Raw genomic sequence first — 144,179 nt, 5'->3', positions numbered from 1 at the left:
TATCCAAATATTTAATGTAAAAGGTTAAATGTAAGAAATGATTAAATATTAGCTAATTGATTTTCTATGGAGTCTCCTCCATAAGTATTTTTACAAAGCATACTCTATAAATTAAATCTGAAAATACTTATATATTGTAACAGCAATTAAAAAAATAATTAATTGGAGTATAGTTGACTTGCAAGGTTGTGTTAGTTTCAGGTGTACAGAAAAGTGAATCAGTTATACATATATGTCTAAAATAGCAATTTTATTTTATTTTTTTTGAAATAGCAATTTTATATCAATGCTTCATCAATAAAGGTTTTTGTTTGTTTTTTTGTTTTTTTGCCATTTATTGGGCCGCTCTCGCGGCATATGGAGGTTCCCAGGCTAGGGGTCTAATCGGAGCTGTAGCCACCAGCCTACGCCAGAGCCACAGCAACACGGGTTCTGAGCTGCATCTGCAACCTACACCACAGCTCACGGCAACGCCGTATCTTTAACCCACTGAGCAAGGCCAGGGACCTAACCCTCAACCTCACGGTTCCTAGGATTCGTTAACCACTGTGCCACGATGGGAACTCCCATCAATAAAGTTTTCAAGAAAAAAATTTAGGGCGTTCCCATTGTGGCACAGCTGAAACGAATCTGACTAGTACCCATGAGGATGCGGGATCTATCCCTGGCTTCATTCAGTAGTTTAAGGATCCAGCGTTGCTTTGAGCAGTGGTGTGGGTCGCAGATGTGGCTTGGGTCCCACGTTGCTGTGGCTGGGGTGTAGTCCAGCGGCTGTAGTGCCAGTTCAATCCCTGGCCTGGGAACTTCCATATGCTGCAGGTTCGCCCCCCCCCCCCTCCAAATAGATTAAAATGCTCTATATCATTCTGTTAAGTGAAAGATAACATGATATATCTGCATTATAACATTTCTAAATGAATCTAACATAGTTAATTTTATTGATCTGCTTTTAGGTCTTAGAATTAAACTGGGGAATATAAAATATCACCTTTATTTTCTTTAAGTTGTAAAAATTACAGTGTTTCTAATGCACACTGGCTATGTGGTAAATCCCTTTCTCTTCTATTAAAAAATCTGTTTTGTAGCACCAGGGAGCCTACTTTCATTTACATGTTAATTGAAAATAGTGGGAAAATGTTAGCAAGATGATAAAAAGAAGCCTATTTATCCCACCCAAACTTAGGTGTCACTTGCTCATTCCAGTTAGATAGAAAAATAACAAGACTATCCAATTAATTACTCACATAGATTGCAATTTTGCAGCTATCTCCTGGCAAAAATGAAAAATCTATTAATCAATGAAAATAGAATGAATCATAAGCTCCCCTGTCCCTTACACACAACTTTAATTTTTGTCTGATATGGGCTAGAATTTTTGTATAGATTTGCAGATGAATAAGCTCATTTATTTAGACAGATTTCATTCATCAAATTGTTCCATTCGTCTCTGCCATTATGAAATCAAACTATTCTATAGAAAATCTAGTTTAGTTTTCAAGATGACAGGTTTGCTATTCCCAAAGAATGTCTAGAATGCTGTGATATGTTTATAACTCCCTTGTTTTTAATGTAATTGAGAAAATACTATTTAGAAAGCTGAGGGAGTCATATTACTTTACATATTTAATCATATTGAAAAATATCTGGTGAAAATTAGAGTAATATTTCCTAGTCAATAAACTTTGGGTGAGAGAGTAGAATAGCTGTTTAGCTAAAAAAAAAAACCCTATGTATTAGTTTTATTTTTGTGGGAAAATATAATATTTGTAAGAACATACTTATTTTAGGTTGATTGTCTTTTAGACTCCTGCATATTTTTTTCTTGAGTTTTGGGATTATCTGATCAAATGTCTCTTATTCAAATATGTAGAGGATACTATGCCTGATTGAAATTATCATTTTAATATTCTATAAAAATAATTAAACTACATATTTATGATTCATTTTAAGTGTATTACAAAAATCACTGGATTGAGAAAGGGGACAAACAAGAAAATACCAAATTTTTCCACTGCATTAAAAGTAATATTATTAACTTAAGCAAACTGTATCAAAAATCAAGTTGAGAGGATAATGGATAAATATTAGTTGTCATGAAATAAAATTTGAATAGTAGTATTAAATTGCTATCTTTATAATTTCATAAAAACATATTAACCCTATATCTAAAAATAGATTTTTGAGGTTTACATTAAACCCATTATGAACATTTCCACAAACCAGACATCTGAACTCTGAAGGAGTTTTGAAATTTAACAGCAATAAGGAGGAAAACAATTGCAAAATCATTCCCCAGTCATTTCATCCTATATCATGGAAAATTTTATTAAGCCAAAACTGGATGAAATGTATCCAGCTCTAGTTAATACTAATAATAACACCTGAAGAGGTTTTCTGAGAAATCCATTGCCTCGTGCCTAACTCCTTCATCTCCACCATCAATCCAAAAAGATCTCAGTGGGATTCCCTTTATTGTACCCCCTTCTGCCTACTTCAACTCTCTTTGTTATTTCTATGCTACCTTTAAGCTTAAAACAATTCTTCTAGCTGAGGATTGGTAAGCCTGTGAGGCTAAGATCTGTCTTCATAAATGCATAATCAGCCAACTTTTATCTGAAATCTCACTTTATCCTCAGAGCTTTCATTCCTGTAATTGGAATAATATCCTCTGTTTCAAATTTCACAAGAGCTTCTACAAGTTTTACTTACTCCTTGATGTTTGGTCTGTGGTGTAGTATAAAGGTTTCTAACTCTGATACTACAATATAACTCTCATCTGTCCATTCATCCATCTATCTATCTATTATTTTAACATTTTTATTGAACATCTACTGAGTGTTAAGTAGTGTCCCTGGTACAGGGAATGCATCATTAAACAAAACAGATAAAGCCAGAGCCACCACCGATCTCCCATTCCCGGGAGTTAAGAAATAAATAAATCAAGTGTATTGTGTAGTCATATGATGCCTGGTAACAGGGACGGGGAATCTTGGGTAAGTCTGACTATTTAACAGAGAGTAACCAGGAAAAGTCTCTATGGAAAATTCACTAGAGCAGATAATGGAGAGGAGTGTGGGGGTGGACATCTCCCACATGGTTTCAGGAAGAGGAAAGATCAAGTACAGAGGACATGATATCGGAATTTGCTTGGCGTGTTCAATGCCCATAAGGGAAGTCAATCTTACTGGAAGAGAATTAATCACAGAGGGAGAGGTTGAAAATGAACTCAGAAAACCATATTTGTGGATGGGGGAGATCACCTGTAGCTTTGCACACACTGTAAAGACTTTGACTTGTACTCTGAATAAGATAGGAAGACATCACAATGCTTCAGAAAGACTGTTGATAGGATTTCATCACATTCCTTTGTGGAGACTTTATGCTGGAATCAGGGAGAAAAGGTAAGAGAATATTGAAATAATCCAGGTGACATGTTATTTTTAGATTTACCAGAGTAGTGGGCATGATTTGATTGTGTGTGTGTTGTAAATTTTAAAGGAAAATTTTACTAGATATTAACATGGAGGGAAATATATGGATACAGAGTGAATGAAAAAGAAGTCAGAGATAGATGCAATTTGTTTGTGTTTGTAACATGTGCCACAGAAACTAGTTAATGCAGTTTTTATCAACTGAAGTGGTAAGAGAATAGTTTAATAGAAAAATGTATCTTTTGTTTTGGACTTATTAACTCTGAGATAAGTTCTAAATGGAAATATTATATTTGCAGTTTGACATAGAAGGCCGGGTTTAAAGGGAAAGTCTAGGTTAAAGATACAAGTTTGAAATACTCATCATGTTCATGGTATTTAAAACCATGAGCATAAAACTTTTTGTGTCGAGTGTAAATAATGCTAACCTTTCCACAGAAAAAGAAACTCACGGACTTGGAGAACAGACTTGTGGTTGCCAAGGGGAGGAGGAGGGGGATGGAGTTGGATGGATAGGGAATCTGGGGTTAATAGATACAAACTATTGCCTTTGGAATGGATAAGCAATGAGATCCTGCTGTATAGCACTGCGAACTATATCTAGTCACTTAGGATAGAGCATGATAATGTGAGAAAAAAGAATATATACATGTATGTGAGACTGGGTCACTTTGCTGTACAGTAGAAAATTAACAGAACACTGTATACCAGCTATAGCGGAAAAAAATAAAAATCATTACAAAATAAAATAAGTAAAATAAGAGAAGCACCTCTTTCCTAGCCTTAGACATCACTAATATTTAGAAGCCTGAATCCTCAAAGTTGGAAAATGATGCCAACTAAAGAATGCCACTCGTCATGTGTTTCTGCAATAATTCAATCTTTAGCTACCACAGTCACTGCTTTTAATACACCCTGAAAAATATTTAGGGTAGGGACCAGGAATGCGGCCCTTAGTGCTCTGGGGAAACTGACAGACCAAGCCTTCAGATAGGTAGATATTTTTAGGAGAAATTTTTTATGAACATGAATTCTTGCATTTCCTATATTTCAAAAGCACCAAAACCATTAACTAAGATGTCTTTTCTTTGTGACTACTGGCAGCTTCCTACCAAGATGTGTCCTTGGTTTCACACACCTTCTTCATCAAAATCACACAAATACTAACCTCTCCACCTATCTCTTCAGAGTTTCTCAGTGCTATCTGATAGACAGCCTACCAGGCTATGGTCCTCAGTATGACACTGAATAAACTCAATTCACTGCTTCCATGTTGTGCTTTTTTTTTTTTTCAGTCAACACTGAGTAGAAGTTACTCATGAGACAGAAAGAGAACCAAAAGAGACTAGTATTCCAGAAATCACATGAAAAAAAAATCAAGAAGGAGGGAGTGATGAACTCCATCAAATGCTTCTTATAGTTTAAGTGAGACGAACACTAAAAGTTTTGCATCAGACTTGGCAATATAGAAGCCACTTGTGATCGTGACAGAAGCTTTCTTTGAACTTGTAACATGAAAGTCTGATGAGTGAATTCAGGAAATAATTGTAGTTGAAGAAATGGAGTCAGTGAGTGTGACAGTGTTTATCTAGGAATTTTAGTTTCAAAGGAGAAGGAAAAATGAGATAGTTACTAAAGGGGAATATGAGATCAAGAAGTTATTTTTTGGTAAATAAAAATGTTATAGTATCTTTTGCTGTTATGTCTATAGTATTAGTTTGTTCTACCAGAATGATACACTAGAGAAACAAAATGGTGGATGAGAAAGGCTATCCTACCTGGAGAAATGTCTTTGCTATGCAAGAAGATTCAGATCTGGTTTACAAAGGAGGTTGGCCTTGTAAAGGACTATAGGAGTTTACTCATCTAACAGAACAGCAGTTAAAGCACTTTACCTGGAAGCAAATGTTTTTACCTATGAGTAGAAGAAATATATTTCTTTTGATTGCTTCTGTTTTCACTGAGAAATGGGAGCATTTTCATCTATTGATAACTTGGAGTTGGAAGGAGAACTTCAAGAGTCTTGAATAGATGAAGAAAGTGGAAAAAGGCATCTAGGAAAGTGGAGTAAGAAAATGTAGCTGCCGAGTTGGAAAACACTTAGAACTTAATAGACATCAGTGGTCCTGAATTTAAAGTGAGTACAATAATTAAGCTTTATGAGTTTTTAAAACATATACACCTAAAATTCTGATTACTAACTACCATGTCTGGAGGGGTTTTCCCCCACACTGCCAAGAAATTCACCCATACCACCTGGTGTCCTACAATTTAACTCAATTTTGACACTATCTATCCAGAGATACCCTGAGATTCTACAGGGTGAGGACTTAGTCCTACAACACTGTCCCCCAACACTCACACTTCAGAAGCTGGTCACAAGTCCAGGGTATCACCTGGATTTCTGGACTACCTGCTATAGATAGGGGATTCCAACAGTCATCCTTGGGTTCAATTAATTAGCTGGGGAAGATCACAGAACCCAGAGAAACATCTTACTTACTAGATCATTGGTTTACTATAAAAGGATACAATTCAAGAACGGTCAGATGGAAAAGATGCGTAAGGCAAGGCATGGGGAAATGGTGTGGAGTTTTCGTGTCCTCTCTGAAAGCATCATTCTCCCTAAATCTCCATATTTTCACCAAACCCAGTCTTTCTGGGTTCTTATAGGGCTTCACTACACAGGCAAGTTTTACCAAATGACTGGTCATTGACAAGGGGTTTGACTTCCAACCTGTCTTCCCTTCCAGGGGAACTTCCTCGGGGGAGGGGGTGAGATTGACGTTCTCTAATCATATGATTGGTTCTTTTGGTGTTTTCCAAAAGTTACCTCATTAACATAAACCAAGTATGGTGGAAAGGAGGTTATTATGAATAAGATGCCCATTTCAACTTACTGATTTTTTCTGAAGATAGAATTTCTGTTTCCCTAAATTTGGGTTATCTTAAGGTCGATTGAAGCAAATAATAATTTCCCTCAGCAGACTTTGCATGTAGGGATAGAATATCTGCCTATATGAAATGATTAATTTTATGTGTCAACTTGGCCATGATGGACAGATATTTGGTCAAATACTATTCTAGATTTTTCTGTAAAGGTATTTTGTAAAATATAAGATTAACATTTAAACCAGTAAATTTTGAGTAGAGAAGACTACACTTCATTTGTGATTAGGTCTTGTGAAACAAAGAATGTTCCCTGCAGTGAAGTCATTAGCCATTACAATCACTGACCTATAGGAATTCAGAATGAAGCATTCTGTGCTTTGGATATATGAGTCTCTAGATAATTAAGATGCACATCCAAGGAAGAATTTCAATAACCCCGGGTTCTTGTGTCTGCATGTACATAAAAAGCACTAAAATGATTAACCTGAGATATCTGTTTTCTGACTAGAAGTAATTATTTTTATGCCTGACACATGTATGTTTATATCAAAATATCAAAATCTGCTTGGTCTTTTTTCCTTTTTTTTTTTGTCTTTTATCTATTTAGGGCTGCACTCACAGTATATGGAGGTTCCCAGGCTAGGGGTCCAATCTGAGCTGTATCTGCCAGCCTACGCCACAGCCATAGCAATGCCAGATCCGAGCCGAGTCTGCGAGCTATACCACAGATCCTTAATGCCAGATCCTTAACCCACTGAGAGAGGCCAGAGATTGAACCCGCAACCTCATGGTTCCTAGTTGGATTTGTTTCCACTGCGCCTTGATGGGAGTCCTGCTTGGTCTTTCATAAAGCCCCTTGTCTAAACTTGACATGACAGAGAAAATAATTATCTCCCTTTATCTATTGTGAGACAAGAGAGTATATCATACAGTTGTAATATTTACCAAAAAAATTCTAAAATTCCAAATTCTTGAGACTTAAATTTAAATAATTTTATATCCATAATCTGAATGAGCCATTAGGGCTATGAAATATAATTATTTAAACTAAGTGAAACTAAATGTTTTCTTTTGATATTTTCTGTTTTCCTCTGCATATCTCTGTTATAAATTCTAATTCTAATGATATAATACATAATTCTAAACATAAATATTTATATAATATTTTCTATTCCAAATAAGAATACTAATTATAAAGTATTGCTGTTGAGATTTTTTTGGTGCAGATTTCCTTTTTCTTTTTTTGCTTTATAGGGCTGCACCTGTGGCATATGGAGTTCCCACACTTCAGGTTGAATCAGAGCCATAGCTGTGGGCCTACACCATAGCCACAGCAATGCAGGATCCAAGCCAAGTCTGTGACCTACCCCATAGCTCACAGCAATGTAGGATCCTCAGTCTACTGAGTAAGGCCAAGGATTGAACCTGCATCCTTATGGATACTAGTTGGGTTTGTTTCTGCTGCACCACAATGGGAACTCTTGATTTCCCACTTTAGTTTTGCTCATTTTGGGTATAGAATTAATCTCCTTTATTCCTTTATGATTTAATTATGCAACTCCATCAAGCAGTTGAAAGAAAAGTACATAAATACATAATGAATTAACTTACATAGTTTAACAATTGTGTAAGGATCCTAATGGTTTATGCTGATGAACTGAAATTTGGATGAACCCAAATGAGTGACTTCCTGGCCCCTCAAATAAGATAATAAATGTGAAGAAGTTTACATGAACAAAGATTTGTATTCATTAACTAAGAAATTCAGAATGAATCTTTGTTGGATTCTAAAATGAACATTTCTTTTTTGAGTGTTAAGAATATGTTTTTTTTTTTTCAGAAATTTTCATACAAATTTTTGAAAGGATTTTTTAACCAGGGACTTTTGGTGCCTACATTCCCTGAAACTTATTTTCTTATTTCTTTGCCGATATTTTAATGGAAAAAAATTCTCAGTTGAAGAAAATCACTAATAAAATGTATTATGAACATGATCTCTTAAAACAAAATGTAGTTTCTTGCCCTCATAGCCTGTATTTTTATGAGAAAGTATCCAGATGACTTATGGTGTGAATTTCCTGGCAAGACAGCCTGTTTGTTGACCACATTGCTATGTTAGTATCAACTCCTACTTTCCCGGTATTTCCAGTTTTGACAGTAATATTAGTATTTAATTTTTTTTCTTTTCTTTTTAACAAGAAAAAAAAAAATCAAATTGTCCAACCCCACAGTCATATGCCATCTCATTGGCTGCAATCTTCTCTCTGTCTCACATTTTCTTTCTCAAAAGTAACCACATTTTATTTTTTACTTTTATTTGTTGCTTTTTAGGGCTGTACCTGTGCATATGGAAGTTCCCAGGCTAGGGGTTGAATTAGAGCTGTAGCTGTCAGCCCACACCCACAGTAACGTGGAATCCAAGCTGCATCTGTGACCTACACCACAGCTTTCACCACAAGGCCAGATTGTTAACCCACTGAGTGAAGCCAGGGATCAAACCCGCATCCTTATAGAAACTAGTCAGATTTGTTTCTGCTGCACTACAAAGGGGACTCTAAAAGTAACCAAATTTTCATTTTGTCTTATGATTGATCATTTAGTGAGGATCTTAGTCTTTGTTCCATGTGGCTTAACAGAAGTATTTCTTCACAGTACATGCAATGCTTTCATCAAGAAGAATTCTAATAATAAAAATATCCTTGCCACACTAAAGTACCAAACAACTACAGTATGCAAGAATCATTTTCAGTCTAGCGGGGTGCTGTGGTCAGTACCAGTCAGGGTTCTTGCTTACAAGTCACAGAATTTAACTCAGGCTGAAGTAAGAAAAAAAGTGGAAAAATATTGTGTCCAATCAAAATTAAATAAATTTTACTATATGCCAAAACAAATGGAATGATAAGGTTTGACCACATGATATCTAATAATTGGTGACCATTTTCTTCTATTGGAATATACTTTCACTGCATGCATGAATATATCAAAATCTCAGAAAAAGAATGGGAGAAAATGCAAATCACAGAAGAATGAGCACTGCTTAAATAAATATCAAAAAATGTCTCTCCAAACCCCACACAATACTGCATTGTTTAGGAATTAATAATCCAAAACTATGGGAAATGGTTAACTGAAGGAGGAAGTAAGATGCTTTTATGGAAGGGCACAAAGAGTACTTTAAATATTATTTTTAATGCTATGTCAGATACTTGAGTTTTGTTTTATTAGTGGACTTTAAACATTAAAGATATGTTATATGGATCATTTTGTATTCATAGTACATTTTAAAAATAAAATGATAAAAGCACAATATACAATCATGTTTAAGTATGTATATTTCTTTTTATATAGACGCAGTAGCCACCATATAAATATGCACAAACACAAAGTTTGAAGCCTGTTAGGATTAAATCTCTAATATACCTCTCCTGTTATACAACAAAATCTCTATACTGCTTGCGAAAATTTCCACTTCTCTTATTGTTTTCTATGAATAAAATTGTAGGTTGAAATGCTTTCTATCAAAGAGTGATTACATTTACTTCAGAAGGCTTGGGATCAAGGCCGGTTGTGCCCTCTTTATAACTTTTTCAAATTGTTTAACCATCCTATCCAGTTCTGTTTAATGAAGATTAAAACCTATCATACCTGATTGTTTTGAGGAGTAACTAAGGTTATTGGAAAGTGTATGAAATGCATTAGAAAAAAATGTGCTGGAGTTCCTGCAGTGGCATAGCAGAAATGAGTCCGACTGCATGAGGATGAGTGTTAGATCCCTGGCCTAGGGGGTCAGTGGGTCTGTGATCTGATGGTGCTGTGAGCTGTGATGTAGATCGCAGATGCAGTTCCAATCCCATGTTGCTGTTGCCTGGGACCTCTAGCCTGGGAATTTCCATATGCTGCTGGTGTGGCCCTAAAAAAGCCAAAAAAAAAAAAAAAAAGAGTTCCTGTCATGTTTCAGTGGTGAATGAACCCAACTACACGACTAGCATCCATGAGGATGCGGGTTCGATCCCTGGCCTTGCTCATTGGCTTAAGGATCCCACATTGCTGTGAGCTGTGGTGTAAGTAGCAGATGTGGCTTGGATCACACTTTGCTGTGGCTGTGGTGTAGGCCAGTGGCTATAGCTCCGATTAGACCCCCAGCCTGGGAACCTCCATATGCTGTGAGTGCAGCTCTAAAGAGTGACAAAAGCCGAAAAAATTTAAAAAATTTTAAAATGTGCTACTTTATTTGCTGTTTGTTTTCCAAAATAACACCCAGCAATATGACTTATATGCTTTTCTGAAGTAAATCTTGAAATTTTATTAATGTAATTTGAAGCAAGAACGTGGTTATTCTCTGTCCCTCTATAATAAAAACAAGCATTATCTCATAGCATATGACTTAGTCATTTGCTAAACTAATGATGACACAGTCAAAATAACACAATGTGCTAGGAGCTTTTCCACATAATGTAGCTCTCCTATCCAACATGACCTGCCACAGACAATTTAAGATTATGATTAATGACAGTGCCAGAGAATATACTAGAAATATCAAATTAAGTGTTTCATGCCATCATTGGATCTTTAATTAAAATATGTAATTACTAAATAGAAAATGAATCAAAATTATATTTGTTTTCAAAAATATATATTCGATGAAGTAAATATACAACCAAGTATGATGATTACACAATATTTTAAAATGAGCTTAGTTATTTCTTAGTCAAATTCAAACCAGGAGAGCAAGATCCTATGACTCTGAAATGTCTTCCTGATATCTCTTCATATACAGAATTGATTAATTTATAAAATACAGTATAAATTGATATCAACTGATCCAGTAATCTAAAAAGCATATCTTAAAAATTAGCCAGGCTCTCCAAAGTTGACATGAAAAGTAGTATAGAATAAATACATGAGTCTGGGCAGCATGAATGTACAATGAATATGTTATTTTACTGATGTAAAACTTTAACACTTTATGTCACGTAATGCCAAGAGAGACCAAAAACGCTTCTAGGCTGAGCACATAACGGAAGCGCATTTTAAGATAAAACACCAAATTTCAGTTTACTAAAGCAGCATCAGTATACTAGTTTTTATGCTAAAAATATATTGTCACTTTGCAAAAGGTAAAGAGTCTCTCTTTATAGTGCTTAGAAAAAGTTTTATTCCCCCATGTGTTCCTTATTATGTCAGGTAGTACATTTATTTTCCATTCTATATTGATTATAAATATTCATGTCAATATTCTATTCAATACTACTCTTTATCAGAGTAACTGGATTGATAGATCATTGAGTTTTGCAAATCCAGAAAGCATCAATGTGGAGAATATGAAATCCTGAAGAATGGCATAGGTTGATTTTTATGATAAAGATGAGTATTTATAAATTTGACAGAAGTACTATTATATGGTTATGACATGATTAGGGGAAAATGAGAGCCTGTGAGACTGTGCATTAAACAAAATATGCATAATTTAGTTGAAAGAACAGTCTCCTGATTACTAAAAAAACTTTTTTCAAGAATTGTGACATATATAACATACTCATTTTTATTATTTGAACTGTTGCTGAATGCATTAGCTAGTCAGTGTTTGTTCTCAAGACTGGGATCGTCTGCATGTATGCTTTTTCCCACTTACTTTTTTTTGGAAAATTCAAGATAACTATTTAGATTGACAACCAAGAAATATTAGTTATTCTATATCATCCTCTTGCATAATATATCCAACCTGCAGAAAAAAACAAAAAAAAATATCCTAGAAATGTTAAAGAAGAGCTTCTGGTCTAAAAGTTTTTCCTAATGTAGAGGTAAATATATGTATGTTTACATATGCATATATCATTGTGCCTCATGTCCACTTTGATATTGATAGCTAGCTACAAAACAAATACATTTTTTTTTTTTTGTCATTTGTCTATTTAGGGCCACACCTACCGGATATGGAGGTTCCCAGGCTAGGGGTCCAAACAGAGCTGTAGCCACGAGCCTACACCACAGCCACAGCAACACGGGATCCGAGCCACATCTGTGACCTACACTACAACTCACAGCAACACCAGATCCTTAACTCACTGAGAGAGGCCAGGGATCGAACACGCAACCTCATGGTTCCTAGTCGGATTTGGCTCCTCTGTGCCACGACGGGGACTCCTCTTTTTTTAATTAGAGTTGATTTAAAATATTGTACCAATTTCCACTGTACAGCAAAGTACTCCGCCATATATATATATGACTCTATATATATATAGAGTCATATATATATATAAACTTTGAGGTCCTAGTGGGCAGGTAAGGAAATACACTTATCTGTGTGTCCACCAAAAAAATGCATCATAAGTAAATTCCCTTACTTTTTAAAAGTGCCACCTACCAATCTGGAGTGGCCTACCTTTTTCTTAGGTTTTTTTCTATTCTCTGTGTAGTGGAGCTGGTTTCAGGTAATATCCAGAAAGATCCCAGAAGTTTTTGAGGCAACGCTCAGCATAGTGCCTGGCAAAGAGCAGGTGCTAAATAAATATTTGTTGCATAAAGGAAAAGCCGTAAAACAGAATAATGTTATTTAGAAAGTGTGCTTGGAGAAAACGAGAGTTTTTGGACTAACACAAGGGAAGAGTAGCGGCATTTAGGGGTTCAGGAAGAATTCTAGAAAGAAATCCTTGGGACACCATGCAAGTGATAAAAGAACAAAGGGAGACAGAGTATCAGAGGCCAAATTTTGAAAATGCTTTAGAGATTATGACTTAGTCTCTTAAACACTGCAGACTTGTTTGAAAACCAAAGACTGAGAATTGAAAATTTCATTTATAAGAAGCAGGGAGTGGGATAAGGATTTCAGACAAAATTTGTAAGAGTTTCTATACAGAGAGGAACATAGAAATAAGGGGTAGTTAGAAGACGATAAGGGGTAAAAAGATGTTGCTTATTTTTTAATATAAGGGGTATTATGACATTTATAGACTGATATTAAGCATATTACAAAAATATTAAAATGATACAGAAAACAAAGGAGTAATTGCTGGAACAATGTTCTTCATTAGCAAAAGGAAATGGGAGTTCAAGAACAATTGGAGCCTCTGACCTTAGGCGCAAGTTCAGTTTTGCAATATGAGTGCAAGGCAGTAGGAATCAATGGTACAAAGGCAGGTTTATTGGCAGATGTGAAACTTCTTTTACCACTACTTATATTTCTTATTGATATGTGAAGAAAATTCAACAGCTGAGAGAGAGAGGAGTGAGGTAAAAGTGTTAGAAGAATTAAAAAGAGGAAGTTTCAGACACTCAGACATGTCAGGTAAATACAGATGTGTAGGCAGTAGTTGGCGTGTCGATTAGCCCTTTCCAGTCTTTCATTCAGTTAAGGAGAAAATAGGTGGTTTTATAACATAATAATTTTTGTTAACTTTTATTATTAAGAAAACTTTTTTTCTTTTTACTTTTTTTTTTTGGCCGCAGTGTGCAGCAGCTTGACTTGATGTGGATCTCAATTCCCAGACCAGATATTAAACCCAGGCTGCAGCAGAGAAAACACCAAATTTTAATCACTAGGCCACCAGGGAACTCCCTATTTGCTTTTTAGGGCCATACTTTCAGTATATGGAAATTCCCAGGCTAGGGGCTGAATCAGAGCCACAGATGCTGACCTACACCACAGCCACAGTAGCACTAGATCTGAGCTGCGTCTGCAAACTACAGCACAGCTCACGGCAATGCCAGACCCCTGACCCACTGAATGAGGTCAAGGATCGAACCCGCATCCTCATAGATACTAGTCAGATTTGTTTCCGCTGTGCCACACAACAGGAATTTCCCCTAAGAAATGATTTTTATCTATAGTTCAATATATATGAATATTTTCACATTTGCATATATACATATGTGCAGTTTTTCATTAGCATTTAACTTTCAAAAATTTTGGCTTACTTTTCAGTGACTTTTCATTTTAACTGCTTTTAAGGTCAATGGGCGTAAAAGTAAGATTTGTTAACAAGTTAATAAATATGAGAGTCTCTAGTTCCATCCATGTTGCTGTAAATGGCATTATTTTGTTCTTTTTATGGATGAGTAGCATTACATTGTGTATATATATCACATCTTCTTAATCCATTCATCTGTTGATGGACTTTGAGGTTGTTTCCATGTCTTGCTCTTGTGAATAGTGCTACAATGAACATACGGGTACATGTATCTTTTTCAAGGAAAGTTTTGTCTGGATGTATGCCCAAAAGTGGGATTTCTGAGTCAACATGGATGGAACTAGAGACTCTCATACTAAGTAAAATAATTCAGAAACAGAAAGACAAATACCATATGATTTTCACTTATATCTGGACTCTAATATATGACACATGTAAACCTTTTCATAGAAAAGAAACTCATGGACTTATAGAACAGACTTGTGGTTGCCAAGGGGGAGGGGAGAGAGTGGGGTGGACTGGGAATCTGGGGTTAATAGATGCAAACTATTGCCTTTGGAATGGAAAAGCAATGAGATCCTGCTGTATAGCACTGGGTACTATATCTAGTCACTTGTGATGGAGCATGATGCAGGATAATGTGAGAAAAAAAATGTATAGATGTATGTATGACTGGATCACTTTACTGTACAGTAGAATATTGACAGTACACTGTAAAACAACTATAATGGAAAAATAAATATCATTTAAAAATAATAAATATAATACCTGTTTGATATATAAACTTGAATAATTTAAAATAATGTTAACAGAAACATATTTGTTTATAGAAAGATTTTAAATTATGTTATATCAATCCAGAATTAAATAATAAGCACATTAATATTCATCATTTAGCAGATAATCTATGTGATATTTAGAACCAAATCTTAGGGTCTTTATAAAATCATCCTACAGATTTACTAAAATTTATAAACAAAAGAAGAGAATCAAGAGAAATAATTCTAAAATTAAGAGGAAAACAGTGATTATTTTTACAGTATCTTTTTCATAGTTCCTGGTATAAGGTACTGGTGCAACACAAAATTTATAGTACTTTCATATAATTATTTATTTCTAAAACTTATTCAGTGTCCTCTATGTGTAGACTGCACTAAAATATAAATGATGTAATGTCAGAACAGTGAAACTCATTTCTCTGAAGATGAGCCAGGAAACAAAGCTACTAATACATGTATCAGGAGGTTAAGAGTTGCAGGATGCCATAGGGCCCTGGAGGAAATCTCTTTATTTTGTTCATTTAATATCATTGCAAATAAGAAATATACTTTAAATTAAAAGCTTGTCTCCTTATATATTTTCCTTCATTTCTTTTGAGTCATATATTTTGAGATTTTTCATTTATAACAAAAATATTTATTATTTATGTACTTACAAGGTTGAAGATTAATAATAATAACATAATGAACATCCTTCACCCAGATTTACCATTTTTTTAAATTGTATGAATATATCATATTTTTTGATATATCATATCATATGAATATATCATATCATATCACAATCACACTAGGTATTGTGCTGTATTCTTTCAAAACTATCATAAAGTTAGTTCCAGACATGAAGGCTCTTTCTTCCTAAATAATTCAGCACTTATTTCCCAAGTACAGTTTCTTACATAACTACACTAAAAATTATCCAAGTTGGCACTTTAAATATTTATACAAAGATATTATGTAATACACAGTTCAATGTGTCTTAAATTATCTCAAATTCATCCTTTATAGCATTACACAAATTTCTACCTGACCTTGCATTCAATTGGGAAGTAAATATAAATTCTTATTAATATTTCTTTAGTCTTTCTTCATCTGGAACAGTTATTTAGTAATTCAGTTATTTAGAATTTTGCGGAACTTAGTTCAGTTTTTTTGCTTATTTTTATATTTTCTTATGATTAAAGTAAACAATTAGTTTTAGAAGGAATACTACAGAATATATCATTCTCATTATATGATATCAAGAGCTACAAGATATTAATTTATCATATTTTGTTGATGTTGATGTAGCTCACTCATGGTGTTCTTTCCAGAAAAAAAAATTAACATGATGTTAGCAAAATGGTATTTTTTGATTCTGTTATTCCTTATTAGTTCATGCTCTACTGTAAAGAATTGACCACTCTTTGCTATTTATGTGATTGCATAGACCAATAACAGAGGAAATACAAAAGTTCCTGAATTTCATATCTTTCCAATATATTTTTTAATTCATCTATTGCCAGTATCTTCTATCAAGAGACAGATATGGCAGAGTTTCGGTATGACTATTCCTGACTGAATCTTTCTTTGCTAATGTAATCAAAGGAATATTCTGGTTCCACCTACATTCTTACTCAATGCTGATATTCACTGTATTTAGTAACATAAAACTATATTTTCCCATTGTTTTTATACTGTCTTAAACGTAATTTTTGTATTGCCATATTTTTGTTCATTCATTAAATTGCATTGAGCACCTACACACTACACACTAGGTATTGTGCTGTATTCTTTCAAAAACAGATTAAGATAAATCCTAAGGTTTGAATAAAATATAATTCCTTTATAAAAACTGTGTCACATATCAAATCAGAAGAAAAAATCATATGACTTTCAGTATGTGCAGTTTCATTTCCCTATATGGTCAACAAACTGATCTTGTGGTGACCTATTTCAGTCCTTAAGGACATTATGTAATTCTAGGTATCACGATGGCCCAAGTAAATTCCAGAATGGCTAGGATGTAGGAATGTCAAAAAAATTGACTAAGGGTGCAAATTTAGAGTGAATGAAAGTCAGAGAAGCATAGCCTATGTATCTGCTAAGGTACTAAGACATCTCACAGACACACACACACACACACACATATTTGTAAGCATATATATACGAGCACCTACATGATATTGTGTTTGCCATTGAAAAATGTGTGTCTATCATTTTTCAGTCACAATTATGTGTGATTGTATATGTGTGTATGTGTGTGTGTTGAATGATTTTAACTATGTAATGATAAATAACAGACCCCTACATATACACTTAGCTCAGTATGTGCATCCTGAAAAGTGATGCTGGACAGTGATTGAGACCTGAGACTGTTGGTGACTAGTTATGTCACTGTTTGACTATATCACTTTGGTCAAGTTACTTAAACTTTTTGTACCTCAGTTTCTACATCTATAATAAAAACCATCTTAAATAGCTGCTACATGGATATGCACTGAGCACATTGTCTGAACCACAATAAGCTTCACATGGTCATTTTCTGCTATTCTATGAATGCCAAATACTTCACTATGGGCATCATTTTATTGTTTTCCAAGTAGATTAAACTTCAAATCTCTTGTGGCATAAAGCATATAAAAATGAAATTATCACAACATTGCAAATGAACTATACTTCAGTAAAACTATAAAAAAATGAAAATAGGTATGAAAATGAAAGTGACATGACAATCCCAGAAAATCATAAGACTAAATAAAGTTTCAAATACTGATGGTTGATTTCTCTGCTTCCAGGTGAAAATATTTCAAACAAATTATTTGAAATGTGCATTAAAAACCTAAATAAACATAACATTACTAAACTTTAAATTATGCGGGTAAAGAGTTACAACTCTTATTCTGTTTTTACTTTCTCTTTGTTTTCTCTCTGATGTTTTTAAGTTTTCTTGAAAATCTATGAAGCCAAAGAAATGTACTGACCTCAAATCCCAACTCCAATGTAAAAAGAATCTGTATATAATAAAAAATTAATACACTGAGGCTTTTTTTTTTTCCAAACAGAACCTTAACTTTTTGTTTGACCACGATTTCTTCACACCTTAGCAAAGGAGAGCTAATACTGCATAGGAAGTGTGTGCACTTGTTTCTAAATATATAGATCCCGAGTATTGGGATTTTATTCTTTCAACATTGAGAAAGAAACTCTGTGGTCCACAGCATTCATGGAGATAAAATGCTGAAAGGAGGAGGAGAAACAGGCATGGCCTAGGCTCCCAAAATAAAGGGCAGCATTTGCCAGCACACATCAGAGAACAACTGCAAAGGCCTGGCAGACTCTGGGAAGGGCAGGCTGGAAAGTCTGGAAGCCCTCCAGGGACGATTCAGAGAACACAGTGCAGCACACTAGGAAAACTCGGTGTGTAATCAAGGAAAAATGAGGCAGGCAGAGTGAAGTTAAAGGCTAAGATTGAATGGTTTGTGGTGAGTTTGTAATTGACATAAATGGCTCAAAGAAGACATTTTGTTAAATATTCAACTCAAAAAACAATAAAGGACAGAAATGGGTAGTCTGTTTAAAACTGAATAGGAAGTAAGTTCTGTCACCTCCTTTTTACTTTTCTTCTTCTGTGGTTATTTATTTTTTATTCATTTTAGGACTGCACCTACAGCACATGGAAGTTCCCAGGCTAGGCGCTGAATCAGAGCTGCAGCTGTCAGCCTACACCACAGCCACAGCAAAGTCAGATCCAGATCCGAGCCACATCTGTGACCTATGCCTCAACTTGCTGCAATGCCAGATCCTTAAACCTTTGAGCGAGGCCAGGGATCCAACTCGCATCTTCATGGATAGTCAGATTCTAACCTGCTAAGCCACAACAGGAACTCCTCAATGGTTATTTTAAGTTTATAAGAAATTTGAACGTTTTACATACAAGATGAGACTATGCTTTCTTCAATTAAAAAAAAAGATTCAATATCAGTTCAACTGATTTGGTTTTCAGGAAACCATTCAATTTTACCATACTGTTACTGAGATAAAGAGAATTGCAATCTGGTCTAATTTATTAATTAATAATAGTATCATAGGATTTCACAAATCATTTTCACAAACATTAACAGTACAATAATGTGAGGAAGAGACTATAATGCAGGTCTTATTTCTATTTCTCGGTTTTTTTTTTATTATGGCTGATATTAAACAGCAAACAAACTTTTACATATTGCTTGGAAATTATAGTTAGAAGGATCATTACATAGCACGTTGAGAATCTGCTTATTTCATGAATGATACAACTAGTGTTTTTTTTTTGTTTGTTTGTTTGTTTTTGTTTTTTTTTTCCCACTGTACAGCAAGGGGGTCAGGTTATCCTTACATGTATACATTACAATTACATTTTTTTCCCCACCCTTTGTTCTGTTGCAACATGTGTATCTAGACAAAGTTCTCAATGCTATTCAGCAGGATCTCCTTGTAAATCTATTCTAAGTTGTGTCTGATAAGCCCAAGCTCCCGATCCCTCCCACTCCCTCCCCCTCCCATCAGGCAGCCACAAGTCTCTTCTCCAAGTCCATGATTTTCTTTTCTAAGGAGATGTTCATTTGTGCTGGATATTAGATTCCAGTTATAAGTGATATCATATGGTATTTGTCTTTGTCTTTCTGGCTCATTTCACTCAGGATGAGATTCTCTAGTTCCATCCATGTTGCTGCAAATGGCATGATGTCATTCTTTTTTTATGGCTGAGTAGTATTCCATTGTGTATATATACCACCTCTTCCTCATCCAATCATCTGTCGATGGACATTTGGGTTGTTTCCATGTCTTGGCTATTGTGAATAGTGCAGCAGTGAACATGCGGGTGCACGTGTCTCTTTTAAGTAGAGTTTTGTCTGGATATTTGCCCAAGAGTGGGATTGCGGGGTCATATGGAAGTTCTATGTATAGATTTATAAGGTATCTCCAAACTGTTCTCCATAGTGGCTGTACCAGTTTACATTCCCACCAACAGTGCAGGAGTGTTCCCTTTTCTCCACAGCCCCTCCAGCACTTGTTATTTGTGGATTTATTAATGATGGCCATTCTGACTGATGTGGGGTGATATCTCATGGTAGTTTTGATTTGCATTTCTCTTATAACCAGAGATGTTGAGCATTTTTTCATGTGTTTGCTGGCCATCTGTATATCTTCTTTGGAGAACAGTCTATTCAGGTCTTTTGCCCATTTTTCCATTGATTGATTGGCTTTTTTGCTGCTGGGTTGTATAAGTTGTTTATATATTCTAGAGATTAAGCCCTTGTCAGTTTCATCATTTGAAACTATTTTCTCCCATTCTGTAAGTTGTCTTTTTGTTTTCTTTTGGGTTTCCTTTGCTTTGCAAAAGCTTTTCAGTTTGATGAGGTCCCATGGGTTTATTTTTGCTCTAATTTCGATTGCTTTGGGAGACTGACCTGAGAAAATATTCATGATGTTGATGTCAGAGAGTGTTTTGCCTATGTTTTCTTCTAGGAGTTTGATGGTGATAAAACTAGTGTTAAGAGAGGTTACTCAGTTTATTTAGTATCGCACGGCATACACTGGCAGAGTTTGACCAATAATATACATCTCTGAATTTAATTCCAGAGTTCTTTCCGTTAAATTTCAGCTATGTTTTTTTTTTCAATAGAGCAACTATTATTTATCTATAATATGGAATGATTTATTCATCATGTTTTCTTATCAGTGGTTGTTTTAGATCAACTATCCTAATCTGTTGGTGAAATATGTAAAACCAAAACTTTTTCATTGTAAGAACACCTGTTTTTCTCTCCTAATCCTTTCCTCTATTACAAGTAATTTATTTCATGTAACCAAAATAAATATTCAATTATTGTATACAAATTTTCAATTATTATGTATTAGTTGAAATGTTAAAATCAGTGGTTTCAGCCACTTAGTAGTTTCAGGACTTTAAGAAGCTTAGGTAACAACTCAGTATATAAAATATTCTTTTGGGAAAACTCATATCCTTTGGAGATTCAGCAAATAATTTATTTTCACATTACTAAGGTGTTTTCTATCTGCCTTTAGTCTGTTGATTCAGAGCCCATTTCATAGCTCAATGGTATCACTAAAATTGAGAAAACTGGAGAAAAATAAGACCACATAAACTTTGTAGGGGAAGAGGATAATAAATATACTTGCAGATATTTTAGGTAGACAGTTAAACTAGGATAGAACTCTGCCCATCGGTGTGGTTATTATGAGTAAATTTGATTTTCTAGTGAAGCAGTGCTATAACCATTTATATTTGGAAAAATAGAGAAGAGGACTGATCTGAATACTTGAGTCAGGTGATGGGGTAATGAAAAGCATAGAACTGATTTTGGGAGGCATAAATCTGATTTTGCAGAACAACATTTAAAAATTACATTATATACATATATGAATGCCCTCCATTTTTCAGAAACTTCTCTATTTACTTAGTAGATATTGTTTTATTATGTTTCTTAAAAGTCTTTTGAAATTCATGTTACCAAAATATGATAGATAATGGAAAGTTTGATATTACATAACTATTTAATTTTGACAAGGAACTTCTTCAATCCACATTGTTTCGACTAAACAATATTATCTCCTAGACACATATTATTTGTTTATATATTTGTCTAGGTCCAAGAAGAGTATACTTTGATGTTTATTTTCCTATTCTTCTCCAACCTTAATTTCCAAAACTCAAAATTTTTGTACCTAATATTTAAGACTTTCTGATGAACACTGATTAAAAAGTAGCCATAACAAGTGGTTGGTTTTTGGCTTACTATTACTTTCTCTTTCACCCACCTAACTCTGTTTACTGTCTTCAAGGATATCATTTAGAACAGATTAAAAACATGGTTCTTATCATGAGGTTCTTTCTATTATCAATGGTAGTCCAGAGGATGACTTATTGTGAGATCAATGATTACTATCTTAACTTCAAGAGGAAAATTTATTCATATGATGATTTATTCATCCAACAAACTATGTTGAGCACTTACTATATGCCAAGAGTTATGCTATGCCTTGAAGGCAGTGTGATGGACAAAATTAGATCCAACCTTTGCCCCACAAATCTGGTCTAGTTAAACATCACAAACATATATGGATGATTACAATTTCCATTATGTGCCTAAAGTAGTGACAAACAATGTAAATATAGAGACAATGTTATGAGAGTAGTTAAGTATATGAACTACCTCTAGAAAAATGTCCAAGAACAATTTATCTAATGATGGGCATAATGTCCTTTCTTTTTGTATTTTCCATCAATTCAGAGCAAATGCATATCAATTCTGGAGATTCCAAATATTATAATCTATGAGAATATTCATTGTTAACATTCAGATGTTCAAATTTGAGAGACTATGATTTCAAAAATCCATAATGCAATTTTGGAAACATAAGGAGTATCTATCATAAAAATTGAAGTAAGGAGTAGAAGACCATGATTAATCCCTGAAATACTGAAGAAGGACAGAGTCAGATGGCCAACATTATCAGACATCAAGGCTTATTATGAAGCAGCCATAATAAGGACAATCTGATGCTGGCAAAGGAATAGAGAGATGTATCAATGGAACAGAATAGACAGCCTAGAAATAGACCCACACAAGTGTAAGCTAGCAATTATAGGCAGGCCAATGGAGAAAAGATACTTTTTTTCAACAAATGGTACTGGAGCAGCTAGATACTCACATGCAAAAAAGAAAGTGAGTATATTCACAGACCTTTTATATTTCACATAAATTAACTCAAAGTGGATCACTGTACTAAATGTAAAATAAAAACCATACTATTTGTAGAAAATAAGACAGCAAAAGCACAGTTCATGAATGAAAAAATTATGCATTGGACTTCATTAAATTTTAAAACTTTTGCTCTGCAAAAGATACTCTTAAGAGAATCAGAAGACAAGCCAGACAGGAAAAAGTTATTTGGAAAACACATATCTGACAAAGGGGTTATATCCAAAATATAAAAAGAACTCATAACCCAACAGTGGGGGGGAGAGGAAAGCAATTATAAAATGAACAAGAAATCTGAACAAACACCAAAGATGTACAAATGGTAAATAAACATAAAAGGTATTCTACATAGTTTGTAATTAGAGAATTGCATATTTAAACAATGAAATACGAAGTTCCCGTTGTGGCTCAGTGGTTAACAAATCCGACTAGGAACCATGAGGTTGAGGGTTCATTCCCTGGCCTCACTCAGTGGGTTAAGGATTTGGTGTTGCTGTGAGCTGTGGGGTAGGTCACAGACGCAGCCTAGATCCCTCATTGCTGTGGCTGTGGCGAAGGCCAGCGGCTACAGCTCCGATTAGACCTGTAGCCTGGGAACTTCTGTATGCCATGGGTGTGGCCCCAGAAAAGACAAAAAGACAAAAAAATAAAAAAATAAATAAACAGTGAAATACCACATCATGGCTATTAGAATGGCCAAGTTCCAGAACACTGGGTAATATCGAATGCTGTCGAATCCTGTTGAGGATGAGCAACAGGAACCCTCATGCATTGCTGGTGGGAATGCAAAATGGTAAAACCTCTTTGGAAAGCAGCCTGACAGTTTCTTACAAAGCTAACCAGAGGCCTACTATTCAATCTAGCAATCATAATTTTGTTAGTTCTTTACCCAAATAAACTGAAAATTGTATCCACTCCAACTTGAACACACATGTTTATGGCAACAACCTAGATGTCCTTCAACAGATAAATGAATAAGTAAACTGTGTTGCATCCATATAGTGGGGTAGTGTTCAGTGATGATTAAAAACAAAAACAAAACAAAAGTTCTCAAGCTATGGAAAAGTATTGAGGATCTTTAAATGCATGTTGCTAAATAAAAAAGCCAGTCTTAAAACACCACATACTGTATAATTTCAACTAATAATATTCTGGAAAAGGCAAACATGAAGGCAGTAAAAATGTCAGTGGTTATGAGGAATTCAGAAAGAGTGCACAGAAGGATGAATAGGTAGAGTGTAGGACATTCTCAGGCCAGAGAATATTTTGTATAATGTTATCATGAAGGACACACAGATTTATCCATTTGTCAAAACTCATAGAACTATAAAACATAAAGACTAAACCCTAAGATAAAGTATGGACCTTACTTCATAAACATCTATCAACATTTATCAATTGTAACAAATAGTTCACACTAATACAAGATAGTAATAGGAGATATATAGTGTATTGGGAGGGAAGAAATACATATATGGGAATTCTGTACTTTTAATTAGTCAATTTTTATGTAAACTAAAACTTTTTTTAAGCCTATTAATTATTTAAAATTATTTTATAAGAAGCAGCATTTCAAACAAAATAAATTGAAATGAGTAGTTCCTATTGTGGCTCAGTGGTAATGAATCTGACTAGTATCTGGGAGGATGCATGTTCAATCCCTGTCCTCACTCAGTGGGTTAAAGATCCAGCATCACTGTGAGCTGTGGTGTAGGTTGCAGATGCGGCTCGGATCCTGCATTGCTGTGGCTGTGACGTAGGCTGTAGCTCTGAGAACTTCCATGTGCCAGAGGTGCAGCCCTAAAAAGCCCCAAAAAAAAAAAGATAAAATATGAATTGATATGCTCTGTCAAAAAGAAATGAAAAAATGTGAGGGTAGGAAAGATGATATCCTAAGCACCACTTCACATTTTACTATAAGTCATTGCAATTGGAATAAAGATTCCTGTTTTACACTGTGTTGTTTTATAATAATTTTCAATTTTAAATGTATTTTAAATTTCAATCTGGTTTAAAGTACTATCATAAGTCTAGTGTTAAACAAGGTGTTATTTTCATTACAATCTATTTAGCAATAACCTTATAGGTCCACCTTAGCAGATACAAAACATTTCATTTTTAAAACTACTTCAAAATACAAAATGAAATAACAAATAGCACAATATCGGAAATGATTTTTATTATCTTCCAAAATTTTTAACTTAGTGACAAGCACAGATGAAAATCTGCAATTTTCTCCTTTCAAATAATGCAATTTACAGCCATTTTTTCTTTCTCCACTCCTTTTGTGTGTTGGTATGTATTTACACCACACTTTTTACTTTGGAATAAATTTATAAAAATATTGAAAAGCAAGTACAGAGGGTTTTTTGTGTATTTTCACCCAGTTTCCCCTAGTTCTAACATCTTGCATAAACAGTTTTTCTATAAATTAATTTATAAATTTATTTTCTCTTTCAGAAAACAAGCAGGATACCACCTTGCATTTTCTACTAATGTATTTATATAGTCTCTTTTAATCTGTCACATTGCCTCAATTTTTCCTCATTTTTCATATTCTTGAGAGTTTGGTAGAGTACTAGACATTTTTGTAGAATGTCCCTCAGTTTGTGTCTGATGTTTTCTCATGGTTAGACTGAGGTAGTTCACTTTTGCAAGAATACCACAGAGGTGAAGTGTCCTCACCTCATGATATCAGAAGGTACATGATATCAGCATGACACCTCATGATGGTATTAGACTTGGCCTCTAGTTAAAATGCTATCTGCCCTGTCAGTTTTCTCCACTATAAAATGCTATTTTCCATTTCCATTTACTGCTTTTTGTAAGTGTGTCACTTAACTGAAACCCACACTCAAGGGGAGATCATCTATATACACAGTTTGGAATTCTTATGTATGAAAATTTCCGCCCTTGTCCCTATTTATTATTTATTCAATCACTTATTGATAACATTATGGACTCATGACTATTTATGTTGTTCTTTGATTTAGAATCCTTTATCATCAGTATTTAATTTCTTACTTTCTAGTGTTGGCAATGGGAACTCTTTCAGTTTGGCACCTGTGTCATTTGACTATTCTATTTTTTTATAGAAACCATCTCTGAAGATGTATGGGTTGCACCGTTGGTTATTTTAATATAACGCAATATTAATTTAACTCAGCATGCAAGCAACAGACATCATCCTGCCTATACCTTCAAGTTACATTTATTGATTATCTATTAGTTTATTATTTATTTAATGCATGTGTATTGGACACCTACTCTGTGACAGATACTGTCCTGAACACTGTGGATATATCAGGGGGTGAGATCAATATAAAACAAAGTGCTGATGGTGCAGGGCCTTGTGAACCTTTTTGAAGAATTTTGGCTTTTTCATTACACATAATAGGACTCCCCAAGCAGTGTGTTGAGCAGACCTGTTTTAATATACAGACTGTTATATTACCTGTTTTAATATAAAGACTGATTACTTTAGCTTCTGTGTTAAAAAGAGACTAGAGTTTGACCACTGTTGACACAGGAAAACTAGTTTGGAAAAGCAATACCATGAGAGCCATGCTTTGAAGGGTAGCTGCAGGGATGGTGATCCAGTTATGTTTTGGTTTTCTGATGGATCAGGTCTAAGATGTGGGAGAATGGGAGATGTTAAGTATAATCCCAAGTATGGAGTCCCAAACCACTGGAGCGATAAAGCTGATAACACGTGTGTGTGTGCATGCACATGCACACATAAATACACACATAATACCTATATTTTAATTTTTCTCTATTAACTATCGGGTGTAATGATGGTCTAGAGCATGAAAATAGTAATTAAACATTTGTAAGTGAATCTCCAGTGCATAATGCTAAAACCAAATTAAAAATAAATATTGCATTTGTTTTTAATCAGAAAAGATTAGCCTCATATAGAAATATAGATTTCCCCTTCTATAATTTTAGCCATTTTCCTTTCCATGTCTTCATTAACATCCAAGAATATTTTCCTATAATAAATTTCTTTAAATCAGTTACAATATACTTTAGATTTTTTTTTCTCAGTCATTTCTTCACCAGATTTATAGGGTCTGAGGGTACTTGGATACTTTTTCACAAGCCCCTCTTTCTAGGTTGTTCATCATTTTTTCATTGTTCAGTCAGATTATCTGAATTTGCAATAATTTAGTCTCATAATACTAACTTTGTATATAAATTTAATGATTTCTTAATGATATAATGTGTGTGTATAAATGTTAAAGTTTACTTCCTTTTCCTTAAGCTATAAAATTCCTCTCTACATATTCCAATCTCATAGGTGATTTTCCATGTCTCTACTCCCTATATGGAATGAAGAATTTATCCATTTTTTCTCTCTGATGTATATGTATGTTTTTAAAAACATGGCATAAATATTTATCCTAGGAAGTATTTACAAAAAAAAGTTGTTATGTAATAATGTACTAAGTATTGTTAAATTTAACTGTAAGATAGCACCGTGCTAATTTTAAATACATCTGCATGTGAATGTGTGGTAATAATATATGTGTTTGAAGATTAGGGCACACAGAATTCAGAGATAATAAAAAAACTCTAGTCTATTCTTTTCTTGCTTTGGAATTTCAGATACTAGTGGCCATATTAAGAAGCAGAGATAAAAGGAGAAAACAAGAAATAATTGGAATGCTGGTAAAGTAATCTACATTGCAGCGATTCACAATAGTGTGTTATATATAGAAATAGATCAGTCATTGTTTTCAGCCCTGCTAAATAAAACTGAACTCTTGGAATGGCATGCCACTTGACCTTCCCAGCCTTCACCAGCAGTATTTAACTGGTTCGAAGGCAACACACTTGTGTCTCTTGTTGACATGACAGATTCTCCTGGGAGTTCACACAATGTTCAAAAGGCACAGGTCCCTTGCTTCAGAACGCAAGAGAGAATTAATTTCCCCAGGAGCTACACGGTCCATGCTGAAGAATGACATGAGAAATTTTCATTCTTTGTCGCAATTTATACTCTCAGCAGGCCCTCTAAAATCAATTCCAGCAGTTAAACATGCAAAAACTATTCACTTTGAGATTGAAATACTTGATGCTCAAACCAGAAAGCAGATATGTATTGTGGATAAGGTGAGTTTTATTTACTTTTTAATTTAAACTTCTCTGTTTTGTCCCCAAATTATTGAATACTTTATTAATGCTGATAAGACTATACCAAAATATTTTCCTGGATTTGAATGTTAATTTTATGATGAGTAGAAAGGACTCTCTATAGTATACTTTATGGAGTTTGTTTCAGTAGAAAATATTCACTGCATCTTTCATATTCAGTTTAAATAATAACTAATAATTATTAGGTTCTAGGTTTCCTCTTAACATTGGCCATTGTTAGGAGTTAAGATTTCAGTGCTCACCTTCTCAGCCTATACCACAAAATGTCTAGCTTTTCCTCTTCATGTACTTCCTTACATATTCAAATTTTTATGCAGTTTTATTAGTGTTTATAGAAAAAAGCAAGCAAAAGACACCCAGGTTATTTAAAATTAAATGTTTAGTATATATGCTGAAATCTAGTTATTTAAAATTATTTATAAGGATTTAATTGTCTTGAAATATGAACTTGTCACTTTTTATGAAAAGTGTACTTATTTTAAAACTACAGTGCAAGAAGTTCCTAAAGAGAATATCTTGCTTAATATGCTATCCCTCTATATGCATATCCCCAATGCTTCACTAAGGAGAGATGAGGTATGTACTTCCTAGATAGAAAATAAACACACAAATACATGTGTACATTGCAGATAAACATGTATATGTACAAAATTACAATCATTTTCAGTTTTTATAAAGTTTGAAAAACACCAGTAGTTCAATTTATTATGAGATGAAAAGATGGACATTTTTAATAAAAACATTATTTTGCTTTACAAACATGTAGAATAAGTTTTTGCTGTGTTCTAAAAATAAAATTCAGTCACCAATCACATTTACCTATGCTCTAGTTGTGTCTCTAGATAAGAGGGAAACAGAAGAAATTGTTTACTTGCTTTTAATTGTCAGAGATAATATATGCTTCCTTAATTAGTAATTATAACACCGTGATCAGTAATTATAACACTATTAGTTGAGTAATATTACTTTTTATTAGCAGGTGGAAATGAAAGTTAGAGAACTTTAATAAGTTCATGAAAGTCGTAAGTGGAATTATGAAATTTAAAATCATTTCTTTGCAACTCTAAATCATTATTTTTCTGTAGTACCACTGGGACCATATATAAGTGACAAATATATATTATATACAATAGAACTTTAACTTAAAATTGTCATGCGTCTTACAATTTAAGCATCTCAGTAAATTTCTTTGAATGGTTTTATATCATACAGGAATAAAATAAGTCTAAAAAATAAAATTACCATCCAGAAGTTGTTGATGTTTGAAGTATATCTCAACTGAAAATTTAAAACTTACAAAGAAAATACAATGAAATCAAGGGGAATAAAACAATAAATAAAATGGATATAAAATTGGACATGGATGTCCTAAGACCAATATACTAAAATGAGACTGGTCATTAGGTCTTTCTGATATGTGTTCCGAAATCCACCTTAAAGTATATGGGATGTTGGGGAATCATTTAGTTTTTTGTTATTGAGGTTTTTTTTTTTTTTTAAGCTAAGACACAGAACTTTACATTTTTTGGTGTTAATGAAAACTACATAAAATTTAAGCATGCAGAAAGCCAGCATTCTTTAGAGATAAGGATTTGGTTTCAGAATCTCACATTTGAACTGCAAGTGTCCTGGTAATTGTATCTCCAGTGTCAAACCTTTAGGGGAACTCAGTAGGCGAGATAGAGGATTAATTTTGGATTCCTCACACTATTTATTGCACAATCAACACCATCTGATGTGCAGCTTACTGCTTCCAAATCTCTGACTTGTCAGTAGGACTGGATTTTGTTTTGTCTTGTTTTAGTTTTGTAATTTGGTAAATTATCTTGTAATGATGTAAGAATTTAAAAGAAAAAAATCTGGATGTTTACATTTTTTTCGCTATTTTTAACAGTTTAAACTTGTAAACATGAGGAAAAATTGTTATTTTGTTTGTTGTTCAGTATATTGTTTTATTCTTAGACAAGTTAGCAGCTATATTAACAGTAAGGTTATGTTAGTTGCTTATCATTAATTGCTCTACTCAATATACAAAAGTAGTACTGCTTATAACTTCGTCCTTCAGTAAGCATAGTGTTATAAAGTAGTAAAAGTTAAAGGTCATATACTTTGGGATTCTTATTTAGAACATAGGTTAATAATATATATTTTGTAAGCCTATAGTGAAGAGTCAAGATTAAGATATGTAACACACTTAGCATACTGTCTTGAACATGATAGGAAAACATATTTTTTTAGTTTAATAATCATTTGGATAGTAAAATTTAATGTGCAGAGAATCCAATAAAAAATAAGTGATGAACCTTGTGATACTGGCAGTCTGTAAATTTGACTTCTTAATTACCCATTGATATGATTTGTCATAATGCTTAAGTTAGATATTAATTTCAAATATTTTGAGTAGGATGTATGTATCTTAGTAATATATGCTGATCCCTAGTATAAACTTTGTTTGCATATTGATATTATAAGTTTACCTTCAGAATGGACAAATATTTACTTAGGAGATTCATAAAGCAAAAACATCAAAAGAATTCCTTGTATTAAAGAAAATATATTACATTATGTTTCCTCTCTCTCTCTCTTGCACTCACGTATGTACACACAGACACCCAAAGAAACAAAAATCCTTCTATTGCCTTCATTATCTTCAGCTTCTATCTCATTCCTTGTTGTTTTCATCCTGTTCATGTTGTCTGCCCACATTTTCCTCTTATTCTATTCCAAACTCACTGCATTCAGGCAGTTGCCTACCACTTCTCAGAATATGAACTTGCTGAGGTCACCAGTGAGGCAGAGATAAATACTTTGCTAAATCCAAAGGTCAATCTTCATGCTTTACTAGGTATATCAGCAACATTTGCCACTATTAAGCACATCTTCCTCCTGAAAAACACTTTCACTATTTGAGCATCAGGGTAATACATGCATTATTTTACACCCATTTCATTGGCTTCTCCCTTTTCTCCTGCTGCTTCTTTATTATCTGACTTACTAGGTGTGGACTGTCACCAACTCAGTCATCAGAATTTTTTCCCATGTTTAGTCATTTACCTTATGGAGTCCTGTAGCTTAAAACATCATCTGCCTATTGATGACTCATAAATGTGTAATTACAGCTTATCCTTTTCCCATGAAAGGCAAATCCATTGATCTATGTATCTACGTGTGTATCTGTGCATTTATCCACGTATCTATACATCCATCCATCTACCCATCTATTTGGATGTTTGCTAGGCATCTCAAACTTAGTATATCTAAAGCACTTGGGCTTACCCTCAAAATTTTCCACAGAGTTTTCCAGGTCAATCTTCAAATAGCTCAAGTCAAACACTAGAGGGATCATGACTCATCTCTTATTCTCACGGCCCACATGCAATCCGTCTTCAGGGTGATACTTCCAAATATATCCAGATTGACAAATTTTCACCACCTCTACTTCTCAGCACTCATAAATCCTTCCTCTGCTCTGTCCTTAGCACAGTCAGTATATCCTCTATATAGCAACCGGAACTAGCCTGTTCAATCATGTCAGATAATATTATTCCCTACTCAAAACCAGTCAATGTCTTCCTTTATGTCTTTACTTACTTTAAACTTTTTCCTCGGGGCATTTCTTGACCACCTATTTAAAATTGCAAAATCTGCCAATATTCTCTATGACTTTTCCCTGTTCTCCTTTGCTAGTACTTATGGTCACCTAACATCCTGTTTATTTTCCTTTTTTTCAATTGGTTTAATATTTGGCCTATTATGCTAGCTTTACAAAAATCAGGGGCTTGAGTTTTTTCTCTTATCTATCACCAACATTTAAAACAGTGCTTGGCCCAAAGAAAGTGTTCAACCAATATTTGTTGAATAAATTAATGTCTGTTCAAGGGATATGTGGGTTTAATATATTGCCCATGTTTAGCACTGATAGTTTGAGATGGAGGAGAATAATATTTGAAAATACAATTTACTATTTTCTAAATCTAAGTATCTATTAAATAAATTTAAATATATTCACAGGAAGAGACAATTAATTAAATCATTTCACGCAAAGTCCAAATTCCTTCTGGCTTGCTACCAATAAAGATATACAGAATTTAACTTTGTATTAGTGTATAATTTACTAATGAATAGTCATATTCTGATTAGAAAAGTTAAACTTTTCATAAAGAAGGCAATGCAGATGGGGATGTTTAACTGATTTATTTATTTCCCATGAATAATTAAAAATAGTATGACTATTAAAGATGATAAAATGAAAGGTAGATTATTCAAATATTGTTAGATATCATCTTAATTATTTTCAGAACATCAAAAAATACATCAAAAATACATTTTAAAAAATTAACAATGAGTAATTTCCAGTTGCTAACTATTCCTGTCTTGTTTCTATATTTTAAAATGTCAGAAACTTATCTAGTGACAAGTGGATGATGCAAGAGCAAGGAAAGAACTATAAAAAGCTAGGGTTGATAAACATTTCCAATATCACATTCTTTTTACTTTAATCTTTCTCCGAGGAACTTGACCTCAACAGCCCTCTTTCTTCTATTGTTTTATATGCTCTATGTCAAAATTCTCAAAATCTTTTTACAGACCTCTTACAAATAAAGTAGTCAATCATTCTCTGATCCTTCTAATGGTAAAAATACCGGTATTCACCAGAAAACAGGAGAGACAATTATAGGGTAGTAAGATTTCATAAAAATTGTACTTTTAACACTTCAGTTAGAGAACTTGAGAATTCTTAATGTGTAAGTTTCCCACTTTTGATATTTACCTTGGGTATGCAAGTTAGCATATTTATGTCTTAACTTGCTCACCTGCCTTAAAATGGCCTAGTGGAAGTTTTCAGAATTTCACATACATGCAAGTGACAGTATCTTCTTTCTCCTGGTTTTTCCTCTTCTTTCTCCCTCTCTTCTGTTTTTCTTCTTCTCTTCTTCCTCTATTTTTTAACTCTCTTCTTCCTATTCCTGCACCTTTTTCCTGTCTCCTCCTCCAGCCCTTTACTCCTATTTCTTATGATGTAGCATAATATAATTGAAAGTTTATAACCTTTGGATTCACATATACCAGAATTTTAATATAAATCTGGTCTACTTTCTCTTTTTCCTTGGACATGATCCAATATCTCTTCCCCTTATTATCCTTTCTCTAAAAGGATTTAGAAATCATTATTCCTCCCCTGTATAGAGGAAGAAAGGTGGCACAGAAAAAATGAAAATTTAGTGTGTGTTAGAACCAAGCTTTGAACCTGGCCAATATGCATTCTGTGCCTTGCTCTTAAATATTATACACTATAATGTGAAAGATGAATGACTTTCATTAGCCAAAATTCTCATGTTCTATTTAATTTCATGACTGTGGCGTACACCTCCCAATACAATGCATTTCATGGAAGAGATCCTATTTTAGAAGGATGTCAACTTGTCCTTTGACTTAAGACAAAAAGGAAAGCTTTTAAGCATTGTCTTTTATACACATTATAGACTCAAAATAGCATTAGTTAACATTCAAACCAAAAAATTAAAATATTTTAAAGTCTCTTTAATAAATTAAAGAGATGTGCTCAAGAATGTTTACATCATTAAAAATTTAAAAATTGAAATGAATGGTTCCTCCATAAAGAGGTAATTAACATAATCTTTTTCTTTGTACCCAGATGATCCCCAATGCACACCCCACATTTTTTATATTCTTGAGAATCCCATAATACAGCATGTAATTGTAAGTTTAAAAGGATCAGTGTTTATCTGCCCTGACTTAGATTTCTCTTCAGAAAAGTTACATTTATTGCATATTTTTGCTCATGATAATAGTCCAAATATATAATGAAATTCTGAGAGACAACATGGTGCTCTGATATTTGTGTCTGCATTTGAGCTTTGAAAATCATTAATATTTTATTACCTTAACTTGATACTTAACTACTCTGATTTTTGGTTTTCCAAGTAGGGTAAATATCAAATCAAAGTAGGGTAAATAACTATCTTCCAGGAGTAACTAAGTAATTTATCTTTATATGCAAAATGTAGCACCAGGTCCACCGCATAGTTATTTTTCTGTAAATGAACACTGCATTTTAGAGGGTGGAGATACATTTTAAATATAATTATTCCACTGAAGTGGGAATATAACTGAATTGATACTTTTCTATTAAGATTGTAAAAAATCAGGCATTTTTAAATTATATTATTATCCTTTTGAGAAATGATTAGGAAGCATTCTAATTAGAAAGCATTGTCACAGGGACCATCTTTGGAGCATCAGTTTCTAGAATTCCATACCCAACTCTCATACACCAAGTAATATGCATTGGTGATTTATGCCATGTTATACTATTAAAGATGCCAGTTCCTAGAGAAGCTGAATGCCAATTTAATAGTAAAGAAAAGTGAATGTACTCTAGAAAACTTTTAGTGAATAACATTTACAAAACAAATCTATACTATTACATATAATCAAAGTTATTTATACATTTTTTTCCATATTCCAATTGTATCACCATGGAGTTCCTGTCGGCTCAGTGGTTAATGAATCTGACTAGGAACCATGAGGTTGTGGGTTCGATCCCTGGCCTTGCTCATTGGGTTAATGATCTGGCATTGCCGTGAGCTGTGGTGTAGGTTGCAGACGCAGCTCGGTTCTGGCGTTGCTGTGGCTCTGACGTAGGCCAGCAGCTGCAGCTCCAATTAGACCTCTAGCCTGGGAACCTCCATATGCCAAGGGTGCAGCCCTAGAAAAGACAAAACAAACAAACAAAACTGTCTTTTTTATAGTTAAGCTAAGAAGATGTCATTTCCACCTACTAATATATAAGATGCAATGATCCTCTGTTTAAGAGGTCAACATGGATGAATAACTTTTAGAGAAAGCCTCTAGATAGAAAAGAGTTGAAATTTACCAGATTCATTGGTTCTCCAACTCTCTATTTTGACATCCTATAGTGTCACGATTATTCATTCAAAAGGTATTTGTTGAGATATTTATCCAATAGTCTATTATATGTTTGAGATCATGTATTAACACAGGTACAGTTTTTATAATTTTCATAGATTTTGTTCTCTTCTATGGAAGACAAGCACTGTAGAAGTAATTTTAGGTGCAAAGATGGGGAGGGTGGATTGAGGGTTTGGGATTGCCTGTGCACACTCTGGTATATGGAATGACTGGCCAACAGGAACCTGCTGTATAGCACAGGGAACTCTACCCGATAGTCTTTAAATTATATGGTTAAATCTGAAAAAAGAAGGGATGCATATGTGTATAACTCAATCACTTTGTGGTACAGCAAAAATTATTACAACATTGTAAATCAACTATATATCAATAAAACTTTAAAAAATGAAAAAAAAGAAAAGTAGGAGGATTTTTATCAGAAATTTAGGAGGTAGAAACAACAGGACCTGTTGGTTGGTTGTAAAGATTGAAAGACAGGAAGAATGCAACTAAGATGTTAAATTGCTATTTTAACAGCTGTAGATCCTGAGAATGGTACAATTTACTGAAACTTTTTGTGGATTTTTATGTTTATTTGTTATTTGTTTGCTCTCTTATTTTAGTTGCAGACAAGTAGTAAGGCAGGGAAGAAGCAAATACTCAGTTTTGCTAATTTTAAGTTGGAGATCTTTATGAGATATCCAGTAGGCATGTGGGTGTAAAGATCTGGGACTCAGAACGGTGGTCATGATGAAATATGCTGAGTTGGAATTTAGAAATGTAATGGTAGTCCTTGCAGCCAGTAGAGCAAAGACAATAAAATTCAGAAAGAACAGTGTGGTAGATGAGAAAAGAACCAACTGCAGAAGCCTGAGGAATTCCAACATGTAAAGGTTTTAAATATAAGTAAGATGAAAAAGAAAAATCACTAGAAAGATCCAGAGAGACAGAAGAAATATAGCAAACATTGCATCACAGAAGCCTAAGAAAGAATATTTGAGTTAGAGGTGAGGGGCCAATAGAATCAAATATGGCCAAGAAATATAGAGAAAGACTGTAAGTATCCCTTTGTATTAAATGTTGAGGTGTTTATCATTGAATTTAATTAGATCATTATAGGTACACTGGTTCTAGGGAAAATCCAGTATGCAATGGGGGATAACAAGCCACAGGGAATAAGAAATTTGAGTTTCCTGGAAGACCCTCCTTTTGTAGGTAGCTAGAGCCTTGAAAAACTTACTTGTCCCAAAAGAATCTTATAATTTCCAAGCTTTGAGTTTTGGTCAAATATGATTCCTCTGCCCAGAGAGTTCTGTCACAATCTTATATCTAATCTTATGACTGTGGGGTCATTCTTCATTGTCTAATTGAAATGGCAACCACTTCATGTGCCACTAAGACCTCCTCTAAGCAGATATGTTCTTTGTACCAGTAACAGTTGGTTGAAATCTCCATTATATATATGTACATTATATAATCTAGTAATCAGGAATGAATATTTGTCACCTATCATAAAAATGCAAAAGAGTAAATTTATGCTCATTCAATCCAATCACCTTTTTAAAAATGAGGATTATATTTGGTATAGCAGTATTTCATTTTGTTCTAAAAATTTATTTTCATTGTAGTTGATAAATGCATTAGTCCACAAAAAGGTGAAAATTTTTCAAAAATGATACTTTATATAATGTAGTAGTCAGGAATGAGTGTTTGTAACCTATCATAACACAGTCTGGGAAGCACTAAACTAGATGACATGAAAATGACCTTTTCAGCATTGCCACGATTCAAACAGATCAAATAAATATATGTTGGATACAAAATCAGAACATGCCATATCCAGGCTTCTCTTGGATTTCATTCTAAAGATTACATTTTCTTGAAAGGCAATGTAAAATAATAACTCTCAAAGGTTGTGTTGTAAATATTGACACATCTTTAGACAAATCAAAGTGGATAAATCATGTTTTCCTTGGAAACTGAAAGATAAGGAGAAAAAAGAAACGCTAACCCTTAAGGGAAGAAAATCAAGAGGGTTATATTGTTCAATTAAAAAGAGCCTACTTCCAATTAAGTCAAGACTAAATGGAGAAAGTTAATAGTTTGAATCACATGTTTAAAAATATAAAAGATTTATTCAAAAATGTTCTGTGTAAAGAATGTAGCTAGCTGTGAAGAGGTGATCAAATGTCAGAGAGACATGGAAAGTTGAGAGGGTTATGTGTATTTTATTATTCAAATTAGACAAATAGTTACTTTATGAGTGGCTACTATAGGTTACATGGGTTTGAAACCTAAACACATCTTAACCTGGTATGCATGAGTCAAATCAGAAAGAGCAATTACATATTTTATAACAAATTATAATATGGCAAAGAGCATTGGAGAGTTTAACACAAATTATATGAAAAAGACTAGGAAAAATACTTTTTCTAATAGAGGCTTAGGCAGGGGGATAAGAAACAAAGCAGAATTTGGTAGAAGGAGGGGCTCAAGAGGATCTTTAAACATATGTAATATAATACATTAGTGTGGGCAGGGTACAAGAGCACCCCTGGAAGGAGGATTAGCCTATCAAAGGCAAAGAGGAAAAAAAGTAAGAAGCAAGGTTTCCAGGCTGATGTAATTAAGTCCAGGATGTGATAATGCAGAATGGAGTCAACTCAGAATAGATGGTATAAGTGGGAATGATGTAGGGGTTTATATGCCTTGCAAAGGCGTCTGGAATTTTTCTTCTCTTTCAAACTAGAAGGGTAGTGTTTGAAGATCTGCCATTTGGGAAAATAAATCTTGCAAAGCCATGATGTGTGAAAAGTAGAAAGCCTGAAGATTGAAAGTTCAGAAAATCAGCAGCAAATCTGTTGTGTGTCTGTTCAAGACCAACACTTTGGGAAGCATCATGATGTCGTGCGGTCTGCTGAGGCTTTGAGGACACTCAGCCACCTCTCAAACTTAACCAGCTTGTAACATTGGGCAATGGCCTTGTTTTCTTTTCTCTGATACGAGTTGTCTCATTGGAGGCCACCTTCCATGAGGAATTTCCACAAGGAAATGCTATGGTCTGGAGCCTTGAGTAAAGCAGGAAACAGCTACAAACTTTGAAAATTTAATAATACTCTAAGTCTCAAATCATTAAATACATTAAAGAACTATAAAACGAATGAAGTTTAACAAACTATTTACATTGCACTAAACATACTGAAATTAAATTATTTTTTCCTGAATGTATGTGTATATAGTCCATGTTTGAGGAATAAGTATAAAACAATTCAAATTAAATACAGATCACTAGGCACATCTTTAGGACACACTTGAACTCTTAAGTAAATATATGTATATATTTTTCTAATATATTTTCTAATCTATACTGTATACCATGTATCTAATGAAACAGAATAATTATTTAATAAATAGTAGTTTCTAATAAGTGTATTTACAGCCCACATAGATCAGACCAATAAATGTATCCAGGTTCTTAAAATAGAATGTGGTATTACATGTGAAAAGAATAACCCATTACCATTTAATTTCATTTCACTGGGACTTTGCTGTTCAGATTTGTAATGAATTAAGGCAATCTCTCTAGATATAAACCTGTTATGAATTTGTCAAATTAACACTTGCTAAGTGGAGCACAGGGTGCCAGATGGTAAGCCGAGATTCAACCACAGACCAGGAGAGGTACTGAAATAAAGTTTATTACAGGTCCTGGAGAAAGTATCTGGAAGGCCTTCAGGGTACAGACAGAGAGAGACAGGATCTGGAGAATATGCCTTCATTAGGGTCCATAAATGGAGTGCTTTCAGGTTTCTGGGCTAAGGCCAGATGGATCCATTCAAACCACAAGAACGAGATTGTGGTAAACCCTGAGTCCAAGGAGCACATGAGGAGGCCTTGGCAGGCAGAGGCAACCGTGATCATAAGAGCTGCTGGGGGATCGTTTCAGAAGCTTACATTTACTTGTGGCTCAGGGCTACTGCCCAGGCATCAGCTTGCCTGGGGGGCAAGTCAGTTTAAGGTTACTGCAGGCTGCTTGGTCAATCAATAGGGAAGTCAGGCAGCGATACCACACGTGGATGGCTTAGCTAAACTCCACAAAACCTGAAGATATGCATGCTGTACTGTTAGAAAGTTCACAATGAAGGAATTCTTAGTTCTTTCATAATCTAACAGTTAAAACAAAAAAAAAAGGAGAAAGACTGTGCTTACATAATGTGTTTTTGTGAAGTATTTTTGGTGTGACCTTCTTATGCTTGTGATTTTTTTTTTTTTTTGAGAAATTAAAGGAAATTGTATGTTAAGACTGTACCTTGTCTGGATGAGCATTTTACTGTTCCTTCTGGTAGCCTGACAAAGAATTCTCAAAATCATTATCTAACTTGTTGCTGTGATCTCAAAGTTACTTAAATCTAACATACTTTTTTTTTATTGTTCCTTGTACTAACCTCAGTGTTCCAAGTTATCTAATACAACTTTTCTGTAACTATCCCTCATAATGTAAGTATTTAACAAATGAGCGGTAATGTCAGGCAATGTTAAGAAATAAACATTCTATATTTTAGATATATTTTACATTATTTAATGGATAGAGGACTGAAGGCACAATGTGCAGCCAATGGAAACTGATATTTATATCACATTAAGACGTTTAATATCCTCACAATGCATGTTTTTAGCCACATGTTTGTGCTCCTGAAATCTTCAGTTTGCATTGTTAGAAACATAGGAGTGATGAGATTTATATTTTTTTTTTTTTGCTAGAATATGTGTAATGGCAGTATCTAAGCACCACATAGTCCTAAATTATACATAAATGTAGGTGATCTTAGATTTATGTATATTGATATTGCATCTTACTGTCTGCCGTAAAAACTATGCTATTGGTATGACTACATAATAAAAGCTCAAAGGACTGAAGGCAATCATTGTTTGAAGGTGAAATTACCCTTAAAATGCTTTCAATTGATTATTATTATTTTATTTTATTTTTTTGCAGCATATGGAAGTTTCTGAGCCAGGGATCAAACCCTAGCCACATCTGCGAGCTACGCCACAGCTGCAGCAACCCTGGAGCCTTAACCCACTATGCCAGGCCGAGAATGAATCAGCAGTGCCAGAGACAAGCCAGACCATTAACCCATGGTTCCACAGTGGGAACTCATTAAATTGATTCTTATCAAGTAGCCACAGGAATATCTTCCAGGGGCCTGATCCTGAAACACTGCCTACCTTCCACTTCTCTCCTTCTTCCTACCCTCCTTTTTCCCTGTTTATTTTTCTTCATATACATTGAAAAATATGATCTTCAGTTGGTAGGCCTTGTAATACACACTAGGCAGCATAAACACTATACCACACCTAATCTGTTCCCTCCTCTTCAGATGTTTCCCATATTGTAATGGATAATCGCATGTAAATAGTCCAACACAAGATCACATCAGCTAAAATACCTGCAAGGACAAGGTGCTAAACCCATATGGATTTTGTTTTTCTTTTCTTTTCTTTTCTTTTTTTTCTTCTGCTTTTTAGGGTCGCTCCTGCGGCATATGGAGGTTCCCAGGCTAGGAGTTGAATCAGAGCTGCAGCTGCCAGCCTACACCACAGCAATGTGGGATCCAAGCCACATCTGTAACCTATACCACAGCTCACAGCAACACCAGATCCTTAACCCACAGAGCAAAACCAGAGATCAAACCTGCAACTTTAAGGATCCTAGTTGGATTCGCTTCTTCTGTGCCATGACAGGAACTCCAGATTTTTTTTTTTATTTTTTCTACTGTAGAAAGCAGCTCTAACAATCTCTTCCAGTTACAAACAGTCCCAGCAAACTGAAAGATCATCCTGGGGCTATTTCTACCAGTAAATGGCAATTTCTTAGAGCAGAAATTATCTCCTGTAAACGCCTTACATCCTTGGCTTTTCAGGGTTTAACTGAAGGCATATTGCTATAAAGACACCTCTGGAGAATTTAGGAAGGCAGGCAAAGATGAATTCTCTACCTACTTAAGAGTCTCAAATGTGCACACTTTTCAGACTCCAGACCATGATTATATTGTATTTTATTAGTAAATTTTTAAACTGACAGTCATCAAATAATTTTCAATCCCTACTGATCTACTGGGATTCAGCTAAGTAACCTGAGCCCGTCAGTCTGTCACCACATAAAGCCTATGAATGTCACACACATTTATTTTCCTATGAGAAGTTAGTTCTCTTTTAGACAGACTTATTTTGAACTGCTTACTGCATCTAGATAACACATATTTTATTTGAGAACTGATCTTACTCTTTAATCAAGGAATGTTGTACCTCTGCCTTCTTATAAACTCATCATTCTAACATTATTTTTGTCAAAACAGTGAATTATTAGCTGTCTATTCTTACTTATTGCAGTTTTAGTGTTCTCATTACACATTTTTACTGCCTCCCAAATAAACATGCAATATTATTTCATGTTTGGGTATTTCTGATTTTGTAATTATCAGTTATTTGGCTTTTTAAAAGTCAAAATGTAATGTAGTTAGTAATTTCTTTTCATGAAATATTTGATGAATTACTGCCTAATTGAGTCTTTTATTTGTCAATACTGGTCTGTGTGCCATTGAATATATATTTATTACCTACTTCTCCTAAAGTTCATTTAATAAAATTCTGATATAGCTTGGAGTCAATTTAACCAAGACTTTACCATAGAATCCTGAGGCAATCATTCAGATTTATGCTCCTCCTTTTTTAATAGATACAAAAATTTCAAAAACCTCTCACTCTAAAATTCCTGAGAAACTACTCTTATATAAAGAGCTATTTTACATAGAATTCTTTTGACTCTTGACAGAAGAAAATAAACAGCAAGAATAGCCACAAGCATTGAGGTGTTGATTGATAAAATAAAAACTGATTTATTTCAAAGGGAGAAGAAAAAATCAAATAGTTTTTAAAAGTAATTACATATATATTTTATTATATAAATTTACTTAATTTATATAATTACTTATTTGGTACATAAATTTACTCATTTGCCTTTAGTTTTCAATCAGCATTTCTGGCATTGCATAGACATAATATCTTCCTAAGCCTTTGTTGATAATAGAATCTAATAACTTAAATTAATGGTCCATATGTGTCACAGTTTAACTATGTAAGTACAATTTGGCTAAAATACCTAATTTTTTTCTAGTTAACTGATGTTGAAGCTATACTATACTATAACAGAAAAAGATCTGGACTCGATGTTTAGCTTTGCTTCTGTACAGAGAAACACCCATTTCCCCTGTGCCTGATTGTGTTTCCTCTAATTACATACACCACTCACCATCACATCAGTCCTAAAAAGAGAATCTGATGTTTGCGATTCTGTAACACATAGTGTGTATATAATGAAATGTGCCATTTTTTTTTTCATATCCACTCATGTTGTGGGCTCAAAGTTACTCATTTGGGAGGCTGAAGAGGTCAACACTCCACAATTTACTTCAATGTGATCAAAGTGTCCCCATCAACAGAGATTTCACCTATGAAGATAACTGTTTAATGAATAAAGTCTCAGCTTAGACAGTTTATCAAGCTGCTGAATCTCTAGAATCTCTCCCTGTTTATAGTACATCCAATCAATCAATAATTCATTTCATTCTGTATACAATTTGTCTTCTCACTGAACTGTTACCATCCTAGTTTAAATTAGCATCACCTCTAACATATGGGCTGATCTGCACTCTACATGGGTCTTCACTAAACACCCACAGTGTACATAGTGAAACAGAGTAAATATATAAATACTTTTAAGTATACTCTAGTTTCTATTAAAGGTAGTTACAGCCCATATAGTTTCTGCAATATCACCAGGTGAAATAGAATTTGGAATTTGTGGAGTTCCCATGTGGATCAATGGTAACAACCCAACTCGGGTTTGATCCCTGGCCTTGATCAGTGGGTTAAGTATCTGGCGTTGCCATGAGCTGTGGTGTAGGTCACAGACACAGCTCACATCTGGCATTGCTGTGGCTGTGGTGTAGGCTGGCAGCGACAGCTCCAATTTGACCCCTATCCTGGGAACTTCCATATGCCACAGGTGCAGCCCTTAAAAAAAAAAAAAAAAAAAAAGGACAGAATTTGGAATTTGTTATTACAGGAGAAATAGTTTTGTTAATTGCATTATTGCTTTGTCACCTAGAGTCTGTCTGTTCAATTTACAGAAACCAGAAATCCAGAGGTAGAATTTCTCACCTGGGTCACCTATGTCATACTTCTTGTATCATAGTGTATTTAATAACAACACTTTACTTTTAAAATTGTCTTAAATAGGACCTTGAATTCTTTGGTTGCCTTTTTTACATTTAAGCCTGTGAGATGAGTACAGTCCAGAAGCTTAAGCTATGCACAGCTACTGAAGACTAATTTTTCTACTTTCAAAAATGACTAACAAAAGTTTCTCAAAAATGCTAGCTGCTCAGCATTGAGGAGAATGATGTTGTTATCACGCTTAATAGCTGCCACTTCTGGACTAAGCTGCCTGACATATGCAGTGGGGGAGGGTTTATTGATTATTTGCAATCATAAAGCCAAACTGGTAATGGGAGCAACTTCGTAATTGAGGTAGCAAAACAGTTGATCTTCTATTTATTTAACAGCAGATGTGCTGACCATTTTATCTCTCTCCCGTGCCCATGAAACATGTCTTTATTGTTCAGGTATGGAAAGCAGATGTCTTACTTAAAAGAGAGAAAATGAAATATGTTCAATATCCTATCTCCCCAACTGAAAAAAATCTAAATTTTCCAGCCTCTCTTTATTTATATCTATATATCTTGAGAGTAAAATGACATGCATTGTGTATGGCACTTACTTAAAAGATATAAATGATAGGAATAGTGATATTCTAAAAAAAATAGTGATATTCTAAAAAAAATTTTAATCATTCTTGAGAATCTGACTTTAGAAACACTAAAATTATTTTTGGTTCTTCAACATCCATGAGCAGGAAGTGGGCTCTTGGAGAGTAGACATCTTGTTTTTGTGTTCATAGGTCTCATATAATATTTCAAATATTTCAGACACTTTGGACTTTGAGATTGACACCATAATTGAAAGGAATTTTTTCACTGCTTTCATGACATGTATTGTACACTGAAAACACACAATCATGGGTAAAGAACAGTGGATCAAATATTTGCTCAGAAGGGTAGCCTCTGGTGTTGTTTAATAAGATTTTTTTCTGGTTCTCATACAGGAATATAGTAGAATTAAAATTGCCTCTTTGAAGTAACTTGTTTTGTGCTTGGAAATGAGAGTGAAAGGCGTGCACTTATTTCCTGATGGAAGCTTTAAGAACCTAATCTAATTTCACCACCATTTCTCCTAACATCTGCCTTGGAAACAAGCAATGTTCCAAATGATGTCCACTATGTCAGTATAGATCATAGACAAAGGAAAAGGCACAGTAGTTCCACCAGTCAACCTGTGATATACATGTAGTGTGTGTGAAAACATACATCAGTGTGTTTTGCAACATGACCTAGACTGTTCTAACAGGTGCATTCAATGAAACTTGAATTAAAGATGAGATTTATGATTTTGTCACTTCAGTATTATAAATACTTTCATCATTACAAAGACATAACAAAGGGACAAAGAGAAAAAGGGGAAGACACATATATATGTTTGTGTGTATATATATATATGTTGGAATATATATATGTATGTGTGTATATACATAAATGTAATTTTTCCTCTATAAGGCAGGGTTACGTCAAACTAAAAAGCTTCTGCATGGTAAAGTAAATAATAAATAACATGAAAAAACAACCTATGAAATGGGATAAAAATTTTCAATCCACCTATCCGAGAAAGCGTTAATATCCAAAATACAGAAGGAGCTCATACAACTCAATAGCAAAAGAATAAATAACCCAACTTTAAAATAGACAAGGGACTAAATGGACTTTTTTTTCCCCAAAGACATAGAGATGGCCGGCAGGTAAATGAAAAGGTACTTGAAATTACTGTCAGGGAAATGCAAATCAAAACCATAATGAGATATCATCTCACTCTTGTTAGAATGGCTATCATCAAAAAGACAAGAGATAACATGTGTTGACCAGGATGTACAAAAAGGGAACCCTGTGGACTAGTTAGTGTGGATGTAAATTGGCACAGTCACTATGGAAAACAGTAAGGAGGTTCCTCAAGAAATCGAGAATGGAACTATCATATAATCCAATAATCCACCTTTTGGTTATACACCCAAGTGAAGTGAACATTATCTCAGAGAAATATGTATTCCTACTTTTATAGCAGCATTGTTTACAACAGCCAAAGTATGGAAACAATGTGGGTGTCTGTCTGTAGATGAATGGATAATGTAAATATGTGTGAAAAAAATCTATATATTACATAACACATGCATTGCATATATAGTCAATGAAATAGTATTCAACCTTTAAAAAGAAGGAAATTCTGTCAATTGCAACAGCATGGATGAAACTGAAGAGCATTATACTATGAGAAATAAGTCCAAGAAAAATACTATATGGTCTCACTTACATGTAAAATATTTTTTTAAGTTGGACTCAAAATTAGAGAGTAGAAAAGTGATTGTGGTGGGTGAAGGTTGGTGGAAATAAAAAGAGGTTGGTAAAAGGGTACCAACTTTCAGTTATAAGGTGAATAAGGCCAGAGGGTCTACTGTATAACATGATGACTATAGCTGAGACCATTACTGTAAATTGAAATGTGCCAAGAAAGTAGAAGTGTTCTCATCAAAACCAAAAAAGGTAAATATGTAAGATGATGGATTTGTTAATTAGCTCAGTGGGAACATCCTTTAATAACATATATGTATATCATATAATTATACTGTACATTTCAAATATCTTACCATTGAAATTGTTAATTATACCTCAATAAACCTGAAAAATTAAATAAAAATAATCTAATAAACATATGTAAAAAAACTTTAAAACAGGTTTATAAAATATTTTATTATGCATATGATTCAATAAATTGACTTTGTTACTCCATCTATCCATTGGATATTAATTTCTTCAGTGAATGTTTAATGAATATCTAATATATTTCTAGTTATTGGTATTGAATAAAATAGGCAGCAGAAGGGAGATGATTATAAATATAAGATCCTGAATTAATAGAAATCTGAAAATTTCTCAGATAATGAGGTTGAAATTCATATTTTCTATAAAGACTCTGGCTTAAAAAACTGTTTGAATATTGGTGTCCTTAACATAGTAGAAGTAGTTCTTGGCTTAACTCATATACCATTCAGTTCTGGATATTTAAATTTGTGACTGCTATGAGACATCCATGTAGATATGTTAAATATCCAGTTGTATATATAAGTTTGCAGCTATGAAAAATGTATGAGATATACACTTGAGGGCATGAAAATATATGGCATTCAAAGTCATGGGAATACATTAGATTAGCTTTCCAGGTAAAGAATGACTTATTTTTATCCAGGATGTAAAGTGGTGCAATGAAGGTGTTGAAGCTTCATGGCTCATTTAACCACCAACATTTTTCAGATTTTCAGGCACATTAAGTAATAAATTTTTCATTGTTCTAAGTTGAAAAATACTGAGAATTTGTTTAATTGTTGGGGATGTATTCGTCCGTGAACATGCCATACACACAGTGAAATTTGAAAAATAATGCAATCACTCTCAGTAGCTGGCACTATATAGTAGCATTTATGAGGGCAGTGAGCCAGTGAAGCATAAATAATTGTAGCATCTATCTCTGTGGTTTGATGTCAAATAATTAATAGTACGAACTTTCTAAAGTTGGTTTTTCTCTAATTACTTTTGCTTAAAGCTGATTTCACATTTTCCATATTTTAAAAGCTGTAGCATAACTCTTGAAGTAGATAAAAAGAACTGTATGACCATCACTTAAAAATTTGAAGTAATCCCTGATGTTTGGGAAGTCATTTTAAATCTATCTATCAAGGTTATAAGGTATGAGGTCCTTTCACATCAATAGGTTTAATCTAGTTATCTAAAAAAAAAAAGTTCTACCAACATATAACAAATAAGAGTAACTTTGAGTCTAGATTAAGCAATGACTCCAAATAATCAATGGTGGACAACTTTAAACAAATTTTAATTCTTACTCATGGCATGCCAATGTGGATGAGCTGTGCCTGTGCTCTGAGCTGGCAGTCCTGCAACCAGGCTGATGAAACAGCTCTTGTCATTGTCATGTCAGTTTCCACATAGAGTGATCAGGGAAGGGGTATTATAGTCAGTTTAGACTGCTATAAAAAGTGACATATATGGGGTGCCTTTTAAACAACAGAAATTTACTTCTCACAGTTATGGAGGCTGAAAGTCCAAGTTCAGGGTGCCAGCATGGTCAGATTCTGGTCGGGACTCCCTTTAGGGTTGCAGACTGCTACTTTTTCAGTGTATCTAGAGAACTAAGGGCTCTGCAGAGTTTCTTCTATAAGGGCACCTATTCCATCATGAAAACTCCACCTTCATGAATTAGTTACCTCCCAAAGACCCCTAGCTCCCAATAACATCGTATTGTGGATTAGGATTTCAACACATGAAATTTGCGACACACAACCATTCAGTCCATAACAGTAAGTGAGCAATACTCTGGCTCTTAAAACTTCTGCTTGGACGATAAATACATTTCACTGGTTAGCCTGTGTCAGGCCTGAGTTTAACAAGGTAGAGATACCAATTATTCCCTCTAGGAGGCCTGACCAACGAAAGACAACAAATATTTTGAACAATTATAAATCCACCAGAGTAGGCATAGACTCTTTGCAATGAAGTTATTAACTCCAAAATTTATGTCCCAAAGTTCATTCACTTTAATCATATATGGAACCCTAATTTCTCAAATACTCTTAACTGATTTGCTTAGTTGAAACAATCGTGGCTGCCAGCGTTCTAAGCAAGAAAGACACGTGTCATCTTTGGCAAGCACATGCAGGGACAAATCCAAGAAATGAGAGCCAGCTTCCAGAACATATACTAATCATGGTGGAAATCAGTAGCTCCCAGATGGTTATGGGAAAGCTCATAATGCCTCTTAAGATCTAAGGCTTGAAATGGACATTGCCTCTTCTGTCCACATTCCATTCACCAAAGTAAGCCAGAGAGCCAAGGCCAGCATCAGTGAGAGAAGAGATGATGAACAGAACAGATATTTACTAAAATTTGCCACAGATCTTCAGTTCCCAAGAACTATTTAAATTATCCTTCTCTTGGTAGGACAATCAATACGATATATTTAAGGAAGAAAAATATTCAAATTAGATGGATTTAAATATGTGATGCCTAAAGATGTACGTAAAAATCCTACATTTTTAGAAAACTGGCTAGGCATAATAACTCATTTCCCAGGAGATATTGCGAATCTTAAAATAGGGATTTCCTTGAATCACTAGGGGAATAAACCTAACGTTTTAAGATCTTATGCACTATAAATTTTGGTTTTGTTTCTTTTTACCTTTTTTTGGCTGAAATTCAGTTTAACTGTAGTATATAACTTTCAAAAGCAAATGCTGAGTATCTTGAATATTAAGGTTAAATATTTATGTGAGTTACGAATAGCTTAAGTTTTACTTTGAAGTTAAATACAGGACATAATTAATAGTGGAATCATGTTAGTTTCATTTTTGCATGTAGAATTTGAAATTTGAGTGTATTACTTAAGTGAATCAATATATCTTTAATATCATCAGTAGAAAAAAGTGTAAAAAATCAATGACACAACACAGTTAACATCTCAGGTGATTTACAAACCTGACGTAAATTTTTAAACATTAAACATCACTCTTCTGAATTCGTTTATAATCCTTACAATTAAATGATTGAGCTTTGTATTTCTTTTCCTTGTCCTTTCTCAAGATTAATGTCTTTAATAGTTCTTTACCACTTGAGAGCAAATAATCAAAAACTCAGCAATTAAAACAAAGGCCATTTTTTTATCTCACTATTCTATTATGGGTAATTTAGCTTACAGCTGCTCAGTAGACCTGTTGATGTCTGCTGGGCTCTCCAGGACTTTCAGCCCATTGCCAGGTAGCTGAGTGACTGATCCGGGAGAGTTCTAGGAAAGGGTGCAACAGAGCCATATGTCTGTCATTGCTTGGGAAGCTAACTCAGGCTTCTTTACCTGATCAAGGGTATTAACAGAAAGAATAGAAAAACATGGTGTCTTGAGTTTTAGATTTGCAACGTGCACAGACTCACTTTCAAGTCATGCTTTGGGTTAAAGCGAATCACAAAGCTAGCTTAAACTTAAAATCTGTGGACATAAAATCTTTTTGTTGGGACTTGCAAAATATTGTGGCTATTTTTACAACTGCCACATTAGTACAGGATAAAACATACTCTTATTACTAATAAAAAATATGTATCCATCCATACATACATATACACAAAGCAGATTGATAGATACTAACATCACTTTCATATTTTCACTATATTTGAGCCTTCATTCAAAATGCATTTTATGGCAATAGTAATTCAAGTATACATAAATGTCACCTTTCCGTTTTACAACTGAAGACAAAACAACTTTGGTAAGTATCCTAATTCACTGTCACTGCAAATCAGTAATTGAAAAGCAATTATGTTTTAATCAATAATTTTTCAATAGATTATAAATTCTTACTTCTCCCAAGAAAGCTTTTGTATTCTGTTTATCACTAGGCAATTATATCACTCAAATATGGACCTTGAAATATTTTATCAATTATAATTAAGAACATTCAAACTGAATTTAAAATATATCAGTGACTTTTTATTCCCCATTTAATTTTATCTGCATTTAAATTTTGATGAACTGTGTTATTGATATAGAATTTTTGTATTTATGGAAAAATAACCTTTTTCAAATAAGTGAATATAAGTTAATTCAGATTAAGCATACATAGTCTTTAACCTATGATTATGAAGCTGAATGATAAACCAATAGGTAATAGACTATCATTCATTGGTTAACTATTTTATTTACATAGCATTTAATTTCATGCAATAATACAATTGACTATTTGGAAAAGAAAGTAATTGTCATTCGATCACTACTCTTTATAACAGATTTTTTTTCTTAATGATAACCTATTAGTTTTCTCATAGATAATACTGTTTTAAGTAGTTCATAGAAGCCACTTCATGATTTGGACTTCATTTCAGTAGTATCAGGTTAAATGTAAACTTTCCTGAGTGCAAGGTTATTTTCTTGAATTCACAAACTTACAATAGGAATGATAATCAAAGTTACCAAAGAGGTAATCATAAAAGTTAATTTCAACAGGCTTTCTTTTATTCTTAAAAGCATGTTTTCAATTCTGTGGTTTTCATGAGGCTCTATAGTCCTAAAATATTCTTACCTAGGTTATAAAATATAGATTCTAAAAACATTCCAGAAAGCCTATTCACCATGGAAATTTTTGTGTTAAAATCAGAGTTATTTTCTAATTTATAAAACATTTTTATTTATTTTGTTAGAATACCAAAACAATTTCAATTTAAAACTTTTTTCATATTTTCAATATGTGAAAATTTCAAGTTACAAAACTGAAATCAAGTATATAGAAAAAGCCATTTATTCAATAAATAATATATAAAGACTACAATTTTCATATTAAATTGAAATGGCTTGGTGATAGGTATCATAAATAAATATTCTAGTCACTAAAGCACATTAAAGTTTATTGAAGGATTACAAAAGTTAGGTATTAGTCTTAGAGTGGTTATTGAAATCATATTTATTTATATATATCATATTATAATAATATAATAACTATAAAATTATATTTGGTAATATCAGCCATTCAAAGTAATATTTTAATCATATTTCCCTCAACTCTGATATTTATAATATTATATGATCTATATGAATATGTACTCAGAAAATAATATTTAAGCTGTATCTAAATAAAATTTATATTTGCACATAATTTACTGGAAAGTAAATTATTTATTAAAAAGCATATTATCCAGATGAATATATTTCTATGGTGAAAATTTTAAATAATTTATGTATTAACGTTTTTTATTTTTGAATTAAAATGGAATTGCCTACATGTGTTATTACAACACATAAATAACCATTTGTTATGATACTATAATGTGAAATATATGTATATATATAATGCATATTACTTTGACATAAGAAAAACTCATTTAAGATAATTTGTTGTAGTATATAAAGATATAAAATTGATGAATACAAAAAATTCTAATTTCTTAAATACTAAATGAAATTGTTAGATTTAAAACATTCATAAAAACAAAAATAAACAAATGGGAACTAATTAAACTTAAAACCTTTTGTGCAGCAAAGGAAACAAACAAAATGAAAAGACAACCCACAGAATGGGAGAAAATCTTTGCAAATGAAGAAAGTGACAAGGGCTTAATCTCCAAGATATAGAAACAGTTCATGCAGCTCTTTATCAAAAACAAACAAACAACACAAACAAAAAAGTCAGAAGATTTAAATAGCCATTTCTCCAAAGAAGACAGCCAAAATGCATGTGCAAATATGCTCATCATCACCGATTATTAGTAAAGCAAATCAAAACTACAGTGAGGCATCACCTCATTCCAGTCAGAATGGCCATCACCAAAAAGTCTAGAAACAATAAATGCTGGAGAGGGTGTGGAGAAAAGGGAACCATCCTTCACTGTTGGTGAGAATAAAAATTTGTGCAATCACTGTGGAGAACAGTATGGAGGTTCCTTTAAAAACAGAGCTACCATATGACCCAGCAAAACCACTCCTGGACAGATAACTGGAGAAAACCATAATGTGAAAAGTTACATGCACCCCAATGTTCATGTCAGTGCTATTTACTATAGCCAAGACATGGAAGCAACCTAAATGTCCACTGACAGTGGAATGAATAACAAAGATGTGCTACATATATACAGTGGAATATTATTCAGCCATAAAAAGAATGAAATAATACCATTTGCAGCGACATGGATGAACCTAGAGATTACCAAACTGAGTGAAGTAAGACAAAGACAAAAATCATATGCTATCATGGATATGTGGAACCAAAAAAAAATGATAAAAACAAATCTATTCACAAAACAAAACAGACTCACAGATGTCAAAAATGATCATATGGTTACCAAAGGGGAAACGTTTGGGGGGGATAAATAAGGAGTTTGGGATTAACATATGCACACTACTATATATAAACAAGATAATCAATCAGGACCTACCGTATAGCACAGGGAATTCTACTCATTATTCTGTAATAACCCATATGGGAAAAGAATCTGAAAAAGAATGGGCACACACACACTCACACATATGTATATCTGAATCACTATGCTGTACTCCTGAAATTAATACATTGTAAATCAATTATACTCCAATATAAAATAAAATTTAATAAAATAAATAAAAATACGTTTTAAAATTTTAATAATAAAAATAAAACATTTAAACCTTATTAAAACTGATATTTCTATATATGTATACCTTTGTGTCATTTTTTTATCCATAATGAAAGTCCTCGATATTCTACAAAATCACCAAACATGTTCTGAATTCGTAAAAGTGTTAACAAAATAGATTGCTTATTTGTATTTTAGTTACAATCTGAAGGTTTTGTTTTGTTTTTAATTTATTTTTTATTGTTATTTTCCCCAACAGTTTTTTTTCCGACTGTACAGCATGGGGACCCAGTTACACATACACGCATACATAACTTTTTCTCCCATTGTCTTGCTGTGTTGTAAGTATCTAGACATAGCGCTCAGTGCTACCCAGCAGGATCTCATTGTTAATCCATTCCAAAGGCAATAGTTTGCATTCATTAACCTCAAGCTCCCAATCCCTCCCACTCCCTCCCCCTCCCCCAGAGCAACCACAAGTCTATTCTCCAAGTCCATGATTTTCTTTTCTATGGAAAGGTTCATTTGTGCTGTATATTAGGTACTGGATATGAGTGATATCATATGGCATTTGTCTTTCTCTGACATATTTCACACAGGATGAGAGCCTCTAGTTCCATCCATGTTGCTGCAAATGGCATTATGTCATTCCTTTTTATGGCTGAGTAGTATTCCATTGTGTATATATACCATATCTTCTTAATCCAACTGTCTGTTAATGGACATTTGGGTTGTTTCCATGTCTTGGCTATTGTAAATAGAGCTGTAATGAACATGTGGGTGCATGTGTCTTTTTTAAGGAAAGTTTTGTTTTGTTTTGTTTTTGTTTTTGTCCTTTTAGAGCCATACCCCTTGCAGACGGATATTCCCAGGATAGGGTTCAAATCAGAGCTGTAGCTGCCAACCTATACCACAACCACAGCAATGCCAGATCCGAGCCGTGTCTGTGACATATACCACAGCTCATGGCAACACGGACTCCTTAACCCACTGACTGAGGCCAGGAGTCTAACCCACATCCTCATGGATCTAGTCAGGTTTGTTTTGCCTGATCCACAATGGGAACTCCCACAATCTGAAGAGTATGTACTAATAAAATAATATTTGTTTACTCAGAAACCTCCCTGCCTGTCCATTCTAAGTAATGTATATGCAACTATATATTCTATGTGTCTTTGTTTTATATATACTGCACATTCTCTCTGTGTCTTCAGTAGACACATTTCTTTACAAAGTTTACTAACATTTTTTTTCTTTTTTTTGTCTTTTCTAGGGCCACACCCCTGGCATATGGAGGTTCCCAGGCTAGGGGTCTAATTGGAGCTGTAGCCACCGGCCTACACCACAGCCACGGCAACACAGGATGCTAGCCACATCTGCAACCTACACCACAGCTCACAGCAACTCCGGATTCTTAACCCACTGAGCAAGGCCAGGGATCGAACCTGCAACCTCATGGTTCCTAGTTGGATTCGTCAACCATTGAGCCACGACGGGAACTCCAAATTCTTTTTTTTTTTTTTTACTAACAATTTTTGATTTCCAAATGGAAATTACTCTGTCAAAAAAATTCAAGTTGTTTTTCATTACCATTTAATTTTTATTCTGCTAAGCAGGATAAAGAGTATTCTTGATATATCTGTTCATTTCAAAGAGTTACTGATAAAATGGCTAAGACATTTAAAACATAGTAACAGTGTAATTTTTGTGAAATATTGCAGTATATTCACATGTGGCAAACATAAGCAAACTCAAAATTTTATTTAAAGTAAAAAGCCTTTTGTAATTGCATCAATATAAGTGTTGAATAAAGTAACAATGACCCAAAATTGAACTATGATTAGTTGAAATTTAGAAGTAAAATGTTGGTTCAACTAACAAACATTATTTACCTTGTCTACTTAACATTTTAAGATTAATTTCCTCAGATAGGAAAGAAACATTAAAGAAGAGAATGTCAGTATTTCTGATATTGGAATACTTATTTCTCCCATCTGCCACAATTAATTGTGGTTTATAAAAGTGAATAAATTATTATAATGATAGCCTATCCTTTTAAAGTGGTTGTAAAACCGGCTAAAATGTAGAAGTTATTATGAATAATAAACTTCTTGATGAAGCTACAGAGACATCAATTTAGCAATCAGAAAGTCTCATGTGCTCTGAGACTTTAGATTAGTTATCATCTTTTCCTCTCTTTGTGCTCTGAGTGTACGTAAAGTACTAAACAGCAGATCAAGCACAGTCTGGTGGCTAATTGAGCAACACTGTCTGAAACATTTAATGGTTAATTACATTTTTTTTCTGCTGTATTTGACTAAAATTGCTCCAGAAAGGGCAATTCTCAAGGATTTGCTCAAAATCAGCACTTTTTTTTTTAACATGTGAAAGTCAAATGTAATTTTAGGAAATAAAATATAAATTAAAAACTTTGTGAAAAGCTTGCAATAACCCACTTCCCACATGTAGGTTTCTTTCAGGATAGCATAGTCTTGGTTTTGAAAGTTTGCAAATTCAGAAAAATATGCATATGTCATCTTAGAAATTTGTCATTTAATGTCATTTAATATAGTCTAGTTTGGAAAGAAGCAAAAGACTTGACCATATGAAGTCTTTCAGTCTACTTCTGAACAGACCTTCATAACAGATCAAGATGCTTCTATCTGTTTTAATGGGACTTTTCACTCACACCTTTATTTTTAACTTTAACAAAAGTGATTTAATACTTATTATATGTTATATGGTGTACTAGATGTTGAAATGCAAATTACAATACACAAGGTCATGGTCTTCAAGGACCTCACAGACCACTGGGACCACCAGCACAAAAACACAAGATCATGTGCTCTCATAAAGCTGAAGCTGTGAGTATAGGAAAGTCTAACTGGGGAGTTGTTAGTCATGAAAATTATTGTCATTTTTTAAAAATTAGGTGGCCCTTGAAAAGACGGATGGACAATATTTGTTACTCTAGAGAATAGCATGTGGATTTTAGACATCGCTGTCAGAAGATGCAACTTATAATAGTACTTTGTGATCAAATAACAGTGAGATAAAGCAATGAACATTTTTAAAGGAAAGCATCACATTTTAAAACTATAAATCAAATATCAAAGTTCAATGAGCAAATTAAAATGAAGGATTCTATGTTCAAGAATACAAATATATATATATGAATATAAATACATGCTCTAAAAACTTTTTCAAGTATTTCCTAACATCTTCCAGAGAAAAACAATGCTATGAAGCATTTAAAATGTTATACTGAGAGAATCATTTAAGATCCTTTTGTTATTTACAGCATAACACAAATGGAACTTAATATCACTCCTCAGTGCTTGAATCTTAGAACTTTCTTGGTTGCAAACCATACACATAGAATAATAAAAACTATTTTTTCTGAATGTTACAGCACACACTTGATTACAGGAGGGAGGGGAATATAGTAAAATAAGTGTATTTATTGTTATACTTGCGATATATAATACAATATTAAATGTAACATAATAATGTTAATAATAATTGCCTGGGAAAGTGCCACGTATATCCTTTTATGCACTTTTTTCATTTTAGCCATTTTAACATTGCAAAAATATAAAATAAATCATGCATAAAATATTTTATATAGGTTTAGAGAAAGGAAATAAATTTTACTTGCATGATCATAAAAGTGTCTTCGATGTGGAGGACTGTTGGGTTTTTCATAAGCCAGTGGAAGGAATCAGAGGTGGAGGGGGAATTCCAGTTTGCAAGTTCCATCTGAACAAAGAAAGTCAAAAATTGCTGTGTGGCTTGAGGCATTTGGATAGAATCCTTATGCTCATGAATTTTCCTATTTAGATGAAGAAACAGTTCTTTTATTCACTTTTCTAACGTTAGACAGAGTTAATTTAGAGTTCCTGTAATGGTGGAGCAGAAACAAATATGACTAGGAACCATGAGGTTGTGTGTTCGATTCCTGGACTTGCTCAGTGGGTTATGGATCTGGCATTGCCGTGAGCTGTGGTGTAGGCTGCAGATGCGGCTCTGATCCTGTGTTGATGTGGCTCTGGTATATAGGCTGGCAGCTGTAGCTCCGATTGGACCCCTAAGCCTGGGAACCTCCATATGCCGCAGGTATGGCCCTAAAAAGCAAAAAAAAATAAAAATAACAAAAAGATTTAATTTTAGTAGATTAGGCTCAAATAATAATAATATAGTTAAAGAATCAAAGCATATCTAACATATGGTATTTTTGAATGGAAGTTTTAAAAACATAACTGACTAGGGTACATAGATTGGATTTTTTTTTCTCATACTATTCTGAAGTAAACATTTCTCTCTTTTGTTCATGTAAATCAATTTTCTATCCCTGGGCTCCTCTGATAAAATTTTACTTTTTGTCTCTCTTGTGTATTTACTCACCCTTTTCATTGATGGCCTCATTATTTTGGAGATAAAAATTTGGATAAACTCACAGAATTACAGTAGTGTTATCACATATAAATATAAAACTGGAAAAATCTATGTTGAGACAATGTTTCAAGGCTGTCAAAGCAGTAGTGATTAAAGAGCTAAACAAAACAAACTGGCTATTTTGTACTTATTTTACACTTTAAACAAATATATAGCAAACAAATGAACACTTTCTCCTTATAATTCTATCTTCTTTTTTTTTTTTTCAGGTGACACAAAAGTCTACTATTCAGGATGTTAAACAAAAATTTCACAAAGCATGTAAGTTTTATATACATTTTCAACCTATACTCTTTTTTTCAAATTGGTTCATATTTTATCTGTGAGAAAAAGTTAAAAATTATGATGGAAAGGGTACCTGGAAACCATATCTTTATGTGGCACTCAGAAGTAATATGCTAAATATCTCTGCATCATAACCTTTTCATGTCTAACTAATCCATGCTTTAACTTCTTTCAGTTTCTTTCCTTCTGTCCTCCTTCCTTTTCTTTCTTTATTCCTTCCTTCCTTCCTTCCTCCCTCCCTTCCTTCCTTCCTTTTTCTTTCTTTCTTTCTATTTTATTTTATGGTCACACCCACGGCATATGGAAGTTCCTAGACCAGGGACTGAATCTGAGCCACAGTTGCAGCCTAGACAATGCAGATCCTTTAACTCACTGCATGGGGCTGGGGATGGAACCTGTGTCTCTGCAGCAACCCGAGCTGCTGCAGTTGGATTCCTAACCCACTGTGTCACAGCGGGAACTTCAATACCCTTTTAGTTTATTTGAACATGTTTCATTCTAACAAGAAACTTCTTATATATGAAAGGCATTAACCAATACAAAGGTATTTATTTTTATTTAAGCAAATATAGAGGAGTTCCCATTGTGGCGCAGTGGTTAGCGAATCTGACTAGGAACCATGAGGTTGCGGGTTTGATCCCTGGCCTTGCTCAGTGGGTTAACGATCCGGCGTTGCCGTGAGCTGTGGTGTAGGTTGCAGACGCGGCTCGGATTCCGTGTTGCTGTGGCTCTGGCGTAGGCCGGTGGCTACAGCTCCGATTAGACCCCTAGCCTGGGAACCTCCATATGCTGCAGGAGTGGCCCTAGAAAAGGCAAAAAGACACACACACACAAAAACAAATATAGAGCAAAATTTTTACTTCATGTGCTTATACTTGTCAAATATCTTCCACACAGGAATTCTTCATACAGTGCACCTAAATTATGTTAATTAATTTTTTAATAGTTAAATTTATCTCATTAAGTGATCTGTTATTATTTATAGGGAAATATTTATATGAGGTTTTTTATTTTTATAACTTTTCAATTAGTTTACCTAAAACTGTTAAACATAGTAATAATGTCTATAATTACTAGCTAACAATTTTCAGTAAACTTAGTTTTTAGAGCTAGTTTTAGTTCACAGAAAAATTGTGCAGAAAATACACAGAGTTCAAATACACCCATGGTCCATACATGTAGAGCATATTCTCAACCACAAACATACAGATTGGTACATTTGTTAACAATCCCCAAACCTATGTTGACACATCATTATTACCTAAAGTTCATAGTTTATATGAGAACTCATTTTTGGTGTTGTACCTTCTATGGATTTTGTGAAGGAGCATTTTCAATACTTTTGTATTTAGTTGAACAACATTGCTTTTCTGAAGAATGCTTAAAGCTCACAATTTAATACTTTAAGTTGTTTAATAATACATGAGAATAAAATAAGTAGAACTGTTACAATATTTTCATTTTTTTCTTTTGGGAAAAATGTAGAATATTTACTGGATACTTTCTGTATATATGACATTATGCTAGGTATAATGATAATTAAATTAAGATAGAAGACATCTCATTAGCCCTCAAAAAGTTGCTCATGAAGAAGATTCAAAATGTATATCTACAGACTATGTAATAAAACCCAAATAGTCAATGTATATTAAATTTATAAATATGTTTGGGAAAATCTATTTAGAGTTTTTAATAGGAACATAAGGCATATGCAGGATGAAAAAGAATTATTTGAAATATGCTTAGCCAGGTTAAGATTCTTGAGGATGGTATATTCTGATATTTTACCCTAAAGACATTTAGGATTTGGATATGCAGATAAGAATCAGAAGTGCATTATAGTAGAGAAAGAAGAATAAAATAAGAGAAGCAAAGAGATCTGTCATGGATTATTTCTTTAACTTTTAGTATAGTAATTAAATTCTCTGTATATTTTTGTCAATATTTTCTAAAGCATTGAAAGCTCCAGATTTGTATCTTACTACATAATTGATGTGAAAGAGGTTACCCTGGTTATTTCTACAAGTATTTCCTGTTTATTCATATTCTAAAAACATTTGTTCTGCTAAACTAGCAACTCAAGTGCCATCCTTGGAAAGACACAGAATAATTTTATAAAGTGCTGTCAGAAAGTTTAGACTGTAATAATAAGTGTGAAGACATTTGGAAAAACTTTTATACTATAAAGTAGAAAGGTGAAAGAAAATGATTTCATTTCAGTTAATAAGGACAGTATAAAGATATATGATTTCTATTATTATCTGGAAACAAGGAAATTAACCTAAAGCAAATGCATGTGTTAGAAAGAGTGCAGTCAACTTGATGTATGACATTATGATGATCTTCTGCTTTTTTTTTTTTTTGTCTTTTTAGGTTGGCACCTGCGGCATATGGAGGTTCCCAGGTTAGGGGTCCAATTGGAGCTGTAGCTGCCAGCCTACTCCAGAGCCACAGCAACGCGGGATCTGAGCCGCATCTGCGACCTACACAACAGCTCACAGAAATGCCAGATCCTTAACCCACTGAGCGAGGCCAGAGACCGAACAAGCAACCTCATGCTTCCTAGTCGGATTCATTTCCGCTGCACCACAACGGGAACTCCTGATATTATGATGATTTTTATGTTCATTTGTATCTATATGGACATAACAATTATATGGTGACAACATTTTAGATTCAGTTCTACATTTATGTGGTCCAGAGCCTATTTCTAGTAATTAAGACAGTAAAGTTAAGTAGCTTGTGAAAAATACTAGAAATATCCATTTTCAGAACTGGACAGTTGAAAATATGACAATAAAGTGGTTATTTTTAATATGTATATCAAGACAGGAGTTTCATGACACCTATTATTTGTTCACTTTTCTAGGCACGGTTCTAAACTTTAGCAGCTTTAAGTAAATTGTAACTTTTTCCACTTTTCCAAAATTACCTTTATAAAGTGTACCCATCACTTAAATCAAAATAATATTCAGAAAGTCTTGCATTTATTGTAATGTATTTCAAAAATTGCATTAGTCTTTATGTTTTACAAAGTACAGAAACACAGAAACACATTTTGCTGTATAGCATTAGAGGGAAGTATCTAGAAGCAATTAAATTGGACATTATGCTTAATATATTTGCCAAATGGTAAAAGGAAATTAAAAATATATAATTATACCTAACAATATGTAATTATATATAATGGTTAAAAAAGAGGTAATGATTGCCTTAACAATTTAATCTTTTTAGCACATTGTAAACTTGGGCAACATTGAATACTTTATTCAAATCCATACATTTTTTAAACAATAAAATATGTGTAATATATGTGTTTATATTCTTATACCTATATTTGTTTCATAACTAATTTTTTATAGTTACTTCTTTACTTTCTGACATAAGATCATTTTTTTTTATTATGCAATTTCTGATGCTGTTTATTTTTAAGCCCTGGAGTTAACGCAGTAATTTTTTTCTTGTAAAAAAAAAAATATATATATATATATATAAAAAAACTCTTATCAGACGATTGAGTTTCCTGAGGGGAAAATTCTCCTTACATGTCTTTTATCTCTAGCCTTTGTTCTCTCAGGTGTTCTGACTGATCATGATTACTTGTCTTCCTCCTATTTTTTTGACTTGTGTCAGTTTAACATTTTTCTTAGCTCTATTTGAGAACTTTCTTTACTGTGATTTTTCTTGTCCTATAAAAGGACTATCTTATGCTCTTCTAAGGTTCATAATTTTTCAGTTCTGTTTTGTTATGAGTCATCTTTTAAATTATCCTGGTGACACCACAACAGGCAGACTGGTGAAGAGACAGAAAGGGGGGAAACTACAACTACAACCTTAGCCGTTAACGCAAAAGGGAAAGAGCAATGGTTTTCATGAGAAAGAGATACCTATAAAACTACAAACTATACACATGCGTGCACACACAAATACATACTTTTGCCCGTTTCTCAAAGCAAAGGCCTAGTGAATATGCTCTTTAGGGACTGTGTCATCATTTGTTGAAAGCTAAGGAACTTCTAACAGAAATTGGAAAATACCATTGTTGCACAAAGTTTTATAGAGCCAGTATTTCATCTCAATTTCTTTTTCTAATTTTTAAAAATTTTATAGGTGTCATAGTTAAATTGGTTTGCAAACACAAGAGAAGGTACCTGAAAGGCATTCCAATACCATGCGTCATATCTAAAAAGGAAGCAGCCGCCAACCAGTTATTATGAATGTCCACTTTAAGACTGTTTAATGGAGTTAAATACCATAATTTTAAATAAAACCTCAGTTTTATAGATGGGCAAGATATAAATTCCTATGAATGTTTCAAGAATATTTAATGAGGTTCACTCTTTTTATAGTAATAGGTTAACAGGTCATATAACATTTACTAAATATCTTCAAAGTTATATATAAACTTACACTTTCAAACTTTATATCAAAGCTTATACATATTAGACAGAATTAACTGTGAGATTCTGATGAGTACATGGATCAAACACTTCCAGAATTCATCATAAATATTCTGAATCCTTATTTGAGACAAAAGTACTCTATTTTAGAAATTTTTAAGTAGTAAATGTTTATTTAGTGTTTTTAGGTCGTATTTCTTTTTAAATTATCAAAATATATTAAGGTACTCTGATATTACAATTTATAATAAAATATATTTAGACTTTGTCCATTTTTTCTGGCACGGAGCTCCTAAAGCCTTCAAAATTCCCTAAGTGATAACAACAGTAAAGTGCTTTTGTCATGTTAATGAAGTGAATTTTGGACCACAGCAAAAGATGGGGGCTGATTGTCAGGCTGGGATTAGAGTGTTGGAACTTTCAGAGGGGCTAGAGATGAAATGGAGTGCCAAAGTCTTGTGATTTATTCAATCATGCCCATATAACGAAGCTTCCATAAAAACCCCAAGGATGGGGTTCAGAGAAGTCAGTAAACAAGCGGAGATTAGGAGAGGAAACATTGATGAAACTCCACTAATTTTCCCTTTACTTTGTCCTTTGCATCTCTTCCATCTGGATGTTCCATTCTTTTATAAGAAACCCATGATATATTAAGTAAAATATTTGAGTTCTGTGACTTGCACTAGCAAATTAATTGAACCCAAGGAGGGGGTCATGGGGACCTCTAAAGTTACTTGGTCCTAAGTATAGGTGAGAATCTGGCATCTAAATGGTGGGGGGCAGTTTTGTAGAACTGAACATTTAACCTGTGGAATCTCATGCTATCTCTGGGTAGATTGTGTTAGAATCAAGTTATATTGTAGTCCACCATGGGGTATTCTGAGCAGTGCTTCTTGGTGTGGGGGAAAATTCTCTGCTATCACACACTTGTTGGAATTGGGTACTGTCAAAATAGATACTTAACTGAGAAACCACCCCCAGTTAAAACAACAGGAGATCTCACCTAAAGCAGTCAACAATGAAACAGACATCTGCAGTCTGACAGACTTGGAGTTCTAAAGGGAAATAGTGAAAATACTGAAGGAATTAAGAGAGGATATGAACAGTAATGCAGATGCCCTCAGAAAGGAGATAGCAAATATAAGGAGGAGACAAAAAAAAACTAGAAAATTCATTTGCAGAGCTACAAACTGAGCTAAGGGCAATAAAAACCAGAATGAATATTGCAGAAGAACGAATTAGTGATGTGGAAGATAGAATAATGGAAATCACCCAAACAGGACAGCAGACAGAAAACCAAATGAAAAAACATGAAAGCAATATAAGAGACATATGGGATAATATAAAACAGGCCAATCTACACATAATAGGAATTCCAGAAGGAGTAGAAAAAGATAAGGGAATGGAAAAGATATTTGAAGAAATTATCACTGGAAACTTCCCAAATCTAAAGGATACTGAGTTCAAGATACAAGAAGCACAGAGGGCCCCAAACAAGTTCAACCCAAATAGACCCACACCAAGACACATAATAATAAAAATGGCAAAAGTTAATGATAAAGAGAGGATCCTAAAGGCAGCAAGAGAAAAGCAGAATGTTACCTATAAGGGAACCCCCATAAGGTTATCAGCTGATTTCTCTACAGAAACTCTACAGGCCAGGAGGCAATGGCAAGAGATATTTAAAGTGCTAAAAAGAAAAAATATGCAACCTAGAATACTCTATCCAGCAAGAATATCATTTAAAATAGAAGGGGAAAGAAAAATTTTTTCCAACAAACAAAAGCTAAAAGAATACAGCAATACAAAACCCAGGCTAAAAGAAATATTGAAAGGGCTTCTCTAAACCAAAAAGAAAGGATTGAGGAAGCCACAATCAGGGAGCAGTCACTCAGATAAGCCAGCATACAGATTTAATCATGAACATGTTTAAAACAAAATAAAATTAAAAAAGAAAAAAGGAGTCATCAAAATCATAAAATGTGGGCAAGGGATGTGAGGAAATAAATAGACTCTTTTTTTAGTTTTTTTTTTCCTTTTTTTTGTCTGTTTCTCTTTTTAATTTTAGTATAGTAATGAAGTGTTGGAACTTACAGGACCATCAGGCTAAAACACATAATTATAGGAAGGGGCTAGCATACTTAAAAAACAGGGCAACCACAAATCAAAACAAAACATTGCATTTGCAAAAAATGAAAAGAAAAACACTCAAGCAGAAAATAATTGGAGACCATCCAACCAACAAAAGAAAGGAAGAATGGAGAATCATAGAATCAACTGGAACACAAGGTTTAAAACGTCAATAAATAATCATATATCAATTACCACCTTAAATGTCAATTGACTGAATGCTCCAATCAAAAGACACAGAGTGGCTGAGTGGATAAAAAGGCAAAAACCTTCAATCTGCTGCCTACAAGAAACCCACCTTAGGACAAAGAACACATATAGATTAAAAGTGAAGGGGTGGGAAAAAATATTTCATGTCAATGGACAAGACAGGAAAGCAGGAGTTGCAACACTCATATCAGACAAAATTGACTTTAAAACAAAAGACATAAAGAAAGACAAAGAAGGACACTACTTAATGATTAAGGGATCCATCCAAGAAGAGGATATTACAATTGTCAACATATATGCCCCAAATATAAGAGCACCCAGATACATACAACAAATATTAACAGACATAAAGGGAGAAATTGATGGGAATACAATCATGGTAGGAGACTTTAATACCCCACTCACACCAATGGACAGATCTTCTAGACAGAAAACCAATAAAGCAACAGAGATCCTAAAGGAAACAACAGAAAAGTTAGATTTAATTTACATCTTCAGGACACTACATCCAAAAAAATCAGAATACACATTCTTTTCAAATGCATATGGAACATTCTCAAGAATCGACCACATATTGGGACACAAAGCTAACCTCAACAAATTTAGGAGCACAGAAATTATTTCAAGTATCTTCTCTGACCACAATGGTGTGAAACTAGAAATCAACCACAGGAAAAGAAATGAGAAAAAACCTACTACATGGAGACTAAACAGCATGCTACTAAAAAACCAATGGGTCAATGAGGAAATCAAGAAGGAAATTAAAAAATACCTCAAGACAAATGATAATGAAGGCAGAACCTCTCAAAATCTATGGGATGCTGCAAAAGCAGTGCTCAGAGGGAAATTCATAGCAATACAGGCCTTTCTCAAAAAAGAAGAAAGATCTCAAATTGACAACTTAACCCTCCACCTAAATGAATTAGAAAAAGAAGAACAAAAAAGACCTAATGTCAGCAGAAGGAAGGATATTATGAAGATCAAAGAGGAAATCAATAAAATAGAGATTCAAAAAACAATAGAGAAAATTAATAAAACTAAGAGCTGGTTCTTTGAAAAGGTAAACAAAATTGACAAACCCCTGGCCAGACTCACTAAGAAGAGGAGAGAAAGAATGCAAATAAACAAAATTATAAATGAAAAAGGAGAAATCACAACAGATACTACAGAAATACAAAACACCATAAGAGAATACTATGAACAACTCTATGCCAACAAATTTGACAATCTGGAAGAAATGGACAATTTTCTAGAATCTTACAGCCTGCCAAAACTGAATCAAGTAGAAACAGACCAACTGAACAGACCGATCACTAGAAATGAAATTGAAGAGGTCATAAAATCACTCCCTACAAATAAAAGTCTAGGACCAGATGGCTTCACAGGTGAATTCTACTAAACATAGAAAGAGGAACTGGTGCCCATTCTCCTTAAACTTTTTCAAAAGGTTGAAGAAGAAGGAACACTCCCAAAGACATTCTATGATGCCACCATCACCCTAATTCCAAAACCAGATGAATATACCACCAAAAAAGAAAACTATCTGCCAATATCTTTGATGAATATAGATGCAAAAATTCTCAACAAAATTTTAGCCAACTGAATCCAACAACATATCAAAAATATCAGACACCATGACCAGGCAGGGTTCATCCCAGGTTCACAAAGATGGTTCTACATAGGCAAATCAATCAACGTCATATACCACATTAACAAAAGAAAAGTCAAAAACCATATGCTCATCTCAATAGATGCATAAAAAGCATTTGACGAAGGCCAAGGATCAAGACCCTCACCAAATAGGGTATAGAGGGAACATTCCTGAATATAATCAAAGCCATTTATGAGAAACCCACAGCAAATATAATACTCAATGGAGAAAAACTGAAAGCCTTCTCACTCCAATCTGGAACAAGACAGGGATGCCCACTCTCACCACTGCTCTTCAACATAGTTTTGGAAGTCCTAGCCACAGCAATTAGATGAACAAAAGAAATAAAAGGCAGACAAATAGGAAGAGAAGAGATAAAACTGTCACTGTATGCAGATGACATGATACTATACATAGAAAACCCTAAGGACTCAACCCAACAACTACTTGAACTGATTAATAAATTCAGCAAAGTAGCAGGATATAAGATAAACATTCAGAAATCGGTCGCATTTCTATATACCAACAATGAAATATTAGAAAAGGAATACAAAAATACAATACCTTTTAAAATTGCACCTCACAAAATCAAATACCTCGGAATACACCTGACCAAGGAGGTAAAGGACTTATATGCTGAGAACTATAAAACTTTAATAAAAGAAAATAAAGAAGATGTAAATAAATGGAAATATATTCCATGTTCCTGGAATGGAAAAATCAATATTGTAAAAATGGCCATACTACCCAAAGCAATCTACAGATTCAATCCAATCCCTATCAAATTACCCATGACATTATCACAGAACTAGAACAAACAATCCAAAAACTTATATGGAACCACAAAAGACCCAGAATTGCCAAAGCAATCCTGAGAAACAAAAACCAAGTAGGAGGCATCACTCTCCCAGACCTCAAGCAATATTATAAAGCCACAGTCATCATGACAAGAGAGGCAAGAACATAAAATGGGAAAAAGAAAGTCTATTCAGCAAGCATTGCTGGGAAACCTGGACAGCTGCATGCAAAGCAATGAAATTGGAACACCCCCTCACACCATGCACCAAAATAAACTCAAAATGGCTGAAAGACTTAAATATAAGACATGACACCATCAAACTCCTGAAGAGAACATAAGCAAAACACTCTCTGACATCACCCTTACAAATATTTTCTCAGGTCAGTCTCCCAAAGCAATAGAAATTAGAGCAAAAATAAACCCATGGGACCTCATCAAACTGAAAAGCTTTGGCACAGCAAAGGAAACCCAAAAGAAAACAAAAAGACAACGTACAGAATGGGAGAAAATAGTTTCAAGTGATGCAACGGACAAGGGCTTAATCTCTGGAATACAACTTATACAACTCAATAGCAAAAAACTTATACAACTCAACAGCAAAAAAGCCAATCATCCAATGGAAAAAATGGGCAAAAGACCTGAATAGACTGTTCTCCAAGGAAGATACAGAAATGGCCAACAAACACATGAAAAAATGCTCAACATCACTGATTATTAGAAAAATGCAAATCAAAATTACTGTGAGATACCATCTCACACCAGTCAGAATGGACATGGTTAATAAGTCCACAAATAACAAGTGCTGGAGGGGGTGTGGAGAAAAGGGAACCCTCCTGCACTGTTGGTGGGAATGTAAACTGGTACAGCCACTATGGAGAACAGTTTGGAGATACCTTAGAAATCTATACATAGAACTTCCATATGACCCCGCAATCCCACTCTTGGGCAAATATCCAGACAAAACTCTACTTAAAAGAGACACATGCACCCGCATGTTCATTGCAGCACTATTCACAATAGCCAGGACATGGAAACAACCTAAATGTCCATGGACAGACAATTGGATTAGGAAGATGTGGTATATACACACAATGGAATACTACTCAGCCATAAAAAATAATGACATAGTACCATTTATAGCAACATGGGTGGAACTAGAGACTCTCATACTGAGTGAAATGAGTCAGAAAGACAAAGACAAATACCATATGATATCACTTATAACTGGAATCTAATATCCAGCACAAATGAACCTTTCCACAGAAAAGAAAATCATGGACTTGGAGAACAGACTTGTGGCTGCCCAGGGGAACAGGGAGGGAGTGGGAGGGATCAGGAGCTTGGGGTTATCAGGTACAACTTGGAATGGATTTACAATGAGATTCTGCTGAGTAGCATTGAGAACTATGTCTAGATACTTATATTGCAACAGAACAAAGGGTGGAAAAAAAATGTATATGTGTAAGTGTATCTTGGCCCCCATGCTGTACAGCAGAAAAATAAATAAATTAAATAAAAACATATATACTTAAAAATTAAATAAAGAAAACCAGAAATAATACTACCATGAAATTAGAAGAAAAATCTGTAGCATTTTTCTACTCACGGAGTTTATGTGGACTAGCAACATATTTATCAAAATTGATGAACATTTGTGTATAAACTTGGGGTAAGTAGATGCAGTATTTTGCCTTTGGGATGCATTATCAATGGGATCCTGCTGTGTAGCACTGGGAACTCTGTCTAGTCAATTATGACGGAACACATAATGTGCGGAAAAAGAATGTATACATGTATGTATAACTGGGTCACCATGCTGTACAGTAGAAAAAAATATATATAAAGAAATTAAAAACAAACAAAAAAGAAAATTGGAAGAAACCATTAAGAAGAAGGAAAAGTAATATTTTTGCCTTGTGACACTTGTCTTGTGGTTTACTATATAGAGCCAACATCAAATTTGAACATTTGCTAGGAAATACTGTGCCTTATAATATATTCATATGTCAAACTCTAGCTACCTTGCATTAACATTTATAATAATAAAAATAAATATGGTTAGCTTTTATCACCTGCTTCTTGTCATATGTGTCCTAAGATACTTCCATTAAGCAAAATTTTTAAAAATAATCATAGCAAATCTGTGATCTAGTAGTATTATAGTTTTCATTTTTCAAATGAAAGTCTTTTAAAAAAAGATTGGATGGCTCACCCAGGGTCACAGAGTTATTAAGTGGCTGATCTGTAAATTAAACTCAAGGAATATGACTGTACTCTATCCAGGAACTTCCACTGCCTCTATTTTACTGAGTCATAATTTTTGTTAATTTTTTCAGGGAGAAATACAAATAATACTTATTTTACAAGGGGGAGGCTATTGCCAGTCGCCATTTGCAAGTAGAGAACCACCATAAAATTAGTTTTAGATATTAGGTAGTATGGAGTTCCCATCATGGCTCAGTGGTAATGAGACTGACTAGTATCCATAACATTAATAAAAGGAAAGGATACAAATATGCTTTGAAATTACTAATAGAATTTTCTACTGTGAGACTAAGAATTAGTAGCATATGAACTAAGGTAAAACAATGAATGCCAATCAGCTGACTGGCACTGACTCTATGTCACAAAATTAGTTTCTGAAAGAAAAAGCAAAATGACTTTGTCCATGTCTTGCATGTTATCCATTAGTTGACAATATCATAAGAAGTTTCAATTATGTTTGTAATCTAATGGATCACTTGTCTCTGCAGCTCTAAAAAAGATCCCTGGGAAAAAAACAAGAGAAAACGGAATTATCAGTCCAATTGTAATTTCAAGCACATGAAGGGATACATAATTTACTGTGACAGTTGAAATGCATATACATATTTGCCAAAAGGCCAGGAGCATATAAACAATGCTAAAGTTTGAAAGGTTCAGGGAGAGCAACTCAAAACAAAGATAACAGTGTAGAAGGATTTATCACATACAGTAGAGAATAATGAGTATTCTTCAGGCAATGTGAAAGGAGCTGTAGAATTCCCTCATCTCTCAACAAAAGAAGCTAGAAAATGATATATGCCACCCAAGAAAGAAGTGGCAGAATGCTTTTCTTAAAAAATCCCTTTACTGCTGACTCAAGAAGCAGCTAACATTCTTTCTCTAATAGTCTCCTTGGCAAAAGGAATTATGAGCCCTGTCAATAATTTAGATGGAGAAATGGAATAATTTGGCAGGTTATTTATTCTTTGGTAACAGTCAAGGTTACATTTTGTGAAAGCTATGGGAATTAAGTGGCTATTCACCTTCTAGAAATTTAATCACTAAGGTTCTGTAGAATCCTATTAAAAGTAGGCAACAATACCACCAATTTTTTCATATTACATGTAGATTTCAAGACCGATATATGTTGATAAAACCTGTCAGTGTTGATGTTTTGTTCTCTGAAGATATTCTTTTTTTGAAGATATTCTAACAAATGTGCCACTGGACAAAGAGAAAATGGATTATACGGGCCCCCCTAAATTCAAAGGAGATCTGTCAGCAGCATTATTGATAACCTTCAGAAAAATATTTCAGTAAAAAGAGTAAAATTTCGTGACTTATATTTCACCCACTTAATTTTTTTTTTGCCTTTTTGCCTTTTCTAGGGCTTCTCCTACAGCATATGTAGGTTCCCAGGCTAGGGGTCAATTCAGAGATACAGCTGGGGCCTTCAACACAGACACAGCAACCTGGGATCCGAGCCACATCTATGACCCACACCACAGCTCACAGCAACACCGGATCTTTAACCCACTGATCAAGGCCAGGGACCCAACCTGCAACCTCATGGTTCCTAGTCTGATTCATTAACCACTGCGCCACAACAGGAACTCCTCGCCCACTTAAAATTTAACAGAATTTTAAAAATATCTCTTCTTCATTTAGCATACTGTATGCATCTTTTATAATTTTAAGCCACTTAACTGTTACTTTTTCTTTGGTTTTAGAGAAAGGATCATTATTTTAAAGCCAATAGCATTAGTAATTTACAAATTCTTTTTCACAGATGTTTTATGTTTCTGTATGATTATCTCACATGATAGTTTAAATTGTTTATAATTTCAATTTTATCATTTAAAAAACTACTCAAGTAGCAAAAAATACTGATTTAATTGAATTTAATTAAACAAATACTCATTATCAAGTTAAATAATCATAAACTATGCTAAACTAATAAAAAGATGAGTATGCATAGTCTAGCCATGGTAGGCAAAGCAAGTATCTGCTTACCCACATGAACACAAACACACATAAATTGAATGACTGTCTTGAGTTGACTAATATTGAATGCATTAGTTACAAATTATGGAAGTTTTACTTTACATTAATGTAAATCAAATTTATTCTTTGGCCACAGATCCTCTCTTGATCCTCAAAAGCAGTTGACAGGATTTTTCTGGCTTTCTTTTTCTTAAGCAAATTTCAGTACAGTTCAACAATGTGTACATGTCGGGGAGTTCCTGTCGTGGCTCAGTGGTCAACGAATCCGACTAGGAACCATGAGGTTGCGGGTTCAATCCCTGGCCTTGCTCAGTGGGTTAAGGATCCAGCATTGCCATGAGCTGTGGTGTAGGTCACAGACATGGCTCGGATCTCGAGTTGCTGTGGCTCTGGTGTAGGCAAGTGTCTACAGCTCCAATTAGACCCCTAGCCTGGGAACCTCCATATGCCGCGGGAGCAGCCCTAGAAATGGCAAAAAGACAAAAAAAAAAGTGTATACGTTAACAAAGAGAAATGCTAAATCTTTTTTAAAAAGTGATGCTCAGAGTACTTGTCATGGCTTAGCGGAATCTAAGCATGGACTAGCATCCAGGAGGACACAGGATTGATATCCGGCCTTGCTCAGTGGGTTAAGGATCTTGCTTGCCATGTTCTGTCAGGTAGGTCGCAGATGCAGCTCAGATCTGATATTGCTGTGGCTGTGGTATAGGCCAGCAGCTACAGGTCCGATTTGACCCCTAGCCTGGGGATTTGACTCCATGTGCCGCGGGTATGGCTCTAAAGAGCCAAAAATAAAAAAGTGATGCTCTATGAAAATGGCTTTCTTAATCTTGAAATTGCAGGGAAATTATGATTTGTTTGCTTTTAAGATTGGCATTTTGAGATTAAAAAAAGCTAAATAATGTCTAGTTTGACAACATACTAAAAACTGCAAACATACTTAAATATCTTGAGAAGAAACTACATTTCAGATATATCCTATTGTGCTATGTAATACACATTCTGTAAGTCACGAATTGTTATTACAATTTGTAATAACATATTGTTCAAAACATGTTTCTTTAAAATGCCTCATTAATATTTTCTATTTTGAAAATCAAGTAACGTTACAAAGAGCGGTACAGGGACTTCCAACTGTGGTGCAGTGGGTTAAGAATCTGACTGCAGTGGCTCTGCTCAATGCTGAGGTCTGGGTTCAACCTCAGCTTGGTGCAATGAGTTAAAGGATCTGGTGCTGCCATAGCTATAGCATAGGTTGCAGCTGCAGCTCAGATTCAATCCCTGGCCAGAGAATTTCCATTTGCTGCAAGTACGACTGTTAGAAAATAGTAATAATAATTTTGTTGTCTTCAAGTCTTCTTGACTGACTAAAAGGACTTTGCCATAAGTTCACCTCTTAAAATCCAGTGATTTCTTTGTGGTTTCAATCTAAAACACAGTATAAACCACTGGCACATATTAATATCCCAGGTATTGAAAATGGACCTCTTCTCATTATGGCTACTTTAAAGTACTGGTCAAATTTACACTGCTCTACAGTTAATGTCATTAGATATTCACAGAAGTGTTGAGGAGTCTATATATGCATATGATATAATTTTTTGTGGAATCATATCAAACAGTTAGGAAGGGATAGCTATTTTGTCAGTCAAGGTTCTTGTAATAAAACTATCATAACTAACAGTAATTCGAAAAATGCAGAAGTGTGACCCTGTGTAAATTGTTTTGTCTCTCATTATGGTGCAACACTTAAAACTATATATAGCTGTGCAATGTCAGAGTCATTTTAATTCATCTTTCATGACATGCTGGTGCCTCCTGAGCCTGATATTATGAAATATTTTCTTTTATAATCCCCAAGTGCCAAAATGGTTGAGTTAGCCATATTTGATCTTCAGCAAGTACCTACATTATAGACATACCAACTATTAGAAGAAATAGTCTATCTATAGCAAATTATTGATTTCTAATTTATATTTGAATATTTGACTATGTGAGGATATTTGAATTTCAAAGGGAGAATCATATCTGAACAGTGACAAGATTGGTTACCATATGCTAAGTAGGAATGCTTTCTATAATACAAATCCAGAAAGCATGCAAAGAACTAATACCACTGATACAAAGTCAAAGTTCATCTCTCAAACTTTAATGAACATGCAATTTTTCACTTTTTCCTTTTTTTGTTCATTTTTTAAAACTTTGTTTTGTTTTCAGCAGCATTTCTGACTAAAATGCATTCATTAGCAGGATTATGGAAATACTATAGATAAGTAATATAAAAAAGCAGGATTATGGAAACAATGTACGATAAGTAATATAATAAAGCAGGGGACCTGTTAAGTCATAGCTCAGAAGAGCATTACTCTTCTCTCTCTCCTGGTATTTTCTTCCTAAAGGAAATGTTCCAAAAGACTGGGAATTGAGTCACTGTGAAATTCTATGTAAACAATCTAAAACCACAAGAGCTTTTAAAATGTTTTATTAATGATGTTTTCTTATTGCAAGAAAATGTCATGAAGTTGGTTATTTTTTTCTTAAACATTTTCTCATCTATCTGGTTGGTTAAAATATATTCCTTTTTAAAGCTAAACCAGGTCATATTCAGATACTCAGATTCTGTTATAAATCTCTTGAAAATTTAATCTAATTGTTACATTCAGGTATGCTAAATACTGTAGCACAATACCCTTTATAATCTCATAGATATTAGTGTGCCAATGTCTCAATTTCATGTATGATTCATTGTTTGTTTTGAATATACTTTGTTGTCAAAATAAGAGATTCAATAAATAAGATTTTTGCAAGATAATAATATCTTTACTTTTTACTATAGTAAAATTATGAATATATAAGATGAACTTCCAAAAACACAAAAACTTAAAAGAATAAAGCATTATCTACCTTTCATTAACATTTTCACTAATATGATGCAGATACTTCTCTATGTCTACATACATAATTTCCCATATTTTACACATTGTTCTCTAATAGGTTTTTTCTTTCAGTATATTTTATAGATAAATTTTTGTGTAAATAATTTATGATCTACATGGTCAATACTATTGGAGATACACTATACTTTTGCTTGGATGAGCAATACATATTATTTGGATATAAATTAACCGTTTCCATTAAAAAGCAATATTATATTTATTGAGCAATATTTGTTGAATTTTGAAAAATACTTACTGAGTGTTTACTATGTATCATGCACTGAGGTATTCACTATGATAATTCATGTTTGTGAACTTTGGTCATACTTGCAAGAAAAATATCACAAAAAAAGAAGCTATTGTAAAGAATAAGCTCATTTTAAATCCTAATTTTGTGTTGCAAGATTTTCCCTCCTAATTTACAGACTCAAATCAGTACTTCAGATATATTTTTTTCTCTTTTCTCAGTTACACTGGACATTCAGCAGACATTAATTTTTAATAATTGAGGAGTGGGGGAAAAAGATTTAATTTAGCATTAGATTCCACATACTGGATCATACGTACTCTTATTCGTAAATTATTTTTTTCTGGATATTGCCTGCTCATGGTCTTTACCCACGTTTTTGTTTATTTGGATGTTTTTATTGCTTTGCTAATATATAAGGTCTTTATGAATCAGTGTACAGTCAATAGATCTTTTTAAAAATTATCTTCTGGATAAAAGCAAATCTTCTAAATCTAAGTTTGCCAATTACTCATTTTATATTTTCTGTTTTGCGTGGCCTATTTAGAAATATTTTTTCTTCTAATTTTTAAAAATGTTATTTATTTTTTTTTCACATTTGTAAGTTATGGTTTTATTTTTTACATAAAGTTTTTTGGATATCTAGAATATATCCTGGTATAAAAAAATGAGATACAGTATTCTCACCATTTCAATTGTCATTTTCATTTTTTATAATTATAAATCCTATGCATATTTAATAATAAATTTATATAGCTGTTTTCTCTCATATGTATAGATATGTATCTTAGAGAATCAGTTCTTCTCTTAAAATGTTTCCATAGTACTTTATTTTGGGTCACAATTTCTCTGTTCTTTCCCTCATAATTCTGATCAGATAACTTTTTGATATCCCTTTCATTTATTTCTAGGGTTCTATGAATTTTAAACATTTTTGGGGGCATATGTGCTACAAATTTTATAATGCAGTTATATTTAATTTCTCAGTAGTTAACAAATATGACACAGAATAGCACTTTTATCTTTCCACCACTGATTTTAGTGAGTACTAGTTATCTCCTGAAATGAACTAGAGCAAAATATTTATAGAATAAAGCCACACTGAAATGGCTTTTATTCAAAGTATTATCTAAATAATTAAAGGGTATTATTATGTGGTATTATGTAAGTATTCTGTGCATTTTAACATATAGTACTTAGACATGTATGTGTATTTGTGGGATTATGTGGTAGGGCAGGGTGTATATAAAATGAACACACTGAAATATTGACCTTTTCCAATATAAAGCTGGGAGAGTAAAGAGGTGCTCTAAAGTCTTTTCAGAAAATTATTAAATGCATCGAGATGAATTAAGCAATGTTTCCTGGATAACTTTTTACAGTGTAGACAAAATATTTTCAGAAACTCCAAACAATGTATATAATACAAATATTATATGAGTAACACATTACAACTTGTTATAACTATGTCCTTGACAAGAGAATATCTCAATTCCCTTTTACAGAATAATTTGAGTCTAAAAGCCTATGTACCTAAATAATGTAGGGAAGTAAAAATTAAAATGATTTCAGCTAGAAAGAATATTACAGATAGACATATCTATAGTAAAATTTTGAGCTTGAATGTTTATCAAGTAAAATCCATATTTTTTCATAATCCACATTACATCATTTGTCTAGTAAACTTTTAAAATTTATTGTTTCCTTTCACCTAAAACTTCTCTGACTCAGTTATTCTAGTTTACTACCTTTCATTCTTCTTCATTTTGTGCTTACCTACCTAACCTTTAGGATCTAGCTCAAAGATTTTACCTTCATTCAAAGTCCTGACATTATTTTGAAAACTACCTCTAAAATAATAAACACCCAGTATGCCCAACTTAAAACTACTTTACTGTCTGGAATTTTCACTTCCACTCTGCCTTAGCTATTTACCACCTTATCCACAACATCATATTTGCCACTGGATAGAATTTAATTTTTAATTTTTTTTTTAACTTTGTCTTTTTAGGGCAGCACCCATGAATATGGAGGTTCCCAGGCTAGGGGTTGAATTGGAGCTAGAGCAGGCCTACACCACAGCCACAGCAATGCCAGGTCTGAGCCACATCTGTGAGCTATACACCACAGCTCATGGCAATGCTGGATGCTTAACCCACTGAGCAAGGCCAGGGATCAAAAATCTGTGTCCTCATGGATATTAGTCAGATTCCTTTCCACTGAGCTACGACGGGGATCCCAGAATTTAATTTAATATTAGAAACTCTGAACAAATCTCTTGACCATTTACCACTGTAAATGTCTCACTCTTTTGCTTTAGGACTTTAAGTTTCTGGAACTCACAGAGATGCATAGTCCCTACAATATCACCTGTCTTCTGATTTACCATCTAGCTTAACAATTTATTTTGTTATCTCCTACAGGTTGATCCATATCAAACTTTTGGCTCCACTGTGCAATCTTCTTCTCATATCCTCTGACAAAATATTCACTCACTTTTTCCTATATCTTCAAATGCTTCCTCTTTATGCTTTTATCAAGACTATCTTGATTTAGAGACCACTTTTAGCAATACCATCACTCCATCCTCTCTCCATCTCTTAGCACTCACTTCAAAATAGTTTCCTTTGTCAGCAGTTCAAAGACCTATCTAAGGTCACAGGTAGTTTCTTTTTTGCTAAAGCAGTGGATCATTTTTGGTCATGTGTCACTTGAGCCTTCAATTGCATTTGATATGGGATACCACTCTTCTCTTTGTTTTCTGTTTGTTGGTTTGATTTTAACTCTCTCCCCCCTTGATTCTAAGATATTACCCTCACTTTTGTCTTCTCTGACATCTCATTCTCAGACTCCTTTGGGGACTGCGATCATTCTTTGGCCTCAAATATTATTACTTCTCAGGTTCTATTGTCAACACTTTTCCTTTTTAATTGTACATTTCTTTCTTATTTTGTCCTCTCAAGAATTCCCATGGTTTAGAAAATATCACTAATGGAGTTCCCGTCGTGGAGCAGTGGTTAACGAAACCGACTAGGAACCATGAGGTTGCGGGTTTGATCCCTGGCCTTGCTCAGTGGGTTAAGAATCCGGCATTGTCGTCAGCTGTGGTGTAGGTTGCAGATGTGGCTCGGCTCCCTTGTTGCTGTGGCTCTGGCATTCACCGGTGGCTACAACTCTGATTAGACCCCTAGCCTGGGAACCTCCATATGCCACAGGAGTGGCCCTAGAAAAGGCAAAAAGACAAAAAAAAAAGAAAAAAAAAGAAAATATTACTAATGAATGAAGTCAAAACTGTTTCCTCAGAACTTTCAACTGTATATTAAACAGCCAATGTGGCATTTCAATATCTTATATAAATTACCACCTCAGAGTGATTCACTAGAATTTTGACATACAAAGCTGGGGGAATGGATTTAATCTGGTAACATTCTGCTTTTGGATCTCTCAGTATTTGTAGTAGTTTGATAATGAGAATCCATATCAATCCTAGGTATTTTGTTTATATTTGAATAAACTAATTAATGTAAACTTTCCCAATCCTCAAACAAGTGAAATATCCCAATTATAAGAGCAACTATTTGTGTATGTATGTATGTAGGTGTGGATGTGTAGGTATGTATATATACAGTTATATTATATCTATTACAATTCTTAGATTGGTGCTGCAATGGAATTTTTGTGAAAGGGACCTCTGACTATTAAATAAATGACTACTACTTTAAAATTACCAATTCTATGACATTGGTATATCTGAAATCTGCAAATCACCATAATTTTCATAGTCACAGTTCAAGTCTTTGTAATTTTTAATCTAGATACCCGTAGAAGCTCTCAAAACATCCCCAAATTAGATAACTTTGTTACCTCTACTCTTTAAAAATATTTTTTTCTTAAGAGATGAAAACATTAAGATTCAACAATATAACTTGCCCATGACAAACAAGAAAAATAATAGATTATCATCTCATAATTTAAACCTAGTCCACAGACTTTTGCAATTAATTAGCGACAAGGCATTGACTCATTACAGGGAGAATGAATTTATCATAAATAACTAATATTTCACTTGATTAAAACTATGGTGCATACATAGCTTCTGCCAATTCTTATCCTTCTTCAATAAGAGGACATACATTTATTCAAATCCTATAAAATCAAACATTCCTCTGTGCTAGGCAGTCTTCTAATCATTGCATATATAGTGGTCATAAAAATGATTATAGCTACCTGTTCTCATGAATGTTACTCAACAGTAAGGAGAAATATACACTAAATATCTTAGCAGGTAGACAAAGTAATTTCATATAGAAAGATAAAAAACAGGGTAATGGGGAAAGTAACTGGGAATTAGTACTGGGATATCCTCATTCTGATGGTATAAGGAAAGGCAGTGGATGGAATAGTTGAATATAACAAGGTTTAGTGCTTTCCAAGTACTGAGACAGAAAGTTGGGCAAAGTAGTTAAGATCATTGATTAGGTGTGATTAGAGTTATGGATACTTGAATTAAGTATAGAGACAAATGAAAAAGTGGGAATAATAAGAAACTTACCATAGTGAAAATGGCTAACATAGATAATTGTTGGGAAACTCTTGGAGAATCAAAAGATATCTATTTGCAGCAACATCGATGGAAGTAGAGACTCTCATACTGAGTGAAGTAAGCAAAAAGAGAAAGACAAACACCATATGATATCACTTATATCTGGAATCTAATATACGCACAAATGAACCTTTCCACATAAAAGAAAATCATGGACTTGGAGAAGAGACTTGTGGTTGCCAAGGGGGAGGGGAAAGGAGTGGGATGGATTGGGAATCCAAAGGCAGATGCAGATTACTGCCTTTGGAATGGATTAGCAATAAGATCCTGCTGTGTAGCACTGGAAACTATATCTAGTCACTTATGATGGAGCCTGATAATGTGAGAAAAAAAAATGTATACATGTATGTGTAACTCGGTCACCATGCTGTACAGTAGAAAATTGACAGAACACCATCAACCAGCTATAATGGAAAAAAATAAAAATCATTAACAAAAAAGATATCTAAGCTAGAAATACTAAATTAACTAGGAAAGGATGGTAGTGACAGTGAGAAAGTAAAAGGTTTGAAATATGTTTTGGGGAGGTGATGCATCTATTGGTGAGCAAGAAACTCTGGGGAAAAGTGAGAGAGTAAACAGAGAACATTTGGATGAATAGATCAAGGTACTAAATGGCAGGGAATTAAAGTGATATTAAAATCACCTACAATGGGAGTTCCCTTCGTGGCTAAGCAGTTAATGAACAAGACTAGGATCCATGAGGATGCAGGTTTGATCCCTGGCCTTGCTCAGTGGGTCAAGGATCCGGTGTTGCCATGAGCTGTGGTGTAGTTCACAGATATGGCTCAGATCTGGTGTTGCCATGGCTGTGGTGTAGGCTAGCAGCTGCCGCTTTAATTTGACCCCTAGCCTGGGAAACTCCATATGCCACAAGTGCAGCCCTAAAAAGCAAAAAATAAAAATAAAAATAAAAAAATCACCTAAAATGATAAATGAGCAGTGGTGGAGAGAATGTGCTGAGTTATCTCTTCAGTGATTTAGATGGAAATACCAGACCATCAAAGATAGCAACAAGAAGAAATCATACTATTTAGTGAAGTCTAATGACAGGCATTCTCTTAGGAGAATGAAGAACAGATGTTTTGGATTTAATAGTACAGAGGATTTTTAATGTATTTTTAGGCCCACAATTGGGTGGGTTTGGCATAAAGAGTAAACTCCAGTTGAAGAAGATGCAGAAAAGTTTGATATTAAAGTACAAAGAGGAAGGGATTTTGAGTGAAAGTTCTTAATTTAAAAGTTGTTGTTAATGACAGACTATAAATGCCCTACAATACACGGAAGGAGTCTGAAGAGGCATGGAGAGGCGGACAGTCATGTCTGATTAGCCGCTGTGCAAAGCTAAAATGGTAGAAGTATTATGTCATGATGGATGCTGTAGAACATGTGAACAGTTAATGGTATCTAAAGTAAATAGGAAAGTAGGTCTGACGATCAATCCTGATGGCTTTATATGTATGGCAAGTAATCAGGTGAACAAGCTGGTTACAAACTTAAACCAGGGAAGACAAAGAAATAGCTTTGCTGTATTCGGTATACTCCTCTTCCTATCTCACATTTTCTTGCTCTGTGCCTTGTGTCTTACTGTGAGATTGGCTTGTTACTTTATGTCTCTTGCTTTCATAGTCTTTATTTTATAATCCTAAATATTTGTTTATACAGGTCAGGTTTTAAATATTCCATTTTTAGAATCATGCCTGTGTTTTATAGAAGGCTTGCTTTGTGGTTGCTGATTACACAGTGTTATTGCACTTTTTCTTGTTTGAGAACTTTGTAATATCAGACTCTAGCAGATGCATTTTCTTTTCAAGGTCAGCAAATTTATACGCATTGGTGGATGCTAGTTTGAGTGTTAAAATTTTTGTTGTTGTTTTTGAGTGTTAGATAGGAAGTGGTTCTGTTATTTTTCAAACACCATCACATATTTTTGCTGGTTTCCTTGGTTCCATTTTAGCTTTATCACTTAATTATTGAGGTGTCATTTATAAGACTGCAAAGAAATGCTCTACAGGGAATAAAATGGTTCATTTAGTTCTAGTGAAATACTGTACTAAATGAATCATTTTTTCACAAATAAAACAACTGATTCAACAATATTAAATCACCAGAAAGTATTTTAGTAGATCAAGGAAGAGGTGTGTATGATACTTCATGTTTAGTTCTCATGAAAAAAGAAACATAATTCACATGCCTTCCTTTTTGTTCATACTTTGAGGCTTTTACTGTTTGGAAAGAGAATAGTAGCACTAATTAATAAGGCAATATAACTAAATTTAAAATGCAATATACAGACGACCTTTTATGCCATCAGTTCTCCTATTGAGCATTCCATGGCCTGGTCAATACTTCCTGTCCCTTAATTTTGTTTTGTACACATGAAAACTTCCCATTGGAACAGGGCATTTACCAGATAGGAAGGGAGAAAGTTGATACAACTTTGGATGCTAGAACAAGGAAAATAGGTGCCCAATATTAAGAAAAAGTTTTGCTTCATAGATGTATAAAATTTTACTAATAAAACATAAAAAAAAATTAAAAATACTTTTATCAAAATCTGATATTAATCATTACTATTTTTACATTCTTCCTAAATTTTATGAGGCATTCAGAATGTTTTAAATCCATAGAATACTTTCCACTTTGTACATTATTGTTGTCCAGTGTTTTGGTTTTGTATACGAATATATATTATTTTTAATCATTATATTATATACTCAAATTATATATTCTGCTATGTTATATGTAATATTTACAAATGTGCTAGTTTCTTTGCTCACTATTGTTTAATTTATCTCATCTCAGTCCTGGAGTCATTTCTCTTTCTCAAAATTAATTCTTCAGAGGTTCATCTACTAAAAGACAGGAAGGGTCTATTGAGTGTAAGACTTATCACTCTAATAAATAATTTTATTTTATATTTTCTTTAAAATACACTATATTTAGGAGTTATTTGGCCAATATTTCTTATTACTATCATATAGAGAACAAACTAGTTTTATCAGTAGGGAGAAGGTAGCAGGGAGGGACGATATAATGGCAGGGGAGTAAGAGGTACGAACTGTTACAGATAAAATAAGTTACAAGGAAATATTGTACAACATAGGGAATACAGTCAATATTTTATAATTATAAAGGAGTAAAACCTTTAAAAATTGTGACTCACTATATTGTACACCTGTAAATCTTATGATATTATAAATATGCTGGTTAAATCTTAGAATAATCAAGGAATTAGGGAATAAGAGGGGCTATGTGTATTCATTTTCCTTTTTCTTCACTTATAATCTTTCTTTTTTTTTTTTGTCTTTTTGCCATTTCTTGGGCCGCTCCCGAGGCATATGGAGGTTCCCAGGCTAGAGGTCTAATCGGAGCTGTAGCCACTGGCCTACACCAGAGCCACAGCAACGCGGGATCCGAGACGCGTCTGCCACCTACACCACAGCTCATGGCAATGCTGGATCCTTAACCCACTGAGCAAGGTCAGGGATCGAACTCGCAACCTCATGGTTCTTAGTCGGATTCATTAACCACTGCGCCACGAGGGGAACTCCTGTAATCTTTCTTTTACTCCTCTTTGCCTTGAGATTTACCAGGCTTAGCCACCAAATCATTGATTTAACGTAGGCAGGTGATTTTATCATTTTCAGTGTTACCTTTTTCATAGTTCAAGTATAAATTAATAGTAGATATGTTTCACAGATTTTTTTTTGTCTTTTGTCATTTTTTAGGACCGCACCCACAGTATATGGAGGTTCCTAGGCTAGGGGTCTAATAGGAGCTGTAGCTGCCGGCCTACGCCACAGTCACAGCCATACCATATCTGAGCCACATCTGCAACCTACACCACAGCTCACGGCAACGGTGGATCCCTAACCCACTGAGTGAGGCCAGGGATGGAACCCGCAATCTCATGGTTCCTAGTCGGATTTGTTTCTGCTGTGCCACAATGGGAACTCCTCAAAGATTTTTACAGTATTAATATTCTATGATGAAAAAGGGTCTGCTTATTATGCATAATAAGCATTATGCATATTACATGTGGTAGTCCGTGATTATTTTACAAATCATTTTTCTTAACTTAATTTACCTTAAACAAGGACTAAAAAATATATATTATTAAGATGACTGACAAACCCCGATGCAAAATTTCAAATATTCATTCTGTAAATAATATGGAATTAAATGCTTGTTTGAGAAGTGATATGTATCAAAAATTTTCAGCCTCCTTCCCACCATATACAGGAATTTATGTTACATTATCTTTTAAATACTCACATGGCAAATATCTATGAGAAGAAAGCAATGGTTAACTACTTTCAATGAAATTCTTATCTTGTACAAATACTCTGTCTTCTAATTAGCTCAAAAGCTATTTTAATAGCTCTTCTCTCTATTCTACTTAACAATATTTCAATTTTGAAAATCACTTTCATTTTCCCCTAAATCTCTTTTTCTTTAGATAAAATATATACAATGTTTCAGAATCATCTCATGAAAAGCAACATTTCAAGACCAATCATCAACATTTCAAGAGGCTATTAATAGCCTCTTGCCTATTAGCTTTTTTCAGTGTTGAGTCTAGATGATGTTCAAAACTCAGATCTGGTTTCATAGCACAAGAGACTTCTATCACCTCTTTTCTAGAAAATTAATTTCTTTATTTTACCATGTGCTTATAGTTCCTTTAATTTACTCACATTACACTCTTGCTTTATTTGCTTGTCTTAGACAATTATGCTGAAATGGGATGTTATTTGAAATGCACCTAGCAACTCTTAGTCTCACAATTGTTTTTCAGTTACACTTGCTGTTATTTTGGTTCATTTAAGGAAGTCATTTTAGACTAAATCAACTTCATTTCATGAGTTTAAGAGATTATTTTAAGTGTTTCTTTCCTATAGAATTTTAATGGCCTTCTATGTTTATTTTAGCATTAAAAATTATTAGTGTCAGTTTCTTTGGTAAGAAAAAAAATCCACTGAAGGTAAAATGCAGTGTCCTATGCTCAACAATTTACTATCCAAACCTCTTTATCAACTATTGGTGATAATTTCCTTTATATTCATTTTTATACAGGAAATGTCAATAAGAATTTCTACTTCATATTATTTTTTGTGCATGTTCACATTATGCCAGACTTTATTATTCCAGATTATTCCAGATACAATTCTAAGTATAAACATTTCTTTTGAAGTAATGTCTGGTTGTTTATAAATCCATTTAACTTTTTTCCATTTTTCACCTTTTTTAAACCCTTAAAATGAAAAATAAAATATTATTTATATATATAAAATCCATGGATTCTTAGCTTTTTTGTTTATGCTTTATAATAAGGAACGCATATTAGTCTTATAAAGACACAGATGTATCTATACAATTTAAGCTATTGAAATGAAAGTTCAAGAAACAATAATTAACCTGTTTATCCAGAATTCTATTCTAATATAATTCATTTCTAATCTATTCTATTTCTTTACATAATGCTGAGAATAATCCTAATTCTATTTTTCAACTTACTAATGGGTCACAACCCGCAGTTTAGAAAACCCTATCTTATTAAAATAAATATATTTTAATTACATGAAGACATTACTTATTTAGGATGTATTACATAGTGATATTAACATTTCCAATCATCAAGGCTATAACTGCAGGTCATGACTAGAATATGATAAGTGTTACACAAGTCCAACATTTTTAGTAATTTAAGATACTGGCAGATGCATTAGGTCTACTACATGGTTATAATTCAGCTGTGAGCCAGTTGTCCAAGTTCAGTGTACTCAGCATTTTAAATAATCTTCTATACTATTTATGCATGCTAAAAATCCTTATGAAACATATGTCCTTTATCCTTTATAAACTTTTTTTTCTCTGCTGTTCTTCGATCCTATTTCATCTCACCCCAACAAGCAAAGAACATTTCAGAAAATGTATGTTTTGCTTTTTGAAAAGATGACGGAAACTAATCTAAAGGCTTACAAAGGCAGATAATAACTCTTTTCACTAGGACACAGTGTTCAAAGATCACAACTTTAAATACCAGGCTTATTTCCTAAGTAGATTTATACTGCATCCTTGTTGAGAAAGTTGGAAGGACAGGGTTTTCCCTGAAGGTGTTTAGAGCTTCTAACTTCCCTGACCATTGTGAATTCGGCCAGTATTGACTCATTTAGTTCATAGACAGATCTATTTGCTTAGAATGATAGGGTTAGTTTTGCACTGGCATTTCCAACATTAAAGGCATCATAAAGTGCTATTGAAAATGATGTCTTACATGAATATTATTAAAATGGACAGAACTTGACAGCTTATGCACACTCATCATAGGTGTTCAATGACTATTTGTCAAACATAAATGGATTCTCATAAGTTTTGTATTTTCTCCAATATGCATAGTTAGAAATTCAATTAAAAACTGTAGACCTCTATTTTGCATTCATTTCCATGATATTTTCTTTGGCAGCAGATTTTCGGTATGAATAATAAAGGTAGCATTTTTAAATACTTTCAACGAATAATTCAGCATGCATCTGGAACATAAATAGCAATTATTAGTAAATACAAAACAAAACAAAAATACTCTTTACTTTCATATTTTCTAATTATAAAGAAGTATTAAGTGTTAAATGTGCCTTTCTCATTTGCCATGCTATTACTGCATTTTGTTTAGATATAATTCTAAACAGCTTTTAAGTTGTGATTACAAGTTTTGAGTTATGAGTATTTTGTCCTTGAGAATTTGCATGTATAAGACGTCTTTTTGCAGTAAATTTAGGAAGAATTGATTGGAATCATCCAGTTACGTCACATTACTCTTACTGACAGTTTAAAAAGTAATGTTTTGAAAATGAAATAACAATTGTGGAATATTCCTTTGACAATACTCGTCTTTTAATTTATTAGTTATCAAGTAAATTTGCATAAAACTGTACCTCAAAATTTAAAATTAAATATTCAATATGGACTTTAAAATAATAACAAAATTCAGTTTAAGAGAATATCATTATATTGTGATAACTGTGAATCAACTTTTTATATGGCAGTGTGTAATATTTTGATTTTCCTCTTCAAATAGAATTTTTAGTAATCTATTTACTCCTGATAGTAGTATAGGTAGGAGATACTAAAGTGATGTTTCTACTATAATTAATATGCACATAATATTAAAAGTCGACAGTTTGCATTATTCTGATGGAGTGCTTTACTCCTAAGAAAATAACCCTTTTTCACATGCTAACATTAAATAAATTCTAAGGGAAGTTAAAATTCTCTAGTTTTAAATGAAGATATTTATGCTTTTTTAAAGAATTATTTTCAAAAAAATACATGTCAAGTCACTTATCTCAGTACATGTCCACAAATTGAATGCATCTACACAACCAGTCCACAGATCAAAAAGGCAGAAAATCATCATCCCTCAAGCTCTTATCATGCTTTCTTCTAGAATTTCCACAGTGCTTGTCAGCCTTCTGCAAAGGGTAATCACTCTCTCCAATTCTGACTCTGCATAATCATTTTATTCACTTGCCAAGATCTAATCTGTCTTCCAATGAAAACTACTGCTTTTAAAATGTGTTTAAATCTGTGCTTTTAGGAGTTCTTGTCGTGGCATAGTGGAAACAAATGCGACTAGGAACCATGAGGTCTCGGGTTCGATTCCCTGCCTTGCTCAGTGAGTTAAGGATCCAGTGTTGCCATGAGCTGTGGTGCAGGTTGCAGACACGGCTTGGATTTGGCGCTGCTGTGGCTCTGGTGTAGGCCAGCAGCTGTAGCTCAGATTAGACTCCTAGCCTGGGAACTTCCATATGCTGTGGGTGTGGCCCTCAAAAGACTAAAAAAAAAAAAAAAAATCCGTGCTTTTAAAATGTGTTTATGTCTGTGCTGACAATTAAATGTAATTTTTTCATTGACTAGGTCCAAAGTGGTATCCATCTCGAGTAGGCCTGCAGCTAGAACGTGGTAAGAGTCAATATCGCTGATCTACTTATTTAATTTAGAATCTCTTTTCTGTCATCAACAGCTAATATGTATTTATCACTTACTCAGTGGCTAGTATTATAATAAATTTTTAGATATATTATCTCATTTGATCCTCCCAACAAGCTAGGGGTCCACTTTTATGGGAATTTTAGTCTCAAAAACATAAGTTTCTCATATTCACTGTCTGTATATTGGAGGCAGGATCTTTCTGTATCAAAACTTTTACTGTTGTTTCCTTATTCTATTGTCTCCTACTATATTCTAAAGAATACAGATAGCTCTTTTCCAGTTTTTTTCTGTTCAAAGTAGAATAAGGGAGGTAAGAGGAACAAAATGAATGAATTATAGGGAGGTGTATTATATCCATTAATAAGCCTCAAGTATTTCAAAATTTCAAACCCTATTCTCCATTCAGAAACATTTTAAATAAATATACAAAAAATGAGTCCTGATAAGACTCATTGTTATTGACATTGCATCAACTTGACCTCAAATTTGGACTTGTTAACTAAAAACTGCAGGTAGAATGTGAATTTTGAAGGATATTCAGCTCAGGTCCATGATAGTAAATCTACAAGAGGCATCTATTAAGGAATTTCAGTCTCTAGGTATTTCCATTCAATCATGTTCTGAATTTTATTTTTCTGCTGCTTTTGTTAACATTCAGGCTACCATTTCTTATCCAAGGACAAGTGATGAATTCCTTGGATTTCTTTAGGATGTTATGTTGGTTTTCATTGCTATCTTAAATATTCCATCTTTCTCTGAGACTCCACATTGAAAACATAGGAGTCCATGACATTTTTTTAAGTTGCATTTAATGGTCTCAAATTTTTCCAAACTCAAATGTTCAAAACAAACTCCTATCTTGCTAGAGTTTAGAACAGAAGGATCATTGTCTTGTTTATTTTTGCTTCTGCAGGGCATAGCATGTGTCCAGTACATAAATGCCTTTCAACACATGGATGCTGAAATAAAATAAAATGAAATAGTGGTATTGTTTTCTGAACTTGACTCTAATATAAAGAAAATAGAAATGCCATAGGCATCAATGTCAACTGTAATTTCACTTTGAAGGACACTATAAGGGACTAGGGAATTTGTTAGTTCAACCTTTCTGGTGAATGTGAGTTTTTGCTTTCCCTTTACTCATATACCTGGTTGAGTTTACCAAGGAGTGTTCTGAATAAAGTATAATCCTTTAAGTGTCCCTGGATAGGAACGTGATGACATATTTGAAAAAAAAAAAAAGAATCAATTAATTTCATAATGTAAGAAGGATACGTTACAAAGAAAGTTATTCAGAGTAACTCAGAATTTTAAACCTGACTCTCCTACTTACTTTTTTTTAAAGTCTTCTTTTGTATAGTAGAGCTAATTAAGAAGCTAACACATGTTTTTGTTTGTTTTTGTAGGGGAGAAGGTTGTAAGTATTAAGTGAGATTATGTTTATAAAGCACTACAATGATTTGTACATGATGGATCCTTCATTAAACATAGCTGTAACTATTAATATTAAGAAAAAGACTTGACACCCAAACAGCACAAGGCATGAATATGTACATATATTTGCTGCTAGGATATATCTGCCAGAATGACTGTGCTAGGAGTAGTGACACCATATAAATTTAGAGTCTTTTACAGTTTCCTCACACAAAAGACTGCTTAAACACAAATAAAAGAGCAAGCAATTGATTTTTATGGGGAAAAGAGCAAACATTTATTAAGCTTGGTGATTCTGCTTAGCTGAACTGAACCTGGCCTTACTTGGCTGATCTCAATGAACTGAACCTGGCCTTACTTGGCTGATCTCACTTAAACAGTGGCCGTCAGCTAATAGATTGGAGAGGACTGACTGGTCTAGGGTGGCCACGACTACAGTCACCCCTCTATTGGTCTTATGCTTAATCAGAATATTCTGGGCTTGTTATCTGGTGGAATTAATGGTACACATAAATGAGCACAAGCACTCAAGAATTCATGAGCTCCAGGCTTAGAACTGTCATATGATCCCTTGTCCCACATTCTATTGGTCAAAACAAGACGCTAGGCTCAAGGAGTGAGGAAACAGACACCAACTCTTAATAGAACTTTTAAAAGTCATATTATAAATGGTGTTTATATAGTAACAGTGAAAAACTGCAGCCATTACTGCAATAAATCTGGCATACAAACTGGTAACTAAAATGTCTATTTTACTATGATTAATATACTTCATAATGTCCTAGAAGTACAGGGTCGAATTTCTAATTCTTAGAATCATTAAATTTGTATAAGAGAAAGTTGAAGCATGAGTAGAGTTGATGCTTTTCTTTCCATCCCTTACTCCAACCATCCACACCCTTTATAAACAGCTTTATCAAATCCCTAGGACTAGAAATGTGTACTTTAGTGTCTGGTCCATTCTCGGGAGAAGATGCCTCCTGCCCCAAGATGTATTACTTGAATTAATTTAGGCAGAAAATTCAGGGGCCTTAAATGAAGTATAACATAGAAAGATGGCATGAGCTCCCATTAGGCATTCAATTCTTTGACCCCACATATTTTACTCCCACTGGGAAAGGACATGAATATGGAATGCCAAAGAAAGAGGTCCCTGATTACTGTATCTAAGAGTGGTGTGATTAACTATATGTCTACATTCTGTCAGCTTGTTTTATCCAAATATTGTAATGATGAATCCACATTAAAAAAAATATAATACTAATATTCTTATCCTTTAAGTCAATAGGGGTGATAAAGCAGTGGAAACTATTCCCTCCCCAAAGATGTCAATATGTGCATGTTGGAAAGATGTTTTTGGTACATTTTTAAGTGGTACAAAGTCATCATAAATTTTTGTCCTTAACATTTCTTGTTATATGTGATTGCCACAATGACATTACTGACCATCTGGATGTCAAAGTCTTTACCTTGAACCATGTTACATCAGCTTTCTAATGTTGTGTAATAAATTACCACAAACTTAGCAATTTAAAACAACACTCATTTATTAACATGAAGATGTAGTATGGCTGAATTCTCAGAGTATCACAAATCCAGAATCAAGGCATCAGCTGAGTTGAATTCTCATTGAAAGACGTTTGAGAAAAATCCTATTTTCATATTCAATCTTGTTAGCAGAAGCCATCTTTTTTTATTGTGGTACAAAGATCTCTATTTTCTTACTGGCCGTCAGTTCCTAGAGGCCACTTGAATTATTGGTCATGTGGTCTTCTCTATTTTTAAACCAGCAATGGTACCATGACTCTTCCTAGTATATCGAATCACAATGTTCCTCTTCCTAACTCCTTCATGCCAATTTAAAGAATTTGTTATTAGCAGGGCCATTTGAATAATTTCTTTTTTTTTCTTTTTTTTTTTTTTTTTTTTTAGGGCAACACCCAGAGCATATGGAAGTTCCCAGGCTAGGGGTTGAATCAGAGCTGTAGCTGCTGGCCTACACCACAAACATAGCAACATGGGATCTGAACTGTGTCTGCAACCTACACCACAGCTCACAGCAACAACAGGTCCTTAACCCACTAAGTGGGGCCAGGGATTGAACCCATATTCTCATGGATACCAGTCGGGTTTGTTACTGCTGAACCACAGTGGGAACTCCTGTATAATCACTTTTGGAGCCATATATCATAACCTAATCAAGGAAGTGATGGCTGTTGTATGCATGTTGGATTTATCATCATTAATATATAAAAATCATATATTTTCTCTTTTAAATATCTGTAACTATAACTGTAAATCTATGTCTTGGATTTTGAAAATCATCTAATTATCATCACTATTTAACATTTTACTCTTTCAATAATAGAAAATGAAAGAACATCTGTTCATGATTGGAGATAATATAAATCAAAAATACATTAGCATAAAGTATTTTATAAATAACAACAAAAACAACAATGAAAACAACACTAATAGCATTATACTTGTGAGCTATATCCATGCTGGTACATAGACCTCTAAGCTACTCATTTTTCTATATGTGCAGTATAATTTTGTTTGAATAAAACTAAATATAGTTATTTGTGTCTCATTTATGAACACAAGATGTTACAGTGTTTTTGCTATCATGAATAATACTAAAAAGAACATCTCTGTACATATCTTTTAGTACACACATTCCAGATGTACCTAACGTTTATTGTTAAGAATGCAACATTTCTTTTGCATCTTTTCTGATATAAGCTTTGTTTATTTTCGTCTTATTTCATAAGAAACCCATTCTCCATAATCTTTGTTGTATGTTTTCTTACTTCGAATGCCTGGAGTGCTAGAAAGCTTAGTCTGTTTCCATTCCTTTATTTTCAAACTAAATATACAAATATTCTTGTCCTGCCCAAGGTTTTAAATGTTAATGATTTTTAAATACCTGTAGACAGAGCTATCCAACTGCCAAATTGAGAGCTCCCACTTGAAATTCTAATAGATATCACACATCACCCACATCCTAGCTAAAAATCTTTATTTCTCCCCCAAATCCGGTATCTTCCTCAATCTTCTTCATGATTGTTAATGAGATTACAACATACTTAGGTACTCAGGTCAAAAGTCTAAGCACTGTCTATATCTCACTGAATCCTCTCAAGTTGAACTTGCTTGCTGTTCAAAGTATGTCTGGAACTGATGAATTTTTAACATTTCCAACAGTGCCATCATAATCCAAACAAACTTTATCTGCTAGTTGATGAATTTTTACTTCCCCCTAAGGGATCTTGCTTCCTTCCTTCGCAGTTACCACACAGCATCCATCATGATCCTTTAAAAAGTTGAATCATGCCCATCCCCAGTAGAGTGGCTTTTGACATCACTGTACTCCAAATGATGTATCCCATTGTAAAATAATTTATAGAACAGTTGATATGTATATCTACTGACATGCAAAATCACACTTTAAAATACCTTATATCATTTGATTATGATATCATTTTATATTACATTTCTCAGAACACAGTACAGTAATAGCTAATGGTAGTCCGTCCTGTGTTTAGATAGCAATGGGAAACCACTGTGTGCTTGAAAATTTGCCAGATATACTTTATAAAATGGGTTTATCCACATTTTATTTTACTTTAAAGATTACGCATTGCAATTAATAAGTAAAATTCACCCTTAGTTCTTACCAGGTTAATATTAAAAATCATTTATCATTATGCCTTGAAATTGTATTAAAATGATATTTCCTTTTCGTTTAAGGTGGGCCCTTTTTGAAGGACTACAGAACCATTCAAAGTATTGCAGTTTCCTCCATTATCACACTCTATTTTACAGACCTAGGTCGACAAGTCAGTTGGACCACAGTAAGTATCAATTTGAAATGTAACATACATGCCCTACATTTTGATGTGATTTTTTTGTTGACAGAGAAGACATTCCCCATCAAATTAATTCATAGTGAAACAAAATACCTCACTAATAATATTTTAAATTTTCCATTCTTGCTATTATGATCAGGGGCCAAAATTCCACTGAAGTGTTGGAAAAATAGAAATACATGGTTGAAAGAAGGAAGGTAATTCCTTTTTAAATGTCAATCTGTCTTATGACAGCTCATTTCTTCAACTTTTCCTTCTGTGAGCCTCAGCATAATGGGACCCATTTGTCATTGGAAAGAGGGGAGATAGAATATTCAGTAAAAATGTTCCAAGGCAATGCGGAGGGCATTTTGAAAACTAAGAGTGAAGGCAGAAGACTTCTTTGTGTTGCAGGGAGTGGGGTATACTTTTGGCTCTCTTAAAGGAGGAATTTTCGAAGTGATGGCAACTGAATCCAATAACACTAGAAGAATGAACACTACATTGAAAAAAACAAGGGGGGCTAAAAAACAGAAAATACTTGACACTACTCCACAAGTACTGAGCTATTCATGAGAAATGGAATAGATGTAATAGCTTCAGTAGCAAGAGGAAATATAGTGTGGTATTTTGTGACAGGCAGTGAAGGAGTTAATGTGATAAATAATTTTGACACTGATATACAAAAAATAGTGTAATCATTCTATTTTTCAATTAAATTAAGCCTATTTTCCTCATATTATTCAGACTATTAAAGTTGCTTCTGATTATATTCTATTTTGTATTTGTGATGTGATTATACTTTTAATATTTTCTATTCAAATGGCTTTCTTTTTGCCAGCATATGCTTTAAATTTTCCTTTTATAAGTAATCAATTTTTAAAATTATTCCAGACACAGGATAATTTATAATATTCTCAAAAAGATAAATTCAAGTTCTCATTTACTAATCAAAATTGTTGTCATATGCTTTGCTTTCCCAGCAATCTTTCCTTTAACATGCATTATTCCTATATTTAGATAATTACTTTTAGTATGTTTGGTTAAATGGTTGCTTTCATTTCCAAGATTTGTTGAGCTTTTGAGGACTAATTTTTGCACTAAAAACTAAGTTTGGAGTATTCTGAATCCTTGTGAAGTAATGTTATAATATTTACAAAACAACCTACTAATGCATATATCATGTAAGCAAAGGGTTTAATGTTTAAACGTGCTATCTACAAGACCATTGCTTTTAGAGATTTTAGACTAGCAGATTTTGATCTTCAAAGGTTGAAAATATTCAGGGTCTTTGTTCACGTTTATGATTGAAAGGGAATTCTGTCTACCGAACTTGTGTCAGAGTGAGAAGCAATAACTGTGAGTTCATTAGAAATTCCAGCTGCATCATTTGGATAAGCACTGAGCAGAAAAAGTGCTAAGGTGGAATTCTATGAGAATTGTACTAGAAAATTATAGCTTATTTGAGAGGAAAGTCATTTAGGTGACAAAGAGAACTCTGAAAATAGGCTGGATATTTTAAAATCAACCCTATGGTTCACACATTTTTCTTCAAATGAGTCAGTCCTATTAAATGCTAAAAATATACACATTATATTGCAATCACAGCACTTTATATCAACTAAATTATACAATAAAAGCAACATTTTACCTCACATAACATACTTGCACATTTATAAAACATTAAAGTGTACTTTAATAAAAGCATTATCATAAGTTTTCCCTTTTGTAAGAAATAGTCTCTTTTAATTTAACAAGGTCAAAATTAAGACTTTAATAATATTTTTCATGAAGTAAGAGTGTATTGTTACAGAGTACTGAGAAAATTCTTGCCTCGTGGAACTTACTGGAAGATTTAGGAGAAAGGCTTAATATATAATAGTGTAATCCCTATCATAAAAATCCTATTAAGAAAAGATCTAATTCTATTTTCACCATTTACATTCATTCATGTGTGTATAGTCCTAAGCAACTTATCTCTTGTATAGATTCATGTATCTATCACCAACATAGATACAGAACTGCTCATTCCCAGAAAAGAATTCCCCGTGTTTTTCCTCTATTCATTATTATTCACATGCATTTTCCTATCCTGGGGTAACTACCAATCTTCTTTTCATCTCTTTATTTTTGTCATGTGTGCTATGTAAACAGAATCAAATTTTTTTTTGTGAGATCAATATTTCTTTTTTTTCTAAGCATAGTGCCTTGGTATTTATCCTAATCGTTGCATCAATATCAATATTCAGTTTCTTTTTGTTGGTGAATGATACTCCGCTGTATGTATGTACCTGAGAGTATGTTTAATTATTCACCCACTGACAGACATTTGAGTGGTTTTCAGTATTTCGTTGTTACAAATAAAGCTACCTCCTGTATCTGTAAAGGTATTTGTGTGAATAGGTTTTTATTTTTCTGGTAACACTGTTGAGTTTTACATACCAGTTCTTTGTCTGATATGTGGTTTGCAAACATTTTCTCTCAGTTTTAACTTGTCTTTTAATCCTCTTAAAGAAATTTTTATGCAAAAAGTTTTCAATTTTAATGCAGCCTAATTCATTAATACCTTCTTTTAAAGATCTCGCCTTTACTATCAAGTGTAAGAATCCTTTGCCTAGCCCTAGCCTGGGAGATTTTCTTCTATGATTCTTCTAACAGTTTAATAGTTTTATATTTTATACTTTTTAGATTTTTTTTTAATCATTCAAGCTTAATACTTTCTCTTTGTTTGCCTCATGCATCCTATAATCCATTTTCTGCTTTTTGCTGTTGTTTTTTTCTTATCCCATTTGGATTGTCATGTTTTCTTTTCTCTTAGCCTCTCTGTTATTTTGGTAGTTATATCTTCCTTTTCACTAAATCTAGAGATTACCTAAGAGATTACAATATGCATTTTTAAAATATTAAACACTAATAAAAATGTTTAAGTTTATGAATGTGAAGATACTGAATGGACAGTTGAATACTTTTAAGATATTTGGGCTCCTCCTAACTTTCTATTGTTGTGGTATATTTTAATTTTCTATAGATTTTAAAGCCAAAATCCACTACTATACATTCATATGGTCAATCTTTATTTAGATTTAACTTTTTTACTGGAATTTAATTTTTCCCTTTAAAACTGAACTGACATTTGATATTATTATCTTTCTTCCTGAAAATACCTTTAGCACTTTACTCTGATTCTAACTCAATGAGTTTTCATTCTTGTTCATTGTAAATGTATCTACTTAACTTTTATTCACTTTTTTAAAAAAAATTAATTATACTTGAATTACATTGTTCTGTTAATTCCTACTGTACAGCAAAGTGACCCTGTCATACATACATCTATATACACTTTCTCATATTATCTTTCATCATGTCCCATCACAAGTGATTGGACATATTTCCCTGTGCTATACAGCAGGACCTCACTGTCCACCCATTCTAAATTTAACTGTTTGCATCTATTAACCCCAAACTCCCAGTCCATCCCACCCCCACCCCCTCCCTCTTGGCAAACACAAGTCTGCTGTCCATGTTCATGAGTTTGTTTCTGTTGTGTAGATATGTTCATCTTCGCCATATCTTAGATTCTGCATTTAAGTGATATCATATAGTATTTGTCTTTCTCTTTCTGGCTTACTTCGCTTAGCATGAAAGTCTCTACTTGCATCCATGTTGCTGCAAATGGCATTATTTTGTTCTTTTTTATGGCTGGGTAGTATTCCATTGTGTATATATACCACATCTTCTTAATCTGTTCATCTGTCGATGGGCATTTAGGTTGTTTCCATGTCTTGGCTGTTGTGAACAGTGCTGCAATGAACATAGGGGTGCATTTATCTTTTACAATGAGAGTTTTATCTGGATATACTCCAGGAGTGGGATTGCTGGATCATATGGTAGTTTTATATTTAGTTTTCTGAGGAATCTCCACACTGCTTCCCATGGTGGTTGTTCCAATTTACATTCCCACCAACAGTGCAGGAGGGTTCCCTTTTCTCCTGCCCTCTCTGGCACTTGTTATTGATAGTCTTATTAATGATAGCCATTTGGACAGGTGTGAGGTAATACATTAGAGTTTTGATTTGCATTTCTCTAATAATTAGTGATGCTGAACATTTTTTCATGTGCTTGTTAGCCATGTGTTTATCTTCTTTGGAGAAGTGTCTATTCAGGGTTTTTGCCCAATTTTTAATTTTTTTTTTTTTTCTGTTGAGTTGTATGAGTTGGTTGTATGTGTTGAAGATTAAGCCCTTGTTGGTTGCATCCTTTGCAACTATTTTCTCCCATTCCACAGGTTGTCTTTTCGTATTTTTCTGTTTTATGTTTTTTTGTTTCATTGCTTTGCAAAATCTTCTAAGTTTGATTAGGCCCCACTGGTTTATTTTTGTTTTTATTTCTATTGCCTTGGGAGAATGGCCTAAGAAAACACTGGTATGGTTGATGTCAGAGAATGTTTTGCTTTCATTCTCTTCTAGGAGTTTTATGCTGTCTTGTCTTATGTTTAAGTCTTGAAGCCATTTTGAGCTTATTTTTGTGCATGGTGTGAGAATGTGTTCTAGTGTCATTGATTTATATGCAGCCATCCAGTTTTCCCAGCACCAATTGCTGAAGAGACTGTCTTTTTTTCCATTTTATATTCTTGGTTCCTTTGTCAAAGATTTATTGACCGTTAAGTGTCTGGGTTGATTTTGGGCTTTGTATTCTGTTCCATTGATCTGTATGTCTGTTTTTGCACCAGTATCACACTCTCTTGATTACTGTAGCTTTGAAGTATTGTATGAAGTGTGGGAGAATTATGCCTTCTGTTTTTTTTGTTTGTTTGTTTGTTTTTTCCCCTCAGGATTGCTTTGGAAATTCTGGTTCTTCTGTGGTTCCATATACATTTTTGGATTGTTTTTTCTAGTTCTGTGAAAAAATGCCATGGGTAATTTGATGGATATCACATTAAATATGTAGTTGCTTTGTGTTATATTCCCATTTTAATGATATTAATCCTTCCAATCCAGAACCATGGGATATCTTCCATTTCTTTGAATCATTTTAAATTTCCTTAATTAATGTTTTATAGTTCTCAGTATATAAGTCTTTCACTTCCTTGGTCTGGTTTATTCCTAGTATTTAATTTGGGGGGGGGGTATGATTTTAAAAGACATTGCTTTTTGTACCAATTTTCTAATATTTCATTGTTAGTATACAGAAAGGCAACCAATCTCTATTTTCTTGATTTCTTCTCTGATCTTTATGATTTCCTTCCTTCTACTGAATTTAGGTTTTTTTTTTTCTTTTTCCCATTCCTTTAGATGGTAGGTTAAGTTTTTGATTCAAGATTTTTCACCTTTTTTGAAGAAGGCCTGTATCACTATGAACTTCCCTCTAAAAACTACTTTTGCAAACTCCCATAGATTTTGAATGATTGTAATTTCATTGTCCTTTGTCTCAAGGTATTTTTTTTTAATTTCCCTTTTGATTTCATCATTGAGCCATTGGTTTTTTAGTTGCATGCTTTTTAGTTTCCATGCAATTAGTTTTTTTCTCATTTCTTTTCCTGTGGTTGATTTATAGTTTCATGCCATTGTGGTCAGAGAAGATGCTTGAAATAATTCCCATACTCTTAAACTTGTTGAAGTTAGTTTTGTGACCTAGTATGTGGTCAATCTTTGAGTTATTCCATATGGACTTGAAAAGAATGCATATTCTGTTTTTCTTATAAAGTAATGTCCTGAAAATATCAACTAAGTCTAACTGTTCTATTGTGTCATTTAGGATTTCTGTTGCCTTATTGATTTTCTGTTTAGAGGATCTGTCCATTGATGTATGGTGTTAAAATCTCCTACTGTTATTGTAGTCCCATCAATTTCTCCTTTTATGAATGTTAGTATTTGTTGTACTTATTTGGGTGCTCCTGTATTAGGGGCATATATAGTGAAAAGTGTAATATCCTCTTTTTGAATGGATCATTTTATCATTAAATAGTGTCTTTTTTTGTGGCCTTTGTTTTAAGGTCTATTTTGTCTGATATAAGTATTGCAACTCCTACTTTCCTGTCATTTCCATTCACATGAAATATCTTTTTCCATCCCTTCACTTTCAAGGTATATGTGTTCTTTGCCCTAAGGTGAGTCTCTTGTAGGCAGCATATTGTAGGCTCTTATTTTTTTTTATCCAGTTTGCTGCTCTATGTCTTTTAATTGGAGCAATCAGACCATTGACATTTAAGGAAATTGTTGATAAATATGTGTTTATTGCCATTTTAAACGTTGTTTTCCAGTTGATTCTATGTTTCTCCTTTGTTCCTTTAATTTTTTTGTTGGATGATTTCCTTTTACTTTATGCTTGTGTCCTCTTCTTTTTAGTTCTTGTGAATTTATTTTTTGGCTTTGATTTATGGTTGCCTTGTTTTTCAAGTATGTTAACCCTTTCCTATATCTGCTTGTTTTAGCCTAATAGTCATATAGGTTCATACACATTAAAAAAAAAAAAAAAAGAATCTAGATTTTCTTATTTTCCCTCCTCATGTTTTATGATTTTGATGTCCGTTTTTACATCTTCACGTGTATACTTTTGCAGTTTCTTGTGTTTATTGTCACTTTTCAATAGTTGTGGTTTTTTTCTCCTTTTAGATCTGTATAATGGCTTATTTAAGTGACTACTTTCCAGTTGTGATTTCCTCTATCCTATATCATCTTACTTCATTCTTAAAGGAGACCTTTCAGTATATCTTTTAGAATAGGTGTAGTATTTCCCTGAAAAAATGGCATTATTTTGATTTTTGACTCCCATAGCCTTTGCTGAAAAGTCTGCTATACTCCTTAAACTAAATTTGCTTTTCTCTGGCTTATTTAAAATTTAATATTTGTTTGACTACAGCAGAGTGATTATAATATGCATAGTTATGAATGTAGTTTCATTTACCCTGCTTTGGGCTTTTAGTGTTATCTGAGTCTACAGTTTGATGATATATTTAATTTGAAATATTAGTATAATATCTTCATCTTTTGAGTCTCCGTTATTCTTTTGTATACTCCATCTGGATTCATATTATGTTTTCATGTTTTATTTTTAGAGTTTTCAAATATATGCTTAATTTTTCAGTATTTTCTTTTCTTTGAACATTAAAAGATTGTTTTCTAAAAGTGTATATTTGATAATTCTGTATTTGAAACTTTAGTTCACTTGTTTTCAATGTTTGCTGTTGGTATTATGTTTATGGTCACTATATCTTCCCTCCTTATATACCTTCATATTTCTTACTTAGTGCAGGAAAATTTACGTAAAAAATTTAAAGATAACTTTCAAAAAAGAAAAGATAATTTATCATTCTACAGATGGATTAATGATACTATTGAGTATAGGTCATTTAATCCAATCCACGGCTGAAATGATTTCAGGCTGAATTCAGTACTTATGAAGACAGATTATTTCTGCCTCATCTTCACTCCTAATATATAGCTCTGCTAGGTCCTAACCCAAATCCTAGAGGTTTTATAAAGTGACCTCTTTGTATCTATTTTATAAGGTGACCTTTGTATCTATCATTGAAAGATACAAAGCAATAATTTTTGTACTTCCCTTCTCAGACATTCTTAAGAGATCTCATCTTTTAAGCAGACTTCTACAAGGCTCCATATCCCAGAATAATCACTACTTTGGAGCCCAATTTAAAACACCCTGACCTACAGTGACTCAGCCTTTTGGAACCTGAAAAACATTTCAATTGATTTTTCTTCCTTATCTCATTAGGATGGTTTGTTTGAGTTACATGGGGATAGAATTCTCCATTATATGTTATTCATATAACAGTTGATTTTTTAAAACCTCTCTAGTATTATATTAGCTTCAGGAGTACTCACTGAGTACACAGTGATATTACTATTAGGAAATGTTCCCATAATTTTACTTAGTAGCTCTCCTATCTTTAGAAAGTTAAGTTTCAAAAAATCCTAATTACAGAGCTTCCCCAGTAAAAACTGACTTTTACATTTAAAGCAACTCATTAGTTTAAAACTGAGAATTTCCACAAAAGGGGAAGCATGGAAATAATTTGATGTTAGAAATTGACTGGAATTTAAATGTAGTATATATCATCAAAGTGAAAATAAAGTATATATGCTGGTTTTGAATTTAGACTATCCACTAAACTTTAGGATTATAATGGAGCTCCTAGTCTTTGTAAATACATCTGCTTTGTTTAGGCTGTGTACCTGTAAGTATATGTTTATATGTTTATTTTGGCTTTAGTTTTGTTTTCACTCTCTTTTTTAGTAGAAGAAGAGCAATTCCTCTTTCAGAAGTCTATTTTATTAATATTTGTCTACCTTGCCCTTGTTTCTAAAACTATTTTCTGATTACTTTCTAAGTTTAATCAAAATCTCTGTTCCTTCTATTTGCACCCAAATAGACATTTTGCCTGAAAGATGCATTGTCCAAAAGTTATTCCTTATTATTCTCCAGTGCTTTCATGTCAGGATATGTCCTTCATACTTTGACACTCTTTTAACCCCCATGTTTCAGCATGAACAATACCTGTGATAAAGTATTGGGTGTCCAAGAACATATTACTATAAGGTAGCAGGCTATCCTGATTTTTTTAGGCAATGATGGAGATAAGATTGCAGTTTAATTTCCTCTGATCCAAAAAAGCTTCATATTTCCGATAGAATTTTTATTAACTTAATAAAGAGTGATCTTGGCCCAGGTTAACTATTATTTACAACATTTTTCATTTCTGACATATTACTAAAGAATTTGCTCAAAACTGACTTGACTAAGATCAGAGGCATTGAAATAGATTTTAAACTTTTTGTTGTAATAAAACCATCATTTTTAAAAATTATTCTAGAGTATTAGCTAGATTCTATTATCAGACATTCAAAAGTAGTAAAATCTTTTTTATATACCTGAATAATCAGGCATGTTGTATGCCATAAATTAATATTAACTCTTCTCAGTGAAAAGGTTGCTTTAATACTGAATTCATCAGATGTTGCATGGTTTTTACCTTCACATAAAAGACTTTCTTGGCTCATAATGAATATTGTTAAAAAATGTATAACTGAAGAAACAAGTATATATAAATATCTATTTATATATGTGTGTATATATACATATATATGTATGTGCATATGTATCATATATTTTAACCATGTAGCTACATAAAATTCTCACCAGAGGTAAGAGCATAATGATCAAGGTGCACACATGCATTTTTGAGCAAAACATGTAAGCTTCAAGTTATCTTCCTTTGGAAATGATGAAAATTGGCAAAGGCAAAGCCAAGTAGTAATGGCAGTGGAATTTATCATTGCCATGTTTGTATTCTTTCTCTTCTAACACCTGTAAGGAAATTATTTTCCCTTCTCTGTCTGAAAATTTCAGAGTATGACTTTAATATGGTTTTAGCATCAAAACAAAACCAAATAATGGATATTCAGCAGATTCAGAAGACTATCAGAAAACTAATCAGCCAATTAATTTTTCTGCAACCACACAATCTCATTTCCAATTATCTTTCCACATCTTAGGGTTGTCTCTCTATAGATTGTATATCTCTCTCCACATACATTATTGCCCCTCAGTTCCAGAATTCAGAAAGCAACCATTTAAACTCAGAACTCATTATTCTAAAATTTCTAAATGACAGAAACAAATTATTCAATTTGAATAAGGGTCAAATTGATTGAGTTCAAGACGACATTGGCCATAAAAATATTTTTTTTAAAAAAGCCAGGAACTACAGCCCATTTCATTCAGTAACAGGGACAGTCAACATAGAAAACGAAGTGTGTATGGGACTGGAGAGATATGAAAAATGCATTTATAATAGTCTGGCTAAATAAATATTCTATGTACTATTCATTAAGTAATCATTATATTATGATTAATGTTTATTTTTATTTTAAATTAAATATAGTTATTATTTTTCTTAACTCTTGGCTGATTCTTCCAAGAAAGATCTCTCACTATTTACATTAGTACCTAGTCTAGTTCTTTTCAAAGACTAGATGCTCACCTGTCCATTTCAGCAGTTCATGTAGCAAGAGAAGCCTGTGTACATGCTTACTATGGTCCTAAGCAAAACATGTAGAATGCATTGTTTAATCTAAATCACCTTCTTATTTTCAGGTATTTTTGGCTGAATACACAGGACCTCTGCTAATATATCTCCTCTTTTATTTGAGGATCCCATACATATATGACATCAAAGAGAGCGCTAGAAGATTACGCCACCCAGTGGTGCAGTAAGTAATACATACACAAGGTACATAGAAATTAAGGAACAGACAAACTAGTACACAGATATTATGTCAATAAAGATTGCTTTTAAAACCAACTAAAGTGGATTTAACATTGGGGAAATTTATTTATCCAGAAATAATATATACACGCCAACCTGTACATTTATAAACAAGGAACTATTACTTAATATGTTTAATACTGCAAGTATTTTACTTCACGTATACCTTAAAGTAGAGATAATTTCAGTTAATTATGATCACAATCAGCAAGAGAAAAATAAGCTTAAAATTAGAAAGTTGAGAGGCCATACATAGAGCTCAAACTATAAATACTTCTCTAAGGACATGGGCAACATTCATATGAAAAATATAATGACTGAACTAATAAACTGGAGGAAAACAGATCTTTTTTAAACTTACTCTTAGTAAATCAAAAGACAAAAAAATTACTTTGTATTAAAAAAGGGGGGGGGGTTGTTATCAAAGCAGAATATATAACTTCACTTCTTAGCATACTGTGGAAATAATCTCTATGAATTTCTCCCTCCACCCTCATATCAAATATAGAGAAAGAAAAATCATTCAGGAAGCTACATTGGCATGCAGGGTTAGAAATTTGTTTAAGAACAATGAACCTGAGCAAATGATTAAACCTCAAGTGAATTAAGAAGCAAAACTTAGGTCATGGGACACTAGGAGATAGAGAATAATTTGACTCCTGGATTGCTCATCTCAAATTGATCTTTTCTTTATTCTCAATTCCATTCTGAAGCTACAATGACTACCCTTCTTGTCCTGAACCTACCTTTCACACAGGGCATTTACACCTGCCATCCCTCCTCCATCATCCCTCCATTGCCTCCCTCTTATCTCTTATTCAGACTTCAAATACAGCTCAATATTTCTTATTAGCCATTCCTATTCCTTCCATGAGGAATATACTACTAAAATGTTTTCCTTTATACAAATTATTACTTTAAAATTATATATTTAGCCATTTCTGTCTTTCCCTCTATAGAGTTTAAGTTCCTTAATTAATGTATTTTGATGTTCACTCAATCTTTGCTCCTTTACACATTACCTGATTTACAAAAAAAAAAAAATGCTTAATAAAAACATTGTTTTTGAAGGTATGTGTCAGATTTTAACTAGTAATTTTCAGGAATCTCCGAATGAAGATTATTTGTGGTACAAAGCAATTTGGTGCTTGATAGGAACAGAGAGAAAGCTAGTGTTGCAGGGGCACAGAGAGGCAAGAGACGAATGACCTCAGGGATGATGGTCAGGTTAGTAGTGGGCAAGATGTTTAGAACCTTTTGGGACATTGAAGTGTAGCTTTCTTTTTCTTTCTTTTTTACGCAGCTGCACCTGCAGCATTTAGAAGTTCCCAGGCTAGCGGTTGAGTTGGAGCTGTGGCTGCCGGCCACAGACACATCTCTGACCTCGGTAGTAGCTTGTGGCAACACTGGGTCCTTAACCCACAGAGCGAGGCCAGGGATTGAACTCAGATTCTCATAGAGAAAACATGGGGTCCTTAACCCACTAAGCCACAACAGAACTCCTACTTTTCTTTTTCTTAAGTGAAGAAAAGAGGCAATTCATTTTGAAAGAGTCTGGTGCAGAGAGTTCATAGGAGAATGTAATTGCCCTTATTTTTTAGACCAAACATATAATGTATAACAGATACATACCACAGCATGAAGAAAAGAACAAATTTATCAGAGTGGCATTCTTAAAGGAATTGACTAATGGTTGGTTACTAATCTTAAACAGAAATACATGTTTTATAACATCTCAGGAATAAATGTATCTGTGCCACATTGTTACAAAAGAGCAAATATGTTAAGTTTACATGAAGTCCTTCCCAGCAGATACACATAAACAACTTTTTTTTTTTTTTTAAGGGCTGCACCTGTGGCATATGTAAATTCCCAGATTAGGGGTCTTATAAGAGGTGTGATTCCTAACCACAGCCTAAATCACAGCCACAGCAACCAGCCTTATCAGAGCTGTGTCAGAGACCTACCCCACAGCTCACGGCAATGCTGGATCCTTAACCCACTGAGCAAGGCCAGGGATTGAACCCACGTCCTCATGGATACTAGTTGGATTCATTATTGCTGAGGCATGACTAGAACTTCCCACAAACTACTTTTGAAATTTAAGTGTCTAGTAGAGTCTATAAAATAATCACAAGATTCCTAAGGAAATTTCAGGATGGATGATTTATCAAGGTTAAAAAGATAAATTTCAAATATTATATCCATTTGCCACACAGTCCATCATTGTTAATCTTCCCAAGTTGCTTGGAATCACATCATAGAGTCAAAGGCATTTTTCTGCTAGTTCAGATCTGTATGTGACTCAACTGCCCCAAAATTCTTTGGATCTGTACACTAGGACTAAGGCCAAATCTCCTGCAGGATTTCTATCCCCATCAAGTAATGCAACGGCGGTCCAGAGCTTGATGTAAGGTAGATGTATTCAATAAATGGTATTTAATCTAGGGAGTACATACTCAAAAGTGTCATAGTCCCTCCCACTTGAGAGATCTAATGAATTAGATGAACTGCGGCAAAAGCCATACCTCCCTAAGACCTCTAACTCCATCATCGTGAATGGAAGAGTACCCAGAGTAAACTTTCCTGTGTTCAGCATTTAGTTTGACTATCTCCCTTAAATGTTAAACAAACAAACAAACAAAAACTTTAGGTATTTGGATACTTGATCCCTGTTTAGGTCACTGACCTCATTACTTCATACTTTTTGTGTCATCCCTCATATCTCACACTCCATCTAAATAAACTCTACAATCTTCTGTTGGTTGCCTTTCCTGAGCCCTCCTCAATTCCTAAAATCCTTCCACTGTGCCCCTGCAATCCAAAGTCCACTATTAGCAAAATCTCTTGCATCTTCAACCTTCTATCTGAACATGACCTTCATATTCTTCCTCAATAGAAACCTGACACTCTGCCTCCCTTGCAGCTCTATAAAGTATCTCCTTTCACAGTCCTCATTACTTGAAACTTAATGAAACATATTTTCAAATATTACAATTGGAAAAAAAGAAACAGATGCAAACCTATTTGTGAATGCCCAATTAATTTAGCACTGAAAAGAAAACGAGTTAATGTTTGAAGTCAACCATAATTAAACAGAAAAAATATTTTGTAATAAACACAAACTTGATAATGAGTTACCAATAATGTGCAAAGTGGTATACATCCAAATATTAAGACACACAGGTAGCTGTTATTCTGATCTCTATGAGCTCATGGTATAATAAAATTAAATAAGTAAACTACTTCAATCACAGCTTAAACTAAAATTTCCCACTCAATGTTCTGCTACATTTCTGGGCATAAGGTAATTTTTCTAGCTTCTTACAAAATGGAAAACATTACTACTCTGGTGCTTATATAAATACTTCTACAAAAGAAGAAACAAGTGAGGAGAGATATCAATTCCCTTATCAATCATTTGAACCCATAAGGCAACCTCCTATTTTAGGACCTTTGCTTCTGCTTGTCTTACCATCTAAAAAGCTCTGTCACCAAATACCTACACTTTGTTCTCTCTCTAAGAATTTGCTTACTGTTCATAGATATACACATTCACACATAGGACCTGTCTCTCCTATAATAGGTAAATGATTATATTTTTATAGATTAATAATAAATTCCCTGATGTTTAGCCAGGTTAGTTTGCTTTGTTTGTTTTCCCTAAACTCACTATTATTAATGCCAGAAATCATTAATTCTTTGTGGTTAATATAAACTCAGTGAAGACTCAATGTTTCATTTTATGTACTGCAAATGACATGTTGATTTTTATGCTCAACCTTTTTTAGTTTGAGTATGCAATCTTTGATTCATATTGATTTTCTTGATTAGTAATGATAGCTTTTGAAATCTTACAGCCTAATTTATAATAAAATAAGTGCATATTTTAATGGAAATGTATTTTAAGTATAAATAAGAAGATATATTACTGTAAACCACATTTGACATTTACTTTTAAAATCATACATATATAAATAACAAGAAGAGTTGATAAGTTAGAATAACAGCAACAAAAACAAAAAGAGACATACAATGCATTGCAATATGTTAGGAAAACCAACATCAAACAAACTAAACAAAGCAAAAGCTACATTGACTCCATAGAAAATGAAACTTTCCAATCTATGGTACTTGTTAAAGGGCAACCAGACAATGACAAAGTTATTTTGCATATTATTAAATGTCAAATGCATTGTAAGTAGGTTTTGGATACTTTAAAAAGTTGTAAATTTTCTGCTTCGATACTGAGGCATTTTGATATGAGCACATTTACAATTATTTATATATATTTCTTGCACAGATGTGAACATACAGTCTATGGTATTATAAAATAACCTGTGTTTCATCAGAAGCAAATGTATAGAAACTGTTGTAACAGTCCTTTTATTATTAAATAAATTTAGAACATTTCTAGAATAAAGATATTGAAATATTTTGTTTTGGTTTCAACAATATTTCCTGATACATACAATGCTGTAGTAAATGAAAAAAATACAAAAATTTAAAAAGTGAAACATCTTATGCATAGCGTAAGTCAGATTTCTGGAAAGAAATTTAATGTTTACATCTTATTTTCTTTCTAGCTTGGCCTGCTTCTGCCATTGTATACATTATCTCCGATATCTTTTGGAAACATTATTTGTTCACAAGGTTTCTGCAGGTCATACACCCTTGAAAAATTTGATAAAGGTGGGAGCTGATATGTTTTGTAATTTTGATTATAGGGAAGTTTTATGTATTAGATCATCTGTAAAATCATTTAATATGTCTCAAGCATAGATTTGTCTATTTGGTTTTATCAGCATATCTTAAACATTCTGCTCTTGAAATGTCATTTCTCGAGTGATCTAGATCATTCGAGCTGACTTCAACCAGTAACATTACATGCAAGATATGCCATGACCTTATGTTTCAAACTGCATACTTTTAGTTGCCTTTAATCTTGGAAACTTTTAGCACTGAATTCAGAGTAAGTGCCACTTGAAGAGGAAGACCTCATAAATAAACCCTCTCATAATTATACATTTGTGTGATTAAAGTGATAATGTTACACCCTATATTTATGACTGTCATCAGTGTAATGACTGTCTTTTGCTCTTCCAAAAAATGATCAATACAAGTGTCACTAAGCATCAAACATTATTTTTTTTTCTGTCTTTTGTCTTTTGTTGTTGTTGTTGTTGTTGCTATTTTTTGGGCCGCTCCAGTGGCATATGGAGGTTCCCAGGCTAGGGGTCGAATCGGAGCTGTAGCCACCGGCCTACGCCAGAGCCACAGCAACGCGGGATCCGAGCCGCGTCTGCAACCTACACCACAGCTCACGGCAACGCCGGATCGTTAACCCACTGAGCAAGGGCAGGGACCGAACCCGCAACCTCATGGTTCCTAGTCAGATTCGTTAACCACTGCGCCATGACGGGAACTCCCTAAGCATCAAACATTATTTATCTTGATAAACAACTCTGAAGAAAATGGGAAATTTTCTGGAACATCAAAATGGAAATATACATTAGATAATATGGTGTAATTCAAGTTAAAATTTAATTTATTTTCCAATTTAAAATTTAGTTTCCAAAAGAATTATATCCTAACTAAAATCATCCTGGGTTTTGGGCAAATATCTGTTTTCTAAAAGTCTCAATGAGGCAGATATTCTATTGCTATCATTGTACTGACACAGTAAATTCAAGAACTCTTAGAAATGTTAAAAAATTATTTAGACTTGCTAAATAATTTTAAAATTTATCATATTAGTACAAGATCAGCAATATAGCCAAGCACATCTAAAAACAGTCCATTTCCCTTTGTAATCAGTCAAGAAACATTATTACTAATGATTAGATAATTCATTCTTTTATTCATTTACTGTTGGATAATGGCTATTGGTAAATCTTATGAAATAGATTATTATTTTTATTATTTCACTTATGTTTATTACTTGATAGACAAAAACTGTTCTTGAAAAATCTTCTTAAACACATTGTTACATTTCTCTATATCCTAAATACTCATATCCTCATTTATATTAATAAGGGTTGAGCAAAAAATGTGTTTTTGTCAATGATATCAAGTAGGTGCTTTTAAAGTACTATTTTACTGGGTGAAGAAGTACTACATTTTAATCTTAGAAAATTTATAACTTTTTTCTTTTACAAAAATGCTGCAGTATGGCATGTACATTATAGTTTGGCTTCAAATGATGTGTGGTGATATATATATATGTATACACACATACACGTATATACATATATATATATTCTCTAACTTTGATCTTGTTTTATTTGTAGAGTTGTGCCTTTTACTGGGGATTCACTTCTTGGATTGCCTACTACATTAATCACCCACGGTATACACCACCATGTATGTAGAATTTCTTCTTAACTAACCCCATACTAAAAGTGTCAACTTCAAAACTCTGTTCTAAACTATATAGAAATGAGGAACATATGGTACACATAAAGGAATTAGCAACTAATGAAAATGTGTCAATTGTAAATTCTTTCATGTACATTACATTTTTATGTAGGCCTAAAAGACCAAAGTTTACTGATGTATTTTGATTTATTTTCTCTCCAGAGAAATTCTAGCTTAAAACGTGTTGAATATAAACCCCCAAATAAACGTTAAAAAAATGAAAGAGTAAAGATGAAATATAAACAGTTTATATCCTCACATAATCATGTGAAATCAACTATCAGGATTTTTTAATAAAGAATTAATCTTTTAAATGTAACTCAAAAAGAAGGAAAAAAGGCATTTTTTTCATGGGACCTATTATTTCCTAGTTACGAGTTTATTAAATATGTTGGCCCTTGACTCAGATGAAGCAATTCAGGGAAATGCACACTATACCAATACTAAATCCTCAGTTCCTAATCTTGGGGGGAAAGTACTGGCCCCAATCAGAGAATTCCATTTCTTTTAACTTCTGTGGAGTTTTCTCTCTTCAGCTTTTACTGAAGCCTCAAGGTACACACAGCAGAGCCCTAATGTTATGTGTTTAGGTTTTATATATAATTGACAGCTATTTTTTGTGGTCTATTTCTAGTTTATAAGTTTGAAATAAATGGCTGTGACATATTCAAGTTTTATTTTAAATTTTATAAAATAATGTAAATCTTAAAGATAGTAGTAATCTATTTGCTTGAAGTACAGACATAGAGAATTACATTATTCAAGGTCATAACCAAGATAAGCAAATCTAGTTCAGCAATCACAGTATATGATTGCAATGTTCAGAATTTTAACTCTTCTAAATACTAACAAATTAACTATGAATATTGATGGATAAAATTCCTTGATCTCACAAAACTCATTTTTCAAAGTATTTTATCATAAGATGTACTTGCTAACTTTAGAATATTAACAGAAAAAATATTTAATAGATATTTTTGATCCATGATATGTTTAAGAAGAGGAACCTCTGAAAAATGCTGCATTCATATATCTGATACAAAATAATATAAGTTGACTGTGTTAATGTGCAAAAAATATTTATAATATACATTATTTGTCAAGAACTATAAAAAAGCTAGTTCTTTTGTAATTAGAAACAATATAATTGTGTAAGAGTTAATATTCCCCAATATATGTTAAGAAAATAAAGGCCTCAAATATTAATTTGACTGTGTTCAAGACTCTTAAATGCATATGATATAAGCAGGAATCAAATTCCATGAAAATGTGTAGAAGAGTAAAATACCAATTCCAACTGAAGTGAATATCATGCATAGAAATTCCATGTTTTGCATTACTCTGATATGCATGGATTTCAGTTTTTATGGTTTAGCTAAATAATAGCAGCCCCCAGCACCATACATCAAATTTCTGTTACCATATGCTAATTGTAGTTTCATAAAGTATAAACTTTGCAGGTAGCTTTTCAGTCCACATATCACTCTGTAAATAACAGATGCACATCATCGTCAGTGACATTTGACGACCATTAGTAACTGCACATCTGTTATTCAATTCCCTCACAACCAACAAATAACTGGAACAGAGCCTGTAGTTTAGACACAGAAATCTGTAATCTGAGCAAAAGCCTAGCCAACCCCCAGTCAGCCAGACAGATATATTTTAGATAGACATCTTTATGGAGAGAAAGGAAAAGTGACATCAACTTGACTTTGACTTATGGTCTAGGCAGGAGAAGCTTCTGTTTCTTAAATTGCTTATGGTTTTGGTCAGCCTTGGCTGTTATAACAAAATACCACAGACTGAATGGCTTAAACAAGAGTAATTTCTCAGAGTTCCCATTGTGGTGCACTGGTTAACGAATCTGACTAGGAACAATGAGGTTGCAGGTTCAATCCCTGGCCTTGTTCAGTGGGTTAAGGATCCGGTGTTGCCATGAGCTGTGGTGTAGGTTGCAGACATAGCTCAGAACTGGCGTTGTTGTGGCTGTGGCGTAGGCTGGTGGCTACAATCCAATTAGACTCCTAGCCTGGGAACCTCCATGTGCCACGGAAGCAGCCCTAGAAAAAGCAAAAAAAAAAAGAGAGAAGAAAAAAAAAAAAGAGTAATTTCTCTCTCACAGTTGTGGAGGCTGGTAAGTCCACCATCAAGTTTCTGCCAGATTGAGTCTCCCGGTGCAGACTCTCTTCCTGACTTGCTGGTAGCTCCCACTTCACTGTGTACCCACATGGTGGAGAGAGTGGGGAACAAGCTCTCTGGGATCTCTTTTCACAAGGACACTAAATCCCATCCCAAGGACCCTATCCTCATGACCTCATCTAAACTTAATTACACCCAAAGCTCCATCTCAAAATACTACAATATTGAAGGTGATGGCTTCAACAACTAAATGTTAGGGGGCACTGATCCATTTATAGCAATAATGGTAGGGGCCTAGGATAATTAGCCCACACTTGAGGCAAAAATAAATGGGATCAATAGATCTAATTTGACATATGATTACAACATTTATTAGATTTAATTTTTTCCTTAGATTTTCACTTTTCTTTTCCACAGTGATGCAATGCAAAGGTCTTTCCTTGCATTCATTATCTTTGCCTAGGATTTTTAAAGGTTGATTTCTCTCCTTTTATAATTTATTGATCATAACTTATAGACTAAACATTTTATGGATTATATATTGGATCATAAAAGTTCAATGATGTCCATCCAAAGTAGAAATAGTACAAAATACAGTATCTTTAGATGAGATGAAATAAACCTGAAAACAGATAAGTAAAAAATTTTTAAACAAAATTTTTAAAACTAAATGCTTAAAAACCTACTCCTAAATAACTATTGAATCTATAAGTGAAAATATTAACATTACAGAAAAGACTATGACAAAATGACAAAAAAGGAAAATGGCACATATTAAAACTTTTTTGGCAAAGTAGTTATAATCTTATTGGGTAATCTTATTTAAGGGGAGTGAAACAAACATACTAATTAAACATTAGAAATTCCCTTATATTAAAACATTGTACTCAAATTGTGTGCTATACTAAATTCAGGTTCTTGGAGTTATAGAATAATTGAGCCAGTTTTTACCTTGTTCCCCTTGAAATATTCTTTAAAACCTGAATGCTTAGGATACAATCTTCCTTTATCTTACCCTCAGAATTAGAATAAGAAAAAAGAACAGTGGTTACATTTTATGTGTCTAATTCCTTTCGTATTTCTCTGTGCTTTCACTTGGTATATACTCTTCAATTTACATGCTTAAAACTTTAATTCAGGATATTTTTAATTATACATGGTTATTAATTTTGTGTTCTTTTTATGCTGTCATAACTTACACCACTGTTCTTTGCCCTTTATGTCAACTGATTTTTTTCTGCCTGTTTCTGTATTCTTAGTACTAAGTTTCACAGTTTTTATAGGTCTATTCTCAACAGACTTTGCTGCATAAAGTAAATAGCATCTGCACTTTAAACACATAAACCAACTTAAATGAAAAACAAGTTATTGATACATATTTCCAACACATATACTACTAGGGAAGTCATTTTTCATATTTCTTGAGCAATATTTAAAATAATAAGAAAAATGTATTATCATAATTGAACTGCCCAATGGCAGGAATATTCCATTAACCGCAAACCAGAATGCATATGTTCAGAAAACTTAATACATAAATGTTTCAGTATCAAAAACAGTCAAGGAAAAATGAGCTACTTTTTTGTCTGTTTAAATGTGAAATACTCAAATTACAAAAACACTATAAAAAGTTTTAGTTGATATTTCTTCTAGAAATATTGTATATTATTTATAACTTTGGTTTTTTGAAATAAATATAAAAAACATTTAAAATTATAATCATGACCCACTATATTTTTATCACATTAACTAAAAATGAAAACAAGTCATCTCTTCACAGCCCTGATACACAAAATGTTCTGAACTCCTTTTTTCTCTGTATTATTTTCTATTCATTTCTTTAGATAAAAGTGCAGTTATATACTCAAAGTCCTCCCTGATCACAATAAATCCTTCTTTTGAGCTCTTATATTAAATATGTCATAGATCCTTCCTAGTAACAGTTATTAAAGTTGCAAACTTCCATTGGTTAGCATGTGATGAATATTTGTTTCCTTGTCAGAAACTAATTTCTATTAACAGAGGGTTGCATTTGGCTTTGTTTGTAATTAATTTCACAAACACATAGTCTACCTTATAAATTTCTAAAAACCAGTGTTGATTTAGTGAAGTTTAGTCTAGTAGTAGGTACAAATTAAAAAAATTATTGTATATAGGGATGAATATCACCTAAATACTATGATTTAGCTAGAGAAGAATCTTTCAATACATGGAAAAATGTGTATAAGGGAATACATGATCACAAAATTATTCTATCAAATATTATTTAAAAATTTCCTAACATATATGTATGTTTTCAAAGGGAAAAATCTGAATATTAACTGATTTTTCATGGATGATGGGACTTTAAATGCATTTTATTTTCCTTTAACACTCTTATCTCTTTGCCAAATTTCTCCATCAATATATTTTATTTTATAATTATGGATATGCACTTTATAAAAACAAAACTTTTAATATATGTATATGCCTTATGTATGTAATTTATACATATATTCATGCATAAATATTTATAACTTTTAACTAAATAATACTTTTAAGTTTCTCGCCCATGAAAACAGAACTTCAGTGGAACATTAATACGGAAAGATGTTTGAAGCACTGTTATCTATTATACATAAAATCAAGGTGACCTTAAACATGTAGCAAATGGATAATATTTAATGTTTTAAGAGCTAGCCACATTGTATACTATGATGCAGTTTCTATCAGAGCTTTGGCAAGAATGTTTAATAATATTGGAAAAGACTTTAAATATATTCTTATGTAAAAATTCCAATATTCATTTTTAAAAGTCCAATTTTTTTTCATGTTTTAAAGTTTGTAAGTCTGTTTCTATTATGCAAATAAGTTCATTTGCATCCTTTTTTTTTTAGATTCCACACATAAGTGATGTCATAGGATGTTTGTCTTTCACTATCTAACCTCACTTAGTATGACAATCTCTAGGTCCATCCATGCTGGTGCAATTGGGATTTGATTCTTTTTATGTCTCAGTAATAGTCCACTACAATATTCAAAATGCAGTATTAAATTAATTTTTATTTGTAGGTGTGCTTTTATAAATAAATAAATACAATTTGCATGTACACATACATAAAACTAGAAGAAATGCAACTGTGAATAAGATAATGAGCTTATAAGATAATTATTTTTTCATTATTTTTGTTTATTCCAACTTCCAACATAAACAAGGTGAATTTACACCCCTGTTTCAAACTTGATTTTGTCCATTACTCATTATATGATTTGGCAAGTTTTATCTCTTTACTATAAGGTGAGAACAACAATACTTGCTCCATATATTAGTTTCTATGATGCAAAAAGATAAAACTATTGCCTGTTGCAAAACCTGATGCAAAAATAAAAAATTACTATTTTTGGCATTTTTCTTTTTATTGTTGAACATTCAAAAAGAAGAGATATTTTTGAGCATATTACATACTAGGTCAGATGAACCTGCTTTTAAGGTGACAAAAAGATAAAGTCTGCTTACAAAAAGTTTAATAATACAAATTAAAAAGAGATTCATTTGTAGTCTAAATATTATTAGAATACTGGAAGAAAAGTACATGTGGAAAGGACTCGTCATCTTTTTAGATTACAAAAGTATCATTCCAAAAAGTCAATCATATATCCACATAGTATGTCTGATTAGAGTGTTGTGGTATTCAATAACCCTTGCATGAATTATGTCTATAGTATGCCATTTCAAAAAAATGAGTGTTCGCATAACATCTTTTTCTGCTTTCCAGCTTTTGGAAACAAGCAAATTATGGTATCTGCTATCAATTTTCTGGTATGTATAATATTGCTATTCATGCTCTAGTTGTGGCATTATTAAGAATTCAAGCAGATTGTATTTGAGGATTTGTCATGTGGAAAATATGACCTATTTTTATATCATATATATAAAATGATATTAAATGAAATAAATCAAATGACTTCCCATAATCACATCATTAGCTCTCTAAATCTTTTAATCAAAATGTTCTTCTCATCTATAAAAGATGATTTTAATTATTTAAAATAAAGTAACTTTTGAAGAAAATTAAAAAGTCAGTAATTTTTCCTATTATCTGAACATTTACCAAATTATGAACATCTAAGAACTAAAAGTTTTACAAGTCTACATAATGGTCATTCAACAAATACTTTGGCGTAATTATTCAGTAATTCTGGATGAAAAAAAAAAGTCTACTTTTGTGAATGAAACAGGGCTCTCTGCTAATTGTTCTCAGTCCAGTTCTTTATACCGTTCTATTTAATTGCATGCAAGCATTGTCTGAATATGATACAAACATGAGTAATAACAAGTTCTTTATTACTTCTAAAATAGATTAATTATGTTATTATATATATATTTACCTCTATACACATATAATTCCATGTTTTTTTGTTTGTTTGTTTTGTTTTTTGTTTTGTTTTTGTTTTTGTTTTTTTATGGCCACACCTGCAGCATATGGAAGTTTCCAGACTACAAGTTGAATCAGAGCTGTACCTGGCAGCCATATGCCACAGCCACAGTAAGGCTGGATACAAGCCAAGTCTGCAGCCTACACCACAACACATGGAAACTCTGGATGTTTAACCCAATGAGCAAGGCGAGGGATCAAACTCGCATTCTCATGGATACTAGTTATGTTCCTAACCTGCTGAGCCACAATATGAACTCCCTACATGCTTTCATTGTTATTCATGTTTTCCTTCATTCCTACCCTTGATATATTAACTCCCACAATTCCTGTCCTTGATACGTTGATAAAGTCCCACGGTTCATGCACAGATACCAATTTTTTGTGAAATTTGAATAATTATATCCTGCCATTTCATTCAAGGCCAATCTACACACCACACTTTGTAAAAAGATCTCATATGAATCTGTGCTTGTGTGAGTATGCACACACGCACATTCATATATATACAGATATTACATATATAACTAATGCATACATATATGCATACATATATATTAACCTAATAATACCCACTACTGTGTTGGCAGTGAGAGGAGAAGGTTACGCTTTTATCTTCTAGCACCTAGTGTTATACGTAGTAGGACCTCACCATTTGCTTGAATGAATGAATGACACAAATCAGTTTATTTAGAATTTTTAAGCTAACATGTTGTAAATATATCAAATTTCCATGTGTGGATATTTTTTATAGGCAGCAATCCTGTAATTTATTTATTTTGATATATTTATTGCTCACCTGTGTTATACCAAGTCTGATGTTCTCTGTATAGTAACTCTGTCCTTTTTATTAAGCTACTAGTGCCTACTCCTCATACAAGTCTTTATTAGTCAATGCTATTTTACACACTACCTATTGGAGAACATTTATCAAATAATAATAAGAAATAGGCAAATAAAAAATTTTATCACGGTTGCTGGCTTGTAGGGGCCAAGATGTCAAATTACACGAATACTAGTTAATAGTAGCATAGATTTTATATCCTGTACAGACATAGTAGGTAAATGTAGTAACCTTAATTCCACATTTCAAGATATAGAAGTTCCACTGTGACCCTGTTAAAATTGTAAATTGTGATGACAAACTAAAAGGGCTTGCTAATATAATTCTCCCAGACTATAAATGAGACTGAGTAATCAAAACAGTGTGGGGCTGGCACAAAAATAGACATATAGATCCATGGAACAGAATAGAGAGCCCAGAAATAAACCCAACCAACAACAGTCAATTAATCTTTGACAAAGGAGGCAAGAATATACAATGGAGAAAAGACAGTCTTTTCAGCAAGTAGTATTAGGAGAGCCAGAGAGCTGTGTGTAAATCAATGAAGTTAAAACACCCCCTCAGACCATACACAAAAACAAACTCAAATGGCTTCAAGATTTAACTATAAAACATGAATTCATGAAACTCCTAGAAGAGAACATAGGGAAAATATTCTCTGACATAAATCACAGCAATGTTTCCTTAGGTTCATCTCTAAAGGCAAGAGAAACATAAGCAAAAATAAACAAATGGGAGCTAATCAAATTCATAAGCTTCTGCACAGCCAAAGAAACCATAAAAAATGAAAAAAAAAAAAAACAACCCACCGAATGGGAGAAAATCTTTGCAGATGATGTTACTGACAAGGGCTTAATTTCCAAAATATATAAACAGTTCATGCAGATCAATAAAAACAAAACAAACAAAATCAACTCAACTAAAAATGGACAGAAGACTTGAATAGACATTTCTAGAAAAAAGACACATGGATGCCCAATGAACACATGAAGAGATGCTCAACTTCACTATTTATTAGAGAAATGCAAATCAAAACTAGAATTTGGGGTTTATAGATGCAAACTATTGCCTTTGGAATGGACAAGCAATGAGAACCTGCTGTATAGCACTGGGAACTGTATCTAATCACTTATGATGGAACATAATAATGTGAGAAAAAAGAATATATACATGTATGTGTGACTGGGTCACCTTGCTGTACAGTAGAAAATTGAGAACACTGTAAAACAGCTGTAATGGAAAAAAATAAAAATCATTATATTAAAAAAAAAACTGCAATGAGGTACCACCTCACACCAGTCAGAATGGCCATCATTAACAAACCTACAAATAACAAATGCTGGAGACAGTGTGGCACAAAGGGAATACTACTACTCTCTTGATGGGAATGTAAACTGGTGCATCCACTGTGGAAACCAGTATGGAGGTACCTTAAGAAACTAACAGTAGAGTTGCCATATGATCCCAAAATCTCACTCCTGAGCTCATATCTGGACAAAACTATAATTCAAAAAGATACATACACGCCTATGTTTATAGCGGCGCTATTCACAGTAGCCAAGACATGGAAGCAACCTAAGTGTCCATCGACAGACTAACAGACAAAGAAGATGCGATATATAAACATACATATATATATATATATATATATATATATATGTATGCGATATATAAACATACATATATATATATATATGTACAGATATATATATCTGTCTATACACACATACACACATATATAATCACCTAAATGGCATACTACTCAGCCATAAAAAAGAACCAATTAATGTCATTTGCAGCAACATGGATGGACCTAGAGATTAATAAACTAAGTGAAGAAAGTCAGACAAGTACAAATACCATATATCACTTACACATGGAATCTAAAATATGATACAAATGAACTTATTTAGAAAATAGAAACAGACTCACAGACACTGAAAATAAACATGTGGTTACTAAAGAAGAAAGTGGGGTTGGTTGAGGGATAAATTAAGAGGTTGGGATTGGCAGATACAAGTTACTGTGTATAAAATACTTAAACCACAATGTCCCACTATATAACATAGGGAACTATTTTCAATATCTTGTAGTAAACTATTATGGAAAAGAATAAAAATAAATAATTTTTTTTAAAAAATTAAAAGATATGATAATCCAGGGACTTAATAATAATGAAGGAGGCAAGACACATTTAACTTTTATAAATAAAATGTGACAGTAAGATATACATTTTAGGAAATTTATTCTAATATAGAATGTAATAACTGAGTTGACTGAGTTTTCATATAACCACCTAAACTGAATACTCCTACCATATAATTATGAGCATAGTTCAAGGTTAAACATTTTATTCCTAATAACCTATATATACCCACACACACACACAGTTTGGAAAGAATAGGCAACCTATTTTTAAGTAAAATGTACTTTAATTTCTTATGTTATATTAAAATTATCAGTGTATAGAATCCATTTTTATAGAGAAGGAACAAAGGGGAAATTAATGGGTTAATCTTGTATAATGTAAAGTGGCAACCAGAAAATGTATATCCTCTTTGCAAGGGTTAATTTTTTGCTAATAGAATGTTATGCTTGCAAAATTTTTTATTCTTCATTTATTGATCTATAAATCTTCTAAACAGGAACATCTAGTGGAATATACATACATGATCAAGGGGTGAGGTGTCCGACAAGCAACAAGTGACTTTATGGGGCAGTGCTACTAAAATAGGTTTTCTAAATTGAGCTGAAGCCAGCTGGGAACCACACTACTATCCCTGCAGTAGAAGGGTCACTACTGTGTTAGTAAACTTGGATATTTAAACCTATGCCAAATCTATCTTCAGTCATGTTTCTTCATGCTGTGAAATTTTACTTATTACGTCAATACAAAGCAGATAATCAACAAGACATGATTAACAAGGCAGTTTGAACATAGCTGTCAAAAGGGGTCAACGATATCTTCAAAACCTCTATCTCAATGTGACTCATTCCTATGATTCTATATATATGTCCACAACAGCTTCTGTCACTGTTATAATACAGAATTTCTTCTTACAATTAGAGAAACATATTTTTAGATCTTTAGAATTAATATATTACATGGATATCTGTACATGTATATATGTATATGTATACGTGTGTGTGTGTGTGTATATGTGTATATATATATACTTTTTAAGGAAGTCCAAGAATATCACGCTAAGAGGTTTGAACTATTTTGCAGATTTGTGAAGCTGGAAATCATTTCATCAATGTAATGTTGGCTCATCCCAATCACACAGGTCGGTAACTTTATCTTTTATCTTCTCTAGAATGAATTATGGTAATTATTATTTTTTAAACCAATGGTTGGAAAAATTTAAGATTATTATTCCCCAATTCTTGCCTTTTTGTGTCTCAGTTTTCAAAATATTTGAGCTAAATTATATTTCCTAATAACGGCTTCTCTAAAATGAAGTGAGCATGTATAAACATTCCCTCTCTCTCCCTCTTTCATAAATATATGAAAAAACAGATTATTAGTAAGTAAAGAAATATGAAATTCATTGGTGAATATCCAAATTTCTCAGCTCTACTTTCTAGCTTAACTTTCTACTTTTATTAGGGTATAGTTGATTTGCAACGTTTCTTCAATTTCTGTTTTACAGCAAAGTGACCCAATAACTTTTGCACAATAACTGTTACAGTCCCAAAATATTTCAAATGACTACTTAAATTTTTTCTAATAAAAGTGAATTTTCTTTGATAAACTCAATGGTGTAACAGTAGCAATGCCTGAGATAATATTTTGAATTTAGTAGTTAGCAAAAAGAAGTTGAAAATTTTAGTGTCTATATAATTTAAAGATATTTTTGGAAAATCAGTGCTCTCATTCGGGGTCAATAATAGATATGGATTCAGAATGGCTCATTGTATACTGTATATAATTTAACTGTAATTTCAAATAGCAATGGTCAACTTTGGACTTCATGCTTTATGAATATAGTTGCAAATATAAAAGTGTTTTTGTCTCTTCAAGTTTTTTTTTTAACATCCGTTCAAATTTCTTAACATTTTCTTTTCTCACATATTTCTAGCATGCTGGGGAAACACATGAAATACTTTACAGAATATTTTTCATATAATAAAATAACTAAAATTAAAAGGAAATTTATTATATTAGAATATTTGTGAACTGAAATATAATAATGATATACAGTATTTTTTATTATACTATATAACATGCTGATAACTACTTAACTTTTTGAGTTGATGGCCATAAATTACACATATGGATATCTAAAACATCTATAATATCACTTAAAAATATCTGTACTTTATCTTGCTAAAAATATTAACAAAATAATACAAACACTGCTGTGATTTGTTGTTTGCATTTGTATTGAAGTAAACCCTATATTTTATTAAGAAGTTGAATGCCATTCATTTTTATCTGATCCAAATTTATAGATCTACTGAATTCTCTTTAGGACTATATGAAGTTCAAATAAAAACTCCTGATAGTCTTGATCTTTTTCAAGCATAGAAGCAGGATACAAAACAATCTTACAAAAATACTAACATTGCCAAAGTTATGAATATCACAAATTTAGTCTTAACTCTGACTCTCTAACAATGTGATTTTGCTCAGGTTTCTTCATCTATCTGGAACATGCTGTCATTATCTGAAAATGAAAATTTTAAATCTCCATGTTTTCAAAGTCAAACTTTGCAAATGTTATGTGAGAAAGACTCTGTGTGTGTGTGTGTGTGCTCACGTGTGTGTGTGTGTGTGTGTGTGTGTGTGTTTAGACCATGCTTTACCTAGTTTTGTCAAGTCAGAAGACAATCTTAGCTTCTCTCCTTAGCTAATTGGTGTGGTCTTTTGCATCTAGGCTTAGAAGACTTATCACTATAGTCTATTCATTTTGAAGGGAATTTTATAGGATGTGTTTTAGAGTTGATAATTCCAGATCAATTTCCCAGAAATATGATGTAATCTTCTAGTAGGTTTACTCATGTCTTTTTTTTTTAGTTCTAGAATGTTTTCCTGCATTATAATCTAAAATTCAGTTTGTTACACTGTGGACTCTGAAGAGATGGTGCGGTTATATTACATGCATGTTACATATGCCTTCATCTTATATACCTATTACTTTCCATTTTTAGCTTTTTTTGTTGAATGCTTTTGTTCATGTACTAAATACCCCCTATTCTACTGAACGTCCACCCTTAGGCAATCTGAAATATGTCCCATAATATTAAGATGATTTTTTCTTTTTCTATAATTTAATTCTTGAGAACAATCTACTCTTTTTTAAAATTTTCTTCCTGTTTTGTCCATACCTATTTTGAGTTCTGAGATTTATTAATGGCTATAATCTTTGTTATCTGCAAATGCTTCCCTCTGTTTGTTCATTAAAATTTTTCTCTGTTTTCTTTTGGGGGGTTATCTTATCATTTGGAAAAAAACACTGGTTTTCTATTTTATTCACGTAGAAGCTCTATGTGGATGTCAATCACTTTATATTCATTTTAAGTGTGTGGCCTGTCCTTGAAGAAAAATAACAAATATTTTTACAGATGGGGTGACGAAGTCAAGTCTCTAAAGAATAAATTGTGCTCTAGAAGGCCCGGGGTGTTTCATTGTGTCTTTTAATTCTCTATATACTCTTTTGTTTTCTAAAGCCCTTAATTCCCAGAAAGATTTCCTTCTTTACCTTCCCTTTGAATCCTCTAAGCATTGTCTCCTCTTGTGGAAGCAGTCCCTTCTAAGATAAAAACTTCCAGACTCACTACTTTCAAATAATTTCATTTCACTTCTCTGTATGAATTGTGGATATGTATACATACTGCATTCTTTTTTCCCTACATAAAATCCTTATTAATGATCAATTCCTGAGTCAAGTCTAAAGGAGTTTCTGTTGCTCTTGGGGTTTTATTTCCTCACTTACATATTAATTGTAGTTTGTAGTAATATCCATATCTTAGATATGCTTTAGGCATGAATTACAGATGGGGGACCATTTAATATTGATTGTGTGAGCAAGCTGTCATGAAAATGTTCCTCAGGAAATACAATGTGATATAGAACAAGTATTTTAAAAGCATTTTACAAAGGATTGGGGAAAAAGGAAGAATTGTGCCAAGTAGGAAACTGAGCTGTGATGCTGTCTCAAGGGTGGCCTCAGTCTCTTCCACAGGGTTATCTGAAACTTGGATAACCTTTCTGAGTTGACCTAAATTGGAATGACTAAAGGAAAGGTAGAGGGATTTGTGGCTCCCTGCAAATGGGGAAACACTCTAGGATAAGGCAACTCTCTTTTGTCAAGGCCATTTTTTCAAGGGGAATTATCGTTGACAGTTTTCTGCTACCAGCAAGTTTAAAAGAGACAGTAGTGGGAAATTAAACAGACTTCAGTTCTGCACAGGGTCTTGGTCTAACAACTGATTTGCACCATCTTCCTTTCCACGAACTTCTAGGTCCTTCATCCTCACCTAGCACATTTAACATCTCAGAGATTATCTGAAGCATGATATGGACCCTCATCTTGAGGGTCTAGGATTCTGTCTCCATGTGGCCCTTGTCCATGGATTGACAGAGTATCAGAGATGTCTAAGTACTCGAGGCAAATCATACTCTCCTTACTCCACTGTATAACTGCAGGTATACCTCCTTTTCATCATTAGGCTCAATCACCCCACCAAGAGTAGTGATTCAGTCCCCATGACACTGGGGTCTTCAGGCTTTAAGATCCTTGTTTCCAAATGGGGGATTTTCTGTCACTGGACACAGCAGATTGATTCTCGTTTGACTGTAAACTGAGGGTTTTAGTTGATTTAAAGGTGTACTTTGCCTCTATGTCAGCACTTCAACTGTGCCTTCAACAGACCTTTCCTCAATCCATCTGGTTGGTACCTTTTTTTTTTTTTTTGCCTTCTCTAGGGCCATTCCCAGGCTAGGGGTCCAATTGAAGCTGTAGCCACCGGCCTACTCCAGAGCCACAGCAACGCCAGGTCCTTAACCCTCTGAGCAAGGTCAAGGATCGAACCCGCAACTTCATGGTTCCTAGTTGGATTCGTTAACCACTGAGCCACGACGGGAACTCCAAGGTTGGCAACTTATTAATGACGCTATATTTAAGATTTTTCCTTTGGTTATGGACCCATTTCTGTACCTCCTTTTTGAAAAATGGATTCCTTAAAATAACAGTATATTGTGGAGGATATTTGTTAATTGATCAAATTTTGTATAAATCCTTAGATAATAGGATTGACTCAGGACCTATAGAAAGGAAAGGAAAAACCATTCACAGAGTATATGTCATTTCCTGCAAATATGAATTGCTGTATCGTTCAAAACAGTAGGGGCTCCGTAAATCACCTTGCCATCAGGTTACTAGTTAGTCTCTATGAGGAGTGGTGCCATACTCTGGTCTCACTGTTGTTCTTTATTGGTAGAAGTCTGGACACTTGGCAGTAGCAGTAGTTATATCTGCCGTGGTAAGTGGGAGCCCATGCTACTGAGCTCAAGGATAGCTTCCATCCCTGCCACCATACTCCACTCATGCACCCATGTTAGCAATGAGTAGTAGTCCATTACAGAATCTGGCCAACACTGACTTGCTACACCAACTTTTCTACCTGTTTTAAATTGTCTTTTCCATCGTATAAGCTCCATTTTAGGTATTCACATGTGATACAAAGATCTTCATCCTTCTTACCCACTCATATTCATGGACATACTTCCAATCCTAACTTGTTTGTCTATTTGACCCTGCCTGTTAGTCTATGCATATTGTAGCTTGGATGCATCTTGTTCAACTCCAGACACTCTGCCCATTGGGAGGATTTACCCCTTACTACTGCCTTTTAGGGTGACCCTTAAATGTGACTATTCTGTAGCTGCTCTGCATTTTTGGCTTAGTCCCACATAACAGCCAACTCATCCATGAACTAAGCTCAAAATCTCCCTCCTTTTTCAGGAGGCCCAAAGTGATACCTAAAGTTGCCATGCATGTAAGTTAAAGGAGATACATTGGTTCAACAGTGGTGGATGACACGGTTGTCTGGAATACCTGGCAATGCTTATCTTTCCGCCTATTTTTGTATCACTCTGAATATACCACTTTCATCTTACAATGGGGATTTATTAGTCTCACCCAAACTTATGATGTGGTAAATCTAACAGAACTCAGATTACAATGCTCAGGACAACATGGTCACTTGATGACCCTAGAGTAGAGTCTTCATCTTCACCAGGACTCAGTGGCATTCCAGAACTATTTTGTCAAAGAGATATAAGTCTTCACTACAAAGTCATGGCCTTCTCTAGATTGCCTAGGTTCAGAATTGTAATTATTCCACTGGGGTTAGCCATAATCTCCACACATTGACTCTTCTCATCATTCATAAATTTAACATGTAGAGACTCTCTGATTAAAAGGCAAGTACAGGAGTCCTTCACTAAAATTTGAACCTGCTGCAATTTTCTGCCTTGAGCCCTACTATACTTTTATAGTTTTTTGTGTGCATAGTGTACAGTTCAAAGGAGATTCCGGGAGTTCTCTTCATGGCTCAGTGGTTAACAAACCTGACTAGGATCTATGAGGATGCAGGTTCCATCCCTGGCATTGCTCAGTGGGTTAAGGATCTAGTGTTGCTGTGAGTTTTGGTATAGGTCACAGACTCAGCTCATATCCTGAGTTGCTGTGATTGTGGTATAGGCCGGCAGCTGCAGCAGCTCCCATTTGACCCCTAGCCTGGGAACCTCCATATGCCATGGGTGTGACCAAAAAAAAAAATAAAATAAAATAAGAGAGAGACTTTCCTGGTGTGTAATATGGTGCCTCCCAAACTGGAAGATGCCTACAAGGTATTCTGCTTCCTTCTTAATGATGGGAGTTACAAATTTCAATACATTTTCTCTGTTTTGGAGAGGATGTCCCACAATCATTTGGACCCTAAATCTTTGAATTGATTAGCAACTCCCTCTTCTGTGGACCATAGGGATCTTCACAGGATCTGCCAAGAAATACTGGTCATTTCTTACTCATTCGATATGAATAGCATAATGCTATTGATACAGAAATTTTTCAGTGAGATGTCTAACCAGTCTGGGTTTTCTTCAACTATTTTATGGAAAAGAGTAGGAGTATTAAAATAGTAATAGAAAAAAATTGAAACTATGTTATTGCCCATTTTATTTTGTTTATTTATTTATGTCTCTTTGCCATTTCTTGGGCCGCTCCCACAGCATGTGGAGGTTCCCAGGCTAGGGGTCTAATCGGAGCTGTAGCCGCCGGCCTATGCCAGAGCCACAGCAACGCGGGATCTGAGCCACATCTGTGACCTACACCACAGCTCACTGCAATGCTGTATCTTTAACCCACTGAGCAAGGCCAGGGATCGAACCCGAAACCTCATGGTTCCTCGATAACTACTGAGGCACGATGGGAACTCCTTATCGCCCGTTTTAAAGAAAAGCAAACTATTCTGATCCACCTTTCCAATAGAAATGGAAAAATACACTTGTCAATCAGTGGCTATATCCATAGACCCCAGGCTGAGTGAATCTGCTTTAGCAAAGATATCATATCTGGTAATCAGTTGCAGTGATGGACAAAATTTGATCAAGTTTGCAGTACTCCACTGTCACCCTCCTAGAAAAGTGAATTAGATGCCACTACAATAGAAAATATCATACAAGCATACTTTAGATCTGAAATACAGCACTAATCTCACTCTTGGGATGCAGATTGTTTTATATGTATAGAAGAATGGGTATACTTTCAGAGGCTTCTACTTCATTTTCCCTACTGGCGACAGATCTTGCCCCAAAGGCCAGTAAATAAATGGAGGAGGTTGTGCAAACCACAGACTATCTATATTCCAGTTACTTGCTGTCTGAGGAAATTACTCATATGGAGTAATGGACTCACTATACTATAGTGAGTGCTTAAAATGTAGGCATAGTCTATTCTCATTAGTATATAGTTCCCTGAACAGATGACCATAGATCATTTAGTGAAGTTCTTTAAATGAGTAATTGTGGGCCTCCTTATACATGTACAGTTATTTCCATGCTGCAGAGTCTTTCTCCCTAGGGTCCCTGACTGTTCTCTCAATGAGTTTCATGTCTTGCAACTGGTTCAAGTAAAAAAACTGGGAAAGAAATAGGGAATTTTATATTAAACCAGCTGTCCCATGTCTCTGGACTAATAATCTCTCATTTTTTTTAATCTAAATTTGGAAATAGAGTTTTGAGGTATCCATCAGTTCTAGCCTCTCGGAACACTGTGCTCTTAACCAGCCCTAGCTTTCTGTGGATGAATCTTCTAAACTTACCACTCACTTTGGCTTATGACAAGTGCTGCAACTAGAAATGGCTTTGATTTGGGAAAGGGGAAAGAATCTTTTTTATCCCAATTGCTTCTAGTTGTCCCAGTGCTAAGATGCCATCACTTACATTGAACCTGGAACTGCAGAGAGCCAATACTGCTCTTAATAATAGTGTGCCCTTTGCAATAACACATTCCTTATAGCTTTTGAAAGAGGCATGTCTTCTAGGTCCTCCCATAGAACATGGGAAAGAAGATGGGAATATGAAATATGGGGGGAACCTTTTTCTCCCATGGAAAGGGACCTTCCTTTTTGGCCTTACATAGACTGTTTACTCAACAATCTCCATTTTTCTTTTTCTTTTTTTGGTCTTTTGTATTTTTAGGGCTGCACCTGTAGCAAATGGAGGTTCCCAGGCTAGGCATCCAATCAGAGCTGTAGCCACTGGCCTACACCACAGCCATAGCAATGCAGGATCCAAGCCACATCTTCGACCTACACCACAGCTCATGGCAACGCCGGATCTTAACCCACTCAGCAAGGCCGAAGATCGAACCCGCATCATCATAGATACTAGTTGGGTTCGTTAACTGCTGAGCCATGACGGGAACTCCAAGATCTCCATTTTTCTAAACCATTTAACACCTTCTTTCCCTGCTTGCCAATGGAATTATAATATTTTTGCCTCACTTACTGAAGGATATTGCTTTGTTCTTTCTTTCAGGGGCATTTTACTGTATTTGTTTCATCTTAGTGAGATATTATATCCTCTAATTTAGAAGGGGGATCTGACAACAGAAACAAGCTCTTATCCAATTTTAAATTTTGTCTTTCTTATCAGTCACCTTCAGAATCTAGTCACAACTGTGTTATCCCATAATTTTCTAGTTCCTGCTGGCTGGGTTCTGTAGCTCCACTGGGGAACAATTTTTTTTCCCTTAAGAAGCCCAGAATAACCTCAGGTGGGTTATATTGTACTGTAGCTATCACACAGAGGATAAGAGAGGACCTGAGAAGATTATAGAGGGGGTTTTATTGCAACTTAGTAACTCCTGTGTTACATTTAAGGATGGAGGTGTGCTGATTTTTATCAGGGAAGAGCAGTCTACTTCTACAGGCCCAGGGAGTTCATGAAAATCTGTATATCTAGACAGTCTGCGGACAATGACATTTCTTAGCAGATTTAGATTGGATTAGAGTTGTATTTTCTTTGGAACTTGACTGCTCTTGCAATTAAGTCCTGAGCCTGGTCTTCAGTTTACTCCTTCTCTCATTGCAGCTTAGGGCCTCTTCATATGTTACAAAGGTGTCCTCCACTTTCACAGTTGGTTTTTAACCACCAATTGTCAGTTCCAGTTTTAACTACTTTGTCAAGGACAATGATATTAATCACCACTTAATTCCTTTGAACCAAATAAAGCATTTCTTTCCACCAATATAAAATACCAGTACACCACTTGTGAAAAGTTTTACACTTGCACAGCTACCTTGTATCAGTAGCTCTCTGTTCTGCATGGGCCATCAGTGATGGGAATCTCTTTGCCTGCTCTTCAGAAGGTCATTCAACTCTTAAATACTATTTTAGTATCTGCTTGGGGGTCATTCCTGATGACAACTATTGTAGGTTCAGTTTTCTGGGATGCAGACACTGAGATGATCTGCATTCCAGAGGTTGGTTAGCGTGATTTTTTTCTTTTTTTCTTTCTCTTTTTTTTTTTTCTAATGGATGGAAAGAAAGAAATGTTTGGGTAGGAAACTGAGAGTAATAAAGTTTCACTGAGAGGCTCAGATGAGCCCAGGGGGCATTCTATAGCTGGGATGAACAATCAGTGCTGTTCTGAGTTGAATCATCAATTTGCCACATTGACCCAGTACTGGATTAGGGGTAGACCTGGGAAGAGATTGGTCCTTTCAGCCACATTCTTCATGGCGGGTGCTGAGAGTTGAAAGTTTTCTACCAGCAGTAATCCCTGAAGCTGTGCAATAAATCCGTTATGCCTGAAGAATAACCTTGGTGGTACAAAATTGTAATGTAAAGAATCTTCAGGATTTTGTTTAATAGAAGCTCTATTATAAATAGTAACTATAGGTTGAGACAACATATGATGTGAATGTATCGTATTAGTAACATCTAAACTTACATATAATTACAATAAATAGCCACTATTTACACTTGAGAAAGCATCTATCTATCTATCTATCTATCTATCTATCTATCTATCTATCTATGTCACAAGGCACATTGGTTATTTAATCTACAAACTACATCTAGAAGAAATGTGTATTTGTGGATGCTAATCATTCCACCTCCTAAAGAAACTGAACAGTCATAAATTGGCTTTAACCGAGATTATCTTGTGAATATCTTCTGCCTCTGAAATTCAGTTACTATAACATGGGTAAATTCCTTAATTATCTTTCTTTTGATGAATATACATGGATGTTACACAAAGATGTTTACATAAATGTCACCAAGAGAATCCGTACTATTAAGTGACATACATATTTATCCTTATCTTGAAAGGAGCAGTGCATGAAATCTGGAAAGTGCCTAATACATTTTTCCTTTGATAGTTCAACAACAGTTACAATTTTGAAAACAACATACTGACATTTCATTATGACTTTAGAATTATAACTAAAAGAGATTAGTTGATGTCTTATCTGATTAAATTTTGCTATGGAGAATAAACAGTAATTTTATAACTCATATTTACTTTTACAAATGTCACAGCTCAAAGTTCAACTAGAAATCATTACAGATTTGTTATCCGAAATGTTTCTTAAAAAAAAAATTTAAAAGGTGAAAACTAACAAAAATCAAGTGACAATGTGCTAAGTATAATGAGAGTTGTAAATAACAATCCTGATTACTGAGCAGATAATTTATGTTTATTTCTGAATATTAACTATACTGATATTCACTGTAATCCTCTTATGAGAGATTTTCACACTTTTTCTGATATAAATGACATCCTTTTAAAATTCCCTTTGGATGTCCACTTAATAGAAAGAGAGATTTGAGGTATTTAATAATCTGAACCAAAAATATATTATTTGACACTAGAGGAGAATAGGAAGAGGCATGCAAATGTTAAAACGCATTTATGAATCTCAGTATCCAATACTGCTGTGACTATTATACTACACAAAGTAATGTTTATATATTGTTTCATTTAAAAGCTTAAAGAATTGATTATTGGGGTGTATTCTGTAATTTTACAGAAACATAGATGTGGACATGGTCAGAAAATGATAGGGATTCTGTTCGAGTCAAAAGATCATAACATTTGAAACTGGGTCTCTTCTGAGTAATTTGTGAAACAAGGTTTCTTCAAATACATGATGACATTTCATGTGGAAAATAGTTATTCTAGGGAATTTAGAACTATATTATTCTAAGGAATTTAGAACTATATAATAAGTATGTGATCAAATTTGCAATATGTGACATCACTGATATTTTACTCTACTTTTAAAAAGGAAGTAATGCCTGTTTTCCAAGTCCAAATTATAACCCCTTTACATGGATGTTTTTCCTGGTTTCATGTCCTAACTACACCTATGAGGTATGTTATTTATGTATGCAAATAACTGAACTTTATTTGATAATATACTAAATACATATGTTTATGTATTTACATGTCTTATAGATTTATATATGATAAAATATATTTGTTTTGTCTGTAAATATAGGCATAGATAGAGATATAGATAATATGGATTTCAGTGTAAGTTATAGGCAAAGGAAAATAGAATATTCAACCACAATTTTCTCTGCAGAATAAAGTATATTTGTATATACACTTATTTATATTAAAACAAACTTTTACAATCATCATATAAATATCTTGAGAAGTTTCAGGATTTTATCATAACCAAAATGTTTGGAACAATGTCTCTCATTTGTTCATGAATATTATTCTCTTTTACGGGGTTGTTTAATGACTTTATCATATTTAACAATGAAATTATATTTGGGGAATTTATTTTTATTTATAAAAATAAGTGTTTGAAGTTTTTAAATTACCTAATTAATTCCAGAAGTAAACAAGTTACTAGATTAACCATAGACATTTGTTAATTTATGTTTTAATCTAATAGATTGGATCATGGATTAGTTTCACAGTCATGACACAAACATTGCCAGGTAAGACCTAGGTTTACTGATAATTAATTGAAGTAAATCCACCTTTAGGAGAAGTGGTTTCTGAGAACAAATTGCTATAGTACTAAAACTAGGCATGTTTGTACAGGGATTAGATGCTTTTATTTTTATTTTGGATTTTTTTAGCAGTATTAAAATTTATTGGAACATTATTTACTATGCATCTCTATATAATTGTGGTTTAATCCAGGCTAGAAAAAAGCAGTCCAAATATATTTATTAAGCAACAAGATTTTGTTAAAAAAAGCAATAACAACAGCACACCTCCCTTGAAACTCTCTTGTGCATGTGCACAGTCTTGTATGTACTGTATCTTCAAGTATTCATACATGTCTGCGAAGGGAAGGCTAGGATCATGAATGTATAATCTTGAATGCTGGTCATTTTAACACACAAGGAAGTTAAACTGCAATGAACTGCATGTATTAGAAGGTATATATGTTATATCCATTTCACCCTTTCTTTATTTCACTGTACAAAAGTGTGGATTAAAATTAATATAGTTCATCACACACATGTATATATATATATATGTGTGTATATATTTATAAAAGTATTTTATATGTATATAGAAAACCATCATCAAAAAATTCAGATATTTTTAAAAATTCCTATTGGAGAATATTTTTTGGCAGTGGGATATAAAAATATAGATTTATTTTGTTCTCTATGTAGTTTTTATGTGTATTCAACCATGCAATAAATATTGATTGAATTCATATCATGCTAGTCAATAAATATGAGTAAAGAGAACTGTGCAACATTTGAGAAATATTTTAAGAGCTATATATGTTTTTTTTCCTAATGTAATAATTAGATTAATTATTTCCTTTTTCTTCTAGTTGGGATTTTTACGCTTCTGATCAGTATCCAGATGTCTTTGTGGGCACAAAAGAAGCACAAGAATTATCTAAAGAAATTCAACTCTTACATACATAGGAAATCAGCAATGATTCCATTTATACTGTGAGAAAAAAATGTCATCTTATATTAAAAAAAGCAGTATAAACTCATTAAATCAAACTTGATCAAGGATGTATGTCTACTATGTTCCAGAAATTCACACACAACAGTATTTTTGCTTTGTATAAATATAAAATGGAAGAATCTAGCTGAATTTAGAGAATATACTTGAGACAAATGAAAAGTAGAAATTATAGATATGACAAATGAAAAATGGCACCCAATGTTTGCAAAGGATTTATTCTTTGAGATTTTCTTTATTAAATATTTAATAATACTATTTGCTTGAGACAGTTCAAAAATCTGAATTCTAAAGTAAATATTTTAAGTTGTAACATTTAAATCACTTGAATTTTACATATTATTTGATAGTAATTATTTCTTTATTGTTCAATATGTCATGAGAATTTCTTTTTTTTTTTTTTTGTCTCTTCTGGGGCCGCATCCACGGCATATGGAGGCTCCCAGGCTAGGGGTCTAATCGGAGCTGTAGCTACCAGCCTACACCAGAGCCACAACAATGCCAGATCTGAGCCATGTCTGTGACCTACACTACAGCTCAAGGCAATGCTGGATCCTTAACTCACTGAGCAAGGCCAGGGATCGAACCCACAACCTCATGGTTCCTAGTCAATTCGTTAACCATTGAGTCATGATGTGAACTCCTGAATTTCAAATGTTTTATGCTAGTAGTTCAATTCCTTGTGAAAATTCTACCTATAATAAAAGGAAACATTTTTTAATTCTTGTGTTTTCTCAAAGCCTGTGTGTGTATGCATGTGTATGAATATGCATGTGAACAGCATATATATTTTGACAATAACATGAAAGATTTTACATAAGTTAAATATATATTAGATAAATATTTATAAGAAATCTTAGTTTCTTCATATTTAAATTACAATACTTCATATTTGTTAATTTCTAGAGACTTTCCAATTATCAGATCTAAATATATCTCTCAGATAGACACATGTACATATATCAAAATATCCTCATTAAGGCCCTTAGATATACACATATATGACAAAATATCCTTAATAAATGTAGTGTCTATATGCATTCTGTGGATGTTTATTGTTAGTATATATGACCAACTATTCAAGTAATAACAAAAGCATACCTTTAAAAGCTTTATTATCATTCCCAAATGCATAGTATTAAAATATCTCATGAGATGGCAACAACAAAATTTAACTCACTAATATTCATTTGGCAAAATGGCATAGAGTAATAATTATCTGTTGATGTAATATCCTATCCCAAATATGCTTCATTTTAGTATATCTCCCAAAGAGTCCATATTCTCACTTTATAATAAGATGCCCTTACATTCTTACATTCTCAAGTTCAAAAATTCTTGTGCGTGTATTTTCAACAACTGTGATTTTCATATCAATGTAAAAACTATGATGATTATTAGCAACTCATAAATCCCATGCTTTTAATGACGACAAATTGGCCTTTCTAATTTAAATGAGGTATGTATATACATGATATCATAAAAATAATATAGGATTGATCAAGAAGTTTTGTAGTTTGAAAAAGGAACTATTTAAATGCTATAATCATCCACATCAACTGGGAAACAGTCCTAAGATACCATCACTTATCATCCAAGTTTTCCTACTCCATATATTGGTGGATTTATTAAAGGAATTAAATAGCTGTAGGCACACAGGAGATGAGAGGAGAAAAGGGAATAAAGTGGCCCCTGATTTAGACAGTTTGCTTATTTAGAAGACAATATACTTCATAAATAGAAAACAAATCATTGGTAGAATTAATTGAAATTAATTAAAAATGTGTATGAAAACAATATTAGATGTTGTCTATGTTCCTGTTATTTTATCCCTCAGCTACACGGGATATAAATCATGGACAGCACCTCAACAGGTACATGCCTGTTGAAAATTATAGGCCCTGGTTGTATTAAATATCTTGGTTCACATGACTGGTCTCATCTCAGACCATTTCTCCATTATAATATCTTAGAATGCTTTTGCTCTCTGTTTCTATCACTTTTGCAGGAAAAACAAACAAAAAACACCCAAAAGTTTAAAAACTGAAATATATTATTACTGGTTGGTATATAAAAATATACCATAAATATTTCTTCTGAGAAATGCATCGATTTGTGAAGTAATGCTCGATGATATCTACATAGATTGAACTATCCACTGGTTTTACTTCTTGTTTCATAAGTCTTTTCTACATGTCTATACATGAACCAGTTTACAAGGTCATCAAGAGAAGGAAACTACTCAAAGAAGACCAGACCAGGTAAGAAATGAGATTTTCACATAAATCTGCTACTCATCAAAGCAGAAATAACTATATCTCTACCAATAAAGGCCCCATTCCAAACAAAGGATGTAAATAATCTTAAGCAGGAAAGGAAAAATATGATCCAGATCACAGATCTTAGCTTCTTTTCCAAATCACTTGATTTACCAATTATGATCTCGACAAGCTACAGTCTCACAGCTGCCATTTGGAGTATAAGAATGGTAGCCAAGAATGTGTTTAAAGTTTATGAACATAATTAGGCATTCAAGATTTAATAAATTAACATTAGAATTTTATGACAGATACTAGATTTGTGATTATGTATAATATTAAAAAGAAACATCACAGTTAAATTAATCTAATCGTTGGTAGATACTCTTTAAATAATTGTTTGGAATAACACTTTTTCTATCCAAAAAAAAAACTGTAAACAATGTCTTTAAAATACCACATATTAATTTCTGCATATTTCTTATTAAAATGTAGCTGGGGAGGGAAAGAAATCAAAACAAAAGCTAAACAACAAAAACTGAATCAGCTGCTACACCACCCCACATTATCACAGCCCCTTGCTTCTCTCCCCCTCCTTCATCATTTCACCTCAAGCTGCTACTTTAAAGGTGTTTTGGGTTTGTTTGCATGTTTTTTCATAAACTTCTGGCTAAGTTTGGATAAAAATAGACCCTTAAAACCCTTAGGGCATTTTGTATTTTTAGCAAAAGTTTGTGGAAACAAACATTATTTTCTAACTGTTATGCAGACAAACACAATAATTTTAAGCAATTATCATTTCTTAAAAGAGAAAGTAAAAATATAGGAGCATCAAGTTTTTGAAATCCCTACAATATACTCATTTCTAAAATGTGCATGTTCAATCTTACTTCTCTATAAAAAATGTTATGCCTAATATTGAAGGGTAATCAAATCATAAATTTCAACATTATAGTTGAATATGTTATATATTGACCTTTAATCTTCTTCCAGTAATTAAACATTTTCAAGATGTTTTAAGTTCAATTTTAAGTAACTGTCGCTCAATATATGTTAAATTTTAGCAGTTGATATATTTCAATTATAACATTTGACTCATAAAATAAAATGACCTGTGAATCAATAATGAGAGCTCCTTTTTTTATTTTAACAACAACAAAAAAAGAAAACCCTTGTGGTTGCTCCTGGATATTAGAGGTGATTATAGCAAATGTTACTTTATAAGTACAATTAAAGGCATTTATGTAGCTTCTGCATAATGATAATAATTAAAAACCATTTATTTTAAAGGCTGCTTAAAAGTTAATTTTCACCCAGGTGCATATTGAAGCCTATAATTAGCCTTCTTTCAGAGGAGGTTTGATCATGGAAATGTACAAAAGCATTTTTGGAGGTAGATGTTCCCTGCTAAAATGAAATTTTGGTTCTTAACTATAGTGTGATAATGGTGCTTAAAACACATAAGAAAAAAATGCTCAGAAATATTTAAAAAATAGAAGTATAGTCATAACACCTATTTTCTTGAGAATACAGAAGATATATTTTCATATTATTCAACTCTGAGAACTGACTGGTACCTAAAATTTTTATTTTTTACATCGAATATAAGAAATGTTCACAACAATCACAAAGCACAATTGTCTGAGTATCACTTCATCTACTGACCTGGAAATCAATGTTGTTTCTATGATAAATTCATACAATTCATTCCTCCACTATTAATGACCTCCTACTGGCTATCCATTCACCAAATAGCTTATTTTTCAAGAGCTCTCTTCTACTTCCTAGTAGAATCTACAAGTAGAGGGAATGGCTACACTTTAATTATCTATTGTTTAATTCAACAGAAAATACAATAGGATATATAATCCCAGTAAGGATTTTTTTTTTTTAATCTAAGTACTGTTACATTAAGAAGAATTTCTAGAAATAAAAAGTCATTTAGGACTTATTATTGTAAAATATCAGACATTAGCTAAGTGTTTTTAACCTGTTTAGATATGTGTTTTCTTATCTATAAAATTAGAATTTTGGGAAGTTCTCCCTGTGGCTCAGTGGTAAGGAACCCGACTAGTACCTATGAGGATGCAGATTTGATCCCTGGCCTCGCTTATTAGGTTAAGGATCTGGCGTTGCCGTGACCTGAATTGTAGGTCACAGGTGAAGCTTGGATCTGGCACTGCTGTGGCTGTGGCACAGGCCAGCAGTTGCAGCTCTTATTTAACCCCCAGCCTAGGAACTTCCATATGCTGCAAGTGTACCCCTAACAGGCAATAAATAAATAAATAAATAAATAAAAAGTAAAATTGGATTTTTGAACTAAGCAACCTATAATATCCTTTCCCTATAAATTCTTTCAGGAAATGGTTTTAGATTCAAATAACAGTCAATCCCACTGCTTCTATATTATATAACACCTGTGTTTAAATTATATTACAAATGTTTATTTTTTATATAACATAATTTCTAGGAAATTCTAAAGAATATTTATTGGTATTTGGTATCTAAAAAACAAATCTAGGAGTTCCTGCTGCGTAGCAGTGGGTTAAGAATCTGGCTTCAGCAGCTTGGGAAGTTGTGGGGTCTTGGGTCCAATTCCCTAGCCCAGGAACTTCTATATGCCACAGGTGCAGCCATAACAAGTAAACAAATGTACAAATGAATGAATAAGTGACAGATCTGAGGACTCCTGAATAAACAGGCCTTCTTCTTTCTTTGAGCCTCCTCTGAGACAGAAAATGAGAATATAACGATTAAATAAATGGGTGGCAAATTAATTTTAGTCTGTGTTCATTTTATATGGAAATGAACTGTGTGCTGTGACAGAGTAAAGAGTAACATGAAGGGCAGGATGAGGTAGATGGTGAGGTTGTGAATTTCCTCTCTAATTGGGTGACCTTTCAGCTGGCACTTGTATTTAGTCAGGTGAAGGAATGCTGGAGGAATATTTTAGACAAATATTATGCATTTATAAAAGGCACTGAGACAGGAAAACCTCAGTATACTTGAGACCAGCAAGTCATCCAGTGTAGTTAGAACATCCTAAGTAAGAGAGTCATTTGTGCTGGCTTTGGAAAGATAACAAGAGGACATGTCATGCACAGATCTTAGGCCAGTCTACATCTAATGTTGCTTTGATATATAATTTAAGAATATTCATTTCTGTCATAGAATACAGGATGAAGAGGAGTTGGAGAAGACACATAAAACAGAATCATGATAATTTCCAAAAGGATAGTAAAGACTTTATATTTTATTCTAATTGAAAGGAAAATTTTATGAAGGGCAATAAACATATAATGCAATCTGATATGCTTTTTAAAATATATTATTCTGTCTCTTATCTGGACAAATTATGGCACAGAAAAACATTTAGAAGAATCCAGTAATATCCAAGAGGAGGAATGCTTAACTATTACGGATCCTCTGGGTTTTGCTTTTGTTACTATTAGAAGAAATTTTAAGGATCCCTACCACCACCTATGGGACATTGTAGGTTCCAGGGAAGGACTGGAGTGAGGGCAAGATGGGGCTAGGGCTAGATTTAGAGTCTTAAAGATCCCTTTTATTGCCCTGAGTAAACAGACCAAAAACCATTTCAGTGTCAGTAAGTATAATCTCCTTTAGGAGTTAATAAGAGCTTCCCATGCCCATTCACATCTGGATTTACCAAAAATGCCCCAAAACAACATTTCTAGGTTAGAATATGTAGGATTTTATCAAAGCCTATAAACTTACACAAATGCATCTTTCCAAAAAGACTGAAAAGGCCCAAACTCTGATTTTTCCAGATACATGAACTAGACTCGAGGAAGGTACTACTGCAGAAAATTTTGATGAGTCCCACATACAAACAATTTAATAGGTACTGATCAGTCTGAATGGTGCAACCAATAAGACAAACTGTTCTGATCTTATTCGCTGTATGAGACTGCAGCACAAAAAGCTGAACACACTGAATGCACAAATTGCCATAGCAGGTTCAGAGGTGGAATAAATGAGTTCATCAACCTTCATTGAACTTTAATTTCTGATTTTAGATCCAAAGAAATCTCCAGTGATTTTCCCATCAACATCAATCAGACTTATTACATGCTAAAATTGTGATACACAGTTGACCCTTGAAAAAGGTGGGGGTTAACCTGCATACAACTTAGAGTCAGCCCTCCATCCTTGCAGATCTTACACATCTCTGGATTCAACCAACTACATGAAGACTGTGTAGTACGGTAGTATTTACTGCTGAAAAATATCTGTGTACAAGTGGATCCCTGAAGTTTAAACCCATGTTGTTTAGGGTCATCTATATATTCAAAGTTAGTGCTGTGCATCAAACACTATTTCAATATCAAGAATTTACCCAGAAAGAATTGAGACATAGGCATAATAATACATATGTATATTCATGATAATAATAGGCAGACATTAAGTGTGGGTTAAATGGATAATGAATCTAAAAAATCAATTTATGTTCTAGTTAAATAATAGAGTTATATGTAGTCTTTACAATATATATTCTGAAGATCTGTATTGGCATAACTAAACCATATGAGATGTTAAATAGAATGTAAAAATTGATAAACACTTATCCTATAGGTACTTTATGATACTAAAGTAATAAAGAAATAAACCTAAGAAGACAAAAGCAAATTCATTTACACAATATAAAGACTACCACAAAAGATATAAAATTATTGACAATGATTTTAAGCTAGGAGGATTAAAAAATACTTTTGTTTCATGCTTTCCAGATTGTTTTCCATAAACAAGTATAATCTACCATGAATTTTAAACTTTATTAAACACGCCATATTATTTTTGGACTGGTTCCTAAATGTTTTCCTTAGTATAATATCCAAACATATTTTTCTCATACCCCCTATGTTCAAATAATAACTGATCAACTTAACATGTATTGAATTTTTCACATAATTTTATGTGGCTAAGTTTCTGTATGTTACAATGCAATCATTCTTCATTTTACAATATCGACTCCCTTAATGATGTTCTTTTTTATTTTACTTTATATTAAAATTCACCTCTGTATAAAAATTGTGCAAAAGTATACAGTATTCTAAGTATAAATGTTTCAAACTGCATATACTCAGATTATTTTACAAAACAGAATATTCTAGCATCCCGGAGGGCCTGTCCTTGCCATCTATCTCATGCTACCTTGTAGATACTAACCTCCCAAAAGTAAAGCTAGTGTGACTTCTCATAATATAGATTAATTTTACAATTGCTGTGATTCCTTCTTTTTTTCTTTTTACTCAAAGCGTGCTAGGCCAATGGGGAACTTCAAAATATTTAGAGAAGAGTTAATACCTATCCTTCTGAAACCCTTCCAAAAAAACTGCAGAGGAAGGAGTATTTCCAAACTCATTCAATGAGGACACAACACCCTGATACTGAAACCAGACAAAGATATCACAAAAAAAGGAAATTTACAGGCCAATATCACTGATGACCATAAATACAAAAATCAACAAAATACAAGCAAACCAAATCCAGCAATATATTAAAAGGATCATATACCATAGTCAGGTGGGATTTATTCCAGGAACATAACAATTTTTCAATATTTACAAATCAATCACTGTGATTCACCACATTAACAAACTGAAGAATAAAAACCATATGATCATCTCAATAGATGCAGAAAAAGCTCTTGATAAAATTCAACATCCATTGATGATAAAATCTCTCCAGAAAGTGGGGACAGAGGGAAGAAACATCTACATAATAAAGAGCTTATAGGACAAACCCACAACTAACATCATATTCAACAGTGAAATAAGCCGAAATTGAAAAAGCTGAAAGCATTTCCTTTAACATCAGGAGAACAAAACGAGGAATGTCCACTCTCGTCATTTTTATTCAACATAATTTGAAAGTCCTATCCATAGTAATCAGCAAAGAAAAAGAAATAAATGGAATCCAAATGGGAAAAGAAGAAATAAAACAGTCCTGTCACTGTTTTCAGATGACATGATGCTATCCAGAGAAAATCCCGAAGATGCTACCAGAAAACTACTAGAAATCATCAATGAATTCAGTAAAGTTGCAGGATACACGATTAATACATAGAAATCTGCTGCATTTCTATACTCTAACAACGAAAAGTCAGAAAGAGAAATTAAGGAAATAATCCCAACATGTGGTAGTTTTCACTGTGTATTTGACTGGATATGTAGTGATATATCATTTGGCATCTAATTTGTATTTTTCATATGCTTAATAGTCATGTGGGTATCCTCTATTGTGAATTGCTGTTTGTCTCTTATCCAGAAAGCTATAAGCAATAATAAGGTTGTCTTTACTACTGATATGTAGGAAATCTTTCTATATCAAGTTGTGAGTCTCCTGTTTTATGTGTCTTCTCTCTGCCTCTGCTCTCTCACAAAATATTTAGTAGAGAAATTTTCAAAGTACATATAGAATGAAAAATATTTTAGACAGGAAAATTTATCAAAGATCTGTATTGGCTATTCAAAATGATATCCTGGTAGAATAGAAAAACTTTCCCTGAACAGCAATATGAACTTCAAGGAACAGAATAAAATTAACAAAACTCAAGAGATAAAATTTAACCACATAAAACCAATGAGCTTGCTTGTCTCTTGACAACAGAGCATCTATTTTGAGTTTGTAATTTAAATATATAAAGTGCTTGATCTTTATATTTTACTTTTAATTGAAGAAGTGATAAATTTGCAGTTTTTAGATACGAGAAGATTAAAAATCCTAATCCATCTCTCAAGTTGCAGACTTGCCAGCCCAGAACTCTGAATGAGCATAAACTCATTTGATTATTTCATATGTAAGAACTTATCAAAATTCAGAGTATTATATTCATAAAAATTAGTTTGTGCTGTTTCTTTATACCAATGAGTCTAGGACATAAGTCACAAACAGTGATAAATTCTACAACATATTTGCAACTCAAAATTAAGTTTTGGCTTTTTGATATAATTTTGAGTTCCAGCAAACTCAGGTACTCTGTGATCTCCAGGCGAGTAGCACATATATGATGGTCATTACAGCTACATTTTCACACAGTTCTCAAAGGACAAAACTATGTCTATATATTAACCTATATTATAAAAAATCAAAATATATAAATAGTTAATATTTATTGACAATCAGGCACTACATATTTTCATTTAATATGCCTCAAATCCTCATAGCTTGCCGAAGACACTGAATTTTGAGAGGGTACAGAGCAGTGACTTACCACCAGCGGTGCTTTCATCCCCCAGAAATATTTTACAATATTTGGGACATTTTTGATTGTCATGACTGGGAGGTTACTACTGGCATATACAGAGTTGAAGCCAGAGGTGCTGCTAAGCATCTTAACAATACACATGATACACTTCCTCCAACAACCCTCACATACATACAAGAAAATATTACCCAGTTAAAAATGGTAGTAGTGCTGACATAGAGAACCTCAGCTATATAGGCTAGATAACTTGTCCACAATCACATTGTCAGTAATTAGCATAGCCCAAATCAGCTTCTTCATAGACAGTATATTAGTTCAAAATATATCTCAAAAGTTATTTCTTAAAAGTATGTCATAAACTGTTCTTCTCTTTATATTCTTCCACATTCTGTGGCATTACTAAAACTACTCCTAGTTGATAATACATACTTTTGCAGCAAAATGGATAGGGTAACATACATCAAATGGTAATCTGGATATCATCTCTCCTCTAGTTAAAGCCATTAAATGGGTCTCCATTAACAATAGAATTAGACTAGTTGTTTTGTTGGGTTTTGTTTCTTTCTTTGATTTTGTTTTTGTTTCCTAGTTTTATAGAGCAATAACTAGCATGTAAGACTGTGTAAAGTTAAAATGTACAACGTGGTGGTTGGATACACATATATATATTGCAAAATGATTACCACATAAAGGTTAGTTAATACATCCATGGCCTCACTTAATCTTTTTTTGGTTTGTGTTAGTTTTGTGAGGGTGGGGTAGGGGGGTGAGGACAGTTAAGATCTACTTCCTTATAAATTTTCAAGTATATATAAGCAACCAGTTACACTGGTACACAGGTCTTTTCATAACTGGGTTGTAACTATCTCAATTCCTACTCAGCCAGAACCATCATTCCTATTTCCTCAATCATAATATCCATTCTATTATGTCTGCTTTCGTTCATGCATTATCTGTGTTTACACTACACTTGATTTCATCCCAAATTTTCTAATATCCAAGACTGAGCTCAATGTTTATAGTCTCCAGAAATTCTTTTCCACATATTTTCTCCTCCAGTAAGTTTCATCTTTTCTTCTTTTCTTCCTCTCTTCCCCTAATATCATGTGTCTATCTATTTATTTGCTTTGTTTTAAAGTTATGGAACCAAATTTAGGCAGACAAGGCTTCAAATCATGTCCTTATAAATATTAAACATATGATATTTGATAAGACTGGGATTTTTAAGTCTCAGTAAAATGAGAACAAATAACAAACTAAATAATTTTGGCAGACTATATTAACATTTTAAATATAGCCCAAACAAGGAATAAGTAGAGAAATAAGTCAGTGATATAAACAATTTTCTGGAATCAAAATAATAGTTTATTTTCCCTCACTCAATATCTGTAAGTTAATCAGCCTCTGCATAACTTAGTTTCTTTTTCAGTGAGGTACAGATATGCTAATTTACTCCAATAAATTTATTTTATAACTATCTTGTAGACCTCATAAGGGAAGGGTTTTGATATAAAGTTACTGTAAACTATTGTATACTATAGGAATTGTTATTTGGAAATTTTAATATAAATACTAAATCAAATACACACTGTACTAGTGTTTAAATTAGTTCTAAATACTAAACTATATTTAGCATTTACTAAAGTTAGACTCTAAATACTAGAAGAAGAATAATTTGGAAATTATAAACTAGTAAACTGGTTCCAACTATCCTGGGATGAATTATAGGGTAAATGAGGAAAAGAAAGAATTTAATCATTATAGATTTTAAAACATTCTTTTTTCACTATTTAATAATCATGGAAAACAATGTCACATTGTGATTAAGATTCAAGGGAGAAAAAGACATCAGGGTCCCCCGACTTTTCAATTGGAAAAACTCCCCAAACTGTATAATTTATAAGCAACATCAATAAGTATACCATGTGTATTCAGTGACTTTCCATGCTGGCACCTTGTGCAACTTCACTTGGGCTTTTCACTTTGTATGTGAAAAGCTATCTCACATACCCATAAACTATGTTATTCTCAGAGTACTTTCCACACTTGTATAGATTATCCTGTTAAACTGTTTTTTCTTTCTGTGCTGGAGACTAAGTACCCAGTACCTGAAGTCATCCCACAACATCAGCAGATCTTGATTACAATCTACTATCTCATTTCTCTGAGCCCTTGTATCAGCTGGAACATTTCTACATTTTTCAACAGTGATCCTCTGTTGGTCCAGATAATTTTTCTATTGATTCGTCTGTGGGCCTTCAGCATTTGAATACATATAATCCCCCTAAATAAAGTAACCTCATTACTAGTCAAGAAACTTTAATCAAGAGAAGAGAAAATGAAAGCAAATTATTCTTTTAGCTATTTTACTATTTAACATATTTTGTTTTAAATAGCTGTTTCTTCCTGCCAACTGATTCTCCACACCTGTGATTAACTAGAGGCGAATAGGTCCATATATGCTTTTAAATGTTGAGGCACTGATTATAATTACTTGTCACTATTTATTAAGCACTTATGGAATAAGTAACATGTGGATTTTAATTTAAACGTAAGTAAAAATAATGCTCTGCCTTTTGGTAGTGCCAGCTTCTGAGCCAACTGAACAGAAAAATATAGGGCCAAATTTTAATATTCAAAATGTTGCTTGAAGGTGTTTGTCTAATCTAACTTTAGTTAGCCTTCATAGGAATTACAATTAACTGGTGCGTGTGTGTGTGTGTGAGAGAGAGAGAGAGAGAGACGTGTGCAGACACATGTTGGTTTATCCTGAAAGGGACAAAACCATAAAGGTGTGAAATAATCTTTAAAGATTAATGAAATTAACAATTTTATAAAATTTCCCATAATCTGACCTTTTCTTCTTCTATTCTAGCATGTTCTGTTATTTCTTCTGGGCCCCCAAATATGCTTACTCTGATATACTCAAATATACTCAATATACTCAAATATACTCTATTATAGCAGATTATCTATCATATATCATATTACATGTATTTCTTTTCTTCCTGTATGAATGTGTTATACTCTGCACTTATTGACAGCAAGAATCAAGTTTTAATAGTCTTTGCATCTGCAGTGATGAGTAATGTTTCAAGAACACTACTATAGAGATGACAAACCTATAAGAGCTCAAGTTTAGGGATCTTTCCCTTTTTCTTCAGTTGGGAATTTTGAATCTAGAGTTGTTAATGTGAAATAATTTTTTGTTCTACAATAGTATAACTCAGATGACTTATTTTTTCTGGAAACTGCTACATGGGGAAAAGTCTAGTTTTAAAAGACCAACAACTGGACTGTCATTCAGTAAGTATTTAGAGAAAATAGTCACTTTTGTCTATTTGAAGTCAACTCATGTAAGAACAATTACATCTGGACACGTGCAATAAGATATTGGGAAATGCAAAGCAAACAAACAGTTTAAAGCATTATAAAATTGTATAGCATGTAAGGCAAAAATTTTTAAATTTTGACACTGCAGGAGTGAGTATAATGGATGATTTCATTGCTTTACACTATTATTTGTGAATAATGAATTATAAAACATGATAACAAGACATTTGCCCCTGAGAAGCACTGAGAATGTTACTTTTCAGTAATACTTTGAAAATGTAAATAAAATTTTAT

General features: G+C 33.4%; 1 protein-coding gene across 1 annotated transcript; it reads left to right on the top strand.

Annotated features, from left to right (window-relative positions):
* Positions 1–27,536: 27,536 nt before the first annotated feature.
* On the top strand, positions 27,537–131,111 carry TECRL (trans-2,3-enoyl-CoA reductase like). The gene is made up of 12 exons (XM_047799298.1): positions 27,537–27,875; positions 56,902–56,953; positions 86,122–86,166; positions 91,384–91,487; positions 101,595–101,710; positions 106,353–106,458; positions 108,057–108,129; positions 114,081–114,124; positions 118,814–118,871; positions 129,394–129,479; positions 130,015–130,060; positions 130,921–131,111. Exons 1-12 carry the CDS (start codon positions 27,642–27,644, stop codon positions 131,046–131,048), a joined length of 1,092 nt encoding a protein of 363 aa, XP_047655254.1. The 5' UTR covers positions 27,537–27,641; the 3' UTR covers positions 131,049–131,111.
* The last annotated feature ends 13,068 nt before the right edge of the window (positions 131,112–144,179 follow it).

Source organism: Phacochoerus africanus, chromosome 10, assembly GCF_016906955.1.
Source record: "Phacochoerus africanus isolate WHEZ1 chromosome 10, ROS_Pafr_v1, whole genome shotgun sequence".
In the NCBI taxonomy this organism is placed as follows: Eukaryota; Metazoa; Chordata; class Mammalia; order Artiodactyla; family Suidae; genus Phacochoerus; species Phacochoerus africanus.
Note: the sequence above shows the minus strand (reverse complement) of the source record. Positions and strands in the feature narration are given on the sequence as shown.

Bases quoted from the DNA above. Each gene is read 5' to 3' on its own strand.
- TECRL (XM_047799298.1), top strand. From the start codon at position 27,642: ATGTTCAAAAGGCACAGGTCCCTTGCTTCAGAACGCAAGAGAGAATTA. The intron at 56,954-86,121 runs GTAAGTTTTATA...TTCATTGACTAG, and splicing joins ACAAAAATTTCACAAAGCAT to GTCCAAAGTGGTATCCATCT. The intron at 106,459-108,056 runs GTGGGAGCTGAT...TTTTATTTGTAG, and splicing joins CCTTGAAAAATTTGATAAAG to AGTTGTGCCTTTTACTGGGG.